Source organism: Poromitra crassiceps (genome assembly GCF_964638095.1).
Source record: "Poromitra crassiceps genome assembly, chromosome: 19".
In the NCBI taxonomy this organism is placed as follows: domain Eukaryota; kingdom Metazoa; phylum Chordata; class Actinopteri; order Beryciformes; family Melamphaidae; genus Poromitra; species Poromitra crassiceps.
This window is the reverse complement of record NC_139646.1, coordinates 20,841,910-20,986,088: the sequence shown is the minus strand read 5'-3', so window position 1 is coordinate 20,986,088 and position 144,179 is coordinate 20,841,910. Positions and strand designations below refer to the sequence as shown.

Genomic DNA, 144,179 nt, shown 5'->3' with positions numbered 1-144,179 from the left:
CTTTTTCGTTCCTCCGCGTGTTGGCCTCATTTTTCAGAACCGAAGGTTAGGGCTTGGCTTTGCAGAGGATCAGTATATTTCGTCTGATTGGTATGATTCTTAGTACATTTCCATTGGTGTTACTGCACCCCCTCACCCCGCCTCCCTCTGCCTCTGCACCCCCTGACCCCGCCTCCCTCTGCCTCTCCACAGGGCGTCCTGTCCAACATCTCGTCCATCACAGACCTGGGCGGCTTCGACCCCGTCTGGCTCTTCTTGGTGGTGGGCGGAGTCATGTTCATCCTTGGATTCGCCGGCTGCATTGGTGCACTGCGGGAAAACTCCTTCTTGCTGAAGTTTGTACGTTCCCCGATCGTATATGACAACATTACGTGCCAAGTGATGTGGCCAGACATGACAACCGCCAGAATAGAACATTGGCATTTTACACAGTGGCAGCTGGTGCATTTCTGATCAGGGATTGGCTATAGCAAAATATGATCATAACATAAGGATTTTTCCTCAATATCACAGTATGGTTCATGTATGCAAAATCACGTTAAATAATCAAATTAATGTTCATCTCATTGAACCGAATGGTCATGATCAATGATATCAAACAAACCTTAAATTTCCAAATAATATTACTACATGCATGTATCTCATTTTATCGGTTTTTAAGTAAAAATCGCTTGTTATCAATTTAGACAGCAGAATGTGTCACAATATTAAAATATGTTCATAATATCATCACAATATGATACCAATAACATTCAATTATCGTCCACTCCAGCCCTAAATCAAGCAAGTCCGCACAGTACTACCTTTTGAAACATACGGTCAACAGATTAGCAGGCATCTGGATCACAGAGCAGAATACAGAAATACACACAGGAACCTGGTCAGATCAGATCCTCTGATCTCTAGGGCTGTCTTCTAAAAGTCCACTATTCGATCATCAGTCGAGAGACCCGTGAGTCGACGGAGATTCCTCAAGTCGAGCAGTCGTTTTTTATCCTCTCTCCCTCCCCTCGTCAGTGTGGTGTGCTAACCGCTAGCCCTAACCCTAACCCACACCACGTCATCAGAGTTGGCACATGTCTTAATTATAGTCAGTTTCCCGCTGGATGTGTCATTACATAATTAATATCCAGTGGCGATTCTAGAGTCTGTAGGGGCCCTAGGCAAAAATTCCCTGTGGGTCCCTCCAACCTCATCACCACCATTTTATGGCTAGTGAATGTTCAAATGTTCCCAGCCACTCAATGGACTCGCTTTGTTTGTTTGTTTTTGGCTGGTGGTGAGTGAAGCAAATCTACCTACCAGCCACTTGCAGCAATCATAGCTTAACTGTTAGCTTAGCCAGGTTAACTAACAACAACAAAACGTGACACCATTGCTAGCTGTGTCTGTGTGACCAATGCTAGCTATTAAAAGTATCTCCCCATAGGCTATACTAAAATAACCGCATTCGGTTACTGTATCTGCCTAATCAGTACCACATCCTCTTTTTTCTCTTTCGTTTTGACTTCCAGATAACTAGACTGTATGTATGTACTGTATGCAGCTGGCCCTTACTCTGAAACAAAGAGATTACGTGAATTATGTAAGTTTGACGGGAATGAGTCACATACATTCTCTTGAATTGAAAGTGAAAGTGAATTCACGTCGTTCAAAATCGTCCAGGCCAGGGGACGACATGGAGCCCCTTTAGGGAGGTTTCAATATCATTGCAAATTGTCCATTGGTTGTCTAATGGAGAGGGGCTTGTGGTCACTGCTGTGGAGTAAAGTTGGTCAGCTCTCGGGGGGCCCTAACGGACTGAGGCCCCAAGCAGTTGCAGACGAGAGACAGGACGAGAGCACGTTAGTGTGTGCCCATATTAGACCCCAATGAGAACGCATTGTCGTGCCGTGGCCTACAGCTGCCGAAGGTGAAAGTAAATGAGAGAACAAAATGAAATCTTAGAGATGATCGCTTTAAATAAAATGGCCCTGAAAAGGGCAAAGCTAATTTCTTAACCTGTTGTGTAGTTGTATGTATGTTAGGATCCTTGTGGTGTGGGAACGGCTGTTAAATGCAGTGTGTGTGATGAATATTGATGTGTTTTTAGTTCTCCGTGTTCCTGGGCATCATCTTCTTCCTGGAGCTGACAGCAGGAGTCCTGGCCTTTGTTTTCAAAGACTGGATCAAGGACCAGCTCAACTTCTTCATTAACAACAACATCCGGGCCTACCGAGACGACATCGACCTGCAGAACCTCATAGACTTCACCCAGGAATATGTGAGGCTCTTGGTTTCTTTTGACGCAGTATTGATTTCACTCCGTTGTTTTTTGAGGTCTTACAGCACTCTGAATCTCTTGGCCATTCATTTCTGTGGGACATTGTTGAGAGATAAGTGTGGTTTTGTGTCTGTTTGACCCTCCCTTCCAGTGGGAGTGCTGTGGGGCCTTCGGGGCGGACGACTGGAACTTGAACATCTACTTCAACTGCACCGACTCCAATCCGAGTCGGGAGAAATGTGGCGTGCCCTTTTCCTGCTGCACCAAAGACCCGGCAGTACGTGTTCCAAAAAACATGTCTCACCTAAGTCTAGTTCACAACCGTAGACCGTATAAACATGTTTCACTTAAGTCTAGTTCACAACCGTAGACCGTATAAACAACATGTTTCACTTAAGTCTAGTTCACAACCATAGACCGTATAAACATGTTTCACTTAAGTCTAGTTCACAACCATATACGGTATAAACAACATGTTTCACTTACTGTAAGTCTAGTTCACAACCATAGACCATATAAACAACATGTTTCACTTAAGTCTAGTTCACAACCATAGACTGTATAAACATGTTTCACTTAAAGGGATACACCACTTTTTTGGAAGTTTATCTCATTTGCCACATCCCCCCCACATAACCAAGATACACCATGCCTTACCGGCACTGTCCGCTCAGTTTACAGTGAGCTACAGTCGTGAAGTTAGTAATTATCGCCATAGAATGGAGGCTAATGGTACAGCTGCCACAGTAAGTCTAGTTCACAACCATATATGGTATAAACAACATGTTTCACTTACTGTAAGTCTAGTTCACAACCATAGACCATATAAACAACATGTTTCACTTAAGTCTAGTTCACAACCATAGACCGTATAAACATGTTTCACTTAAGTCTAGTTCACAACCATAGACCATATAAACATGTTTCACTTAAGTCTAGTTCACAAGCATAGACTGTATAAAAAACATGTGCCACTTAAGTCTAGTTCACAACCATAGACCGTATAAACTAGGGATGTAGCCACCACGATGTCACCCATTTGTTTGTGGACTCCCGTTTTGGAGCCTTGCGTTTGGTATTTTGACCATCGCCATCTTGGTTATTTGGAGCCAGAAGCAGCTAGCGTGAGACCAGGGGTTTCCTACAGAGCCGCAGCGCCGCCCTGCTATTGGTCTGTGATTGTCGAGCCGCGTGATCACTGGACAGGTGACCTGTCAATCACGCCCCAAAGCATAGTCTGTTTTATCGTCTTATTTTACTCTAAATGGGACCATAACTTACTAAATGAACATCATGCTGTATTGAAGAAGACTTGAAACTAGCGACTGAGACCATAAACCAGCGATCCTCAAAGTCCGGACTCCGGTCCGCATCCGGACCCAGACGCCGTCCTATCCGGACCGAGCCCTATAACCTACAAATCATTGAGAAGTGTTACATTTCACTGAGCTTTTCTATTTTAACTGGCACATGCTTTTCTAGCCTTTACAGTACTGGTTTATCTGCCAGACCACACAGCCTACCACACAGCCAGACCACACAGCCTGCCAGACTACACAGACCAATGCATGCGCTGTAAAGCATCACACGTGATGCTACTCAGCCAATCAAATATCCGATTAGATTCTGCCTGTTCCAGTGCTGCAGGCGAGAGCGTGTCTGATGTTGAGCGTGTCAGTAACACACGGAGGCGCGAGACTCGGAGAAATGTGAGAGATAGAAGTCATTTCACATGGCGTGCTCAAAAGAAACGAGTAGACCGCAAAAACAAAGATTTAGTTTGAATCCGGAGCAGGCAGACTCTTAGATGTTCATTCATTGTTCTCACGGGCAGTTCAAAACCAGGCAGTATGTCTCATGTGAAGTGCAATGCGATCCTGACCTGTCTATGAAAGCGCCACACGAGCAAACACACTCAAATCCAAACTGAGGGCACACTCACACATTCACTGCCCAACGGCATGTGACGTTTGCATTGCGAACGATCGATAAACAGACAGACAGACAGATACATACAGACAGATAGATAGATAGATAGATAGGGAGCTCACTTCTCTCAATAGAAAAGGTGGAGTAAAGGGAAGAAAAGGGGATTTTTTTTCACAAATTAAAGCACTTTTAAGATGCACATTTGGCTAGTTATTTATAATTAATCCAGTTAAATAGGAAAACTGTAAATAAACATTGTTGTTTATTTTGATTTAACAGATCAGTCGTAATGACTACATACAGACATTGTACCATTAAGCTACTGTCATCATTGAAGTAGCCTAAGTTCAATGGCACTGAATCATAACGCAAGCTATGTTACAATGTTCCGGACCTTTGCTTGAGGACATTTTCTCTAACTGGACCTCTATGAATTTTAATTGAGTGCCCCTGCCATAAACTCATTAGGAAAGTGTTAACTGAGCTCATAAATCAAGTGAGAAGTAGGACCGTTTTCCAATCTACTTCCATACAATCGGACTTCTTTTTGCAGCCCTGCTGGCCATTAGAAACGATGCATTTCTAAAGCATTTCTGCTTTGGCTTCACTGTTCAGCGCCAGAAGTTGCCCCTTGTTCACCACCGGTTCATATCGGTGTATGGTGAAATACAAAACGCTGAACAAGTTTCCGGATGTCGTTTGGAGTTATTGTGTCACACAGGGTCGCAATACAGATCCAATAGGGCGGTCGCAGGGTTTCGACATGCAGACATGCCGCCTAGTGGTCGAAGCGAGGGCGAGTTCTTAAGGTTCTGCCCTGTGAGCGATAGCCGGCTTATCTGTGTCCTGCAGAGAGTCCCGTACGCTCTCGTATCTCAGCTGTCATGGCCGAGTGCCAACAGGACATCCAGACCTCTGTTAGTCTGTCCTCACACAGTGTGCCAGCACCACGCAGCACAGTGGGGGAGAGGCTGCTGCAAGGCCATGTCATCATGTCATCATGACCCAGGCTTTTTTGGGCAGAAACATAGTCCTAACTGCTGCTCACTTTGCGAAGCAGTGGCACCGTTCAGCAGAACACACTCGCTCCACTTTGGCGTTATTAATTCATGCTTGCAGACGGTAGGGAATACCGGAAAAAGCTGCAGAATTTCACAACGGTAATAAAAACATGGACATAAAAGGGACACTTTTGTACGTGTGAAACAAGACAAGCAAAGTGAAAAATAAAAATAATATGTTTACATACAAGATTATTAGGAATAAATGGAGCTCAAACTATATTTTAAAACATGACAGAGTAGCCTCTAGAGAGCTATACAAAGTGATCAAAAAAGTAAACTTAGAGAAGACAAGTAATGGTTACTTCCTGCACAGTTTATCAAAGAAGAGGCAAGCATACACAAACAAAATCGCCTGCTCCATAGAAAAAACATTACAAACTCCAGATGCTTGATGAAATTGCTTTGCCTCAGGCTTCAATACAGGATTTGTGGCAATTGGCCTTTTTCACAGCAGCCATTTTGTGTCTAAAAGGCAGGAAGTAGCACAGGTGCACCAAAACATTAATTAGGCTTTCCAACTTCCAGTCCATTTAGGTGTTCCAGTGCTGGGGCCCTAATTAGTGAGTTGGTTGCACCTGTGTTTTACCCTGCCTTTTAGACCCAAAATGGCAGCTGTGAAAAATTGCCCATTGGGCGATAAATCTGCGTCGAGTAAGAGTCTACCTTGATTGATTTTCTTTATTTAAAGGATGGGTTTTCCGTGGGGAATATGAATATATATTAAATCTCACGCCCCTAAGGTTTTCGAATCCGTTGAAATTTTTGAAATTGGATATTCACTGCCAGAGATATCAAGCATCTCTCACATATTTTTTGGGCCAGCCGACGCGTTTCGCGTCATCTGGCCTAAGTCCGCCTTGCGGAAGTCGTGCACCTATGAACTACAACTGTTGTTGGCCATGGTCCCGCCTCTAGAGGTCCTCCACGCCCCTTCAGAGGCCTTGACCAAAACAAAAACGCAGCCATCTTGTCAACCGCCTAGCCTGCTGTAGCTAATATTAGCTTCCCATAGTTCCTTGCAAAGAGACCATTATCTCGGGAACGGAAGCACTAATCGACACGGGACTGGCGGCATTGGAAAGCTCGTCAAATTTTACATCTAGTAGTAGGTGGGTTGAAGTAACGAAATCAACGCTGAGCAATGTACCCGTTTTTACACATTTTTACAGAAAATAGTTACAACATCAGATGCGCGTAACTCCTACGAAAATGCCTTAAAATGCATGAAAAAATTTTTATGAAGACATCTCCCGACATATATACTACCGTTTACATTTGGTGCAATTTGGAGGCAATTTTATTTTCGATTTATTTCTTGTTCTTTGTATATTTCATTGTCGAAGCCTTCTTCTTCTTCTTTGAGTTTTATGGCGGTTGGCAAACATATATGTGCATTACCGCCACCTACTGGAGTTTGATATCAGCCAAATGCCTGAGGGGTGGGCATAAAAACGAAGGCCACGCGAGCCCAGTGCATTGTGGGAAATGTAGTATTTCGAGTCCCCGCACCCGCACCTCCCCCCCACCACCCCCCCCCACACACAGAGTGGATTTCGGTTGATATCTCTGTGAGTAAACCTCCAATTTCAAAAATTTCAACGGATTCGAAAACCTTAGGGGCGTGAGATTTAATATATATTCATATTCCCCACGGAAAACCCATCCTTTAAGTGTCATGCTTTGAATGAAGCCCAGCCCACATGGGCTTACAGGACACTTTTACTGTTCATCATTTAAACAAACAATGATCAAAACATAAAACCAACAGAAAACACCCAAAATACATACAGTAAAGTTGTACAGCATGAAAACCACCACCTGAACCTACTTAAAGAGCTGTGCTTGCCTTCTATTCCAGGCCCTAGAGATAAAGTTAGCAGTCTTAAATACCTCAGTCTTAAACAACCACTCCAACTTCTGGCCATCATCTGCCCAGAAGAGCTCAGGTCTTTGCTTTTGCATTTCGTCAAATAAGGAAATCCTCAAATCATCATATAAAGTACAATAAAACATGAAATGAAACTCATTTTCAACATCCTTTAGATCACAGACATTGCATATCCTGTTCTCTTCTGGTATAGCTGTGAACCGCCCTACTTCAATGGCAAGAGGCAGAATACCAATTCTCAGCTGAGCACATAAAGACCTCTGGTTTCTGGTTAGAAAGGAAGTGACATAGGGCTCAGGACCAAAACGCTGCTTCATCTGAACATATGATCTAAGCTTAGGTTTAGACCATATGTCGTTTGCCCATCCCTCTCTGTAATTAAGAGATAACTTTTGTTTCAATATATTAACATTACAGCAAAGCATGTTGTGAAAAATATATGCCAGGTCTGCCTCTCTAAGAGTAGAACAAATTTCCTTTATCCAGGGGTGACTGTGAGCCTTGTCCCAGTTGAAGACCTTCTTTGTTAACCTACTCTCTGGCATATTAATGAAGCGGTTCCATAGCCGTATCATTTCTCCCTTTAGTCTAATCTCCACCGGTTCCCAACCCATATCACCCTGTATGGCAAGAATAGGGGCAAATGCATGTACCCCAAGGAAGCATCTTATGGCTCTATTCTGGATGGAATTTACTTTTTTGGCATCCTTGCAACCCCATACTCCAGCTGCATAACTAAAAATGGGACAAACACATGCTTCATAAAGCTGTGAGTATGTGGAATAGCCAATGTCTTTACAGAATTTCACTTTACCTATTATTGAGCCAACATTGATTATTATTATTATTATTATTATTATTATTATTATTATTATTAGGGGTCCAAGCACGAAGTGCGTGGATCCCTATTGTATCTGTAATGTTTATTATTATTATTCTGCCCTAAAACAGCATGCACGTCAAAAACCGTAAGGGCTACAGTAGCCAGACCTTGCACATAGGTTGGAAATGTGCCCCACTGCTCAGAGACAAAAAATTAGCCATATTGGCCAGATGGTGGCGCTATAACAGACCCTTTTGCGTATTGACCCATAACTCACACCCATTTAAGCCTGCTAGATTTTCCAAAAAAAAAAACGAACTCGTCCTAGGCCATTTGCCCGAATGAGCCCAAACTTTTTCTGTGTCATCTCTGGACTTCCCTGATCTAAAGTTGTATAAAGAATTTGGATACGTGAAACCGTCTTGAAATGATAAATGTTTAAACTTTGACACTTTGAAACTTTGAAACTTTGAAACTTTGAAACTTTGAAACTTTGAAACTTTCACCGGAAGCTTGGACCCCGCATCGCCGCTTGCGGCTATATTTATTATTATTATTATTATTGAGCCATGCTGTTGAGCATGTGTAAGCGTGCACGCTCTTCTTTCCACAGGAGGATGTCATCAACACGCAGTGCGGATACGACATTCGAGCAAAAACGGTGAGTCGCACACGGTTTGCTGAACAGGCAGCCTGACTTTGTAACGAGATGTCGAGGCTCTGACCTAAGAGTAAACCACTGCCAAACTACTGTTAGGCCCCTGTAGGAGTATATCATATCAAAACAAAGATATGAACTGTGCAAAGCAGGAACATTGCTGCTGATTAGTCGGCCTTAGCCGGCGGGGTTATTTGGCTGTATGAGGTCACACGAGGACCCCGCCCAAGGCAACAATATCGCTCCTTCAGTATATTTCCAACTCCCCCAAATCTTCAGAATTGTGCAGCTGGTCCTTCCTCCAGCTCTATGGGCTGTGTGGTATTACTCATGCTGAAGCAATGCTGGGGAAGAGAACCCACTCCCCCTCCACTCCCCCGGTCATTTGGTTTGGCCGTACTCCACAGTAGCGTAATGTAAGGAAAGGCTGTGTTTATTTCCTCCACTGAAAAACGGAGGAAAAAGCTGACGTGCAGAATGTGTGACTGTTTTATCAAGACTCCGAGCAGGCAGACAATGAGCTGGGGGGCTGTTTTATCAAGACTCCGAGCAGGCAGACAATGAGCTGGGGGGCTGTCGGATTTGGGCTCCCGTGAGATTTTACTGTGCGACCGCAGGAGCGCGGGGGGGGGGGAGGATCATGTGCTTCCATTAGAGAATAATTTAAGACGGTGATTAAGTGTTGCTTACAAACCCTACGTAATTGACGTACAAATGATTTAAATGCAGTAACTGTGGTTTCAGACCAATTATGGGGTCATGTCAAGGATCCCTTAATTGTGTCCACATTTGGGCCCCGTATTTGATGAGATTTAGTCTCAGACTAAAATCGGAGAATATTTTTTATGATCAGATATGATTTTGTCCAGAACTCCATGATTATCTGTATTGCAGGTAGACATACTGTAACACAGACACTATGGTCAACACAATTATACTTATACATTATCTAATTGTGTAAACCTCTTGTAAATTAAATAATGGTGGAAGTTTAACTCGTCAATTTGCTGGGGACTGCCTGCAAGCCTCTCAAGGACCCCTGGTGGTCCCCAGACTCCACGTTAAGAACCACTGTCATAGAGGATAACACAATTCAAGTATAAAGTATGTATTATCAAAGTATATAGAAGTATAACGTGTCTGATTTGTCACGTACGTTGTTAGGACTCTGAGCAGAGGACTTTCATCTATATCAAAGGGTGCGTCCCTCAGTTTGAGAAGTGGCTTCAAGACAACCTCACAGTGGTGGCAGGCATCTTCATTGGGATTGCATTACTACAGGTTGGGAACCTTATGACATGTTTACTCTTATTATTATTAATAATAATAATGATTATTAATATGTCTGTCAGCTATTGTTTTAATGACAGCTCCACTTACCGTCTCTGTCTGTTTTCAGATTTTTGGGATATGTTTAGCACAGAATCTAGTGAGCGACATCGAAGCAGTGAGAGAGAGTTGGTAAGTGGGAAGAAGAAGACTTCATTCATTTAAGCACAGTTTCAAACGCAGCTGTAGGTGCCTGCTTGATTTTTCAAAAGTAGGAATAATCAATATGTAACTGTTCATTTTAACGCCATCTGTTCTAAAAACCTGCCTCATGTCTTTTGCAGTTTGTTTACCTAAGACCGCCCATGGCATCTCAGAAAGCAAGAAGGATGTACTAGGTAAGAGTATTTTCTATACTTTTACTCTTATACTTGAGTAATTTCAATGATAGATAGCCTATTCTACTTCACTACATTTAAATGTATATTCCAAGTAAATTCAGATTTTTGTTTTGCACACTGCACTATGAAAACGGCACGGTAGCATTGCGACTGCTTGCTAACAGGTCCAGAATCACTTCCCCAAACGGGTGGCTCGTTAGTGCAGTGGCCAATCAAATTAAATTGCACTCAAGACTATACAATTGAACTAGACGGGTGTTAGACGATCCACAAAATTGTAATGATCGCCTCCCCGTCGTCACATTAGTTCAGAAATCTCACTTTTATTTGACACTGCTGATAGCCACAGCAAAATTTATGCATCCGATTGTGATATTGCTGCTGCTTGCAGCTCTAGCTCGTCTGGCAAAGGAGATAATTACCAAACTGAGCATCCCTGGTCGCATCTGGACGACCTCCTCAGTATGAAAGACAAAACAGACAAAGCTTACTTAACACTGGTAACGTGCTGGATGTGTGAGGCTAAATTAATAAAATATAAATAAATAAAAACATTTTTTAAAGTAACACAAATGTACTTTTATTGAGTACTTTTTACTTGAGTAATTTCCTGGACTACTAGTTGTATTTGTACTTGAGTTCATTTTCACTAAAGTAACAGTAGTTGTACTTGAGTAGCATTTGTCAGTACTCAGTGTATGGCTTTTGTTTGTGCCATGGAGTACGTCTGTACTAACACGCCTCTTCGCCTCTTTCTACAGGCCTCCAGTTTGGAAGCCAGCTTTGAAGGGGAATAAATCATCTGATGTGCCCAGAATGAAGATCCTCACGTCTGTGTACATAGTCATTTTGTAAGAGTCATTTGTGCTCCCCTTTTGCTTTGTTTCCCCCCCCCTCCCCCTTTTTTTTCTCTTCTGAATGAAGCACAACCCCCGAGAAGTCTCTTCGCTCCCATAGACGAACGGAATGTTGTACAAATCTTTTACAGTGTAAGGGTGCAAAAGACTCCTTGGTCACCATAGGGAGGGTCTCTCGGAGGCGGTGCTTCGCTCAGAAAAGGCCCTTGGGTTTTCTCTGTCTTACAGTTGCAGTTTTTAACGCTGCATGTAAGGATTGTGTACAAAGCTTAAGGAACACTCTGCCGATTTTAAACCAGCTTTTTATCTTTACAAAATCTGTAGTATATCTGAACAAACTGTAAACATTTTTGCAGGCATTCATTTAGTTTGATGGTTATTGAGAGTTGATTTGAGTTAAGTTGTGGACCAGTGATGTCATTTGTTCATGAATGACATCACGGGTTCCACAACTGATCAATCAATCAACTCTCAACTGTCAAACTAAATGAATGCCCACAAAAATGTTTACAGTTTTTGGATATACTACTAATGTTGCAATTAGGGATGCACCGATCCACTTTTTTCACTTCCGATCCGATTCCGATACCTGAGTTTGGATATCTGCGATATCGATATTATGCCGATACCAATATTTTTCTTGAATATACAGTATAGGCAAAGATTTGGCCAATTAAAGATTTTTTTTTTTAATATACCTTGCAAAAAGCAGACAAAATTAAGAAAATATACAAGGCAAAGAAGGATACTATTACATTTTTTTTTTACGATCCCGATTTGTGAATTAGTGCCAATATCGGCACCCGATACCGATTATTGGATCGGATCGGATCGGCCCCATCCCTAGTTGCAATGATACAAATCTGGCTTAAAATCGGCGGAGTGTTCCTCTTAAGTGATTCTGGAAATGCACTGCATGCCTCTTGTCTGTTGGTAGGACATTGGCTCTCTTAACTGTATTTCATTAATGTTAAGTATTTTAAAGTATTTGTAAGATAGTCACTAGTATAGAGTGAAGCGGCTGGTTAGCACTTTGTGGAATGTTTCACGGAATTGACTTACAAACGACAGAGAACTTGGTATTAGGTTTCGTTTCGTTTACTGAGATCACGCTCGCAACCGCATCGCTTGACAGTTTTAGAGGGTGACACTCACCCTTTACTTAGATGTAAGCAGTGTTTTGTGAAGCCGAGGCCGATACACTTAACATGAAGTATCTTAAAGAGACGTGATGGTAAGAAGTGCTTTTTAACAATGCAGTTTGTAAAGAGATTCAACGTTGAAAATCTAGTCGATCTAAACGTGTCAGAGGGGGGATCAATAGCTGAATGGGACACCAACGGAGAGCGGCCTTAAGCATGTTACTCTCTATGCCAGAGGGATGTAGCTCATTGCAGTCACACAGCTTTTGTAGTGAGGGTGTTCAGCCACGAGATATTTAAGTAGATGCTGTACTAGCAAGCAACAATGTTCAAGATGGCATGGCCAACTATGTTCACTAGAGGGGGCACTTTCCTGAAAATGTACAAACTGAATATGTCTGGTGCTTGTTGGAGCTCCAAAATGTTCTGTTAAACTTTGACCTTGTCCAAAAGCAGCTAGACCAGTAATGTGTGTATTTTCGCACATTTCATCTTACCGTCACTCGGTGTTTCTTTGTTTTCCTTCGATGTGTTACCAACACCAGTGTGTGTTTCTTTGATGAACTCTGCCTTCATGATGGTATTGGTATTATTGGTTGTGTTTTCTCTTTCCGTTTTGCCCTACACGTTTTCACAGTTCACATACAATTAGCACACAAGCTATTTTTACCCCCTCTCAGGTCCACAATGGCATGCTGTTGGTGGCGCTTATCTGAACATCCACTTTTCATTATATACTTCAAAGTACAGCAGAGAGCCCTGTCACCAGCGTTCTCTTAAATGCAAACACGTAGAATTGATATGCGTTTGCTTTGTTATATTATATGCGTTAGGTTGCCTGACCTGCTCCAAACATGTACCAAACATGGCCCTGAAGAATATACTTTCATCTATTGTTTTCTTCACTATAAGGCATTTTACATTCAAAAGGTTGCCTGGAATTAAACCCTTTTCTTTTAATGGGGGTAATGCTAAGGCAGCTACCATGTGCTACATCAGTATGGTGAGAAGCTGTAGCATGCGCGGGGGGCCTTTTGCTTAGCAGTATAATCTTCCGCAGCCTTGGAAAAAATGAAGATCCTTCCACAGAAGATATTGAACAGAGCTTTTCTACAAGGTGTCGTCTGATTGCTAGTGAGGTCTTCACAACAAAGGCTTGTGGAAAATGACTTGGTTTGTAGGAAATACAGCAGTAATGTCACATCTGTGTCTCATACCCCCCCCCCCCCCCCCCCCAAAAAAACAACATTTCATATATAGTTGGTTTTACTGATTAGATTTTTCCTTACCACTCAGTGCCATACTTGTGATATTTCCATACTCTTGATTATAACTTTACTTTTGTTTCATGTGTATTCCCAATTCTTGTACATAACTGGATAGTGAAAAGTTGTAAATATATATCTGAATAAATGTGGTTCTTTATACAACTAAGGATTCTAGATTGTATGTGTGTGTTTAGAAGTACCTTTTAAGTGATACACAGACTGCTGTTTTGCAGGTAAAATATGGCTATATATATCTTGTGGACATTCGTTCTCTATGGGTAAAAAGAGACAAACTGCTCTTTCATAATGTCTCCACCACGAGTAAATGGTCTTTGTATTTTGTCAATAGATATGTATTAATGGCATGGTTATGGGGAAATTAACCAATTGCAGCTTGTTACAATGTAAAAAAAATAGCAGTGTAGAGGAATTTTAATGTAGTCCAGAGAATCATCTCTGATTATGCTATCAAATTATGTCTCCCTACCTCCATCTAGTGTTGATAGAGCCAACGACAATGCCAGTAAGGTTACATCCCTCCACACACACCAGAGGACATTTTATTATCAATCCATGGTCCTGAAAGTAGGCCTGCAGCAGGTCTAGGTGACTAACAACTCACTGGTCAGTCAGTGGCAATAAAATAATCCTTACCAGAGGAAGAACCCCCAAAAAACACCATAACAGTTGGTCCAATACAGCAGATTTTAAACACATTTGTTGATTGACTGAAATCTATAGCCTAGGACTATCTTCATGTTTGTAATGTTTTGCCTTTTTTGAAGAAGTAACTCAATAACTCAATAAACCCTTTGTTTTTATATTTGACGATGGTGTGTGTGATAACATTTGACATCAATTTAGTGCCAATTCCTGCAATGAGGGGATTTAAATTTTAATGGATTCCCCCCTCTAAAGTCTAGTCCATCTTTATGTTATAATTGAAGACAATAGTATTAGTAAATCTGAAAGCCACCAATTATTTTTTCTGCTTGATTACATATACAATGATGTCAACGAGTCTCTATAATGTAATTTACGGAGGCATAAAAGTTATAGAAAACTATCCAAATGACCAGCAATGTTCCTGTTGTTTCCAAATAACCTTTTGAACCAGTGAAACATGTGATTTAGCCCAGTTTCTGTGTTATCAGAGATGACACGACATGAGACTCCCTCAAATTTCACCTAACTATTTTGGTGTTTTGTTATTCCCATTTTCTATTCTATTTTATTCTACTCTCTCTCTATCCCCCTTCTCATTCAGCGAAGATAATAATGTTTGCAAAATATTTACAATTTAAATATTCACCTTTGATATGCAAATATGTCTGTTGTTATCAGGCACTGATGACTGACTATCTGTACATGCCCTGACCATTGTCCAGATGCCTCAGTCATGTCTGGACGATCCCTTGACTGCACAATCGAGATGCATCAGTCATTCCCCCTGATATGATCAGTGCTTCCCTCTGATCACTCCTCCCTCTCAAATAGAGTCCACTCAAGTACACATATACATAATAATATGAGAATTATTGTATTAATATAATCAACATTTAATAAGTTGTCATTTGAATAAATGATGAATAATAATTAATTTGTGTGTACAATACATACATACAATTATGTGCATCCACTCATCTGTAGAGGAATCAGAGCAGCAACTAAACACTCTATTCTACTAATCCTTATACCTTGATACTAGCTATGACAGCAGTGGTGTGTGTCATGATGATAGTTGAGTCCTCATTCATTTTTCTTTGTGGGTCACTATCTACTGTATGCGATGATGTGATGATATATGATGGATACTTAAAATTCAGCTGCAAATCCCACTGTAAGTGTTTGGCATTTTGGCCCCAACGCACCAATACATTAGAGCATGAAATATCTTATAGGGAGAAGAACATAGAATGTAATCTTGATTGGCTCATGATGGAACATTTGGAAAAAAAATTAGGGATAACTCATTCATTATTCACCCATTCATACTTTTTCCTATAGAAAAAAGCAGTAATCCAGTATAATGTCAGCACTGTGCCCTATGGTTCTTCTGGCATAGAGTAGATCTAGGTACTTATCTGCAGAAGGTGATCATATTGCTGAGACAGATGCTACAGACTGAGTCTGGAGAAGCGCAGCGGCAGCAGTGTCTCCTGACTGCTGATAGGAGACATTGACATCCACACAGCCGATATCTGCTGACAGATCAGCTTCCCTGGAGACGTCTAGCTTCAGAAGAGTGAAGGAAACATTAGGGAAGATGAGAGACAAGATGATCTGTTATCCAGGTTCAGTATGAACTGGCACCATCTCAGAGGAGGGCGGGCAGTTACATCAGCAGGCCAACAATGACACCTACTGGCTTCTCACATTCATATCCACACGTATTCAGTATATGAATGGCCTCGTCCAGCAGCAGTTACTCCTTGGAGCAAATGATTCTGACATTTCTCAGAGTAGATTGTGTATACTTTCAGGAATGAAATGGCTTTTTGTGTGTGACAATATGACTCGTTATTTAATGCATACATGTGATTGTGTCTGAGGGTTAAATCGACAAAGTTAAAGCTGTGTCATTAAGTTACTGTCATGATGTGTAAAGCTTTCACTCCATTTCTTATTTTGTAATGTTATATTCTTCTAAAGGTAGGTTATCATTCATTCATTACATCTACTTTCTTTTGCAGTTTTCCAAGCAAAATGTTGCAGTCGGGTAAAGGGGTACATGGATTCAGAAATCAGGGAAAGCCAAAAAAGTTTGAGACGACAGGGATCCAACCCCAACAATTATTTAATCAAAATAAAGACAGAATATGTGTGAAGTCGTTCTATTGATGAAAGTGATGGAGACCAGTCCCATCAAGTGAAAAGGCCCCTGAAAGTCTGCAGCCCCCGGCCCCAACACACCTCTATTCACTAGATGATTAAAAGAACATTTGGCAGTCTGATCTTTTCTCAATATCTGCTGTTTGGGAGGAAATCAGCCATGAAGGTATAATGGATAAATGTGATGTGTCAGCCTAACATCTCCCCTCTGTACTCACTCTTTTGGCTGGTGTGAAATTATTCCATTCATACAGACTGTCAGCATACTGCTGCTGATTATGTAAAAAAAAAGAACTTTCGGCCTAAAAAGCTATCCTACTGATGGAGTAGCCTACCCCAGACGTATACTTTTTGTCACATCCCACATATGCTTTATTCTATCATTCTAAAATGTCAGGACTTTGTCAATCAATTTGTTGCAAATGATTTCATATCATTGTTTTCATTTGTTTGTTTTAATTAGTGCTTTTCTGTAACTTTCCTCAAATAATATTAACCCCCCACCCACCTACCTGGATGGCATAAATTAATTACACACCTAATAATGTTTTGTAGAAGAAATAAGTTGATATTTTGTTATGGTGGTGACTCTGATGGTTTTCTCACAGTAGTTTAGTCTTGGGGGTAGTCCTTATGATGAGTTTTTTTTTAATGCTGTAATATTACGCCCTGCCTCAGGGGGAGCTGTTTCACCGACACAAACAGCCTGCTTCCTCCACCAAGTCAGAGCGACAATGTAGCGACTGTTAAACATCCCAAGAAGAAATTAGGTGAAAGGTGTGTGAGATGAAGACGTCTCTCTGACTGCTGCTGCTGCTGCTGCATGGTAAATATCATTACTAGATGCTCTTATTTTGCGCTGAAGAAAATAAAAAACAGAGTCGTTTATTTTGCAGCATTAAAATAACAAACCCCGTTATAACTAGCTACGGACCATAGTTTGTTTGGGCGTATATTGGAAATCTATAACGCAGTGGGCAATTCTCACTTGTCGTCGCTTGATCAATCTAATCAATCAGATAGCCTAATCCCATTTTAATTGATTGGTCTATCACATGAGGCCGCGGCTGCCCCCTCCTGTATAATAAAAGAGGCGCCTCGCTGCACCTAGCCCGCTATATATGGATAGCAGCAGTGCTTGTCAAATCTCTGCTCCACAGGTTAATGATTGGCGCGTTAAATCGTACTTAGAACTTGAGCGTGGAGTTTGGAGTCTGCCCTCCCCTCTGATAAAACATACTAGGAGCAGCTCGGACTGTCCGAGCCTTTCCTTTTGGCCCTGTAGTAGTGCCACCTCTGACTAGATTTGATTCATTCTTTTACAGAGAGAGAGAGAGAGAGAGCACACAGACCATGTTAACTGTTGTTGTGTTCTTGCTTTGCACAGCATCGTCTTTCTCAGCTCCTGCTAAAGGTGAGTTCATGTGTTTATAACTTTTTTTTTGGGGTGTGTGTGCAAATGTTTCAAGGTGTTTGGGGGGCCTACAGGGTCTTCCAGGAAGAATGTAATTAATCTCTGATGAGTTTTTCCACCCTCCACATCTTCATGTAACTAGAGTAGCCTACTGAAAGGTAAGCACTGTAGGCTTCATCCAATGAAGAGAGGGCAGTCTACCGACATGCCCTACGATGGATGTAAAGACAGTTAGTGGTCACACTTGGTTGCTTTTTAGTTCAACATGTTAATATTTTCAAGCAACAGCATGAAATACTACTTTAATTGGTGTGTTGCCTTAATTGGCTACAGAATATGGGCAGATAGCCTGTATATTTACTGGTCCACCCTACAAAGTAGAATTTCATGTTACTATGAACTCAGACAGTCAGTGCTTAACATAAGCTGACACGGTTTATGTTTATATTGACACAAAAACGTAAACATAAGCCAACATGAAGACCTTTTTGTCACTCGGAGGCCTCCATACTAGACAGTGAATTGGAAAGTGACTTTGTGGTCTTACAGAAGGTTTGTTTGAGCTTGTGCAACCAAGCGATCATTTCACTGTATCACCAAGAGTTTCCAAATTAATCCATACGGGCAGGAAACCACCCCGGCTCCTGTTACAACAGCCACCATGTAAATGTCCTATTCATTAGTCTGTGTGGAGTAGCTTCACACAGTGTTGTTTGGAAACATCACTGATCGGATAAGAGCCCTTGTTTCTTCCATCTAAATTGTGTTTTGGATCGGTGGTTTTCTTCAACATATTCCTCAAACGTCTCAGTCATTCATTGGTGACAAAACAGACCCGGGTGACTTTAGTGTTGCAGAGTTTGTATTTGTTGAATTCAGCACGACACGTCTTAGTGGACCGGTGATGAAATCAAATAGTGACACGTCACTCAGTCTTTCCTCGTGGGCTGATGTCACATCTAAGGAATGCGTCACATTAATAGAGTAATGGATAGCTTTTTATCTAGTCGTGGAGGAACACACCTCGTTAAATGACTGCTGATTGAGGCCTAGTAACCTTGGCCAGAGTTGAAGCATACTCGTATAACGGAAGCTAAAAATGAAAGGAAAGAAAAAGTGTGTGTAGTGGCCCTCCTTTTGAAAGAGTTTTGTGTTGGATTGTGTTTGGGACAGAGCATGCTAAAGGTTATGTGGTCAAACATACTTGGTATTACATAAAATAACACAACAGCTAATTACTTTAGAACTCAGTCTTTCTGGGTTTGTCTATATCTTACAACAATGCTTTGTTTACAGTTAATGTGATTAATTATTATGCGTTTAAGTGCAGCTTGTCTCATGATGATAATTAAATGCAACACAATGTTTGATATCTATGTAGAGGTGTTTGTGCTTATTATTCTTGAAAAAGAAAAAATATTTTTCCATCTTTCCCATTGCTTCGGTCACAAGTGTCATCGTTTCAAGTCGGCTCCTTTGAGTTTTAAGTCGATATGCACATCATGCTGAGAATCTTACTGTATGTCCCCCACGCTTTCTTCTCATTCACTTGCCATCTGGTCCTCCTCTGAGAGTGTTTCCTGTGTTTCTTCAGGTGGTGGTGCTGGACCCCGGCTCAATAATGACCAGCTGTATCAATTCAGCTACAGCACTGAGGTCCTGGTGGACAGAGCCGGGGGGTCAGCAGAGGGCAGTGCCGGCTATAGGATTTCAACCGATGTGGATGTGCACCTAGTTTGGAGAGATCCGAGCAGCAAGGATGACCAGCTGATTGGACTGGCGGTATGTGGCACAGTCACACGTCCAGAGGGGACACACATTACGGCATCATGTCAAAATGAATGATTGGATGAATGACTGAATGAATGAATATGATGGAAAGTATTTCTAAAAGCGTTGAGCAAACAATTTCAAATGAATCAGAGGATTATCATTGTAATCCACTTCACCTAGTAAAATACACTCCCAGCCAAGTTTGGACACACCATATTTTTTTCTTTATTTCTTACTATTTTTCGCATTTTCGAATAAAAGTAAAGACACCAAAACTATGAAGTAACATAATGCAATGACCAAAAAGTGTTAAATCAAATGTTTTGTATCGTTTGCTCTGATGGGGAAGGCAAAAGCTTTGGAAAGAAATGTCGAAATGTCTTGTAGACAATGAAAAGCATAGTGCATTCAATCAGGTGTGTCCAAAATTCCGACTGGTACAATGGTATATACGGTACTGTATTATCTTTGTCAGCGAAAACACATTTTTAAACAAAATATTGCCAATAACAAAACAAAAGCAAGGTATAAAAAACCAAAATGTCATGGAACTGCTACATTCCCAGTTATGACACACAGGGGCATCTGGGTAGTGTAGAGGTAAACGCACTCGCCTACTAGCGCGGAGACCCGGGTTCAATTCCCGACAGCGGTACTTCCGGATTGGTCAGACGTTCCTACAGACACAATTGGCTGTGTTTGTCTGTGGGTGGGAAGCTGGTGGGGTATGAGACCTGGTCGCCTCACTAGTGCCTCCTCTGGTCGGTCGGGGTGCCTGTTTGGAGGGGAGGGGAACTGGGGGAATCCTCACATGCAAATTATGTCCTGCCAGTGAAACTCCTCACTCTCACGTGAAGTAAAGTGGCTCGCGACTGACTGCACATATTGGAGGAAGCATGTGCTCGTCTACCGGCTCTCCCCAGATCGGCTGAGGGGGTGGAGCCACGCCTGGGACAGCAGGGGGAATTGGGAAAGTACAATTTGGGAGATAAACTGAGAGAGAAAAAAATTGATAAAAAAGACACGCACACACACACACACACACACACACACACACACACACTATACTTTTCTTCAGAGGAGTAGATGGTAATGCATTGACCATGTACACTGACCCCTGATGAAGCCCTGTCTGATAAAGCAGGCTGTTTATCTGTTAAATGAGTGGGGGCCTCCTCTCCTTCCAACACACACACACACACACACACACACACACACACACACACACCTTTTACACGCCGCCTCTTTCTCACCAACAGATCTCCAATGTGAGGATCGAGCCTGCGGCCAAATGGCCAAAGAAGAATCTCCTGCAGGGCTCCACAGCAGAAAGCCTCCTGGGGAAGGCCAAGCTAGCTGCTCTGACCAAGCCTTTCCTGGTGCATCTCAAACACGGAAAGGTAAGAGCTTCTGTGTCTGGACTCTTTGTTAGGGGAACATACATGACAACTAGGGCAGGGTATCATATTGACCGAATAGCCCAGTACCAAGTAGTATTGAAACTTCTCCAATCAAATAATACCTGCATTCGATCCTTTTTGTACACAGACCTAGAGAAAAAACTATTGCGGTTTTGCTCGCAGCCAATCACCACAAGCGTTCTTTGATTTAATGTGACGTGTGATTAGCCAACTACAGCAGCTACAACCCAGAGCCGTATAATAGAAGAGTTCCGACATCTCCATTCACTCCAATGGACCAGTTTTTTTCCAGGAAGTAGAAAGTGGAACTCTTGAGTAAAAAAAAGCAGCACTGTCGAGTTGCAGCAAAATAGACAGTTTGTGTTGCACTTTGAAAGGGTTTTTCATCCCTTGAATCAAATTGTACATTATCAGCTTTATTTTAGCATGCAAAAGTAGCGCGAGACCCATTCCTGGCTGTTCATTGGCTAATGAGTCTCGCATTTTGGTCCTCCGCTGACGCCACTCTCTTACTAGAGGACACTACTACAACCCATACAGTCTGTTGTGGTGAAGTCGAGCGCGGTGTATTTGACAGAGTCGGCAGTTCAGCACTCTGTTGGTATCAGTATCACTTTAATGGTACTGGTACTATTCGCCTATTCATAGTATTCTGATGATGTCACAAGCATTTTTCCTACCAATATGGCGCTACAATACACACATCTCATTGGCTGTAAGTGTCACTTGATTGTAATCACCTGTACATTGATCACAGTCACCTGTTATTTTCCTACCAAGATGTCTGAGTGATGATGTAACAGAATACTATCAATTTCACATCCCACCCAATTCACTCATTTTGTGTCCAAATGGCAGGAAGTAACACAGTTGCAAGTAAGACATTAATTAGGGCCCCAGCACTGGATCACCAAATGGATTTGGAAGTTGGAGACCCTCATTGGTGTTCTGCTTGCACCTGTGTTACTTCCTGCCTTTTAGACACAAAATAGGCAAATTGCTACTGGGATTGTAATCTTTTTAAATGATACCTAGCCCTAATGACAACCCATAAAAAGAGGAAATGATTGAGTAGTTACATTGCTTATTTATACACTCACTGAAGCAACACAAGTCATGCTTTCAACTAATTAATAGTTTTAAGTTTTTACTTCAGCCATGTTAGAGTGCACCACTGCTGCTAGCATAGCATTGGCTTTAGAGTATTAGGAGTATTTTTGTTGCTATGTGCGGCGAGACGAGTGTGATGATGCTGGCAGGGGAAATACCAGAGACAGATGTGTGTGCGTGCAAAGGTCACCAGGTTCAGGGGGTCAGTGAATGAATGAGCCTCTCTTCAGGAAGCGCTGCTGGTCGGGATAAAGCACACACTGTGTCCTCACTGTTTGGGAGCTGTTGGGAGTTTAATATCGAATTAAATAAATTAAATAAACAAGCAAATAATTAAAGCATAAATGCCTCAAGAAGATTGCTAGGTGTCTTACCTACAGACGACACTGCTGTATGTTTTACAGTTCCTGCTGAAGAAAAATGCTGGCAAGACTAAATAGTAGGGCTGCTCGATTATGGCGAAAATCATAATCATGATTATGTTTGACTGATATTGAGATCACGATTATTTGACGCGATTACTCATTGACATTTACAACATCATTTATCTAACTTTGTTTTGTAATACAGTTGAACTGAAACTGAATAACAAATAAATAAATGAAAATAAAAGCAACAATTTAGATCAATAAATAGGATAACTAGAATAAATTATATAAAAAAAATGTTTTATCTCAATTATCTTGTTTTCATAATTGTGGGAAGCCAAAATTTTAATTGAGATTAAAATCCGATTAATTGCACAGCCCTACTAAATAGTCCTCACTTGGTATTAGGGCTGGACGATATGGGTGAAGTCAATATCACGATAATCATAAGGATTATTCTTGATATCAATATATATCACAATATGGTTCATGTATGCAAAATCACGTTAAAGCCCCTGGAAACCAAAATGTGTGTAGAGTTTGTCACACCACAGAAAAATCCAAATTTGAGTGATTAAAAAAGTTGCCAAGTATATTAAATTAGGTTTCAAAATCATGAAAAACTAAGCAGCTGTGAAACTCTGTGGGCGTGTCTGCTGAATTGCCCGCAGTGCCCCCTCCCCCGTATTGCACAACTTGATACATTCTGAATGAACAGCTGACTGATCTACTGTAATTGGTCCACTATATAGTGCAGTAAATTGACCATCATTTGTTGTTGTCTTGGCTTTCCACAAGATGAAGCATCACATTAGGACACAGGAGAGATAGGCTATACCTCAGCTGTAATCAGCTGAGAGCCTGCTGATTGAATCAGCATTTAATCATTCACCAATCACATCCATTCTCACAACAAGATGGTCCATTTAAATATGGCTCCCTTCTGCACTGGTCTTTACTACTCCAGTGCTGCCACACACATCACTGCTGCTGCTGCCAGAGCTTGGCCTCCACCACCCCAGCCTCCACCTGTCTACTTCAGAGTCTTGCATAGCTCAAAGGTTAAACATGTATGTCTTGCTTGTGCTCACTCTTGTATTCCCATGGGAGATTTTGCATTGCGCTCCCCGATTAGCTTAGCATGCTGCTGGGGCTGATTCAGGGAGCATCTTCTGTAAAGAGCGGAGCCATCAGCACCAAGCGCCAAACATAACTGTATTTCCATTTGTTGCAATAAATGGTTCCTGAATGGATATGCTGTGATGTTTATCAGTGAGGTCTGCAGTAGTGTCAAAACATTTATTATTTCAAATTGGAAAAAAATATGTGTAACCCTGCTGGTAAAATCTTGCCAAATTTAGATAAAATAGCACTTCTTCCATGATAGCTAGGTTGCGTTTGTCTTTTTTTTCTTGTTTGTTTTTGTTTGTTGTGTGGTGGAGACTGGGTTGATATGTCCTGAAGGGCACGTATTATATTCAATATACTGTGAGCTAATATCTTTGTTGGTTTTGTGGGTGGAGGGGGGGGGGGGTGGTCCTGCGGGGAGTGAATCTGGTTGTTTATGTGGTTGTATAGGTTTTATGTAGATGTTTATGGTTTGTTTTTTCTTTTTTTCTTTCTTGTAAAAAAAAATAGATCGAGTCTAAAAATTGATTTAAAAAAACACTTCTTAGGCGTCCTCTTGGTATAGTGAGGAGTATGGCCGAGCAAATGAGCAGTGAAGAATGAGTCTGGCACCGCAGTGTTTCCCACAAGCTCTCAGGTTATTTCTGCTGATGGCAGGCGGGCAGGGAAAATACGCACAGTAAGACCCACTGGCTAGTCTATTTCTGCTGGGCCTATCTGACAAAATGAATAGGACGCAGATCATGCTGTGGGATGATGTCATGGGCGGCTTTGTGCGCTCCTGACCTGACCTGGACATTGAGTCAATCATTCTTTAGCCAAACTGAAACCCCACAGTAGGACGGGATTTAGCCTAGCCCCCTAGCCCCCCGCCCCCACCCCCCCGCCTCTACAAGGAAGCACAGTGGAGACAGAATGTACCGCGGCTCAGTGAAACACGCACACAAGCACGCACGCATGTACACACACACACACACACACACACACACACACACACAGCCGGGGAGAGGGGGGTGGGGGAGAAGAGTCCCGAATTGCACAAATCTGCACCGCATACTTCAACACCTGGGTGTGATTTTGTTTATGTATGTATGTATGTATAGAGTAGATGTACCTATGTGAAAGTGTGCAAAGGAATAGAGAGCCGAAGTGGAACGTCACTTCCTGCTTCAGCAGCACTGTACCAGAGTTTCATCTGCCATTTATTTTCCTATAGACATTTCGTAAAATGCTTATAAAAATTGTTTTACTTGTTCAAACCAAACGGTTCAGATATATTTAGAAACAGGAGAGATCGCATCACATTTCACTCGGACCAAAACGTAAAAAAATGTGGGTTTAAAGAAAAATATTCGATTGTTTTTTTTAAAGTTTTGGTCAGAGTAAAATGTTCTATGGTCTCTCCCGATTCTAAATATAGCTGAACTGTTTGGTTTGATCAAGTAAAAATATTTTTATAAGCATTTTACGAAATGTCTATGGGAAAATAAATTGCGGAAGAAAATCTCTGGTACAGTGCTGAAGCAGGAAGGGATGTTCACTTTGCCTCTATACTGACACACTGAGGGAAGCCTTGTGTTTTGGCAACATGTAGGTCGTGTGCCTCAGTTGACAGTTGTCTTATCTGCAGGTCGAGGTCCTTGTTATCCATTGTTTGAAAACATCATATCAAGAATTTGAAAGTGTGTGAAACTTCTTGCATTAATATTATGACACATCTCCTCTAGGCAAAGGCCTTTTACTCCTATCGGGCCGAGCCTGCAACCATCAAGAACTTCAAAAGAGGCGTGGCCAGCTTACTGCAAGTACAGCTCAATACTGGGAAGGTTGTTGAGGTAAATGACGTGATACTTTTCTCAATCCAGTTCTTCATGTTTTTCATATCTGAATGCATGTAACCCAACATAACCCTAAAGCGGAGATAACAGGAGGGAGTGAAAGCTATTACCAAGTATGCACTACATTCTCTCCTTGGGCTCACTTCTAGTCATTGAAATCCTAGTGAAATCACACAATTTACTCATCTAGCTGGAGTCAGCCATGCCCCAAGTCGAGGCTGATGTTGTAGCATGTTTCCAGCTTAGCCCTAACGCCCTAAAGTACGTTCATCTCCACATTCAGCCTAACTCTAAGCCCTAACCCCCCACCTACCCTAACCCTTCCCCAGGGTACACCTCCAATTAACTCAAATGATGTCAATTAGCCTATAGGAAGCTTCTAAAGCCATGACATAATTTTCTGGAATTTCCCAAGCATTTTAAAGGCATTGTCAACTTTGTGTTTGTAAACTTCTGACCCACTGGAATTGTGATGTAGTGAATTATAAGTGAAACAATCTGTCTGTAAACAATTGTTGGAAAAGTTACATGTGTCACAAAGCAGATGTCCTAACTTGCCAAACTATATATATTTTAACATGGAATCTGTGGAGTGGTTAAAAGTTTAGTTTAAATGACTTCAACCTAAGTGTATGTAAACCTCTGACTTCAACTGTAACTGACCTGAACTACTTTGCCTGGTGTCTGGGGACAGAACGACGTGTCTGGGCGGTGCACAGTGGAGTACAAGGCGGCAAAGGGCCAAGTGACCAGAACCAAGCTGCTGGACACCTGTAAGAATGCAGAGAGCAGCTTCACTACGCACAGTCAGGTCAGTCGCCGTCCAGAACCCGACTCGCCGCGCTGAAATATGACTGGTGTCGAGCCATTAACATGTCGTGCCTCAATTTGGTTCCGCTTCAGGTCTTGGGTGTGAGCGGCAGGTCCAGCTCCGTTACAGTGTTCACACTCCACGACGGCTTCATCAAGTCCGCCGTGGCCGAAGAGACCCACACGCTCGCTGTCAACGCCCGGAGATCGAACGCGGCTAAAGTCGTGTCCAGGTAAATCCTAGACTCACAAGTCCGTCTCTAAAAGGCTTCGCTCGGCTAGAAACGGAGGAAAATCTCTCCCACCTTTGCTTATTCAACCTGGGTGGAAACAATTTCAAACTCATTTTTAGTTCACACGGGCCACATGCGACCCAATTTGGTCTCAAGTGGGCCAGACAAAGAAAATCAATAATAACCCACAAGTGACAAAACCTCAATGTTTTCCTGTTTCTTTTAGTGTAAAGAATTTTACATTTTAAGAACACGTTCTCACGTAGGGTTATCTCAGCTACCTCCAAACGAATGATCAAATCTACTGTCTGTAACTGTGCATTACAATTGACGGCAAACTGTGCAATTCTCTATAGTCAAGGCCAAGGGTCATGAAAATAGTTTACCATTTAATGATGCATACAGAAAACATGAATAGGCTACTTAATATTTAATTTGCTCCTGAGACCTGGTACCTCTTAGCCTTCACAAGTGCATCACATTGGATTGAAGGACTTTGGCGAGCCAGTTCTGCCCCCCGGGCCGTATGTTTGACACACCTGCCTGAATTAGAGAGTCTAAAAAAACCTGCATTGCAGAACCAATCCAAAGTCTTTGGGTGTGGTCCTACATGTTGGGGCGGTGAGATGCAGAAGTCGTGTGCTTGTAAACACTTTGGTACCAGCGCGCCACGTGCATTGTAGGATGGCTCAGCCGCAGTCACCAAAGAAAACTCCTAAGTTTGTTGATGATTGTTTGCGGTATCAAATGATGGAAGGTTGCCCGGCACATCCATTTCCAATTTTTGAAAAAGCTCTCTCTGTGTTACAAAGTGATTTCGCTGTATCTCCAGTTTGTTTCACGACAGAGCATAACGGGGGAGAGCACCATTTCCGGGAAGTCGTGTCTTTGACAAAATGTAAGGGGCGTAGCTTTGTCAGTGCGAGTACTCGTCACCGTTCGAGCAACTATCATGCATTTAGAATTCCCCAGACGATTGGTAGGCGAGGAGATCTCCAATTGTCTGGCATCATTCGCCAGGCTAGGTAATACCGTACATATTGAGAGACAAAATCTTTGGCGCAGTGTCAATTTGAGCACATTTGCAATTGAGATGTTCTCCCTTCCCAGGCAAACGTTCACACTGCTGGGGACGGAGGCGGGGCCACTGGAGGCTGCTGGGGAAGATGTGGCTGGTGTGGTCAAGTCCCTCGATGCCAAACTGGCAGCTGTTGGTGTCATCGCTGAGAAAGTCAAATCCCAGTGCAAGGGCTGTCCAACAGTGAGTGGCTTTTCACTTTCACACAGATGAAAGATGTTTCATATGGAAATACCGTTTTATTGATCTAAAGTGGAAAGTCTCTGTAGCCAATTCATTTTTGAACAATCACTTCTGGTTATACTTTAGATTAGGGAACATGTTAACTACTGTATTACTACCTATGGGGTTTCCCCTCAATAGTTTAATAATTCATATGTGATACTAGCACCTTATAAGCCCCAAACAAAGAGCAAAGCATACTGACAGCTCAATTCAGGTGCTTCCTTACTGACTGTAGTCAGTAAGTACTAATTAGGAAGTTATTGAGGGAAAACCCATAGTTAATGGGCTATACTTGTAGAATACAATAGAGCAGAATAAGGTCCTAATAAGTGGTTAATGACTAATATTAGTACACTAATATGCATGTTAATAAGCAACTTAATAGTTAATATGTATACTGTAAATTAACAGCCCAGTCTCATGAAATGCGTATGTATGACACGCGGGGTGTTATCTCGTGTCATACATATGCAGAAATGCGATTTGGCATGCAGTTTGGCGGCAAGTAACGTTAACAAACTCGCAACCACTAACCCTAACCCTTAACCTAACCCTGACCCTAACCATAACCCTAAACCTAACCCCCATAACTTCCACGTAAAGTTATTATGCATGTTAGATTTCTAATGTAAGTGGACGAGGCAAAGTTGCGTATGAACTGCATGAGAAACTGCGTTTCTGCATATGTATTCCACGAGATAACACCCGCGTGTCATACATACGTTCTCCCATGAGATTGGGTTGAAATTAAAGTCTCTATCTCACTTCTTCTACCTAAAACATTTTTTCTAAAGCTGTCAATGACTCTAGAGATTTCTCTTGTAAATAGATATTTTTGACCGTCCTCTGCTGTCTTCTGACCCCCTCTGTTCCCTCTCCTAGCTGTTTGAGCTGTGGCAGTCTCATCAGAAGCAGCTGGAGCCCGCCGGCCTCGCCAAGGTCACGGCCCCCCGCAGCTTCCTGGCGCTCATCCAGAGCATACGGAAGGCTTCCAAGGATGAGATTCTCAAAGTGTTGAAGAGTGCCAGCAAGACGGCCCTGTAAGCACACCCTTACTTCCCTACATCTTAATTACTAGCTACCTCCCTACCTAGCTAGCTACTAGCTGCCTCCTCTCACTCTCCTGTTCAAATTGTGTATTGTTGCCCCAAGACACTGAATTAGTCAGACTTCTCGCATCTGGGTAGTGCAGCGGTAGATTTCCTGCCTACCAACACGAGGGTCGCAGGTTCGAGCCCCCGTGTTACTTCCGGCTTAGTCTTTCGTGCGTCAGAATTGACTGTGTCTATGGTTGGGAAGCCGGATTAAGGTTAGGTGTCCTGGTCACTGCACTAGTGCCCCCTCTGGTCATTCGGGGGGCACCTGTTTGGGAGTCTACGGCTCTCCCCACATCTGCAGAGGGGGTGGAGCAACGATCGGGACGGGGGGAAGTGCCAGAAGAAGAAAAAAGTCTGACTTTTAAAATTAAGCATGTAAGGATCCAATAATGCTGTAGTTACCTGCCACTTGTATTAGCATTGCTTGCTACTGCTCTGTCTAATTTTGTATTTTCACCAGCCCTCAGGCGGTGGATGCCGTCACCTCCTCCCAGACCGTGGCATCCCTGGACGCCATGCTGGAATTCCTCAATTTCACCGACGCCAAAGGTTTGGTTCTGCAGGAGAGGTTCCTCTATGCCTGTGGCTTCGCCTCACATCCCAATGAGAGGATGCTCCAGGCTCTGATGGTGAGAACTTTACTGTGGTCAGAACGGGCACCTCACGCTCGTGACTCCGTGAAATAATAACACCTATTCACGACTCCCTGTCACAGGCTGCATGCAGAGTGGTGACCCCGTAAAATACATGACCGTATTGACATGAATGACAATAAATGAATGATAATAAATCTGTATAGGAGAAATATTTTCTAGTTTTTTCCCCTCCTATCCCATAAATCATTTCGCCAAAAATAATTCTGTGGCTTCGTGGGGGGCTTCCGCACCCCCAGGTTGACAACCATTGATCTGTAGAACATATAACTGCAGTGAATGAAATGAAAATGTTTTCTTCTCAGGACATTTCCAAGGGAAAGATTGGCAGCACCGACATCAAAGAGTCAGTGGTGATCATTATGGGAGCGCTGGTCAACAAGCTCTGTCAGAAAGGAGGCTGCAATTTACCGGTGAGTCTCCAAGAAGATCTCATAAATGATTAATCAAATCATGAATGGTTTTACAAGTCAAAATAAAAATGCACCTCTTACTATCAGGGATGCACAATGATATCGACATGTCATCGGTATCGGCTGATAAAGTCTTTAGAATGAAATATCCGCAATATCGAACATTTCTGCTGATATGACAGGGTGATGAAATGACGAATGATGAAGCTCAAATGCTCGATGTTTACATACATTTTTAAAAAGACATGTTTTACATAACCTAAGTTGAAGTCGTTTTATAATTTTGCCCACTGAATGTGTACATTTTGAAAACCATTGTATTTCTGCATCTGCCAGTGGGCCATCACGATAAGAGTAGGCATAATAATGTGTTAATTCCATTATAGGAGAGACTTTGATGTTCTCTGAAATTAGAAGGGGAAAAATGCGCACTTATATTGGCGGTCGGCCAAAAGAGTTGGAAAATATCGGCATATCGGATATTGGCAAAAAAAAAATCCAAAATTATGCATCCCTATACGTGCGACTGTATCATGTACATTTCCTCTGTGGAGGGCTCTGAAACCGAAGCAAGCGGGATTGAATGCAACATTTCAGTGATGATTCTGTGCATTGCGTTCACCTCTCAGACGGTGGTCCAGGTGAAGAAGATGATTTTAGAAGGTCCTGACAGCACCCAGGTGGAGGCAGAGGTCCAGATGTTCCTTCTTGCTCTGAAGAACTCTCTGCTCCCAGAGGCCATCCCAATCTTCACCAAATACGCCGAGTCGGGAGCATACAGCACCATCGCCCTCACCGCCTTGCAGAGATACGACGCCGCTCTCATTACTGACGAGGTAAAGCATTGCACATACCATTTTGTATCAACTGATTGAATTGAACTGTCTGTGCAGGTCTGGAAAAACATAACATTTTTTTTTTTATCATTTCCAGGTCTTGAATAGTTTGGGAAGTTTGGGGGTGGGAGGATAGTAGCAGCCTGGGTAAACCCAGCCTCCACGTGACCTCTATCGATGTGCTATCAGTCACAAGATAGCACATAGATAGAGGTCACGTGGAGGCTGGGTTTACCCAGGCTAGCGGGAGGATCTGGAAAAGTATGGAAAATATTGTGGTTCAGAAACGATACACACACTAGCTTTGCTGTTGTAGTCCACAGTTTCTGTTTATGTGAAGAATAATGTTCAGTTATAGTTATAGTTAACCTTTTATTGTCCCTGTGGTGAAATGCATACTCTGCATTTGACCCATCCTCTACTAGGAACCTTCCTAGAACTAGGAGCAGTGGGCAGCCGCAGTGCAGTGCCCGGGGATCAACTCCAGTTTGATTACCACTGCCTTGGTCAGGGGCCCTGACAGGAGTATTATTAACCCATCATACAGTACATGTCTTTGATGGATAGTGGGATGCTCTTATTACCCAGCTGCTGTCAGCAATATAATTTATATCAAATACCAACCAAGGGTCTGCCTGGAAAAATATGGAATTTTAAAATGGAAACCATGTAGGGACCCTGCCAGTCATCTCACATACTCTCATATTTGTCGCTGTGAAAAATAATATTGAATGACATAGTTAGCAGGGGCAAGATGTCTGCGTAAATCATATTGAACACCAGACAAAATCTTCAAAACAAATCACGGTCTGGAAAAAGTATGGCATTTTTTTTGGAAAATGTGTAGGAAACCTGAACTATTTTTTAACATGTAACAGAAATTAAAACAGTATTTTTATAATTTTTTGTTTTTGCTTCTCGATTGTAGGTCAAGCGGACGGTGAACAGGGTTTACCACCAGAACCGACGGATCTACGAGAAGAACGTGAGGGCCGCCGCTGCTGATGTCATCCTGAGCAGCAGCCCCTCCTACGAAGAGGTGAAGAACGTGCTGCTGTCCATCGGACACCTGCCCCACGAGATGAACAAGTACATGCTGTCTAAGATCCAGGACATCCTGCGCTTCCAGATGCCTGCCAGGTAGGTTGTGTCTGATGGACGATACCCAGCAGACATGGAAATACAGAAGTGTAGTGACAAAATAAGTCATTTGTAATAAACACAAATGATATAAATTAAACATATACCAATACACAGGATTTGATCTTGCGATCTCTTGTCTTCCTTGTAATTATATTTTTTCATTTTTCAGCAAAGTCGTAAGACAAGCTATGAAGGACATGATATCCAATAACTATGACCGTTTTGCAAAGGTCGGGGCATCCTCTGCGTACTCAGGCTTCATGGCAGGTGAGTGACATTTTTGTGTTTCTTTTTGTATCCAAACTAACCCCCATACCTGAAAAAGTACTAAACAAGAAGAACGTTCCCTAGATTTAGTCCCAGTCAGCCCATGATGGACTTACTGAAATTGAGAGATAACAATGTTGTTAGACATTTTCAACGAGAACACATTTTTCTGCTCCGACTGTGTTTTGACCAAATTTCCCTGAAGTAACTACCATTAAGGATCTTTAAGGAACTACCATTAAGTGTCATTAAGGAACTACCAATTAACTACTCATGAACTAGCGAAAGAAAAAAAAAAAAATTTTAAGGAAGTAATCATTACTTACTGGTTCGTTAACATGGTAACTAATGGTCAGTTCTTAAGTAACTACCATTAAGGAACTACCTATTAACTATTCATGAACTAATCGTGAACTAATGGTTCATTCCTGACTCGTTCCTCAGTAACTACCAAATTTTTGTGTTACCGAAAAGTGTAAAGTAAAGTGTTACTGAAAAATGTATATTGATTGTTTATTAACTGGCCCCTGGCCTTCTATCATTTCACGAAAGTGGCCCCCGGGCAAAGCAAGTTGAGTATCCCTGCCCTAAGCCTTGTCATTGAGGGTATATTAAGGGCACATTTGCAGTTTGTAGGTTTGATTTGGCTCTTCACAATAGATACAGTATGGTTTGATTCCTTAGTTTGTGAGCTGGAGTCTTGTCAGGTGGTGTTGTTTTTTTGCCATAAGATATGCATGCAGATTGAATGTTCTTAATGGCATGCTTGACCTCACCAAATAAATGCCACACCAATCAAACTTGCAGAAACTGCTGATGTCACGTCCACATACAATCTGGACATCCTGTATTCTGGCTCTGGGATCCTGAGGAGAAGCAACATGAACATTTACGGTGCTAGTAAAGGAGCCCTGCTACACGGTCTACAGGTGAAGTAAACCACACGGATGATTAGAAATTAATTGCCAAGTAATTATCACTTAATTGCTACTCTATTTATGCAAAACATGCTTATGATGTCGCAGCAGTGCCGTCGTAGAGTTCACTTTCCATGCCATAGAGGTAGTATCGTGGTTCTCAAAGTGGGGTCCGGGGACCGCCAAGGGTCCTTGGGTTCCAGGGGGTCCCCAGCAAAAAGGGGAATAATTTATTTTCACTGTAATTCCATCCATAAGTAGCACAATGACAGAATGTATGACTATTTTGGTCATGGGTTTCATACAATTTCTGTAATAACACACTCACACAGCAAAAAATCAATGTAATAATAATAAAAGCAAAAAGTCTTATCAGGAGGACGCTGGGACAAAAGCTTAAGGGGGTCCGTGGTCTAATTTGTGTCAGCTTAGGGGTCCTTGACATAAAAAAGTTTGAGAACGTATAGTAAATCCATTAGATATAACTTTAGCTTTCGTGAAATGGCATTTTCCTGTGATGGAAGTGCAATATCAGAACAGATATCTACTCGGATCTTCTCCATGAAATCCTTCTTGTTTTCCAGGTGGCGGTTGAAGCCCAGGGCATGGAGTCCCTGATCGCTGCCACAGCCGACGAGGGAGAGGGAGACTTGGAGAGCTTCGCTGGGATGTCGGCTCTGCTGTTCGACGTTCAGCTGAGACCCGTCACGTTCTTCAAGGGTTACAGTGACCTCATGTCCAAAATGTTCTCCATGTCCGGAGAACCCATGAATGTAGTGAAGGGTCTCATCTTGCTGACGGATCACTCTGAGGTAAGCGCCAAATTGATACAAAGATTACGGTATTTTTGACCACTTTCTCTCAAAGTGTTGTGGTTTTTTTTAACATAACTTCTTAATTACCAGTGTCAAAAGTTAGACTCTGACATAACTGAATCTTCCTTTTGTGTGTTGTCTTCTTTTCTTGCTCGTCGTCGATCCTCCAGGTGATCCAGCTCCAGTCTGGTCTGAAGGCGAGTGCAGAGTTCCAGGGAGGCTTAGCCATTGACATCGCTGGAGGCATGGAAGTCAGTCTGTGGTACAGGGAGTCCAAGACCAGCGTCAACAACAGGTAACAGTCAGGCTCTCATTTATCAAACTCTGCATAGGGTCCCTACCCTACTAAGGATGAACTAAAAGAATGACTAACCTATCCAGTGCCTGAACACACAACTGCATGCAATTCCCTGTTCAATTGATAATCAGGCTCATTTATATGCATCATCTGGTAATTGGCATTGACCATTTATGGTTGGATTGGGGCGGAGCCACATGCAGAATGTCCCAGTTGGACTGTGGTTGATAACGGGGTAATTGCCTGCAGCAGGTGTGGGCACTTGTCTCCCAAAATGTGCTTAAAGTCGAACTGAACCCGTTCGTCACGTGCGTCGCAGTCCGTTTCAGACTGAAAACATAACTTGTCTGAGATCACAGGTTGAGAGGCGGGTCATAGTAATATGTCAATGATTTTATTTGAGAATTCTGGGGACTGGATTGGGCTTTGGCCATCTGCCGCAAGCAGCCATCTGCTTTCGTGTTGCCGAGCGGAGAGTGCAGCCCGTCGGCCTGGAATCTCCGAGGTGCGACCCCTGACAACCAGCAGGCTCTCAAGCGTGCGCCTTTATCGCTGCTGTAAATACAATATTCCTGGAATGCATGTTTTAATGAGCCAGTTACATTTATTTGCATTCTTAGACATTACCGTTTTTGTTTTTTGTTCATGTTTCATACAATTGGCCAAGTTAGTAGTTAGTTTATGGGATAGGAATTCTGCCAGATGACAGGCACTAGGCGCCATTTTCTCTTTCTTTTGGAAGAGAAAATTAGCGCAGCCTTGCCCGCCCTGCAGTTCGACCACTGTGCTCACTGTGCTCTGCTCTTACGACATCACTGATGATGTCACAACTTCGCATCACTGATGACATCACAATTGCTCTTATGACATCACTGATGATGTCACAATGCCTATGAAATCATCAGTGGGACAAGATTTTTAATAGAGAACAGACAGAGAACAGACAGACAGAGATTGCCCACTTGCTCCCTTTTAGATGAGGCCCCAGATGGTTGCAGAATGACACTATGATAAATATATTACAGTAATATGACTGCTACAGCTATGTTGACATGTTGCTAAACCGCCACCGGGATTGCTATTTCAGAAAAGCTTTTACAGAATGTGTTATGTGCAATGTAAGTGGCTAACAGCCTCCTCCTACGTGCAACCAGGAGAAATGATCTCACTGGGTGTACTTTTTCACGTTGACGCTACTATTCTGTTGAAGGTGTTAGTGATGTAATGCAAATCCAGGGCAAAGGCCTTGTGGTCGACGTGATCCTCGGCCCCGAATACAACCTTTGTGATCTAAAGGGAAGTGGTTTCAGTGAGCGCGGCGGTGTCACCGCACTGTAAATAGATTCCTGTTGGTGGTGGATTTATGTGAACTTTAGATGGTGTCTATAAGTGTTGCCTGATGCAGTTCTTCCACCGGTAACGCTGGACGTATACCAGAACTGTGTCTGCGACTGTTCATTCCTCTCTCATTAGCCTACAGGATATGTGTGGGATATGACGTCATCCCTCTTACCCCTCTATTTTAGAACAGTACTGTCAATACACAACAGGAGCTGCTGGACACGGAGCGGATCATCGTGCTCGTGTTGGATTTCTCGCAGCATCTGGTGATGAAATGAGGATTTAAAGGGCGATGCTGCGGATTTTCAGTATTTAAATACAGTGTGATTTTCCTATGCCTGATAATAGAGCGCAACAGTGAGCGCCCCCTTTTTCACGGCTCCGGTCCCAGCGAGGGAATCTCTCATTCGTTTCTCCATTGACATTTGAGAAAATCCTTACGTAGAGTTTTATATATTATAACGATTTTTAAGCCTGGAACCAAGCCAACCAGCTACGAGATGAATCGTGCACATAACACATTTTATTCGGAGCAAAAGGAAAGAAAATAAAACTGGCAAAAAATGTTTTGTCTTTTTTCCATCCCCACGTTCCTTTTTTTCTTTCTTTCTCTCACTTTGAGAACAACCAAATGGTATTTTATGGGGATCTAGGTTCAGGTGCGATTGACACAGGATTTTATATATTTCTTCGAACAATATTGTGCAATCAGAATCAAATAAAAAAAGGTTTCAAGCAAAATCAAGATGTGTGTTAGTGTGTTTTGAGGTCTCCAGACTCAAGACTATTAAAGGTGACATCTTGGATGGCACTTCAGGATGAGTTGATCTCTGTGTGCGTGCGGGGGGAATGGCAGAGGCAGGTGAATGGATCAGCATAGTTGTACCTCGTCCACTCTGATAATAGACTGGCAGGCTATCTATAGCAGCAGAACAAACCACAGTGGCATCTTTGCCAAGGCATGCCTGCATGGGCAAAGCTACAGAGGTTGGATTTTCGGGTGGTCGGCATACGCTTTGATTTTGAAACATAGGGGGAGTTGTTTCATATCAGTCGGACTCTGGCAAACGTTGCAAGTGTTTAAGCTAACCATTTGCTTTTGATCCAAGTGTATGGTAAGCCTCAAATACAGACAGACAGATCATATACAGATACCCTTAAATTAGCTCAATTGTGTTCAGCTGCTACTCACTAGGGATGAAACGATTACCGGTTTAATGATAAACCATGATACAATTCCTGGTGCTGAGTGATACCGTTTCAAATTTTAATTATCATTATAACCGTGTACTGTAGATTACTGCACATTGAAAAACAAGGTAAATACCGTCCATCATCAAGTTAGCAACAGTTTCTGCGTCTGGGTGCTGAGTTTTCAATATAAAACTTGGTGAAATGATTTCCGTTTGAACAATATCGCGATAACGGTGATCATTTTGGTCACTATAATAATCGTGATACGAAATTTTCATACCGTTTCATCTCTACTTAGAACTTTGTCTACTGAAGACATTTTCACCACATTTTGAATTCGTTTTGGTTCCCAGGGGCGCTTTGGTGGTCACCGGCAACGTGACGGTCGACATGGACTTTGTCAGAACGGGGATGGAGGTCAGCTTCGAAACAGAGGCGTCGCTGGACTTCATCACCACCGTCCAGTTCTCAGAATATCCTTTCCTGGTCTGCATCCAGATGGACAAAACGACCTTCCCCTTCAGGTACTGTGGCAGAACAGCGTTCCTTCCTCTATACCGTTTGAGTAACTGAAATAAAACCACACATGTAAACAGACTCGAGAAAGTGTCAGTAAGTAAGGATTTCAGTGTTTTGGGGATCCGTTAAAGGGGATTGTTCCGATTATTTGATGTGGGGTTGTATGAGGCACTTATCCATAGTCAATACCTACAGTAGATGGCAGTCGGCACGCTCCCACTTTGGAGAAGCAGACAGCAGCCCTGGCACAGAAGCAAAGCAATGTACTGCTGTGAGTGGGGTCCGACCAACAATACATTTTTTCCACCTAAAAGAAGGTCCACCTAAACAAATTGATATCAGTTTAATTGTACGTTATTAGAAACATTTTCAGTGCTTTACCTTGAAATGAAACAGCCCTTCCCTTTGTCACTGACTGCATCTTCTTAACCATAGAACCTCTGTATCCCTACGCATGTCGTGCACTGTATTATGCCGCAACAGCACTTTTCTGACCCAAACAGCAGCGATCTGCGGCGTAACACAGTGCGCAGCATGTGTAGGAATATGGAAGTTGAGAAGATGTAGTGCCAAAGGGAAGGGCTGTTTGACAGCAAGATAAAGCGCTGGAAATGTTGTGAATATAGTGTACACTTAAACTCATATTGATTTGTTTAGGTGGGCCTATATTTAAGTGGCTAAAGTATTTTTGTGCTGCTGGCCCCCTCCACAGCATTACATTATGCAGTACACTCTCTGCTTCTCCAAACTGAGAGCGTGTCAATCGATAAGTACAACCTCACGTAAAAAAAAAAAAAAAAAAAGTAAACTATCCCTTTAATGAATCAGCTCATACTAGTGTCCTCTAGAGAGAGAGTGTCATCAGCGGAGGACCAAAATGCGAGACTCATTAGCCAATGAACAGCCAGGAATGGGTTTGCATGCTAAAATAAACCTGATATTGTACAATTTGATTCAAGGGGGGAAAAACCCTTTCAAAGTACAACACAAACTGTCTATTTTGCTGCAACTCGACAGTGCTGCTTAATCCAGGACCTTACTTCCTGGAACTCTTGAGAGTAAAAAACTGGTCCATTGGAGTGAATGGAGATGTCGGGACTCTTCTATCTCTACATGGCTCTGGCTCATACCAAACCTAATATGTATCGACGATCTTGATGTGCTTTCAGTGAATACCTGACCAAGTATGAGAGCCTGCCGTCAGGGAAGAGTGTGACGTCGCGTAAGGGCAGGAGGCAGCTGGTCCCCGGCTCCGAGTTCCCTCTTCACCAAGAGAACTCAAACATGTGCAAGAAGGTGTTTGACTCCAGCTGGTAGACGAGACACAATGAACTGTCCAAGCAGGCAGGACTCTCTACTGAGCTCTGCTCGCTCCAAGAAGAGTCCGTACGGTCAGGGACACCCTATCACACCTCAGCCCCAAGCAGTCAAAGAGCAGAATACAGTGCCGAAGTCACGCCCTCTTCCGGGTTCTGCATGGGACCTAAGGAAGTGAATTCCCCATTGACATTGCATAAAACCCTTTTATATAAAGAGTTTTACTTGGACAAACCAAGCGATTCAGCTACAAGATGTCAAATGTTTTCTGGTCACTTGCGATTCATCTCATAGCTGAATTGCTTGGCTTGACCAAGTAAAACTCTTTATAGGGATTTCACGAAACATCTCCTGAGGTCCCATGCTGACCCGGGAGGGGGCGGGACTTAGGCACTCTATCAGGGAAAGTGGTGTGTGTTTTTTTTTTTTACACATGCAATGTTTACATTCCTCTGAGTATTTAAGTCATTTTTAAGTTGACATTTTTATTTGAAATCAGAAATTCTTGCTGTGTCTTTTTATGGATTTCTTTGAAAACGTATTTATAATGGGTACATAATGTACGTATGCTTTATTTGATACATAATACTCAGCGTGAATAGTACCACTGCGATTTTGCCTGACACAGATGTAAATATCACACTCAAGACATTAGATTAGCTTTCCTCCATGTCAAGATTCTTGTGTTTTTAATGAAATATGACTAAGGTGGAACAATTGAGTAAATTTATTCCATTTTTCATAATCATGTTGGTGGATTTTTAATTTTGCACATAGTGTATTCTTTAATGCCAATCCATCAACACCTGAATATATTTTTTTGTTATATGGCCACAATTGCTCTGTATTTCTGAAAACATTTGGATAGTTTTAATACATATTTGAGCTACTCGGTGAACTTGTGTTTCCTTATTTTGAGATCAGTTTGTTGGATTTGTAATTGGCTGGCAATAAACATGCACTGGAGACACTTTGCCTTTTGACTTGCTTATGTTTACAGATTTAGCTTCGGAACATATAATCTATAAAGCAGTCGAAATTGGATGATTATTGTGACCTTTGAAAGACGATTATTGATGCCAGGGTAAAAAAACGACGATTGTTCCAGCACATGACCCTTATCAACACATCAGAAAACAATCCATGTATTCAGGACCACCCACAGAAATGGCTGGACCCCTAAAAGGTTCCAGTGAATAGGCCCTCCCCAAACCTGCTTTACTCATATCAACGCATGCACATTGATTAGCTATAGTAGTTTAAATCAGTTGACTTTCTCAGGTGATGAGGCCGGTGTTACACCATATTTGGCCCCATAAGATCAGATTCTGTGACTTGTCGTCACCGGTCACTTTCAGTAGAGGAGTATTATTGCATTACGAAACAAGCAATATTTTACTGAAGCAACAATAAATAAAACGTTTATTTTTGATGTTTTAATAGTGGTGTAATGGTGAATTATATATATTTTTTAAATGTGCCATTTTTTATTTTTTTATTTTTTTGCAACAACAGCAACGCCCCCCGCCCCCCTGCGCTGGGCACCAGACCCAGAAAGCTTTTCCCTTCCCCCCCTTATGGGCAGGCCTGGCAACCATGGATGTGATTGCAACTCTTAATAATAATAATAATAATAATAATAAATTGAAGATGGCTCCTTAATGACAACCTGTATGCATCACAACAGATCGTACAAAATAAGATTTTCAACTCTGAAATTCATCTACATATATTTTTATCTGCACTAGTATGATTGCCTATGCAGTATATTCATGCTAGCTGTGGCCTCTTCAGAGTAACTAAATGGCTGTTTGTTTTATGGCATGTCCGAATAGGAGACGCCGCAGTGGCCTGCAGGAAACACACACTTGTTGATCCAGGTGAGGCAATAAATCTTGACTTTTCTTGTGTCACAGTTGTGACATCAGAGCCCCTACTGGCATCCAAACACAACAACTGGGCCTTAATGTAGATTCTTTAGAAACCACGAGAGCAGCTGGGGGCAAACCAGTGTCTGCCAGTCTCGCTGCGTCCATGGCAACGCAGTCAACAAACCAGCAAACTGTCAGGTTAAACTTAAGCCTCGGGCCGGGTGATGTTTCAGTGTCACCAGAAAGCTAACCTTGCACGACGGTGGATGCCAACGTGTTAATGTGTACTTCTATTGGCATAAATCTGTTTGATTCCCGTCGACCCGTCTCATTTCTTTTTCATATGTTTATATTCAGCCTTCTTTCATAAACCACAGATAATAATAACCAAGATAGGGACATGAGAAGAAACAAATCTCAAATATAGAGACAATACAGAGTCCAGCATGCACTGCTCAAACAGGCCATGCAGTATTCTGAGAGGAATTGTTCAGAAATGACCATCAACAGATAATTATCAAGTCTTTTCAGTGCTAGATAAGCCTAGCATTTTGAGGAAGAGCTGCAGTGGCCAATAGGACAATTTTGATAATAATAATTATTATTATTATTGTTGTTGTTGTTAGTTTTTGTTTTTGTTAAAAAGCATCTACATCCAAAAAAACGTAAAAAATTCGGTGTGATTTGATTACAACATACTATTACCTTCCACATTAGACAAGGACTGTGTCAAAGCATTTCAGTTAGAAGCAACTGGGCATTATCTTGATATAATTAGACACACACATATCCAGATTAGCTTGCATTTTGAATTTATTCCAAACACATGTGCTGTAGGCTTGTCAGTCTACAGTATACTTAGCCAACTTGTCATATTTCATTACTTTCCAAGCTCACATGTGCAAATGCTGCACTGCTTCTCCTTTCCAGCTTTCTCTCCACTGTCATCCAGACCTCTGTCTCTTTCTGAGGCAGCCATTCATCACATCACATATCGTGCAAAATACATGGCCGCCCTGCAGACCTTACAAGACAGATGCGTTATGGCATCTTGCGCCATCTGGTGCCCTCTGTCTTTGGACATTCACATACACATATCTCTAAACCATCTCACCTTCAATGAACTATCATTCTTAATATTTTCAAAAGCAAGCACTGATTGAGGAGTCAATATTTCTTCGGTTAGGCGCAGTACCCCACATTAAGCCTTTAAGTCAGTAGGTTGGTTGGAGGACATTTTTGAAGAATGTTGACAAAAAACAAATGTTAATATTATCCATGTTACAGTGCATTTGTTTTGGGCAAACTTGACCTAAAGATGAGGACACATTTGTTTCATTTTACATTTTGCAAGTCCACATAGTGCTACTGTACTACTGCTATCACCAATGTGTGTCAGCCATTCAGTGCTGTCAGTGTTTTTTGACAAAATGGTGATAATCCAAGTGCATTAAGTACATTATTATTCACAGATAACAGTCATTCAATAAACTGAATATATGCATGTTGGGATAAAGGCATTCATGTATAACATGTTCATGACAACAGTATGGGATTTACTTGAGCATACAAATGGAAATATATGTGTGATTTACAGTATTCTTCACAGGGTATCAAAAGGAACATTCAAATGACTAATTTAATATCATAAATAACATCAGCCAAAATCGGTGAATGCATAATTATCATTCTTTTTAATCTGCTCTGCCACATTTGAACAAAACAAATTGCTGTACATGCAATTATATGCCCGTTTCACCAGAAGCAGAATGGAAAGGATATAAAAACACTCAGAGAACTGAAAGAGTTTTGTGTGACAGTTCAGCCCTGAATGAACATGAATGCTTCACATGTTTATCTTATTATGGCAGGATGTAGACATATCACTTTGGAGTTGTTGATAGGTTCTAGAAAACGTTATTGGTGATTGCCATTATTTTTTAAACTTTAAACATTTGTGACTGAACTTTAAATAATTTTCGTTAAGGGAGAACAAAAATGACACCTATCATTTTTGTGCAACTGATGTTATAAGTTCTAACTAAATAAATGCCTTATTTGCACTGATGTGAGTGGCTTTGTATTATGAATTAAAATAGCATTATTATGGGTAATTAATTAATTATTTATTGTTATGCTCCAACCCAAACACAATAGCTTAGTTCAGTGGTTCTCAAAGTGGGGTCCAGGGAGCCCCAGGGATCCTTGAGGCGGTCCCCAAAAAGGGAGATAAGTTACTTTCACTACAATTCCATCCATAAGTAACGGAATGACAGAATGTATGACAATTTTGGTCATGGGTTTCATACACTTTCTGCAATAACACATCTAAGAGCAAAAATCACACCAGATGGGGGACCCTGGGACAAACTCCTATCAATTGGGGGTCTGTGGTCTAGTTTGTGTCATGTAGGGGTCCCAGGTCCTGAAAAAGTTTGAGAACCACTGCCTTAGTTAACATGAACACCATTAGTAAATTATTATACACATTGCTTGTCAAATTTTACCCACTGGTCTCTCATGATTGACATGAGTTAACTTTAATTTAATGTCCCCTTATTGAAGTGTTACCGTATTATGAATTCAATTGTTTTATGAATTATATGTACACATTTCGATTACAATTCATTTCTCATGTAACATCAAATTACTCGAGAATCACGAGCAAAGCATGTCCAATCATACTGCACGGTCAACAACAAATCTTCCAAATCACTGTATGAATTCATATCACTTGAAACGAAATCAACTCATAGGGCAACTCATACAAAGTCTGTTGTCACATAATCATATGTATTTTTACAGAATCCAGGTACATAGACTGACCAGCAGCTCCAATGACCTTTCATGTGTTTATTTCTGAAACATTCTAAAAACAGCGGCCTGGCTACAGTATGCATTATTCCCACAGGGGACGCTGAGAAAGCTATGTAAAGCAGCTTCACTAAGCACAGTGATCCCTGTTGTCGCACTGCATATTCAAAAGGAAACAAGAGACAGGACGGAGAGGGAAGAAATAACATCAGAACGTCACTGTACATGAAACCAGTCATTAACAAGGTCACTGATATGTGGTCAGTTTTCGGTGGCCATGCACTAGCTTACTGGAAACCTACAATTAAGCCAAAGTCGGGCTCGAGCGAGGGAAATAGCAGCTTTAGATACACACACACTGCTGAATGTAATTTCTAGAAACACTGACAGATTCAGACAGACATGCACAGTCTCCTCTCTGTTTAAAATAAAAACAAAGCCAAATAGAGGAGGTTATCCCCTAAAAGTCTCAGCTGGTACCGGCTCCGTTCAGCCCAACACTACTTAGGAAAAACGGACCTAAGTACATTGCCGGACTGGAGTCCCAGCCCCGCTTATTCCGAGCAACACACTTGTGTTTCCCTTTTCTTCTCATTGACACAATAACAAACAAGGAGAGTGCTTTCAACATCAAATATAAATATACATCACATTATACAGCACATCAGCTGTGCAGGTATTAGCAGCATTTTGAGACACGTAACACAAGAAAGCACCTACTTCAAGTAGTAGAGTATGAGCCGCCGACTCTAGCAACGTATGGAAATGTCACTGTGGATATAGAAAAAGAGACTATAGGCACTAGAAGGCGGAGCCAATATGGTCAAAAGCTATTTCAGATATTTATGTGTTGAGAGATACTTTGGCCAATGTGTTTTTTAAATAAATGGTGTGAATTCCTCTCCTCCTGATTTGAATTCAGCATGTCACCACATTTTTCAAGAGAGTTTCCAAGATTCAGTGCAGACAAGTGGTCCCTGTCCTCGCAAGAAATGTGGCTCTATACTGTAGCTTCTATTCACTGTAAGTAACAATTAATTATTTTGTGTTTTGTGTGTTAAATGCACTGTAATAACACTGAATTCATACCGATTAAAAATGATCAGTAATCAGTCATGGAATTGTAATTGAAAACCTGTCTTCTTGTTTCCTTTTGAATTGAAATATTGCAGTGCCAGAACAGCATCTGGGCAGAGATCAGTGTTCTAGAGCAGCATCTGAGCAGAGATCAGTGTTCTGGAACAGCATCTGAGCAGAGATCAGTGTTCTAGAACAGCATCTGCGCAGAGATCAGTGTTCTAGAGCAGCATCTGGTCAGAGATGGGCGTTCTAGAACAGCATCTGGGCAGAGATCGGTGTTCTAGAGCAGCATCTGGGCAGAGATCGGCGTTCTAGAACAGCATCTGAGCAGAGATCAGTGTTCCGGAACAGCATCTGAGCAGAGATCAGTGTTCTAGAACAGTATCTGGGCAGAGATCAGTGTTCTAGAGCAGCATCTGGGCAGAGATCGGCATTCTAGAACAGCATCTGAGCAGAGATCGGCGTTCTAGAACAGCATCTCGGCAGATATCGGTGTTCTAGAGCAGCATCTGAGCAGAGATAAGTGTTCTAGAACAGCATCTGGGCAGAGATCGGCGTTCTAGAACACCGGTGTTCTAGAGCAGCATCTGAGCAGAGATCCGTGTTCTAGAACAGCATCTGAGCAGAGATCCGTGTTCTAGAACAGCGTCTGAGCAGAGATCAGTGTTGTCAGCTGAATGGAAAGTATTACAGAGCAGTGTCATATAGCAACATGGCAGAGCATCGCCCAGAGGACATCACTTCATATGTTTATGCTGCAAACTGCTGCAGTACATAGTCATGTATGCTGCAAGGCAAACGGCAGAACAGGGCTGGGGGGTTGAAGTTGGTGGTGGAAGTTGTTGGATGGTCGACAGCAGATGTGATGAGGTGGGGGGGTCTGCCTGGTGGGTTGGAAACTGCCATTACAATGACTGAAGGCAGATTCCTCAGTGGAGAGGCATCTAAATCTGACAAATAAGAAATGGAATGGCTGTTAAACTAATATAAATGCACAGAATGTGGGTAAAGTAGGAGAAAATGATCTCTCACTGCATAGGCTTAATAGTGTAACATGTCAAGTTAATTATCAAGATTGTGTTTTACGACTAGAGATGGGTATCGTTTTGTATTTTTCCGACACCGGTGCTAAAACAATACTTAAAATGGTACCGTGCCTGAATTAAGCAGATTTAATGTGGCTTTTTTTAGAGGAGGAAGAAGAGGATTTCAAGTGGTACGCTCCAAAAGAGAATGTTCATCAAGGTGCGTGTGGCGGCGGTTTCGGAGCACCAGAGGGCGGATATTTCACTTAGCAGCAAAATGAGGCACCTAAATCTGTGTTGCAAATTGGTCCGGTAAATGTACCGGTCCGATACCATAGTGGTGTACCGGGTTTCGGTACCCGACCCTAGCTGCAACTATAGCAGCAACAATGATTATTTTCATTGGCTGAGTTTCCCAACAAAGAAGCTTCTTAAGAGTTAAGAAGCTTCTTAAGGAGTTAAGAAGGCTCCAAAGAAGTATTTCCCAAATGCCTTCTTAACAGCCTTCTTAACACATCGCTAAAGAAGACTCTTAAGAAGCATCTTAACTGGAGCTGTCCACCATCTCGATGTGAGAGGTCCTCTGCGGCCCACTAGATGGCACTCTGAGCCCACCAGTGGGCCACGACCCAGTGGTTGAGAAACACTGTTGTAGAATAACCTAATCGTGGTCATGTTAAACAAGAACTTCTTCTATTAAACATTTATTTCAGACATGGACTGCAGTTCAAATTGCTTTATATACACAGCATACAACAAAATTGCGAGAAACACTACAGAATTTAAGCGACCTTGGGTTCTGTGAAAGGTGCTATATAACATTCTTATTATAAAAGGAATCCATTCTGATTAGAGGAATATAGCCTACAGTAAAACATTTAAAACACAAGTAACCATACATACAGGGGAGATTTTCAAGTGTTCCCCAATTTTAAACACTAAAGGGTGCATGAAAGAAAGGAAAAAGGGAAAAACACAAGAGGAACCGTGGACACAAGTATCTCCTTTTGCCTGACGCGGCTGGATCTGCCAGTGTTTCGTCATTAAGAAGGTGTTAAGAATGCCCCAGACCCTTCTTACAAAACCTTCTTAACGAAAGATCATCTTAGCGCTAAGAAGCTTTTGGGAAACGCGGCCTTCTTAACGGAAGATAATTTTAGGCTAAGAAGCAATCGGGAAACGCGTTGGCTTCGTTGGCTTCTTACGGGAGCCTTAAGAAGGGTCAAAGAAGCTTCTTAGCGCTAAGAAGCTTTTGGGAAACGCATGCCTTCGTAACGAAAGATCATCTTAGGCTAAGAAGCAATTGGGAAACGCTTTTGCTTCTTAAGGGGGCCTTAAGAAGGGTTAAAGAAGCTTCTTAGCGCTAAGAAGCTTTTGGGAAACCCAGCCAATGCGGTTAGGGATGCATGATGATATGACAAAAGCCTATGACAATATGATAGGCCGATAAAATGGCGCTTTAATTATGCCCAAATGCTCAATTCTTACATAAACAACAAATATGACATGTTTTACATAACCTAAGTTGAAGTAGTTTTCTTAATTTGCCCAGTGAATGTGTACATTTTGAAAAGCATGGTATTTATGTCTATGTTCTGCCAGTGGGCCACCACAATAAGAGTAGACATAATAATGTGTTAATTCCATTACAGGAGAGACTTGATGTTCCCTGAAATTAGCTGGGGGGAAATGTGCGCATATATCGGTATCGCAACCGGCCAAAAGACTCGGAAAATATCGGCATATCACATATCGGCAAAAAAATCCAATATCGTGCATCAATAAATTAATTGTTTTCATGTAGCCTCTAAAATGTTAACAAATAATGACAAATGCTCATCACAAGTTCCCAGAGCCCCAAGTTATTCTTCAGATTTCATACTTAGTCTGACCAGCAGGCCAAAAAAAATAAAGTTTTATATTATAAAACTAATGGTATGAAACAGAGACAAGCAGCAAATCTGCAAATCTGTAACCAGCAAATTGTATTCTTACTGATAAATGACAAAATGTATCTTCTCTCCAGTGATTGATTAAATAATCGTTTCAGCACTAGTGACTAGAGAGCTTTGCTGAATATCTTAAAGACATCAGTATAAGCCATTGTAATGCACTGAACTTTCACTAGCAGCACTGATCATTTCTCAAGCATTTTTTTCATATATCATGGACCCATCATTTAGTACACATTAGGCCCACGATCTAAGAATATTTTTATTGTTAGATTATGATTTGATCTAAAACTGTGTGTAGAGTAGAGTGTAGTGAGAAAGTAGAGTGTAGAGAGAAAACAGTGAAACTATCGTCACAAACAGTCATTCTTCTACATTCATCTAATTATGTTAACTCCTTGTAAATGAAATATTACTCAAGTTTGACAACTCGAAAGATTGCTGTGGGGACCCCCTGGAAGCCCCTCAAGGACCCCTGGGGGTCCCCTGACGCCACTTTGACAACCACTGCTCCAAAGCCAGCTGACCCCATTCAGCCAAATCACTGCTCCATTTGTTTACGTATGAGCGCTGGAGGTCAGCGGCACTTCTCCACCTCCTCTCTCCCCTTTTAGGAAAAGCAGCGGAGGGGGGGGAGGGGGCTATAAAAAGGTGACCCCGTCCCAGCCTCGCTCGCTCGCTCGCCTCGCCTCGCAGGCAGACTGGCTTCCAAGCCGCAGCAGCATCTGATCTCTGCGAGCAGCTGTCCTCCCCCTGCATCAGCACAACAAATACTTTACATTGCCTGACCTTTTCCTCCTGCATCACTATCCCATCCATGCCCCCTGCCCCGCCCCCCGCCCCCAAACACCTCGCCCCCCTGCCGAGACACACACGCACACGTACACACACACACGCATGCACGCGCACGCACACGCGCACGCGCACGCATGCACGCGCGCACACACACACACACACACACACACACACACACACACACACACACGTACACACTCTCCCTGTGTTCCCCTTCACACCACACACTACTCAAGCTAGCCCAGGCTATGGGCCCCTGCCTGCCCAGCTGACATGTATCTCTCATGCCCATGCAGTTGTATCATTCCTCTGACACATTAGCTGAGAATGGGTTGTGAGTAGGTTGTAAGTGTGTATCGTGTGTGTGTGTGTGTGTGTGTGTGTGTGTGTGTGTGTGTGTGTGTGTGTGTGTGTGTGTGTGTGTGTGTGAGAGAAAGAGAGAGAGACAGAGAAAGAGAGAGAGGGAGGGAGGGAGGGAGACAGAGAGAGAGAGAGGGCATATCGTTTTGTGGAAGGTTTTCTTGCAGCATGTAACAATAGATTACAAACTAGATGCTAGATATAATAGTAAACTAAAGAGAGAATCATTGTGGCCCTTCCTTCTTTCTTTCTTTCTTTCTTTCTTTCTTTCTTTCTTTCTTTCTTCTTCTCCTTTATTTGGTGTACTGTATTTCCAGTTGTTTATTTATTACATTCAATATAGTTTACAGATGCTATACCAATGTGATATTGGAAGGAAAGGAAAAGCACTTTGGCTGCTTAGTCACTTTATTTAGATTAAAATAATCTAAAACTTTAAGCACTAAGACACTTTTTATGGCTAAAGATGGAACGATTCATCCAAATAAAACTCTTCACCTGAACAAATGGAGCAAGAGAGATGTTTTAGATTCTCAAATGGACTGAAGACTTTTTCTTTCTTACACAGGAACATAATGGGCTCTATCGTTGCAACGGCCTAGTGCCAGGCGCAGCGCAGATTAGTGGCCGTGGACCAGCGCACTCGATATTTTGGTGTCGGCGCTACACGCGGCCTTAAGCATTATAACCACGCCTTTTAAGCTTAAAATTATGCACAACCTGCTCATTGGAGAAGTGCAGTAAACTAATCACAAGCTTCTCTTTTAAGCTCCAATTCCACGGAGCGATCCAGTCCAGTCAGAAAAGCCGACCAAAGCGCTCTGAGCTCCCCCACTCCCTCTTTTCATCCCTGTCTGTCTCCATATATATTATTCCATATTATTATGCTTCTCAATCCAATCTCATTGCAGTTTAAATACTGCAAGCATGTAAATACGCTACACTATAGCAAGATCAAAGTGAAAAGAATGTTCTAAATGCATCGACTAGAAAAATATAGCCTATCCCTGGATGTCAGTTTGGGCAGAATGATATTGTTTTCTCTCTTTTCTTCTCCCCTGCTGCACATCACAGCACAGGCGCACAGGCTAAATGATGCAACATAAATATAGCCTACATTATGTAAAGTCATGGCATAAATGTGTTTTTATTGTAAAAGTACATGTGAAGTAAGCCAAGTCTTATTGGAGCGGACATCACGCTATCACTCATCTATATCACGTTAACTTTGCGAGGGATATATATACCACCTGGATTACATATATGTTTCACATAGGGTTGTGTTTTAATTTTTTTGCATCTTGCATCTTGTGTTAACATACTGTACATATTATTTATATCTACCACTTAGCCTATTTAGGCTGATTTGGTTGCTATTTATTGTCGAAATGTATTAGGCTCAATGCATGCTGGGAGAATGCATGCTCCTCTTTTTTTTCATCAGTCATTGTGCCTGTCTGCGCGAGAGAGAGGGAGTGAGAGAGAGAGAGAGATGGGGGGAGAGAGTGAGATGGCAGAGGAGAGCTCCGCGCAATTACGCACAGTAGCCTAATATAACCGGCGCACTGAATAAGGCCTGGTTTTGAAAAGCGCTAAGCGCTAAATTAACGCCAGGGGGGAAGATATCGTTAGGCCGATATTTAAGGCCGAAACGCCCATTCTGGCCTATTCTGGCACTGCGCCACGCCTCTTCGGCGTAAAGCGCATTTCGGGGCCTAAAACCATGTTGCTATCTTCCCGAGGCAGGCACAAGGTGCGTTTTTTTGCGTTTAATGCCAGTTTTTGCGCCTAAGGCCAGTGGGAAGATAGGGGGCAATGTGTTTAGTTGTCACATAATGCCTTACTGTACTTTTAAACTTTATTTCCTATGTTTAGATTTAATAAGATAGATATAAATATAATCAGAAAGCTGTGAGGTGTTTATTTTCTATTCGTTCTATTTCTGTAATAATGTAAGCAAAAGGATTGTTCCAACTCAGTCAGCATGGGAGAAATTAAATGCAATGGCACCAACCAGGAACGAAGACATTAATACCCTGAAACATGATCTGGGTAATTAGTACTAATTACAGCTTTTATGACAGGCATTAAAAACAACTCAATGCAAAGTGTCGCTGACTGGAATGGTTTCCTGTGTGACACTTTCCAACCCTGAGAATAAACCATGTAAACAAACTCGCCTCACACTATCAAAATAGTCAGACGGTGTGTAATGCAGAGAAAAAGGAACTCAACTGACTTGCTCCGGGCCCACAGTTGAAAACCCTATCTCCCGACAAGCCCAGCCAGAGTTCACCAGAGTCAAGTTACTTGTCGTGAAGCTACTGGTGTGTCTATTAGCACCACGCCGGCAGCCTGTATTAGCAGCGTTTATACTTCTGCACATCACCAAATCATGGAAACCAGTAGTACATTAGGCCCCTCCCTCCATACAACTCCACATGCCTCCGTTAATGATAGCCCTACTCTAGTCCCAGACGCTACGGCTTCGACATCAACAACCTCCAGATACTGTATCAACCTCACGAGGGAGAACTCTGTGTGGCTTCACCATGAAAGTATAGCTGATGATTCATTTAGCTTTCAATGTAAGAATGAAAAACTGGAAAATTATCTTGCATTACAATGGCCTATATGTGTAACAAAATGCACTTTAAATGGATTTCAGAATGTTTTAATGGACATGATTGGTGTCGGCAGGACATTCATATCTTCACACCCAATATTCATCTAACAAGGCAAATTGTATTTTGTCCTACAGCTGTTTTTCCCACTTCATTGAGGATGTATAAACATATTAAACTAATACTAATGAAACGAATAACTAGACAACGGGGGTCGACAGGGAAGGGAACAGTGCACCGTATGTGCCTGGTCATAGAGGCAGCATCATGTCCCCTATAGGTACATGTAGGTAGGTACTTTATTCAGACAGAAATCTCCATACTGTATTAGGGCTGGACGATATGGATAAAAAATTAATCATATCTCAGTATTTTTTAGGCTGAATGGCGATACACATACAGTACAGTATCTCCATTTATTATCTCCATTTATTTTTTACGGAGTGGGCTAAATGTTCAGTTGGAAGTCGAAGCCACTTGTGAGCTGTCACAAGCACTTTTATTAAAACAAGACTATCCTCAAGCAAATACCTCGATATCGACATTGCGACAATATTGTAGGTATGAGTATTTGTGCTTTCACAACATATTTACACAATGAGATTCTTCATAGATAATCATCTGTAATGTGGATAAGGACTAAGTGGGTAAAAGCAAATAAATAGAACAGCTAGAAGAGTCTGGTAAGTACAGAAAACTATGTCAGTTTACTGTAATGCAGGAAAAAGACAACACTTATGCAATAATATCACGATATCCAAAATCTAAGACGATATCTCGTCTCAAATCACGATATCGTCAACGATATAACATCGATATATGAACTCACGTGTATCTGCCCTCTTGGTTACCGGTGCTCCACGACAAAGCTCATTGTTGTTCCATCAAAGGAGGGCGGGGCGATGATTCTTGGACCTTGTTGCGTCGTGATGCTGATAAGCGGCTTCCTCTCGGAGGCCGCCGCCCTCGCCCTCATGCCAACGTGTCCCAAAGTCACCGGCAGCTGCAGCGGCCTCGGCGGCGGCGCGGCCTCTCCCGTCGCGCTGTAATACGGGCTCTCGGCACCGGCCGCGTCCGCCTCCTGTCCGGAGTGTCGGCCGCCATGTTTGACGTGTTCTCCACTCGCGTCCCCGGCACGACACGCTGGCAGAGTGGGCGAGGGGATGAAGCCCGGGTAGATCATATAGGTGGGTGCTACGTACGCTGCCGGGCTCAGCGCCAAGGGCGAAACACACATGGGCACGGGGGTCACGGAGGTCACGGGGGCCACGGGGGAATGGGGCATGGGCACGTCCACGTACTGACCCGTCTCGGGGTCAAACAGCCGCTTGGTGGCGGGCTGTATGGGTGTGTCCACCAGGTAGTAGTGTCCTGTCGTGGGGTCCAACAGCATCTTCCGCTGGACTTGCGGGATGCCGTCTCCGCCAGAAGGGGTGGGGGACAGAGTAGGGACAATGGGCGAGAGGCATAGCACCTGCGTTTGCGGCACTGGTGAGTGATGGTAGATGGTGGAAGCTGGGTGCTCGAGCGACGGAGACTCCAGGACGAACGGAGACCTTTTGGAAGGCTGGTCGGAGTGCTCAGGTCTCTTGGTGCCACCTGTGTGGGCTTGACTAACATTAGGCTGCGCCTGCTCTCGATTCAGCAGTTTGAACTCATTTCTATAGCCCAGCCCCGGTATGGTCAAATAGTTCTCAGAGTCAGACTGGGCCGGTGTGGGGAAGGTGGGACTGCTTTGGACCTTTCCCTGGTGCACCTGTCCATGTTTTGGGGGTGCTATTTTCAATGCCAGTGGCGCTATGGGGGACTTGGAGCCGGAGCTCCTCATCATAGTAGACCGTGTTTGCAGCACAGAACTTTGTGGAATATGAGAACTTATACTGACGCGTGTCTTATTGCTATTCCCAAAATGCAGGACACTTTTGTTACTAAAGGTTTGACTTGGCTGTGATTGAGTTCGAAACGTGTCCTCATTATACGGAACATGTATGATGTTCACAGGGCCCTTGTCTTCTCGAGGCTTGCACGTCTCTGTCTTTGGGGCGTTCGCCAGAGAGTGAGAAGGCCTGTCAGTGTTTGCTTCAGAGTCAATTAGCCTACTGTCAATTAGCCTACTGCTCCCTGCTGCTGTCCCCGCCTCCTCTGCCCCCTGCTCCTCCCGGGCAATGAGTGACAGCACGTGGCTGTCTGTGATGGGCTGAGGAGCTTGGCTTTTACGCTTCCATTCATTCCTGTCAAACACATAAAGCTGCTCCATTGTTTTGACCGCAGCTTTGAGTTTCTCTAACGCAGCCTGTTTGGGGATTTTAGGCTCGCCTCTCCTTTCGGCCGCATCAGCTGTCAACTTTTCCTGCCTCTGTTTTGCCAATTTGGCTTCGATGCTTTGTTCCGATTGGTCAGGATTGAGCGGCTTGGTTAAAACGGGTCCCGCTCGGCTAGCTGGGCAACGTGATGATGGCGTAGTTTCACATTTGGAGATTTCGGGTGAGATTTTGGGCGACGCTCTGCCCGCCTCTACCTGTTTCTGTGACGATGCCTCGGCTGGAGCAGTGTGTTGCTTAGAGTTGCTATTTGTTTTGACAGAATGGCACTTAATCACAATGGGAGAGGGCAGAACATGCTTGACTGGCTCCTTTCTGCCTTTCTCCTCGAGTGCATCAGCTGCTGCAGAATGGGCAGTGGGGCATAATTTACTATCACTATTGTCCAAAGAAACAAAGCGATATGAACTTTTCACCAGTTTACGCACATCTCTGACATGATAGATTGGCGATTGAAACTTGCATTTGTTGTCTCTTATGTCTCTAACTGTGAAGGAAGGAATTTTATGTGATGCCGACAGAATTTGGTATTTGGGCTCACCTGCTGTCTTCAGTGTATTAACAGTGTTATAACTTATTTTAGGGGTTAACAGGTTGGCAATATTCAGCGTATAGCCTTTATTCTCTTTCACACTTCTCAGGCGAATCTTTATCTCAGGTGCTTTACCCCCATTCTCAATTTGCTCTTTTCCTACCATGTTTCCATTCTCCTTTTCACACTGCGGCCCAGTAGGTGTGCCTGTGACAGGTGTGCCTGTGACAGGTGTGCCTGTGACAGGTGTGCGACTAGACAGCTCTTCTGCAAAACCCTCCTCTTTGGAAAGGAGCTGGGAGCTTGGCACAAAAAGCTGAGACAGTTTGGTCAACATGTTGCTGGCATCTAATTCTTCCGTTGCTGTGGTTTCTTTTGTGGGCGGTGTGTCACTTACAGCTGTGGGCATTTCAAGCTCCTGTTGAGGCTCTGGCTCGCCTTCTTTCCAGGATTTAAATGCACTGTTTTGGCTCCGGCTAAGGTGTCCTTTTGGAGGCTCATCGGACTCCTTCTCATTGCGTCCCTTCTCTGCTGTATTTGAGTCATCTAATGCATTGTTGTCGTTGCTTTTCTCCTCTTCTGCTGGCTCACAGGAGCAGGGCCTGCTGCCCTCCACACCTGGATCATCAGCAGAGTTCACAGTGAATCCCGAGTTTGTTTCTGAGGTTTGCCTGTGCAAGCCTCTCCCCAGACTCTTCTCTCTCAGGGCCTCTTCTTTGCACTGAAAGCACGGGGAGTGTGTGGGATATGTGTCCCTAATTTCGCCCCTCTCCATTTTGCGCTCCTGCTCAAATTGCATCTTTTTGGAAATGACATTTTTCAGTAGACTTGATGCAAAAATGGCCCTCTTGTGCGTTTCTCCCATACCATCCCCGGCGTCAGCGTGTTCATGCACTTCAGCCTTGGAGCGCGCATTCTTGGAGCATTTTGGACGCCTTGCCCCTTCAGGTGCGCCCGCTTCAACATTGCAGCGGAAATTCAACGTTTCGGTCAGAGTGATCACTTCTGAGGATGCTTCAGAAGATACTTGCGGAGAATTCACCATTCTCTTATTCAGTGCATATATTTTGGTTTCTTTCAGGTTGTTGATAGACTTACCATGTCTGGTCTTGCTCTCTGCAGCCTTGCTCATTTCCAACGTTGCTTTTGCACTTTTACGCGCAAGGACACTCCGTTCTCCCCCCTGCTGCGATATGTTTCCATAATTTAAATCCACGTAGGCTGACCACTTGTTTAACCCTAGCCCATATTCCGACACCGAGGACTCACTTGAAGTGCTTAGATTAATGGCATCAAAGTAGGGGCATGCCAAGCTCCGGAAAGACTTGGCGGTTAAATTACGCACCTCCTTATCAGCGTCATCTAGCTCACTAATTGAGCTGGACGCGCCGCTGGAATACTCGTTAACGTCTTTCCCTCTCAGTTTGGTGGCGAGGTGCTGACGTCCCGGGGCGGGGATGAAATACTGGGCTCTGTCGCTGCACAGGGCCGCCTCCGCTCTGGCGTCTGCAGCGCTCGCAAAAAAGAAGCGGCTCCTGTCTCCCACGTGTTGTCTATGGATGTCACTGTCGTGAACCGCCCGGGAGGAGGTTTTGATCGACAGGTGAATTTGTCTGTTTTCATCTGAGCTGGCGCATTTGTCCCAGTCACAAAGATCACTCTCCTCCTGCTCGGTGGTGCTGACAAGTGCTCCACCAAGATTAGACTGCGCCTTGCTCTTCACGTTCGCCTGCTGGCTCCTGTCCTCCACTATCAACGTCCCCTCCTGCGTCTCGTCGCTCTCGAAAGAGGCGTAATCCACGAACGAGTAGACGAGGTTGTCGTCTTCAAAGTCCCAGGTGCCTCGACCCAGGTCGTAGTCCACGTCGTGGTCGAGCTCCGTCAGCTGGATCTCATGCGTGGTGATATAGTGCGACTCCTCCTCGTCCTCCACCACCGTGTCCGACTCACAGTGTTCCGACAGCACTGCGCTGCTGGCACCGTCATCCGACTCGGTTTTGCTGTTCAAATACATGTCCAACTCATCACTACTGCACACGTGTTCACTGCAATCACTAGTCGGGTCGAGCTCGGTTTGGAGCTGCTTCCCATTTTCAAAGTAGTCCACATTGGCGTTGGGAACGTTTCCAAGCGTCTCCAAGGGAAGCTCACCCGAAACTGGCCCCCACTGGCCGGTCCACTTGCCCTTTGAATGCTCTTCAACCAAACCCTCTGAAATGAGTTGGTTCTGCTCATTGTCATCGCATTTACTGCTGTCCCCGTCTCCACTCAAAGTGTCGCATTTGATCACAGCGAGCTGATTGCCCTCGCCAGTAAAAGTCACTTTCACAGATTTTGCGCCTACGTCTGATTTCATATCAAGCACGTTCTCCAGCTCCACATAGTTGGATTCGTCGCTTTGTGTCGTCTCGGCGCGACCCTTGTCCTTGTCCTTGTCCTCTGGGAGCAGCTTTCTGTACAGTCCAGTGTCATCTCGGTAAGTGAGAGTTTTCTCCACTGCTTCCATTTCATAGTCTGTTCTTACCGTCAGGTGGTCTGTGTTAACGATGTTGCCCTGACACAGGACGGAAAACTCTGCAGGCTCCAGCGACTGGGAGCGCAGAGAGCAGGGGGAGGAGGGAGAGAGGAGGGAGGGGGCTGAGAGGGAGAGAGGGAGAGAGGGAGAGAGGGAGAGGGGGGGGGGGGGGGGCGAGAGAGAGCGGGAGTCCCAAGGAATACCCCTAATGATTTCTCTTGTGTTGTCCCCATTGGCCACTGGGGCAATTCAGTTTGCAGCATTAAATTAAGTTACAACAATCAAACTAATCTCCACAAGAGTTGAAAAGCACAAGTTCAGCACCTTTGGGGAAGAACAGCTCCTCCATGCATTCTTTGGGGCCATTCTCTAAAAAAAATGTTTTACCCATGAAACAACATTGCATTGCATTTATTAAAATACAGCCCCCCGGACCCCCCATTTGATGAGATTCTCTCTCTCAGACTCAAATCTGAGAATATTTTTTTTATTGTTATAACTTATACATGATTTGATCCAGAACTCTGTGACTATCTGTTGCAGTTAGAGACATGACAAAGAGACGATGTGATCAGAACAGTCATTCGTCTCCATTCTCTAATTGTGTTAACTTGTTGTAAATGAAGTTTAACTCATCAATTTGCAGGGGACCCCCTGGAACCCCCTCAACGACCCCTGGTGGTCCCCGCACCCCACGTTGAGAACCGCTGGTTTAGTAGGGCCACTCATAGACATATCTATGGGGCCACTCGCTGTTTCTGAGCTGTGACAAAAGTGCGATAATAACATCAGGGGCACACGAAAGAGGTGCCCCCTTGAGTGTCATGTAGCCCCTGTGCCTGCAGGCCTGTGACACTCTCAATACGTGTTGACAGCTGAACGTTATTGATTAAATGTGTGGCACTTACAATATTTGTGGACGTAAGAATGCCATCAATGCTCCGCCCTGTGGTTGAAACAGCTGCCTGCCCTCGATGGAGAAAAATAGCCTATACTTTCTGCAGCTGGTGCCCGTCAGCCAGAAGAATTTACTATAATTTATAATCCATTCTTTCTTAGAGGTAGCTATGGAATTAGTTTGAATCTCGTCTGTCGAGAGCTTGTTCCACCTCCCACCCCCAGGTCTGAGAGGGTCGGAGAGATGTAAGCTGGGTGCTCAGTAATGAGCTCTGCTTTCAGAGGCAAATGAATGAATTAGCCTTATCTTGCATTATAATAATCCTCGTTATTAGAGATCTCTCCAAGTGTTGAAGACACATGTTGTCTCTGGACAGGGCCCCAAATCCATGGCATGCATAAGGGAGGGGTTGGGCAAACAGTTGCTCTCATGTGGAGGACACACCAACTCACACTGATATCAGACCAGGAAATAGGCAGCCAGTGTGCAGCCTCAACACAAACGTTTTACCCTCAGTGTCTTATATGTTACCCTTTCAAAGATCCATTCAAACATTCATCTGAAGCCACTTCATTATCTTTGTTAAAAAAGTCCTTGCTTAAACCGATAGCATCTGCCACAAGGTAGGCCTACTGTATATGCGTGCCTCTACTACCCCACAAAGACAAAAAGTTAACATCTGAAGGTCAATGACTAGAGTTTAGATTTGATTTAATAAACAGTTCACATATATAGTTCATATATAGTGTAGATATATATAGTTCATATATATATATATATATATATATATATATATATATATATATATATATATATACACACACACACATAGACAGTATATAATGAAGTGTTAATTTGTGATTAATGTTCTCTGGCTTTGTAGGGAATATACATATTATAATAGCTATTGTTCACTTCTATACCAACTATGATATATTAATGAAATAATTTTAGTCAGTTTGTGATTAATGTTCTCTAGCTTTGTAGGGCATATTCAATCAAGTGGTTAAAAAAAGGGTTATAACTGTGGGAATAATTATTATACATCTATCTCGATTATACTGTATGAATGGACATATTATCAGTCACAACAGTGTTGAGAAAATCACGTGTTTCTGCTTGGGTGTAATACAACTGAATGCCACTATACTGTATATGGAAAAGTATTCATACCCAACATCCAGGAGATGTAAACAACTCATTTTTGGGCCATCTCTCTTTGTGCCAAAATGTGAACACATACAGGTTTAAATGACCTCCCCAAAGATGATACATTTAGGGAGCTATTTAAAATGGGGACACCGCTCACGCAAGCATGTTGAGATCAGTTACTTACAGTGGCTACATTAAAACAGCAGGTGGTAAATCATGAGCACCATTAATCAAAGCCATGCAGTCCATGTGAGGAGCTTTTCAACTCTCTCACATAACTGACTGTTGATGCAGAACTGGGTCAGGAATGAGAATTGATACACAATACCTGCCTATACCATTTTCAGTGGAATCAAATGAACTAGATTGATATATAATGGATACATTATCCACTCAATTAACATAGATAGGGTATATTCCTTTACTTATTATTGCTAAAATAATCAAACTATCTATAGTTCAAAACCACTTTGGTTGTCCGAAATTTTGGTTTGCCACCATTAAATGTCAACAATAGTCGAACAAAATAACTATTTTTAATATTAGATCATCATCATCATCGTTGTCATCATCGTAATCATATTATTGTTATTATTAGTAGTAGTAGTAGTATTGTAGTAGTAGTAGTAGTAATTTTGTTGACTTAATAATTACTGTGCTATAATTACATTAATTTAATTATTAAATATTGGGCACGTTTTTTGTTTTTATAATAACTACTAGTATATTACATTGTTGTTGTTAGCATTGTTGTTAGTTCATGGAATATGAAGCAATTTTGACAAATTCCTTAATAATATGATAATGAAAACCTCTAAACTTGAAATGTGAGAATATGTCCTGGAGTTTAAAGTAGACTGGTGATATTGATTGTGAAAATTGATCGGTTTACTATGCAAGTATAAGTGTAATATTGTGACCCCGGAAAAGGTTTTTGAGTACAGTTCTGGGATATAGACCCTTTTCACAAAAACTCTTTTGAGGTGGTAAAGGTGGTAAAGGTGTAACCAATTAATGGTATTTCGATTCCATTTAGGTCTTCCAGTGGCAGGGAACTCATTAATGCTATTGGTTACGCCTCCTTTATTTCCTGCTTTACCACCTGAAAATGGCTGTGAAAATGCCCTATTGAGCATCAAACATGATTTTGAAATCCTATATTTGGCTGTTATGTACTTTCAACATTTTAAATAGTTCACCCCCAAAAGGTTGGTGGATAACTCAGTTTTGGTTGAAGAAAAGTTAGATAGAACTTCACGATTCCAAAGCTCCCAGTATGTTTATGTTTCTTGGAGATGGCCTCATCCCATCCAGCAGCACCGTGCGGTGGGACTCTGACAGCAGCTGACTGCAGCCTGGAGTGGGAACTGGAGAAGTCTAAGAACCCTCCAACACCTGCTGTGCAGCAGTCACCAGCAGGCAGCCAAACGCTCGCTGCTCTTCTCCAGGTTAAACCTACCCTCCCACCCCCACAGCCCCAGAGGCTTTCATGGTCCAAAGTGTAAGAGGTCATCTTTGGATTTGAAAGTGTCAAATGTGAGCTAGTTGAGTGGTTGTCAGGGGATTAGAGTTACTCGAAACCACCAAGATTGACAAGTCACTTAAGGAGGATAAATGATCACTGTAAGGTCATATTTAGGTGTGCCAATTTACAAATATGTCTTTTTCATTTTAAAGAATGTATTCATCTCACTGTGCCCCAAAATGCAATGGTATATCTTTATGGTGAATATCACAATTCAAAGCGTAAAAGGTCACCTCAGGATTTATAAGTATCATGTGAGCTTGGATTACAGAATCATTATTAAAAAAGAAAACACACACACACACACACACACACACACACACACACACACACACACACACACACACACACACACACACACACACACACACACACACACACACACACACACACACAAAGTTTACATGCTGATTTGGGCTTTATCAATAAAACAAATTATGTTGTGTTATATGCTAGATTAAATATATACGGTAAGTGTACAAAGAATACCGACCGTATTCCTCTTCTGGCCAAAATAGCCACCTATCAGCCGAATCACCATTCACTTACTGTGTAGGATCCCCCCGACCATAATTAGACACGCTTGACCCGTTATGATCTTTGTAAAAAGTTTGAACTGTCTTTGTTGGAAGCCACTAGTTTTTCAACAATCTGACAAACATTATTTTAGATGTCAGCCCACATATAAAATGTGTAATTATAGTAGTAGTACTACAGCTGTGTTTGGGAAGCAGCCATTTGTGCCTCGTTGTCATCCCTAACAATGGCGTATTTAATGTTTTAGGTTTTAGTAATAATAATTAATAATAATTAATTCAATTTATATAGCGCTTTTCAAGGCACCCAATGCGCTTCACATATTGGGGCAAATGTGTGTGTGTGTGTGGATGAGGGGGACTCTACTCATTTACCACCAATGTGCAGCACCCACCTGGGTGATGCACGGCCAGTTAGTGGCAGAAGAATGCTCACCATACATCAGCTATCACGGTGGAGGAGAGTTGAGGACTGAATGTGCCAAATAAGTAATGATGATGATTAGTTGGCCACATAGATTGTTGGCCATGATTGAAGGAAGGCTTGTGAGGGAATTTTAGCCAGGGCGCCGGGGTTACACCCCCCAGGGCACCGGGGTTACACCCCCCAGGGCACCGGGGTTACACCCCCCAGGGCCCCGGGGTCACACCCCCCAGGGCACCAGGGTCACACCCCTACTCTTGCGAAGAGTGCCGATGGGATCTTTAATGACCACAGAGAGTCAGGACCTCGGTTTAACCTCGGTCTGATCCGAAGGATGGTGCTCTGCTCAGTCACAGGACAGAGTCCCTGCCTCTGCCCTGGGACATTGGGGATTGGAAGATTATTCATGAGACCAGACGGAAGAGCACCCCCTACTGGTCCATCAACACCACTTCCAGCACGCAGATGGTCTCCCATCCAAGGACTAATCACAGCCAGACCTGCTTAGCTTCGCCATCAAGCCAGCAATGTAACGCGGGAGCCACAGTGCTGGAGTGTTATGTTCTGTTTAGTTTGGCTTACAAATGTAGCCCTGCAGGGACAGCACAGCATATGCATTACAGATGGAGGCTAAATCAGTTTAGCTGGGATATTTTGTCCTGTGTGGTAAAGATGAACTTAGAGCTGTATATGTGTTTTTAGCAGTGAACTTCATTTCACTGTTTTAGACTATGTCCACACATGACACGATGGTCTGATTTTTTGAAGGCTTGAACCAAGGCACCCAGGGACCTACTGAATCGTGAGTGAACATAAAACATTTCACTTGGAGCAAAAACAAAAAATAAAAACGGGGGATTCTTTTTTAATTCGATGAATGGGGAATTCTCTTCCGGGGCTGGAGACGTCACGTGACTGTTTAGCTCTATTGTTTTAGTCGTTTTGTGTGGGTGTGTGTGGGTGTGCGTGCATGCGTGCGTGCGTGTGATCAGAAACAGTAAGAAATCTCAAACGAGCAAAATGTATATAATGTCAAACATTCATTCTGTGAGAGGTTCATAGTGACATCGAGGCCTGATGATGACAGGCGTAAATGCCTGTGTGAGACAAGTGTCCCAGCTTGTCCAGACTTGTTTGGATTTAACAGCAAATGTGTGAAATGTAGGCGGCTACAGTAGAAACATGACATTTCACCTCGCGTCTATGCAGGTTGATAATCACAGATTGATAGAGGAGGAACAGTGAGGTTTGCTGTGGCATCATCTGGTTTCAGCTTGCACGTGTCCCGAGTGTTTCAGGGATACTCTAGCCCTAAAAACAGCAATGCAAGATGCAGAGCTGTCATGAATTATGCCAGCAATGGCAGACACGTACGGTTGCTCCCTTTTGGCAAGGGGTATTCAATTTCACTCATGCTCGTAGACTACCGGCTCTCAGGCAAAGGTCAACACCTTGTTAGGGCCGGCTAAGACAACCAGCCACCCCATTGTCTGCTACATGGATGCCAATATTATGTTGTATTCATAACTAAGTGTGTTTAGATGAAAAATGCGTTTCATAGTAATAGGACCATAATCAAATACTGTTTCAAAATAAAGTGTCATTCATTCTTACCCTTTTCTTTTAACAATCAGCTGCTCTTAAATACTACATGATCTCAACACACAGATATGCACTTTTGTCTATTAATGTATATACTGACCTGTCTCTCTCCCTGCACCATGTAGGTTATACTTCCAACAACATTTGAACATACATAATACAAGACATTCAGATCACTTTCACCCCCATACTGTCACACTACCAATAACCGATTTTCAATACACTCCAGAGGTGCCATACTGGAACACATACTGTATATAATTGCCAAAGACGCATCAATTCTCAACTCAAATTTAAATCCAAGCTTAGAACCTCTCTGATGATGAGTCACACATAGCCCACATATGACATAATACACCTCACATTGCCATTTTAACTGTCTGTCTACTCACTCATTTAATTGTTGAGTGCTCTTTTGTTTTTCCTTGTTTGTTCTTTGTTCTTTTTTTACTGTTGATTTTGTTTTCTTTGTCTCTTTGTCTCTTTGTTTCCTTTCTCTTGTTTCTGTGGTATTGTATGCTATTATTATTGTATGCTTTCTACGGATTATTGTTATTTGGTTTTTATTTGGAGGTAGAGACCCATGCAGGCCCATCCAGGGTTCCCTCTCTACCTGCACATTATTTTCTCAAATACATTTTTTTTTATCTGTTTCTGTCCGTGTGCAAATAAATAAATCTAATCTCAACTTTTAATGAAATCTTTTTATCTAATTTTATTTTCAAATTTGTAAAGCATTGCATGTCAGTATAATGTGGAATGTTACTCTGCTGTTATTTTGATTATACACTAATACAACAATACTTGATTGGGAGGGATTGGGAAGAGTTGTGTGTGTGTGTGTGTGTGTGTGTGTGTGTGTGTGTGTGTGTGTGTGTGTGTGTGTGTGTGTGTGTGTGTGTGTGTGTGTGTGTGTCTGCGTGTGAGAGAGATAAAGAGGAGGGATAGAGAGAGGGCGAGAGACATTGCAAATTTATAGATGAGCTAATGTCTGATATCTAATATTCCCTGCGTTAATACTTTAAGCTGCGAGAGAGCGAGAGCACAAATATGGTTCTTTAAACACATTAAAAATAGACACTAGGGGCACTCCTTTCCTTTTGATAGTGAAACTGTGACTTTGTACGAGCAGTAACATGATATCATGTGTATGTGTGCCAAAGGACAGATTGTTTGGAGTTGGTTTGTTCCATTCCCACTAATGTTATCATCATCTCCCCTCTAGTGGTCTGTGTGTCTAATAGCAACCTCTAAACCATCCTTGTTTTAACTGTGAAAACTAACCCAGTCTGTGTCTGCGTCTGTGTCTACATGTATTGTTAGTGTGTGGTGGGTGTTTACCCATTTTAAATTCAGCTGTTCGACACAGTAGGCCTTCCTTTTGAATAGAACCAATATTTACTATAGGCCTTAAACCAAATCTATCTATCTATCTATCTATCTATCTATCTATCTATCTATCTATCTATCTATCTATCTATCTGTGAGGGATCTGCAGGAAGCCCCTCACTTAAACAGGTGTACAGTTCTGATATTTCCATACAGCCAGTGTTAAGTTTCCATCCTTTTGTCTTCTCTAGTGTGTTGTAGTAGGGTGTTAATCTGCTAAACATGGAGCCTATTTATTAATGCATTAGTTGAGTTATGTTTCAAGAGATGTTTGTGTTTTGGTTTGTCTCTCTGTTCATCCTCTGTGCCTCTGAGAGTTACCGCCTGCTGCTAATTTTGTCATGGAGGCGCCCCATGAGTGTTGCTGATAAGGCCAGGGTGGATTGATTCAATCAGCCTTATTGGGGGAGACACAAGTGGACTGAAGAGAGAGGAGGGGGTCAGGAAGAGCGTTAAGTTGTGTGTTTGTTTGTTTATGGGTTAAATGAATAGTCTGGTCTGGATTGTAAATGTTGATATGGTGTCTGGAGAAGTTTGTGTATAAGGATAATGTTAAGTAGTAGCCTATACTTAACAGATGTAAATAGGCCTATTGCAACTTGCCTTGTGAATATCACCCCATTGATTGTGTAATGGTTAGACTCAGGCATGTATATATTGGGGGGGGGGGGTGTAATTCAGTTGTTTCGTGTCTGGTTGAGGGAATAGGGGAATCCCTGTCCCTCTTGCTGCTGTGTTTTTGTAACTATGGCCTTCTGAAACTTCCAGTAAATGATGAACCTTCATCTCTGAGTGGACTCTATTTTCTCCTCTTGTGGTCTCAGCAGCCGCTGCCTTTCTGGCAGTAGGGGTACTCCATCAACAAAAAACCTTACTCTATCCATCCATCCATCCATCCATCCATCCATCCATTCATCTATCTATCTATCTATCTATCTATCTATCTATCTATCTATCTATCTATCTATCTATCTATCTATCTATCTATCTATCTATCTATCTATCTATCTATCTATCTATCTATATCCATCCATCCATCCATCCATCCGGGGCAGTGGTGGCTGAGAAGCAAGCTTGTGACCGGAAGGTTGTCAGTTCAATCCCCCGGACTGGCAAGTCATTACCACCACTGAAGTGCCCTTGAGCAAGGCCCTTAACCTCATCCACTCCAGTGATGCTGCTCAGTGGCCAGCCGATCAGACTGTGGTTGTAGGCTACTGGTCAGCTTCACGCGTGAATGTGATCAGTTTGTTACTGAAAAAGAGAGCATTGCTCTCTTAGATAAATAAACAAACAAACAAACAAACAAATAAATACATACATAAATAAAAAATAAATAAAAATATAGCAAATCTGCGTTTAATGCAAATTAGCAGTCTGAGGCTATAAATGTTATCATTTATGTGACATCCGACTATTTTCATAGGAAAAAAAACATTTAAATCAAATGAAAATAACCTAATAGATTGAAGTATACTTCGAGGCTATTGAAAAGGATGTTTCTTGCATGTTCTTCAGTAAAAATAGCATAATGGGAAACCACCATGGTAGCTATTATCCCAGTCTGATAAAGAGTGTTGTTGTGCACTTTCCTCCTGAGTGGCCTGCTGATGAAGTCAAAGGGTCTAAAAACTAGATGGGACACGTGATAACCCCTAATGGGCCGTGCAATGGTTTGACTAACATGGCGTCAACAAAACAGCCTGAAATTATATGAATATTATGGATCCAGTTTCAATAGTGCGTCATCTCTTGGGTATTGCTCCCCAAAAAATGGACAATAGAGGAGAAATATGTGATCATGTCAAGATTGGCCTGATCTGCATTAGGCTGCATGTCGCAATAAACCCGGACAGACAGTCATCAATTATGGTCCGCGCTCTCCATGGTGCTGAACTGGACTCCTACCTCTCCACGTCTGTTTCGTTGTGGCGATTGATTTCCTCGCTTTTCCAGCAGCAGTTGTACAGACCGGTGAAATGGCTACAACCCCCTCTCCGCTTTTGGATAGGTCACCAATTAATGAATATCAATTAAACTGCACTCCAAATACATTTCCTACACAAAGAAAAAAACAACTACACAATAAAGCGCTGTGATTGTGAATAAGCTGAGTTGTGATGGAAAGTGAAGAAGGCTATATCGTGTTCCGGGTGCACGCAGCGCAGGGCAGGCAGCTGCAGCAGTGTCAGCTTGAGTCAGGGCTTAGTTTGCACTGCTGCATTTCGTGTCGCCCGGCCAGAGAGACACAGACAGGCAGCGCACTGACCAGCTCTGTCTCTCACTGACTGACTACATCACTAATGTCCTGGGAGTCAACATGGCATCGGCTACTAACAAGCATTGGCTGTTGATCGGCTTTGCGCTGCTGTGTGTTTATGGAGCGTCTGAATCGAAAAGGATTTTCAAATGCCCTTCAGGATGCTCCTGCTCTAAGGAGACTATTATCTGCGTCGGCACGTCGCAGGTCCCACGGACTGTACCGAGTGACATCAATTCACTGTAAGTAGGAGATCATGAGAAACGCATAGCCTACTATTGGACTGTCTTTTGAATGAAGTAGGCCCTACATAAAAGCATGCGTTCAAGGAGGAAATTAACTGCTATCCCGCGCCTCCCCGGAAGATCCACCTCATCATCATAGCCTACTGAGTGGTACAGTAGGCTAACCTAGTCCAAGTTTGACTCTGATCCTGTGTGTTTGTGTTTGTCCCAACAGGAGCATAGTAAATGGGTCCATTGCAGAAATTACAGAAGGCATGTTTGCACTTATGCCATCGCTTCAGTTGCTGTGAGTTGAAATGAATGGAGTGGTGATTAGTAACATAAATGATTACTTTTAGAGAGAGTGCTCACAATGAAAGGAGAAAACACAGTCACATTCATGTACAAATGTACCTATCAACAATCAATTTTGGATCATGTCATGTTGATTTGATGTAAAATAAATAAATAAATAAATAAATAAATAAATAAATAAATAAATAAATAAATAAATAAATAAATAAATAAATAAATAAATAAAATGAATGAATGGAAAAAATTTGAGAGATTTCATTGTCACTTTATTCAATTGTCATGTATTTGTCTCTTCACACTACAGGCTTCTAAATGCAAATTCCTTGACCACAATCAAAGATGATGCATTCTCTGGCCTTCCTCATCTAGAATATTTGTGAGTATTATTCAACGATCTGTCTGCTTCGAATGTAGGCCTATCAAATATTTGTATCATTTTGTATACATACTCTGCAGGTCGGCATTTAATACAGTATTTTGTTATACACTGAACAGATTTATCGAAGGGAACAAGATCCAAACTATCACCAAGAATGCCTTCCGGAGTCTACGAGATTTGACTCATCTGTAAGTCTGCAGGAGTGACACATCTAACAGTAGAGTGGGTCTATATATTAAAGAGAGAAACCACTCATTTGTCTCAAACAAAAGACTGGGAAATGGTGACACATTTGCTATGGCTTTGTTTTAGATCACTTGCCAACAACAAGATGAGGTTTCTGCCAAGGGATCTCTTCTTCGACTTGGATTCCTTGCTGGAACTGTGAGTAAGCAATTGTGAAAGCTGCAAGCTGTGTGTGTGTGTGTGTGTGTGTGTGTGTGTGTGTGTGTGTGTGTGTGTGTGTGTGTGTGTGTGTGTGTGTGTGTGTGTGTGTGTGTGTGTGTGTGTGTGTGTGTGTGTGTGTGTGTGTGTGTGCGTGTGCGTGCGCGTGTGCGTGTGGGTCTATTGAAGGGGGGCTTTTCCATGCTGACGCAGGCTGTGCGTTGTGTCTGACAGCATTCTGTGCTGTAAGATGCTGTGCTTGACTCTTGATATGTAAACTCTCTCTCTGTCCTCATTGACATTTAGTGCATTAATGCTGTCTGGTGAAATCCTTGTAACTCCAACTTTGGCGTTTTTTTGTTTTTTTGTTTGTTTTGGGGGAGGGGGGGTAACTTATAGGTTCCTCTAATTGGCTGAGAAGATTCTACAAGGTTTATGAGACATTGTTTAAAGGTATATAGGTAAATTCAGAAATGAATGGTCATCAAGCTTAGCCTGATATCAGACTGAATTGTCAACTCGTTACACTCCAAGCAGCCAACTGAGTGGGCGGATTTTAAGGTCTGGACCCGACCCACCCAGGCAAGTACAGATCCTGTACAGGCCCACGGCACCTACTGTATACAGACAGATTTGGTGTTGACAATGTCAAGATGTAAAAAGTAGATCTCACATTACTGTTCTTGTTACAAGGTTATAGGCCCTGCCCACTTTCACCAATGTTGCCAAAACTTCTTCTTTTCACTCATCATACAGTTTTTTGGCATTTGTAGCGCCCCCCTACTGTTCAATCAAAAAACTGCTATGCAGACATGGTCATTGATGATATCTGAACGTCTTCACAAATTTCATGGTGATTGGATAATCGGTCATGAAGTTATGATAATTTAGCTGACAGGCCACACACACCCTCTCACAAATGTAGAAATTCAGATCTTCAAAACGACAGTAGATATCAACAACTTTTAATTATATAGTTCTGTTGATGCTACATTAAAAAAAATCTGTGAAAATCTGATTTACTAATCTGGCGTGGAAGTTATGGCCTTTCAAATTCTGAAATTGTAACCTTTAACTATAGCGCCCCATCAGGCCGATTGGTGAAATATTTCTGGGGCTAGTAATGGTTACCAATATCTGTCATTGGGCCAAATTTGTGCCAACGCGCTGAACGCGGACACCTCAGTAAGTGTCCCGGCTGAGTGACTGACACTGAGTGAGTGACTGACTCACCCAAATATGGATATGTGGTGTTATAACCACACAGCGCACTAGCCTGGGTAAACCCAGCCTCCACGTGACCTCTATGTACTATCAGTCACAAAGAGGCAGTCACGCCGTCACTCATTGGCTGCGATTCTGCGATTGAAATCACCTCCCGTGGGAAATCCCTCTGAATAGACCATCTTCCAGACGAAACTTAGGTTACAGGTATAGTCTGTGAGTGACATCACGTTGAAGGCTGGGTTCACCCAGGCTACAGCTCCACTACCAGGCGCCGTGGTAACAAGGCTGTTCTTCTGAGTTCAATAGGTGACATGTTGGAGATCAAGGTTTTCATCCAGCAGCACAGACATGCAGTTTATTATTGAGGATCTCGTAATATATCAGGCAGTATTTATGTACAAGCTGGAATTGTAATTTGCTGATTACATTCAGTACATAAACACAATAACACTTTAAATTGCTTACTGTACTTTATGTGCCAAACAAGGAATTCTTTAATACCTGGAATCCTTTTGTATTGTGAGGAGTCTCCTTTCTCCTCATCAGATATATTAGTCTCAGTTAGCGCACCCCACGCTGACTTTGTTCTGTGCAACTGCTGATGGTCTCTTCTGCCACATGTTAGGGATCTGCGAGGCAATGCCTTTCAGTGCAACTGTGAGAACAAGTGGCTGATGACATGGCTGAAAAACACAAATGCCACTGTATCAGATGTCTTCTGTGCAGGCCCCATCCAGATGAAGGGCAAGCGTCTCAATGACCTCCCTATTCCTCCGGGCGAGTGCATCTCCACAGGTAAAAGACACAATCAATCATCATCGTGGCACATATCTATATCTATATCTATATCTATATCTATATCTATATCTATATCTATATCTATATCTATATCTATATCTATATCTATGTATATCTATGTATATCTATATCTATGTATATCTATATATCTATATCTATATCTATCTATCTATCTATATATATATCAATCAACTCTTTATTGACAGACACATAAGGTCCAATAAGAAGACACACAAACAAAAACACTACATTTAAAAGCATCACACCAAAAAAAAAAAAAAAAAAAAAAAAAAGCAATCAGAACACTAAAGTAAAGCACTATACCAGTGTTTCCAAATGCACGATTGGTATTTCACATTACTGAAACTGGGTTGAGTCAGCAGCATAATAATCAAATTATGAGATACATTCAAATGACAAATAAACTTAAACGTCATATATATATATATATATATATATATATATATATATATATATATATATATATATATATATATATATATATATATATATATATATATATATATATATATATATATATATTCAACACATTATTCATCATAAAGTATGTACAGTATGAAGAGTTAATTTGATGAATTTTTTTTAATTATGATTTATAACAAGAAAATATACAAAAAATAAAATGACAATATAAATACATCAATGTAGTAGTATAAAAGGATGAAAAATACATATGGAGATACCTGTTTTTGCAAATGAACTCTTTGTATGTACAGTCAGTGTATGTATTCACTTATGGAAGCTATTTGTAACCACTGCTTAAAAGATTATGATTCCATTACCTTAATATAATGGTGCAGCTGATAGATTTTCCATCTTCCTCATCTCTCACACTCACCCCGCCTCATCCAACTACTAATGGATAGAGAAGATCAAAAGCTCTGTGGCGTCAATAAGTGTCAGCCGCATGCCTTGATGTGATTACGTCTTTGACTATGGAAGGAAGGCCATCTTAATGCAAGCGAAAATCTGTGTGCAAAGGAGCTCAATTTATTTTGAGGTGGCAGGACGGCCTTGTGGTTAGTGAAAGGGTTGTGGATCGATTCCCAGACACTACTGTAAGTCCTTGTGCAAGGCACTTACCTCCTACCTGCAGCAAACACCACATGAGCCGCCAGAGCCACAAACAGAGCATAAAAGAGATTTCCCCCCTTGGGAGATCCATGAAGTATCAAATCAATTCAGTTTGTGGGAGTGGCTTTCTATAGCACACTGCCGTTCGACTATGGCCATGTGAAGCACAAGTTTAAGGTGTCTACGCTAGAAAAGAAAAGGAAAAGTTTACTGTTATTGCTTGTTGTTCTCTTGTTTTACTGCATCTATATGCCCTGTTTTTGCACTGTTATACTGTTATTTGCACTATGTTGTAACGGAGCCTACAGCACAAGAATTTCACACGTGATACTTGTACTATGGAGTGACAATAATAATCTTGAATCTTGAATCTTGTTTTCAAACCAAAATATGTCAACCAGAAAATGGACACAGCATGAAATGTATGATCCAAGCAACGCACTCTCCTGCATCATTTTGGTAGCTAACTAACAGTGCTGTTTTTGTCTTCTTCACAGACTTTGTCAGTCATCAGTCCATTCCCATTCAGTCAATGTCAGCGGACATCTTCTCCTATAAAGAGGACATCTATGTGGCGATGGCTGCCCCCAATTCCAACAGCTGTGTGGTCATGGAATGGGATCACGTTGAAATGAATTTCAGAAAATTTGACAATATAACAGGTTTGCCAATTCCAACCCAAGTTTTGAAGTGAACTTGTAACTTGCCCTGCATTGCTTAATGTTTGATGTATGAATTGCATTTAGTCTCAATAATTTACAGTTTTGCTGATATAGTAAATGATCTAAAGCAATGCTTGATTGTCTTGTTTTACCGCGTATCTCCTAACAGGGAAGTCTGTTGTTGGATGCAAGTCGGTCCTGATTGACAACCACGTCTTGATAATTGTCACCCAGCTATTTGGCGGCTCCCACATTTACAAGTTTGATGATCAACAGAACAAGTTCTCAAAGTTTCAAACTATTGAGGTCTTCAACATCTCAAAGCCCAATGACATTGAAGTCTTCCAAATGGACGGTGAGTGGTACTTTGTGATCGTGGACAGCTCCAAGGCAGGCCTGTCTACACTGTACAAGTGGAGCGACCAGCCAGACCGCAACGAAACCGGTTTCTACTCCTACCAGTTCCTCCACGAATGGTTCCGCGACACAGACGCCGAGTTCATTGAGATGGATGGCAAGTCCCACCTCATTTTGACCAGTCGCTCCCAGCCGCCCGTCATCTACCTGTGGAACAAGAGCACCCTCAAGTTCATGCTTCACGGTGAGATCCCCAACGTCGACGATGTGGTGGCGGTCAAAGCTTTCCGGGTGGAGGAGGAGCTCTACCTGGCCATGACTTGCTACATTGGTGACTCCAAAGTCCTTCGGTGGAGCAACAAGCAGTTCACTGAGGTGCAGGCTCTGCCATCCCGTGGAGCAATGATCCTCCAACCTTTCACCTTCACGGATAGGGACTACCTGGCCCTCGGCAGCGATTACTCTTTCACACAAATCTACCTCTGGGACACGGACACCAAGACCTTTGCCAAGTTCAAGGACGTTTATGTGCAGTCCCCACGGTCCTTTACTGTGGTGACTACCGACAGGAGGAATTTCATCTTCTCCTCCAGCTTCAAGGGCAAATCAATGGTTTTTGAGCATATTATTGTAGATTTAAGCTTATAATGCCTTACAGCTCAATGTACTAACTATTGGTGATCACAATATCTGGTGGTCATTCAGATCAACAGATATATGTGTTTGAGAGGAGACTCAAATACTGTATATCTTCCTTGTATGCAATAAGATATAACTTACTTAGCCTGAGACAAAGATCTTTGTCTTGCAAGCATCTGCAACTCCTATGCATTTCTATCAGCTATGATGATATGATTAACCCAAGAGTTAGTTATTTAAAACTGAAGGTCAATTGCAATATAAACCAATGGCAATATTTGAAATGTAATCCGCATGACAATTGTTTTTATGGCATATTAGAGATGTTTTTGGCTTTTATTACGGCATCTTCAAGCAAAAATGTCCAACACCTTATTCTAAACCCTTCCAAACCTCTTTGTCTGAGTCATTCTCTTAAGACAACTGGAATGTTTTGTTTCTGACCAGCCAGCTGATTAGCAAAGCAATTCGGAAGTCATCTCATCTCAATAATCGTCATGACGATGACGACGACGATGATTTGTGATGCACAGGACACAGAGAATGTTGCTGTACTCATAAATGATATTTCCTGAATGGCAAAAACATTTAAGCTGTGTGATTAACAGAGTGCTTGATTAATAGCAAAACAAAATGTCCTAAATCATTTACTAATCATGATTCCTATGCAAGATGTCATATTGCTCTGAATTGCCATTACAATCATAAGATATTGTATGCTGCAACATAACTTGAAATGCCTTGTGGGAATACATTTAAGTTTTCTTAAACCATGAATGTGTGCTCTTTTGTTTAGTTATCTTTTAATATTTCACAACGAATGTACAGATTTAAAATGATTACAGACTGTTAGGCTTGGACTATGTATGAATTTGAATTCAGTTTAATTTATTTTCATATCCTCCTTTCTAAGCTTCCAAAAAACAATGGCTGGGTCATTGTAATGATGTATAGCAGAGAGTGTCATTACCTCATTGCCAATTAATGACTCTTTCCACTCTAATACAGTATGGTGATTAACAGGTAATCTTTTACACATCGCAATATACAAAGTGGAATAAACTTATGTTGAAGAAAGGTTTCTCATCTTAGACTAAGTTTGTTGAAAATGCATTAAAGAACATATAACCACATGTGATGGTAGATTACTGGTTTGTTTTTGATTATGTCCTCCATCTTTTGCAGAAGCAGACCAGACCAAATGTGGCCATATTGCAAAGTTAAAGTGCACCAAACAGCAGGTTTTATATAGTGCTGTCAGCACTGGGCTTCCGAGGCAGCACTTTCTTCGCTACAGAGGAGCAGCCGCTTGCAGAGGCAGCGCACATTTTGAGAAAAGCAGGATAGTGGAAATAAGAATGTGCTATGTGTTACAGTTATCAGTCTTATCAGACAGCCTGCTATCATCAAATATGACGATATAAGATGGATATGGATATTCCCTCTATACCCTACCTACAACTGCCCTCCCTGTGAGGAGTCCAGTCACTTCTATGACAGGCAGGTTAGTCAGCAACACACTGGGCATGGGCTTGTCCAGTACTCCCAAACATGCTTTTGCCTCAAACCTTTCTTGTCTTTCTGGTTTCTATTTAAAAATGAATAAAAATATAATTAAAAAAAACTTTCAATGAATCTTTCAGTACTGGATCAAAATGTGAATCAGATACATAGAATAAACCCTGCTGTAGAATATTCTGCTTTCTTTAAAAAAAAATCTGGATCTGACTTTGCCAGCTATATTTAAATGTGTCCTTTCTGCTGAAAACAAGGTCTCCTGGTGGGCATGACCTATATGCTTGAATGTACAAGTCAACTGTATAGAAACAGATCTGTGGGGCTTTTCTGTGCTAAGAGATGCCATGAAGTTCACAGTATTTTTCTTCCACTGGTGAAATAAATATACCCTACTGTATACTGTATCACTAGTATTTACCTGTTCCATCTGCACTTTCTTCATCTTTTAACTTAGGATATCTTCACAGCAGCCATTTTGTGTATCAAGGCAGGGTAAACACAGGTGCAAACAAAACCTTAATGAGGGCCCCAAAGGTCAAAGTCAAAGGTAACTTTATTGTCCCATTGCAGGGAAATTGGTTTTCAGCCAGGTAATATAAAACACACACATCATACAAACATACAAACATAAAAAAGAAAATAAAGGACAGAGACCTAAAAACCTAAAAACAGGGCAATAGAGGCAGAGAGGCTTTAAAAAGTACAACAGGTAGCAGCATAAGTGCAAAGTGGGCAGTCTGTGCAAAAAGGCAGAACCAGACAAATAAAGTGCTATCTGCTGCCCCGGCACTGGAACCCCTAATGGAACGGAAGTTGGAAAGCATCATTAATGTTTTGGTTACACCTGTGTTTACTCTGCCTTTGAGACACAACATGGCTGCTGTGAAAGGATTCTATTTAATCTATGTGCTAGTCACTGGCCTCTCTGACGCTCCACTGACATCTCACAGGGACAAAAAAGGCTTTTTGGCTTTCATGGCTTTTGTGATCAACTGTGCTGTGGATATGAAAGGACAATCAGAAAGAATCAAGTTGGTGTTCGACGCTGCAAGGATTTTTAAACATTGGAGACATTTTGGGAGAGGAGCTGAAAGTAACATTGAGTGAGAGCCAGGTTTGCATCGATGTAGACATTGGATCTGGGTCACAGAATGGACAGTTGGATGAATGGGAACACTTTGGGTGGGACTACTGTAATTTACACTATAATTCAGGGGTTTTCAAAGTGGGAGGCGGCCAGGCGGGCCTCCCCAGGGGGCCTCCAAACAGTTTCAGGGGAGGCTCAGTGAATGGAAGTGAAACAAGATTACTAGTTATTATTACATAAGTTATCAAAAGGAGATCATATAGAATAGCCTAAATGTGTGTGATTTGGTTAACGAGATAGTTCAGAGATACAGTAGCTTTGGGGAATTGTACTGTTCTCCCCACTTTCCCAGACATGCCTTCAGACCTTTTTTGATGTATTTGGTGTAGTCTTTGAAGCTGTTAGTCCGGTACAGTAGGTGGCAGTAAGCACCTTAAAAGTTGGTATTGCAATCCGCAAAAAAAGAAGAAGAAGAAGACGTCACACGTCACAGGCGGAAGTGAGGTCGATTCTAGCTCTTAATCTGTTTTGTGTCAAATGTCTGTCAATTTGTTTAGCAGCTGGCAAAAGTCAATACGACGATGCTAGCTGTGTGAAAGTCACCTTGCGTCAATAACAAACGGCCTTTTCAGGACAATATCAAAAAGATGAACCCCTCCAGGAGAAGCGAGAGTGACTGGCAGGGGCTGGTCAACGAGGTGAGAGGGAGAAACGCAGACAGGAGACGAGGAGAGCGTACAAAATAGCGGCAAGGCATCCCTACTGTAGCCTATATATTGTTTGACTTTATTTTACATCGAGCCGTTATGATAACTGTAAAGTCATTTTACTCAAGACTTTTCAAATTGTGTCCCTCGACTACTATTCGGACCCGAATATTGTGGTTTAGAGATAAGCGGAGTCAATGGGATTCCCAGTCGTTCTGGGTCAATGCAGGGCTGGGTAAAAACGCTTCAGCGTTCCGGGGTACTGTCACAGCCTGCAAGCGAGACTAGCCTGCATAACAGATAAGAAGGATTGGGAAACAAACAGTTGGTTCCCATGGTTGGTTCCTTCTACCCTCGACAAGTTCCTGCGCAGGTCTGATGAGGGGGAACATGTGGTTCAGGTCTGATACACGCATAATTCTAGCCTTTATGTTGTTGTAGATCCACTTTGAGTCATCAGTTTTTGTTGATGTGAAGAATAATGTTCAGATAGAGGGATGCTCTTATTACCCACCAGTCTCAGCATGCATTATATCAAATACCCACCAAAAATCACATCCATTCAAGAACATAGGAAAAATATGGAATTTTAAACTGGAAACCCTGCCAATCATACATGATCTGATCTGATATTTGTGGCTGTAAAGAAAAATCTTCATCTACCATGTGATATGACCTAGTTAGCAAGGGCAAGATGTCTATCATCTACATTATATCATATTGAACACCAGACAAAATCTTCATAACAAACCAAGGTCCGGAGAAAGTGGGAAGTTTTTAAATTGAAAATGTGTAGGAACACTGTCGTCAATATATAGGAATATTCGATCATCCATGTTGGTTACATCAATACATTTAGGCTACATATCAAAGCTCATGTAGCCTAAATGTATTGATGTAACAAACATGGTGTCATGCTCCTCTTCTGTAATGAACAAACTATACTGTAGCATATTATACATGCATGTATGCAATGACATTGGCCTAATTAACTGTGCGATTTAATTTATATTAAAAATAGAATGTGGTTGCCTTGCTTTGATAAAGGATTTATCTTTTTTCCTTTTCCTTTTTTTTTTTTTAACGAAACCTCTGTTTGCATGCAGTTTCTGGTATGTAAGCGCAAGTTGGAGAGCAAGAAAGAGGCTCTTCTGATTCTGTCCAAAGAGCTGGACACCTGCCAGCAGGAGAGGGACCAGTACCAGCTGATGGCCAACCAGCTGCGTGAGCGGCACCAGGGCCTCAAGAAGAAGTACAGGGAACTCATTGTAAGCCATCTGTAAATGCTGGATCAGCAAAGTCCTGACTATACGCCATAAGCGTTAAAGTCTTGGTGTCAATATGGAGATTATGTTTCATAATGATAATTTTCCTTTTTATGTGCAATTGTTCTTCATAACTCATAGGATGGAGACCCCACTCTGCCTCCTGAGAAGCGGAATCAAGTGAGTGATTTTCTGCGGCTGACATTCTTTGTGGATTAAAGTCCAAACACAATACATTCTCTGGCAAATAGTTGTTAAAGCTGCACAACATCGCATTTTGAGAGAGGCAACTGTTTTAACTTCAATACCCAGAAATCATATAATGTGAAGTCGGCACACAGCACACTCATGTTTACCAACCTGGCCGGTCTGTGATGCTTCATACCATTTTTTTTACATACAAGTCTTGCCTAGTGCAGCTTTACATTGCCCTATCTACAACATGTCACTCCTTGATAATCTATGAGAAAAATGAATTGATAGCCTATGTGCTCTTCTCTTATTCAGGTGAATTTAGCCCAGGTGTTGAGAGACTCCAGAGAAAAAAGTAGCCAACTGTCTGAGGAGGTGAAGGAATTGAAACAGCGATTTGTAGAAGCCCAGGGTGACAACAAGGTACAAAGTCATTGTGGGCCAGTTGCAGCTATATTAAATCAAGCTATTTATTACATGTTGTGTCTTTTCACCAGTCAATTTTGAATAGATTTAAAGCACAGGCCCAGACACACCAAGCCGACGGTCAGCCGTCGGCAATGTCTGGGCCGTCGGTGAGCGTCTGTCGCCCTAGTTTTTGCCGTTGTTGGCAGTTTGGCGTGGGTCACTCTGATAGGCTGGTCAGCTGGTTAAGCGAAGCAGACTGCATGAGAAGAGGGCACGCACAAAATGTTCTTCTCATTTTTCAACTTCATCTCATCTGATCATTTCAAATACACAAATGTTTTCACGACGACATGTCCTTTAGGAAAGCCCCTTGAGCCTGTCGCTGCATGATATTATGATGAAATTATGATGATATTGTGATGATATTACCCATTTACTGTGATTTCTCATTATTTTACGCCTCTGCCTCTTCCTTTCTTATTCCACAAGCAAAAGATCAAGGGCTGGCAAATAATGCCTGTGCCATTTTTATCAGACATATTCTCAATTAGAACGAGCTATATTATGAAACTGAAGTAGTGAGCAAGAGTGGTGTGAAAATAGTAGGCAAACGCTGCTTTGTTTCATATATCTGGTTTGTGTATCTGCAGTGCTAGGTCTCACCTGTAGTCTGCGGTGTGTTCAAGTGCAACCTTTTGGCCCCGACACAGGAGACATGAACCGACAGAGGCAATGCAACAGGCGGCCTTCGTTGCCACTAGTTATTTGACATTGGCCCAGTGTCTCTGGGGCTTAAGTGATTCAAATGAATGGCCGTCAACTACATTTGACCTCACTGAATAAAACAAAGCGGGATTACATGTTGTGTCTAGTCTACCCTACGGAAAGTAATGGGCAAGTGACTACTGCTGGGTCTCTCATCCCACAGCTCCTACGAATGACCATTACGAGACAGAGGCTGGGTGATGAAGAGGTTGGCACTCGACACTTCCCTGCCCATGAGAGAGAAGACCTGGTCAGACAGCTGGAGAGAGCCAGAGAACAGGTGAGAAGACCTGGTCAGTCAGCTGGAGAGAGCCAGAGAACAGGTGAGAAGACCTGGTCAGTCAGCTGGAGAGAGCCAGAGAACAGGTGAGAAGACCTGGTCAGACAGCTGTAGAAAGCCAGAGAACAGGTGAGAAGACCTGGTCAGACAGCTGGAGAGAGCCAGAGAACAGGTGAGAAGACCTGGTCAGACAGCTGGAGAGAGCCAGAGAACAGGTGAGACAACCTGGTCAGACAGCTGGAGAGAGCCAGAGAACAGGTGAGAAGACCTGGTCAGACAGCTGGAGAGAGCCAGAGAACAGGTCTGGTCAGATAGCTGGAGAGAGCCAGAGAACAGGTCTGGTCAGATAGCTGGAGAGAGCCAGATAACAGGTGAGAAGACCTGGTCAGACAGCTGGAGAGAGCCAGAGAACAGGTGAGAAGACCTGGTCAGACAGCTGGAGAGAGCCAGAGAACAGGTGAGAAGACAGACTGGTCAGACAGTAGGTAGTTTCCTTGAACTTTAACGCATGGTAAAATATAGAGAAATACAAGAAAGTTCAGTATTATACAGGTAATAAGAAAAACCATTTGAATGACTGGCATTAATGTCGATGGATGGAATCTGCATTCACTGACTCAGTGTGTCGTCTGTTGCTGCAGAACGAGGTGCTGGAGCACAGTGTGAAGTCGCTAACGGACGAGCTGCAGGACGTCCAGGCCGAGCGGAACGTGTTTCAGGAGAAAGCTCATCGTCTCAACCTGGAAGTCAACCACATCCTGGGCAATGATGAGATACGCATCTTAGACATAGATGCACTCTGCATGGAGAACAGGTTTGTTACTATATAGATTAGTGGTGCCGAGGAGGCTCACAAGAATATTAGGAAGGTGGGATATTTTCGTGGTTAGGCACAAACTGTAATTGTGGCATCTTCTTCACTCTCAATTAAATATGTGAGTGGTTTTTGATACAAGGACAAAGTGTTAGGCATCTACACTTGAGTCTTTGGTATATGTTTGAGGCATAAAAAGCTGTTTACATTGGTTAACTTGGCAGACTAAAGTGAAATAAAACCTGTAAGAGTTACAAGGAGTTTTTAAATGTGGCTTATATTTGGTTAGCTTTCCCATGTACCAGTGTAAATATACTTAAGGTTTATGAGGCTAAATGAATTGTGGATTGTGGCAATTGACCAAATATTTCTTCCGGGTATTTTATATGATCAGTTCGTCCACTTCAAGCGCTTATATTTGGTTATGACAATAAACAAAAGCTTTTCCATGTATTCAGTGTAAATAAGGATTGAGGCTAAATTAATTGTGGATCGTGGCAATTGACCAAATATTTCTTTCAGGTATTTACATGACCGCTTCGGGCAACTTCAAGAGGAGGTCAACATGCTCAAAACAAATCTTCTGAAGTACAAGGTACTTCAAGCTGTGCTTCAAATTATATATTTTTTAATGTATTTGTTTCTTTGGATGTAATGATGATAGCCACTAAGCTATCTAAAATTTTAAGACTTTGCATTTAAAATTACTTGATTACTAATATTTGTCTAATTCCAGAGCGCCCTGGAGAGCAGGAAGAACTCTAAAATATGTGGCAAACCCAACAGCAGTGCACTAACTGGGGTCCTCTCTGCCAAACAAGGTCAGAAGAACCATTATATATAGTTTTTTAAATGACACACTTCATTATGTACGATATTGCTAAATAGCCTGTAAACGTTTGCACATGTAGCGAACAACGTGTCTGTAACCCCTTCATTTGCGTTGCTTGATGTCTGCTGCTTTCTTAAACCCTGCCTGCTTAATGTGTGTGCAGTGCAAGAGCTGTTGCTCTCTGAGGAGAACGGCTGCAGTTTGCCAGTGACTCCCCAGTCCATCTCAGACCTCAAGTCCCTCGCCACGGCGCTGCTAGAAACCATCCATGAGAAGAACATGGTCATTCAGCACCAGCGCCAAACCAACAAGTACCTGATATAATACTTTCCAGCATCCATGACCCTAAATTTTCTCCGCCCGGCGAAGCCAGGAGGAGATCATGTGTTCGATCGTGTGTGTATTTGTTTGTGTGTCTTCTCCGCAGCTGTTCTTGTCCTAGTCCACTCCACTGTATGAGGAGCATGCTGTGCGCTCGAGTTCGGAATGGAGATGTAACCACTATTTTACCAATATTTTGGGTGGTTAAGCATAGAGGTGCCTGGTGGAGATCTGCACTCTACACAGAACTGCTGAATCAGCGTTCCTTCCTCTGTCTTTTGTGATTAGGATTCTAGGAAGTCGAGTAGCGGAGCTGGAGAAGAAGCTAAAGACACTCGAGGTGGCCGGATTATGGAGTCTGCCAGGTAGACATAAAGATCTAAGACCATTGTGTGGTATTGTAGCAGCTATTCCACATGACTATTTACAGTAACCATTGTGTGGTATTGTAGCATCTATTCCACATGACTATTTACAGTAACCATTGTGTTGTATTGTAGCATCTATTCCACATGACTATTTACAGTAACCATTGTGTTGTATTGTAGCATCTATTCCACATGACTATTTACAGTAACCATTGTGTTGTATTGTAGCATCTATTCCACATGACTATTTACAGTAACCATTGTGTCGTATTGTAGCATCTATTCCACATGACTATTTACAGTAACCATTGTGTCGTATTGTAGCAGCTATTCCACATGACTATTTACAGTAACCATTGTGTGGTATTGTAGCAGCTATTCCACATGACTTTTTACAGTAACCATTGTGTGGCATTGTAGCAGCTATTCTAGATGACTATTTACAGTAACCATTGTGTGGTATTGTAGCAGCTATTCCACATGACTATTTACAGTATCCATTGTGTGGTATTGTAGCAGCTATTCCACATGACTATTTACAGTAACCATTGTAGCAGCTATTCCACATGACTATTTACAGTAACCATTGTGTGGTATTGTAGCAGCTATTCCACATGACTATTTACAGTAACCATTGTGTCGTATTGTAGCAGCTATTCCACATGACTATTTACAGTAACCATTGTCGTATTGTAGCAGCTATTCCACATGACTATTTACAGTAACCATTGTCGTATTGTAGCATCTATTCCACATGACTATTTACAGTAACCATTGCCATATTGTAGCAGCTATTCCACATGACTATTTACAGTAACCATTGTCGTATTGTAGCAACTATTCCACATGACTATTTACAGTCATTTACATGTCTTATCCTTTCCTCTCCTTCCTCTTTCTTCCTTGCTTCACGGAGGCCTGACTTATAATGTGTCTCTGGGATTATATGGAAGTATGTTTCTCATGCAATTAAGTCGACTACTATTCTAACCTCTTCTCACATCTTGTGCATATATACTCGGTTCTATCCGAGATCAATATTTCTTGCAATTGCGTGCATGTGTCTAGATAACACTGCTTTCTGTATGGTGGCTTACGATTGATAACATTATTCCGTAATAGGGAAAGATGCTATCGTCCTGAATCCTCAGCAGACTGTGTTACCAGGACCTCAAGGCCAGGAAGGTGAATGAGCGATTCAAGCATCCTCTAATATTCTTTATTTTTGATCACTGTCTGCCACCTGTGGTACTTTGCGTCTTTTATTTCTATATTGCTTAATACATTGAAGTGTTCTACTCTTATAGGCCATGATGGGTCGGACAAAATATCTGTCAATGAGCCGAACTCCCCGGAAACACAGAGCCAAGTGGGCGAATCGACAGCTGCGTCAGATGGTGAGGAAGCGTTTCTCGAGGAGCCGTCCTCCCCATCCCGTGTGGAGGCATCTCAGCCTGCAGAGGGAGCGCCACTTCACCCACGAGCAGAAATGCTAAACGGTGATGAGTGTCGGAGGAATGACCAATCACAGATCACAACAGAGCCGTTGTCTTTAACGAGTCACCGGTCAAAAGAAGGGGGATGTCCGAGGGCTTCGCCTCCCGAAACGGCAGATGGGAAATCACCCGATCTGTCAGACTCCCGCTGCCTCCAGCGACCTTCAGAGAACGCCGACCCTGACGGAGGGGCGGACGAGTCGGATGAACACACACAGGAAGTGGGAACTGATGAGGCCGAGAACGTCCTGACGGGGGGAAATATCCACGTTGTGTCGCCCACCGCTGCCACAGAAAGGTCTGTTAAAGAGCAAGAGGAGGTCTGGTCAAACCAGGAGACAGAGGTTTCAGATCTGACAGATGTGTGTGTCCGGCAGGAAGTCTGAAGTTTGCCAGTAGCCAGCCACTCATGCTGCAGAGCAAAGCACATTATGACAGATGATTTCCTTTCCTTTTTTCGGATTAAGTTTTTTTCCTGACCTGACACCCCACATCCCCCCACCCCACATCCCCCCACCCCCCTTTCCTTTCCTCCCAAATAAATCGTACTTGGCTAATTCCCCCTGCTGTCCCGGTCATTGCTCCACCCCCTCTGCCGATCTGGGGAGAGTTGTAGACTGGCACGTTTCCTCGGATACATGTGCAGTTGCTGGCCGCTTCTTTTCACCTGACAGCGAGGGATTTCACCGGCAGGACGTAGCATGTGGGAGCATCACGCTATTCCCCCCCAGTCCCCCCCCCCCCCCCCCAAAGAAAACATGTGCCCCAACCGACCAGAGGGGCACTCATGCAGTGACCAGGACACATAACCTTAATCCAGCTTCCCACCCGCAGATATGGCCAATTATACCTGTATGGACGCCAGACCAAGCCGGCGGAGGGGACTTGAACCTGCGACCATCGTGTGTTGGTAGGCAGGGAATCTAATACCACACAATGTAATGCTCCTTTGAAAGATATACAATTTGCATTTGCACTTTTCTCATGGATAATGAACCACTTCCGCTAGTGTGGCACTATTGAGCAATAATGACTGACAGGTCTCTGCTGGATCTAGTTCTGCTTGTTGGATTGTCTGTGGGGAAAGGTTTCTGTATTTGTGCTTCATCCAGCTGATCGCCACTGCCCAGGCCCTATCCCATTGGTCCCAGCTGCCCAGGCCCTATCCCATTGGTCCCAGCTGCCCAGGCCCTATCCCATTGGTCCCAGCTGCCCAGGCCCATAATATAACAAGAATGATTCAACATGGAACAAATGAGAGCAGGTAAAATCAGATAAAAAGCAGCTCTGCAGGGCTAAGAACTGCCTAAAAGAGGGCCTCCAGGTGACTATAGGGTGGGGTGGGGGGAAGGGGGATGGACGCATTTTATGTATTTCTTTTCTGTTTACGTTTTTGCTCATGGCCCCCTTCACACTCAGCAGACAGCTCTACTTGCCTGACGCGACCGGTCTCCATTTCTCCAAACTGGGACCGCGCCGGCTGCATTCTACTGCATGTAGTACACTGACTGTATGCAAGTACCTCATACTACAACCCCCACATCAAAAAAATCCGAACTATCCCTTTAATAGACAATGCCATCTGTCTGGTGGTTCACTGTGCTACACTTTGTTCTTTATTTTCACCACCAGGTGACACTAGAGAGTACTGTGTTGGAAAGCTTTGAGTAGTGAACACTTTTCCAATACAATTGAATGGAAAGCTTCATTATGCCATCACTACTCACAGTGTCAAATGCTTATTGCTTATAATGGATGCCAGTGTCTGGTACTTTAATAAAATATAAAAAAATAAACATGAAAACAATATGCAAATGCATCAAAATCAATTCTTGGAGAGGATTTTCTCATTCATATACCACTGTGAAATGACTTAGGCTAAGGTCCTAAGTCCCTACGGATGACTTATGACAGACCAACAAAAAAGAAGAAGAAAGAAGTTATAACTTGTTATAACAGTAGCTCTAATGATCTGTGATTGATTTGTGCTTTCACTTATTTGTCTGTTGTTGGAGTTCTTTGGCATGGTTTCCCGTCTAATCCCTTATTGTAAGCTGCTAAATTGTGTATCAGAGGTGTAGAGATGGGAAGTGGTGAAACATGGTGATAAAAAGCAGCTAACAAGGGCTGTGGTTAGTGTGGTATGTGGCGCTGAGGGTTTTCACAGTGCATTTTGATGTGACCATGCTTCTGATTTCAATTTGATCACGTAAAACGTTGACATTCTCAGATTTCCGGCTCAACTGGCCAACAGCCAATAGAACTCACTGATTGGGAAGAATGTCATTTGCATCCTGTTTATGCTTTTAAAGGAAGTGATGGACTCCAGAGCGACAAAGTGCGGTTATGAACATGAGATCATTCAGCTCTGCTACATCAGTTGACCATCACCAGAAAGTGGCTTTTGGTCACCAAAAAACACTTTCTGTAATAATTATAGGCAATCATAATGCCCAAATTGCTTCTATATAAGATTAGAAATGAAGTATGGTAGTTTTCCTCTCTCCCCTTAACGTTACCCTTTCTACCTCTCACACACACACCCCCCCTCCCTGATGATTTTAAGTAGACAAAAACAAAATAGCTGTGTTAATGTTGTGAGCAATGTTTACACAAGTCAAGCAATGTGTCTTCAAACAAAATACAAACAGCTGCATTGCTTATTGTTGCTCGTGGAACACGTGACAATGAGAGAATCCTTTGGCCCCCAGTTCCTTAACCTGACGCTGCCAGATGGGGCGGTATTGTTTTCACAAGACGCATTCTGGCGCAAAATATCGTCAAGAGATCTCATGAGAGAATCCAGCTGGCTTGCAAGGTTACTTACTCTGCTACCAACTCACAAGACACTTTAAAACCGTTGGGATCAGTCTATGGTACAGTAGGCTTTTTAAAATCCTCAACACAATATTTAAGGGAATTAAATAAACTGCTGCATGAAAATATACTATTTTAAATAAGATGCGACAATAGGTTTAGAATTCAAGAAATGTACAAAGATAACTTTATTTTTCCACTCCATGCTTTTATTTCATCACAGTTTTTAACATGTTTAGACAGATCTCAGTTACGAAACAATTGTTTTGTTGTTTAAAGGCATTTTGCAGTTGACACTGAGCTAGATACTCCACACTCTTATATTAACTGAATGTCTCATTCTGTAGCAAGCGTCTAGATTACCAGCACAGCCGTCTTGATCTTATATTATTTATACATGTAATGTAATAGTAAATATATTAAAACACAAGACCGCAGTTACATAGTCTTAGAACATTTACCATATGTGTATAAGTGCTGAATGTGCACAAATTGTATTTTTTTCTGCAAAATAAATTACTTTTCAAGGACTGGTGTGTTGTGATTACAATTCTGGGTTCTAAAATCCAAAGTGAGACAGACTCTGTCTATCATTTGAAAGGATTTGATGTATTCTGACAGAAAGATCACTGGCTGTATGAATGTAAAGCTTATGTGATCATGTCTACATAGCTATCTGTATGTTTAATGCTGAACAATAATATTAGCATTTTGGCAAATGCTCTTAGTATTTTGGAGCAAAGCCTATCAAGCCAACACTTAAAGATGCATTTTATGTTCACTGTTGCGTATGTGACTTAAAACCGCTTTAACACAGCTGTGTCAGGCTCAGCTCTGCTGTCCATATATGGCATATGTGTACATCAGGGGTGTCCAAACTTTTATGAATGGGGGCCAGATTAGATAATCTGAAATTACCGGGGGGCTGGCCGGCTGCTTCTCGCATCATATGGGTTATAAAAATCTAAATAACATACAATACAATTGTACTGGATTTTGTTTACCATCTGAAAATATTATTACTGCCTGTGTTGTTCCTACTTGGTGCTTGTCTACAAACTGTATGATAGTGCTGTCATCATTAGGTATACAGAAAAAATGTGAATTGAACTTGCTTGACCACCAATACTGTGTGGAGGGCCACATATAGTATATTTTGAGAGACAAGCCGAGGGCCACTTAAGATCGTTCAAAGGGCCGCATCTGGCCTCCGGGTCGGACTTTGGATATGCCTGGTGTGCATATTCCAGAGTTTAGGGGAAGAAATCCCAATGACACAGCAACCGAGCCTCCGGCCTGCGTTACCATGGAGCTGGCTGCCAGCATCACCGCCTTGCCCCAGGTCATCCATCATTTCGTGGACCACCACTGCTCTTCCCAACACAGACCGTGACCCCAACAGAGTCGCCTCAGATTCGATCACTGCAATGATCCTCCCTTTTTGGACGACAAAGTTGCCAAAGTCCCCCGGGTGGTTGGGGTGAGGGACGTTTTGTGGATTGTAGTGGCCTCCGGTGGACTCGCACCCCTGGCTGAGGTCTCCATACTGGTGGATGTGCACCGCTCTGGGCTCGGCGCTGCTGTTGTGGGGGAAGCCACTGAGGCGGAGCAGCACCTGGAGCTTCCCCTGGGGGTATTCCTGCTTGAACAGCACCTGGCCGTACACCTTGGGCAGGCCATCAGCCAGTGTGGTGCTGGGTCTCATTCTGCATGCAGCGTACATGGTGTTATTGAATTGTGACACCTCGGGAGGAGCCTGGTCACTGAGAGCTGACACACATCCTAAGCTTACCAGGAGAACCAAGAGTGCTGGATAGGAGACAGCGGACTGCAGCATAGTCATTGACCTGAAAAGAAATTAAAATCATGAGGACATCATCACCCAATTGATCACATAAGGTAATATGCCCTAGTAGTGCACGTACAGTTATATGCCTGTCTGCATCCATGCATGCGTGTAGGCCTATGTATGTACAGTACAGTGCACAGACATGCAGGTGCTCAAGTGAAAAGAATTGGCACCCCTCTAAAAGATAAAGTTACATACAGTCAGCCCGGAATCGGATTAACAGTGTCGTGCCCGAGGGTGACCAGGCACACTTGAAGTGCCCCCCTTCTCCCACTTTACACATTAAAAACACTAATGCAGTGCCCGTTCCCCCATGCACCACCCCGTGGGCGCTTCCCCCCCGCACACACACTGCACTCTGTCAGGTCCCCCTAAGCGCAAGTTTGAAGTCGATCCGACAAACGGTTCTCGAGATACGCGAAGGACAGGCATTATACACATATTATTTCTGAATGCGTGACTCATTATAGCCTACCATTATAGCCACGTAAAAATCTCTTAGAAATCTCACTTAAGATCACTGAGCTCTACTGATTATTTCCCCTTGATTTTATTCATGACCGACTTGAATATTAATGCTGCTTATTCAGCTTACAAATACATGTTCTCTGCTCCTTTCATACTGCCCTCTCTCATATGTTTACTTAACACCCCCCCCCCCCCATTCAATCTCAAGGACTCGATGTTGACTTAGTTAACGACCCTGTGTTGACTTAGTTAACGACCCTGTGTCGACTGTTCTCACCTCCTCAATGACCCTATGGCCAGATCAGTTGGAGCTTGAAGGAGCACAGAACTGAAGACAAATATTCAAATATCGAACGTGTTTCACGTCCGAATCGCACGGAAACAGGGCACTGCACTCCGTCGGGTCGCCATCAGCGCACCCCCCGAGTTTCAAGTCGATCCGACCAACGGTTCTCGAGATACGCGAAGGACAGACAGACAGACAGAGAGAGAGAGAGACAGACAGACGCTATCGTCATTATAGTGTAGATGAAAGTAATATGGCAATAAAGACCACAGCTTGGCATGAACGTATTGCTGAAGTAAAAGGGGAGAAAACTTTCCAAAGACCACCTCATAATCTTAACACCGATTAAGCATGTGTCATATAGAGTGGAGTAGCTACAATATGATCTGAACAGAGACGTGTTCACTCCATCTGTACACAGAGTAGCCTAGAGATATTTGCAAACCCAAGACAAAATTATGTTAAATCAATATTTTAATGTTTGTGCTGCATACCTGTAAGGCTTTGAGCCTTTCAACTCACTTTCTCAGAGCATTGTTCACAGTCTGTCATTATCTCAACACACATACTACAGAAAATTGTAAGATACAATGTACTAACTAAAAAAAAAAGTGATTTTATACAGTGAGGTCAAGTTTCTATTTTAGTCTGCAGCTTTAAAGTCATATCCAATTTATGTAATTCCAAGACCGTTTAGGGACCCCAGTATGCAGAAATATTCAAATAGAATAGGTTAGAATAACACATTTATACTGCATGCAAAAAACGGCACGGTAAAGTGGGCGTGTGTGTGTGTGTGTGTGTGTGTGTGTGTGTGTGTGTGTTATGTATGCCTATGTATGTGTGTATGTAGCCTATGTGTCGGCTATGGGTGTTTCAGGAGCAAACAGGCTACTGTAGGCTACATCATCCACAATAAACTTCATTCAGCCCCAAAAATGTTAACATTTTTGCTCAGCATGAACTCGGTTATAGTCCACTCACCTGTATGAACGCATGGCCAGTTTAAAAAGGATTGACCCCAACAAAATCCACAACTCTATACAGCTTGGTCCTCTCGAGTTTACAGCCTGAGTGGGATGTAATCTCTTATATAGCCTATCTCTCTCTCTCTCTCTTATATAAAGGAGGCGTTGAGGGTGGGGCAGAAACCCGACACCATGATGTAAGATTGAAAACACATGCTTTGTGGGGCCTTTGTTGTAGCTTACTTTATTTATTTATCTATGTATCTATCTATCTATGTATGTATCTATCTATGTATCTATCTATCTATCTATCTATCTATCTATCTATCTATGTATCTATCTATCTATCTATCTATTTATTTGTTTGTTTATTTATCTATCTATCTATCTATCTATCTATCTATGTATCTATGTACAGTATCTATCTATCTATCTATCTATCTATCTATCTATATATGTATCTATCTATCTATCTATCTATCTATCTATCTATCTATCTATATATGTATCTATCTATCTATCTATCTATCTATCTATGTATCTATGTATCTATCTATCTATCTATCTATCTATCTATCTATCTATCTATCTATTTATCTATCTATCTATATATGTATCTATCTATGTATCTATCTATGTATCTATGTATCTATGTACAGTATCTATCTATCTATCTATCTATCTATCTATGTATCTATGTATCTATGTACAGTATCTATCTATCTATCTATCTATCTATCTATCTATCTATCTATCTATCTATCTATCTATCTATATATGTATCTATCTATGTATCTATCTATCTATCTATCTATCTATATCTATCTATCTATCTATCTATCTATCTATCTATCTATTTATTTGTTTATTTATTTGTTTGTTTGTTTATTTGTTTGTTTGTTTGTTTTACCCTGAAGACAGATCTCAGCAACTTCAGTTGACAGCTGGGAAGCTATGCTAAATGGCATGCATGGGGGATAAGTACTAGATGACTGCATTTAATTTGTGGGGGTGAACTAACATTCCTTGTCAGTTTCACTGATAAGATAGAAGAACCCCCTTACACTAGATAGGCCTACACTAGAACCCCCTTGGGTGGCGAGCTTGAAACATGAAAAAAAGAAAGGAGAGAAAAAAAAACATACTCCAGATCAGTGGGCGGCGGTAGTGCACTCCAAGCTATTGGCCAACAACCGTTTTAAAACACATTCGAAAAGTAAGCGGGAGAAGAGGTGGCAAATAATATAATCATTAAAGTGACTCTAGTGACTCTGTGGCAGCATTATCAAGCATTAAAACTGGAGCGAACAAAAATCATCAAGAGTTAGTGTATGAGCTGCTGTTAGCTAATTCAATGTTAGCTAGGCAGGGGAAAGTGATAAAGTTAATGTGGGTACTACCAGCACACACAATTTCAGGTATGAGAAAGCAGATAAGGCAGCAATAGGCGATCAGAGCAGGTGGACATTGATGTCAAACTTGGGGAAAAGCATAGTGTGGAGGGGAAATAGTCAAACAGTGGCAACAACAGTGTGATAGTGCAACAAAAGGGAGACATTTGCATGAAATACAAAATAAAGTGGGATTGGTTAAGAATATTGGAGCTAATAAGAGAGAACAAATAATCATAAGTAGATTGAGAAATGGTCACAGTGATTTGAATGGCACACATAATAGGGAATTCCAACTGGCCAATTGCGTTTGTTTTTCCACAGTTTAAACCTGTGTCAATGTTAAAAATGTGTCAATTTGAGAATAAAATTACATAAAAAAAGTATTTTATGCATTTAAAATACACAAAATACAAGGTCTGAAAGCATTTTGATACAAATTACATCTAATTTTTCTCGGTCCAGCCAAATACAAATTACATAAATGTATTTTAAATACATATTTGAAATACATGTATTTAAAATACTGCCCATCTCTGTGTGTGGGAGCAGTGGAGGGAAATAAACTGTTGGTCAGTTTTTTTTAGAGGAACTGTATCTAACAAGACTGTAATGGAGTAGGGAAACAATGGATGGATTGATCCAGAAGGAGGCGGTAATGCAAATTTCGGATGCCAACCGCCGTTAAACGAAACAGAAGAAGAAGAAGCATAGCATACCGAGTAGTTGGATGCTGTTTAGCAGAATTGATCTATTTGAAATAACGGTTACACATCTTTCCGAGGCATGTCGAAAAGACATCGTCTAGATTTGGGCGATGACTACAAGAAGAGGTCTGATGGGTAGGTTATGTCCCATACTTAACACTAGTCACAACAACTGCGTTAGCATGTACTATAGTGTTAGCTAGCTTAGCTAAACTGGCTAAGACTAGCTACCAAGACAACATTACTTTGTAGTTACGAACTTGGTAAGTTTGGGACCCCAAACTAACCAATAACGTTATGTACTTGGCCCATCCAGAAGGTTACTGTTGTTTAACGTAGTTCGCTTGGGTGGTCTGATCCGGGGAAGCTTTATTGTGTCTCTACCCACTGCAAGCTAACGCCACGACTGTGGTGTGGTTAGCCCGCCGTGCTAGCGAGCAAGCGAAGCATCGGCAACCGTAGTGTTAACGTTAATTCAGGCACGTGTGAGAGCTAGCGAATGGCTAGCCTCGACGCGAGACTCTCAGCCTGCGTCGGGTGCCGCGTCTATGTGCCGACAGGCCGCAGTGCCGACAGGTCGCAATGCCTATAGCCCACAAGCAGAACCAGCTGAGCGAGGCGGCGTGCAGCGTGTCGGTGGAGCTAACCTCTCCCAGCCCCCACGCCAAACCTAACCTCCCCCAGACCCTAACCCAAAACCTAACCTCTCCCACCCCCACGCCTAAACCTAAGGTCGGCATTGCGGGTGGTCGGCATAGCGGGTGGACCCCTCGCGTCGAGGCTAGCGAATGGCTAACAACGTTAGCTAGCTGTGACTTGGCGGTGACTTGAGATAGTAGCCTCAACGCGAGACGTCAGTCATTCTTCCTTCTGCTTCAGAAGGAAGGAAGACTTACTTCTGCTTCAGAAGGAAGAATGAAAGGAAGAATGACTGGTGAGTCTCGCGTTGAGGCTATATATTTATATCTAATGCTATAAATAGTCAAGCTAAACACTTGCAATAAAATATCTTACAACCAGTTAACCAGCGAGTAGCCTAGTAGGGCTCTTTTAACCAGCAACGTTAGCTGACGTTAGCTTTGGTTGTTATGCAACGTTAACTTTATATATATATATATTACTCAGTGCACCAAATTACACTTAGTTCAGCTTACAAATGCCCATCCTTTGTGCTTTTATTATGTGTCACAGAAGGTCACCCACTGGCTATGTGCTGGTTTTTACAGCTTAAACGCTTAACATGATGTGCTCTCTTGACTTTGACAGGAGAGACAGGGACCGGGACAGAGACCGTGAGGATCGATCGAGGGACAGAGACCGGGACAGGGATAGGGACAGAGACCGGGACAGGGACAGGGACCTGAAGCCGCCTAGTGTCCCGTCCAACAGCACGGTAGTAGGGGGAGGCATGCCACCTCTCAAGCAGATGGTTATGCAACAGCAAATCAACCCATTCACCAACTTGCCACACACTCCACGCTTCTATGAGATCCTTAAGAAGAGGTTACAGCTTCCAGTGTGGGAGTACAAGGAAAGCTTCAATGATATCATCACACGTCAACAGAGCTTTGTGCTTGTTGGAGAGACAGGATCTGGAAAGACAACACAGGTTTGAAACACAATAAACTTTAGGGCCATATGATTTCTGCAAAATGGAAAAAAATTGACAGAATCGTGGAATATGGTAATAAATATGGAGTCAACTGTAAAACAGAATATTGCAGAATTTCCCATAATTTGGCTGAAATTGATCACAGTAGGCCTAAATTTCTAAATCAACAGTAGACCTAATTGTAGTAACTTAAATGACATAATTGTAAAATAGGCCTAGATTAATTATTCTGTTTTTGATTGTGGTGTTTTGAGAGGGGCTGTCGGTCTTGCGTGGGGGACCCTTACGTCACTTCACAACTTGGTTCTCATTTTGAGAAACATGTCGAAGAGGCTGTTTGAGAGAGCCAAGTCGAAAAAATACAACTGGATTTGAGGAAAAATACGATTTCATATGGCCCTAAAACTTGCATAGTCTTTTCTTTGCTAGACTTGGACACAAAACACAAAAAGCTTATCGTCGCTGTCGGGCAGAAACCTTGTATCTACAAAACGGAAACTTTTCATTGTAGTCAGTTTTTCGCTGGATGTGTCATAACATTATTAATGTCTTACCTGAATAAACTCCAATGGTTTTACAGGATTATCAGTCCAACTTTGCGGCACTTTCTCCAGGGCAAGCAGCCTGGTGTAGCTGCAACCCTTCTGGAGCACACAGGCGCACGCAGCGACTCCTCTGGCGGCGGCCACAGAGTTGGAGGCGCTATCTCGGCTGAGCGCAGCCTCTCACTAACATTACTCTCGTCAGAAACCACTTCGATCTGCATAGTTTAAATGAGTTTGTAGCCTAGGGATAATTCGAAAACATTTTATTGATCAATTTATGTAAGACGAAGTCAGGAATAAACTAAAAGAAGTCAGAAATACATGGCGCATCTGCCCGTGTCAGTTTTCCGGGTATAATACTCCAGCATGGAGGGGTGGAGCTTCGACGTTTGAGCGACAGTTTGAGGGCGAATGGAGTTATGAGACTTACTCACAATATTGTTTTAATGCTTTTCCACTGGTTAGATTCTGCAAAACCCACAGACAGACGTGAAGTGTGACCAATAGCATTGATTTATGACAAAAAAATAAAAATTTGAAAAAATGGACATACCCTGCCTGTCGACGGACGGCGACGATTATAATGTACAGTACTGCGTGAAGGCATATCGTCGCTGTGCAGTAAAAAACGTAATGTTTTCAGGAATGTGAAAACGGTTGTTTTATGCTCAATCACAATGCATTTTTGAGTTTATCCAGTCGGATTTGAAAGGGTTTCGTAAGGAGACCAAGAGTGGCAAGTGACAAGAGTGATATGCTCGTCTCCTCTTGAGTTGTTTTGATTTGATCTGAACCCAGCATGAGCTCTTCCATCTCTCCAGATCCCACAGTGGTGTGTGGACCTGTTGAAAGGCGTGCCTGGTCCTAAGAAGGTCGTGGCCTGTACTCAGCCCAGAAGAGTGGCAGCCATGAGCGTGGCTCAAAGGGTGGCCGATGAAATGGACGTCATGCTGGGACAGGAAGTTGGCTACTCCATCCGATTTGAGGACTGTAGCTCTGCCAAGACAATATTGAAGTAAGTGGTGTGACCGAAGTGTGCTAATGTACAATAATGTCTTCTTATTTTCTTTAATTGATAAATAACTTCTCAAATGATCTCCACGTCTTTTCTTCCTGCAGGTACATGACAGACGGTATGCTGCTTAGAGAGGCCATGAATGACCCGCTGTTGGAACGATATGGGGTGATCATTTTGGACGAGGCCCACGAGCGAACTCTGGCCACAGACATCCTGATGGGAGTCCTCAAGGAGGTGGTGCGGCAGAGATCAGATCTGAAGGTATTTGCTTCATTGTGTGTAGAACACTGATGGTTATTATTTTCATCTCAGAATTAGTTTTTATTCTTCTGAAGGGCTTGATACAAGGGAACAGAAACAGAAAGGAAGAGGTGGAGGTGGAAAAATAAGGAGAAACCGCGCTAAATGGGTGATTCGGTTCCAAGACAAATTGCCAATCTAAAGGATCAAATACATTAAAAAATTGCTGGCTTGAGGTCACAACAATGTGATAAGAGCGTACATTCTGTCCCGCGAATCCACTACTATCTCATTAAACACTCTGCCAAGTTAGCTTGTTGTATTGAAGCACATTCATCGGTCGACCACTAAGAGGTTTTATGCCAATGAACTTCACAAATAGCAGCACTTTAGTATTTTTACACATCATAAAACATTTTTCCTCCGCCCGGAAAAGTTCGATGATATGACCAAGTGCATGTCATTAAAATATGTATCAGGATAGCTTAATTTGCCAATCTGAGTTCAAGTACTTGAAAGCTAGACCTGCAGATCCCTCTTAGGTGCACCTCTACTGAAATGGAACAGATATGAGGAGAGAGGGGGAAAAACCATGTATAACAAACAGCCTCTTCCTTCATGCTCAGGTAATTGTCATGAGTGCCACGCTAGATGCGGGGAAGTTCCAGGTGTATTTTGACAACTGTCCGCTGCTGACGATCCCGGGGCGCACGCACCCTGTCGAGATCTTCTACACCCCAGAACCAGAGCGAGACTACCTCGAAGCAGCGATCCGCACCGTCATCCAGATCCACATGTGTGAGGAGGAGGAAGGTGACTGCCTCCTCTTCCTCACTGGTCAAGAGGTAAGACTGATGGTTTTATTCACACGAGTCGAGTATTTCAGTCTGAAGTCTTATTATAAGGGTAAAGGTCTCATTGGCATTATTAGTCCGTCTTGCTTCCTCGAGTGAAATTCAAATCTTTCTTTCAGGAAATTGATGAGGCCTGCAAACGGATCAAGCGAGAGGTCGATGACCTCGGACCTGAAGTCGGAGACATCAAAATCATTCCACTGTATTCCACATTGCCCCCACAGCAGCAGCAAAGGATCTTTGAGCCGCCTCCTCCAAGGAAGCCCAATGGTGCAATAGGAAGAAAGGTACAGTACGATATATTTGTAAGACCAAAAGGATTACATCATGTCTTTTATGCCTCAGCCGGCGAAAGCCGTGGCCGGAGGCATTATGTTTTTGGGTTGGCCATCCATCCGTCCGTCCATCCCATGCTCATTAACACAATATCCTAGAAACATCTTGAGGGAATGTCTTGAAATTTGACTCAAATGTCCACTTGGACTCAATGATGAACTGCTTAGATTTTGGTGGTCAAAGTTCAAGGTCACTGACTTCACAAAAGACGTTTTCGACCATAACTCAAAATCATACCCTAATAATCATGATCATTTCACACAAATGTCTCATTGTATAAAAATGAAGTGATATTTTATACATCCAAAAGTTCAAACGTCAACTTGACTGTGACATAATGTTTTGCTTATCACCTTAGCTGAAAAACAATCTTGGGTCATTCTACAAAAATTGTGGAAGTGCTGTCACTTTTGCAGACAACCAAATCCTTTAAGTTGACCCAATAATCACATTACTTATTGATTTGGACCTCAAGATACTGGTATGAGTCCACCCTCTTCACTCCCTCTCCCTAGATGACGACCATGACAGGGGGCCTCCTTTTCCTCTGGTAGTCCACCACAAGCTCATAGAGAGCCGCAGTAACGAGTCCGGAAATCATCGATGCTAACAGCCCTGGTTCTTCACAGTTTTCGCCTATGGGAGTTTTGAATGGGTTTTTGTCGCGATGCTTCTAATAATCTCTCTGGGCAACGCTGGCTTAATCAAACGCGAACCAGTGTTTAGTAATATCATCTTCACACACGAGGACCACTTTTACGAGTTTTGAAGCTTTTACGTGCCGTTAAAAGGACGGCTAGCTAGCAAACGGCTAAATGAGACTACACTTTTGAGTCGATGGGGATTATGCGTCAATAACGTCACCACCTCAAAGGACAAACACGGAAATGCTCTTTCCCTTACCTCGTTCAGCCCGGGGTAATCAGTGCACTACACACATCAACAACAGTCCGGTTGAGTGCTGCCGTGACGTGGAAGCCTATGCGACAGTGTGTAGTTCTGGATTAGCTTAGCTCGAGCATTTTACTTCTAGGGCTCGCATTTACGCTACAAAACTCATGAAAGTGGTCCTCATGTGTGAAGATTATCCGACGGAACTCTGGTTCGCGTTTGATTAATCTTGCGTTGCCCAGAGACCGTATTTGAAGCATCGCGGCAAAAACCTATTCAAAAATCCCATAGAGAGAAACAGTGAAGAACCAGGAAGTTCAGGACTTCCGCATTCTGCCTACAAAAATACGTCATCCCTGCGGCTCTCTATAGGTTTTGCTGATATTGAGCTTCAGGTGCTTGTCGTTGCATCCTCCCCTCCCCCTCCTCCAAAGAAGTTTCCCTGTGGAACCATCACTAGGGCAATTTGGTTGACATTGCACAACCCTAATAAACTTGTGTGTTTTATATTTTATGTTTTTTTGGGTATGTATTTTGGGGTGTATTTTAATGTAAAAGCCGCATGTTGACAGGTGTTGAAAATTGTTGTTCCGCTATAAACACTAAACACAGTGCATCTGGTCGTTGTGCATTATGTCACATTTTTAATGCTCTGTGATGATGTCCATATCAAATAAAAAAACTAAACTGCCGATGACAATCGGTGATGATGACGTCATCGGGGACCTTGTGATCATCGGCGTGTGAACGTAGAATATACGCCCCCCCCCCCCCCCCACACACACATTATGATATTGTGATATATCCCATCATCAGAGCCGTCCAGAGCTGTATGACATCATCAGTGATTTATGACCTCATCAGTGATGTCATAGCAGCTTGAGCTGTGATTTGTCTACATAAATATTGCTGTATACGCTCCCCTATAGGTGCACTTTACCCCATACCAAATTCATGCCACACCCCTGCCTGAACATTATTTCTGCAAATTTGGGAGCCATCGGAGTAAACGGTGTGCCTTGCAACTCCAGACATACAGACACACCGGCAATATAGTAGTAAAATTACTGTCAGTGAGTCAGGCATCACTCACTCAACTTCTGAGTCACTCATTGTGATATCATCAGTGATGTCATAAATCCTTCCCTCGAGGCTATAAAAGTAAAGGTAGCAGATTTTCCTGGGTCACTCTGCCTGTAGTTGGGTGTCAGAAGCATGGCAGAAAGTGAATTGAACGTTGACAGCCTCATTTCTCGATTGCTGGAAGTGCGAGGATGCCATCCAGGGACGATGGTACAGATGACGGAGGTGGAGATGCGTGGGCTTTGCATCAAATCCCGAGAGATTTTCCTCAGCCAGCCTGTCTTGCTGGAGCTGGAGGGTCCGCTCAATATCTGTGGTGATATCCATGGACAGTACACAGATTTGCTGAAGCTATTTGAGTTTGGCAGCTTCCCTCCGGAGGCCAACTACCTGTTCCTGGGGGATTACGTGGACAGAGGGAAACAGTCGCTGGAGACCATCTGCCTGCTGCTGGCCTACAAGATCAAATACCCAGAAAACTTCTTCTTGCTCAGGGGGAACCACGAGTGTGCCTCCATTAACCGCGTCTACGGCTTCTATGATGAGTGCAAGCGCAGAGTCAACACAAAGCTCTGGAAGACCTTCACGGACTGTTTTAACTGTCTGCCCATTGCTGCCCTTATCGATGAGAAGATCTTCTGCTGCCACGGTGGTCTCTCACCTGAGCTGCAGAGCATGGAGCAAATTCGCAGCATCACGAGACCCACTGATGTCCCCGGTACTGGCCTGCTGTGTGACCTGCTGTGGTCAGACCCAGATGAAGATGTGCAGGGGTGGGGGGTGAACGACCGGGGAGTGTCCTACACCTTCGGGGCCGACGTGGTCAACGACTTCCTCAACCGCCACAACCTGGACCTCATCTGCCGAGCCCATCAGGTTGTTGCAGATGGCTACGAGTTCTTTGCCAACCGACGGCTGGTGACACTGTTCTCTGCCCCCAACTTCTGTGGGGAGTTTGACAATGCAGGTGCCCTGATGACGGTGGATGAGTCCCTCATGTGCTCCTTTCACATCCTGAAGCCAGCAGGGGGCGGTGTGACGCCAGGGCTCGGGTCTGGCAATGGGCAGGAGGAAGTCAGCCAGATATTGTTAGATGGTGTCACACATGAGGTCAACATTGAGGATGTCAAAATTGACAATGTCATCATTGATGATGATGTTATGTCACTGACGATGTCACACATGGCATTATGATGTTCCATATGATGTCACTGTTGTCGTTGATCTCACAGATGATGTAATATTTAAGGTTCTAAGAATCTGGCTACATTCAGTCTGTCTAGCCTCTTGTTCTTGCTTGCAAGTTTATCTGTTTCCTGATCCTCGTTATCCTGTAAACTGTTGGCCTGCTTCAGCCTCCAGTCTGTCGGTTTCTGTGTGTGGGTCCATTAGCCTGCCCCTAAACAGATGGTGGGTAGCCACGTCATGGAGGGTTTTGACGGTAAGGAGGAGTTTGAAGTTGATGTGTTCTTTTGATTGGGAGCCAGTGAAGAGAATGGAGGACAGGTGTGTGATGTGCTGCTGCTCCTGGGACCGGGTGCCGAGTTTTGAACCATCTGGAGTTTATGGAGGGGATGGGACCTGGTGCCGGTGAGCAGGGATTTGGAGTATTCTAGGCTGGAAGAGATGAAGGCGTGGATCAGGGATTCAGCGGCAGGAGGGGAGAGACACTGTCATTTTGGCTATGTTGCAGAGGTGGAAGAAGAGGCGGCTTTAGGATCAGAGCTCAACGGGTGCTCAGCCCCCAATGAGAATGTGGTGGACCTCAGACCCTCTAGGGAGATCTGGGGGCATGCCCCCCCTTCCCCCCACCCCCCGGAAGAAGATTTTGTACATTCTAAAGAAAAATGAATCTGGTGCACTTTGAGAGCAAAACGAAGAGGCTAGATCTATGAAGAACTACACACATCACATTAATATCCTCTTTAGTGTTCTCTCGCTTTACAATGATACGCTCCATCATGAACAATGACTCGCACCCACTCCACGGCGTGCTAGTCAAACACAGGAGTACGTTCAGTGAGAGACTGATTCCACCTAGATGCAACACGGAGAGGCACAGGAAATCATTCCTGCCTGTGGCCATTGGTCTATTTAATGCCTCTCTTAAAAGAGCAGCTCGGAGACGCTCAGTCTCCCTGAGACTGAGCCAGCCGATAGGTTAACTGTGCCTGGCTGAGCCACGTGTAACGTATAGGGCAAGCCGACTTAATATAAGTCCAGGGTGCAATAATGATAATTGACACGGAATGTATACTTACTCATTTTGTATTTTGCTTACTTAGACATTCTACTTATTTTTTGCTTCTATCGCATTTACTACTGTTATTCTATGCTATGTTGTGTTCTTCTGCTTATTTGCTTAATATTGCATTTACTACTGTTTATTTTATGCTATGTGTGTTCTGTGAGCGAGCTACTGTAACTTGTCCCAATTTCCCCCCGGGGATCATTAAAGTCTTTCTGATTCTGATTCTGAAAAAATGATTGTCTCCTATACAGTATATATTCTGCATACTGTTACAGGTCACCACTATTGGTAGAATACTGCTTGCCTAAATACAATGGCCCATCTATACCATGACTTCCAGGAGATAACTCAAGTACAAAGTAACATTTGCTTTGTAGGCACAAACAAAAGAGAAAAAAAAATAAAGAAAAGAGAGAAAGAAAGAATTTCCTAACTTTGATGAATGATGTTCAGCTAAAAATGGTATCATTACATTGAAATGGTTACGATGAGGCCATATTTCATCACACATGAATGCGATTGGGCTCTTTGGATTCACAAGAGACTAACAACCTGTTGCTTCATCCCTAGGTTGTGGTGTCAACAAACATTGCTGAGACTTCCCTAACAATTGATGGTGTGGTGTTTGTCATCGATCCTGGATTTGCCAAGCAGAAGGTGGGCAAGACTGACTCACCTTCCTAGATCATTTTCCTTTGCATTTAGTCCAGTGTTTGTGTTGGTTGTTGAATGTTGTTTGCTTTTTCCAATATAGAATCTCAGCATTTGTCTGGGTGACTATAAAATTGATCAGTGCAAATGTGCATATGACTTTGTTCTCATTATAAACACAAGTGGTCCTTTTCTGTTGGCCATAATTTAAATAAATAAAATAATACTTCTCAGATCAGACATTTCACTTGAATGTCCTTTCAAAATGTGTCCAGGTGTACAATCCTCGCATCAGGGTGGAGTCTTTGCTCGTCACGGCCATCAGTAAAGCTTCTGCCCAGCAGAGGGCGGGTCGAGCTGGCAGAACACGTCCAGGGAAGACTTTCCGCCTCTACACAGAGAAGGCCTATAAAACAGAGATGCAGGTAAGTCCCCACAGTTACAAATACATAACTCCATAGGTTTCAAGTTACAACGAAGCTCATTTGGCTTAAGGCTCAATAATATGCTCAACGTTAAATACGTGTAGAACTCTGTGTTCATTTTGTGCACAATTGTGCATGTTTTCTGAAAGCTTATGGATATGGATGAAATGGATCAGTACCACACACACACACACTCTCTCTCTTACACATTTAAGACTCTACTGCCCACTAGTGGATGTATTGCTTAACATGATACCAATGGCAAAGACGCATGGAAGTAATTGGGCAGTAGGGCTGTCCCAAATACCGTAATTCTTCTAAGCTTCGGGGAGCTAAAATTGAGACACCAAAGAAATCAAAAACTCGTTTGTGGCGATGACGTTGTGTAGTGGCTCGAATATCAGACAACAGCAGCGCTGTGACTGACACAGCAGGTAAAACACGACAGCCAAACAGAGGAACAAACAAACATGGACTCACATTGCGTTGGAAATAGGACTCAGGTCTCAAGCAATTTTTTCAGGTGGGCTCAACGTAATGTTAGCGGACTTGTGCCTGCTCTCTGAGCTTGTCAAGCAGTGTATCTGTCACTGCTGCTACCTCATCATAACGTTATAAACAAACGAGTTGAATTCACTTGAACACTTGTAACGTTAAGCAAGGTGCGTTTGTTTGTGTGCACGGTATGGTGTGGAGTAAGGTTCTCTGTGTTAAAAGCAGTGTTGGCCAAAAGGACCCCGCCCAGCCAGCAAACTAGAGACTGTCTCACGAAAGCTACACTTCACATTAGCTGGCTGTGCATATGGAGAGAGAGGGGGGGGGGACACGAAGCATCGACTGCTGATTTGGACATCATTTGAAATGGACGTTTATATTTTCGTACGAAAATGGAGCACAAATAAGCCTTAGTCTGTTCTTGGAATGAATATATAATTTGCTATCGTTGGCTAATTTGGGTGGGGTTTATTTTTTCTCAATGGGTTGCTGTGGTTTCTCTTCTCAAAAGTATTGATCAGATACATCTAACACTTGAAACTGTCCCTCTCCAGGATAACACATACCCTGAGATTCTACGCTCCAACTTGGGATCTGTTGTGCTGCAGTTGAAAAAGCTAGGCATTGATGACCTTGTGCACTTTGACTTCATGGATCCACCAGGTGAGTAGTTCTTTTCTAGTTTGATTTTGAATGCTAACAATTGATAGTGTTCTGTTGCATCACCACGCGGCCGTCTTGGTAGGAAAACGACAGGTGATTGTAATCAATTAACAGGCGATTTACAATCAAGTGACACAAACAGCCAGTGAGCTGTGTGTATTGTAGCAGCGCCATATTGGTAGGAAAATGCCCGTGACGACATGGGAATACTGTGAATAGAACCGTTTTTTTAGATCTCTCTAGCTAGGCATGATCTTCTGACCCTCTCTCTGTCCCTCTCATCCCAGCTCCGGAGACACTGATGAGGGCCCTTGAGCTGCTGAATTACCTGGCAGCTCTCAATGATGACGGCGACCTGACGGAGCTGGGCTCCATGATGGCCGAATTCCCCCTTGACCCCCAGCTGGCTAAGATGGTCATTGCCAGCTGCGAGTTTAACTGCTCTAACGAGATCCTTTCCATTACTGCCATGCTGTCAGGTAATGCCCAGGACTGGGCGGACATCTTCCTTGCCTACAGTAGGCAGGCTAGGTCTCTGGAAGAAATGACACACTCGCACAAGAGTGCTCAGAGCTGCTGTAGTGTTGGAAAAGCATTTGACTGAAGATTAGTCATTAGGCCTCGTGTCCACAGAAAGCCCTTGGATATCATGCCCAGAGCGCTTCCAACGTGCTCAGAGTCACACAGCGCACGGAGATGACACCTGACCGTTTAGTAGCTAACGTTAGCTGGCTAGCATACAACATAAATAGCAAGCGAACATCAACCGAACAAGGTGATACAATTAATAATGATCACGCAGCGTCTCCCCCGCCATGCTTGTTGTTGATCTTTAATCCCGCCTCTTCCTCGATTTTGTTTGGGTCGGTTTGAAGAAAGTGACAAAAGTTGAACTTTTTTCCTGCTTGAGGTGCCCAGAGCGCTCTGCCCCAAAAACACTAGCCGCCGAGAGCGCTGAAATTGCAGGCGCGGCGCTGAGAAGAGGAGCACTCCTAGTGTGTCTTTACCACAGAGTGGTGGTTCTCAACCTGTGGTACGGGTACCACTGGTGGCACGCGGGGCTCCCCTCTCTCTCATAGGTTCATATGGTGCTAATCTCTGGTGTGGTACTTGATGTAAAAAGGTTGAGAACCACTGTCATAGAGAATGAAATGCATAGGCGCTGGCAGCTCAGAAAAAGCTTTCTGTGGACGCGGGAGCTGTACAATGACTTGTCCCTTACATTATTGGTGACATTTCCCCGTGTGGAATATCAAGCACTTCCATCGCGTTGTGACCAGTCGCAACCATACAGGAGATGATGTTATAAGAATCAATGTTAAAGGAGAAGGCGGTTGAAAGAGACAATTATTATTAATAATACTTTTCACAATATTTTGCAGCAGTGATACACAAATCCAAATTCATGGTTGGAGTGACTGGGCTTCAGATAAACAAAGTTGTAATGTCAAAGCTCTCTTTGGATCTTGACAGTCAACTAGGTTGACTTCTTTTTATTTTAGATTTATTACCAGTATGTTATGTCAATACTGGCCCCGCCCCCGCAACCCGCACATATGACCAATCAGTACCGCAACCCGCCCTGCAGACATAAACGTTAATCTGCAGTGGACACATCTGTAGTGAACTTAACCAAACTGCCATCGTTTCACTTGGGAGGTGAATAGCAGTCTTTCTGGCCGAGACTAGTCCGCTGACTGTAATTAGCTTTTAGCAGCTGCTCGCTCACTAGCCAGCTGGTTAGCTCTGCTATCAGACACTACAGTGTTGTACAAGCAAAGACTTACCAGATATTTCCTATGTCCGGTATAATCCATATTGCCTTTATGATCACTGTTGTGGTAACGTAAATCCACTTTTACGACTTCTAACCTCTCCACATTCACTGTGTCCATGTTGTTGCCTGTTGCTATGGAAAAGGCAGTGTGTACTGTATGGTCGTAGTGGAGGTTAACATTAGCCTTTCTGTCTCAGACTCTTACCGTCTCCAATCAATCACATTGAACACGCGGCCGAGTTTTGAATGTTTGTTTTGTGCAGCGCGGTGCGCATAGTTGAAACGATGCCGGTGATGTGAACAAAGCGTAAAACGTGCATCAACATAAACTTTTCGTCTCTTGCCTGCTCTGCCTGCCTCAGTGCACGTTCACACCATACGCCAATCCCGCGCTGAAGCCACGCAATTTCATTTCGCCATCATTGTTAACAGGCGAGTCCGTTCACACCAGCCGCACGCCACGCTAAAGCTACGCTGAACCCATAGTTTCAGCTTCTGTTCTATTTTCCAAGCGTGCGGCGCCAGGCATGAAGTAGGAGGTGTAGAAGGAGCAGCTCCGAGCCAGGCGCTGAGGAAAACCCAGTGTTTCTGGTGTGAACAGATTTAGCGTGACACTCTGCTTCAGCGTGACTTTAGCGTGGGTTTGGCCGCGTGTGGTGTGAACAAAGCGTCAGACCAGCTGACTGACACCCCCGCCTCATGCTCCAGATTACTGTAAAATACTGCAAAAATACAGCCTGAGTGCAACACAAAAAACATCCATGGCTACAAAAACATACCCGCCCGTATTTAGTTCATTTTTACCCTCGCCTGACCCGTTAATTTACAGAAGTATATTTTTACCCGTTAACATAAGCTTTTTGCGGCCCGGGTACCCGACCCGGTGCAGGACTCTAGTTTAATGCCAAGATGGAGAAATTGATTTAATAGTGAACAAGCTTCATCACTTCAGTGTTTCATCACAACAGCGACGTGGATAGGGCAGGCACCACTTAAATTCTCTCATATTCATTATGCAATCACAATCGATGTTTATGAATGACTTAACCTAAATATTTGCTTAGCCCATAATTGTCTTTGGTTTTCACTGCATTTCCTAGTGTTTCCTTTGCTATTCTCTTGTTGATGTGTCAGTTCTTTCTGAATCTTGAGTAGTTAGATATTGTTGGTGTCCCTAACCCTTCCTAGTTGTGTGAAAACTCTTGTTTTACAGATGTGGTTAAATGAGCCCCGCTACGAGCTAATAGCCAATACAGTTGGGATTGTCCATGAGAACAGACTGCAGCCCCCCCTTTGATAGAGCTTGTGGTCCTGCCCTGTCCCAACACTGTCGAGTGCCCTGCTAGCATCATAGGCTTTGCTCCCATGTTGTGTCTGAATGTTTGACTCATCCCTATGGGCGGCTTTGTTGGGGCCCATACCAACCTTGTTTAGTCCCACAGTGTTTTGTCCGCCCCACGGAGGCTAAGAAGGCAGCGGACGAGTCCAAGATGAGGTTTGCTCACATCGACGGCGATCACCTGACGCTGCTCAACGTCTACCACGCCTTCAAACAAAGTGAGCATTATCATATTGCAACACCGTCATGTTTTACTCTGGTCACATGGAATGTGTTGTCAAAATAAAAATTGAGTAGGTCCTGTAACACCTGTCCAAATATCCAAATTTGACCTTGCTGTCTCGTTCCCCCCCAGACCATGAGTCAAACCAGTGGTGTTATGACAACTTTGTCAACTACCGCTCGCTGATGTCTGCTGACAATGTGCGTCAGCAGCTGTCCAGGATCATGGACCGCTTCAACCTTCCCCGCCGGAGCACAGAGTTCACCAGCAGAGATTACTACATCAACATCCGCAGAGCGCTCTGCACCGGCTTCTTCATGCAGGTGAGCAGACACTGTGTTTTGCGTAGTAGTATACATTAGAAGGAGGCATAATGTGTTGGCTTTACATAAGGTTTGCACCAGGAGGAGCATGTTTGAAATGTTAAGCTCCGTAAGTCTCTGTTGCCCAAGGTCCATCAATTTAGTTTTTTCTTCTTCTTCCTCAATGCAGGTGGCTCATCTGGAGCGCACTGGTCATTACCTCACAGTCAAAGACAACCAAGTGGTCCAGCTGCACCCCTCCACAGTCCTGGACCACAAGCCAGAGTGGGTCCTGTACAATGAATTTGTCCTCACCACCAAGAATTACATCCGGACTTGCACAGACATCAAACCAGAATGGTACGTGTACAGCTTTTAAGTGTTAAATAATGCAGATTATATCATGTGATTGAACTTTGATGTCATGCAAGCAAAGTAGTTGAAGTCATATATTGCTGACAGAATTTGTGCTTATTTTTGTTTCTTCTTTTGTTACAGGCTAGTGAAGATTGCTCCTCAGTACTATGAAATGGGTAACTTCCCACAATGTGAAGCTAAAAGACAGCTGGAGCGAATTGTTGCCAAACTAGAGACCAAGGAGTACTCCCAATACTGAAGTAACGATGGAGGGAAAAGAGTCCTGGAAAATAATTGCATTAGTTTTAGATCTTTCAGTCAGTCATTGTATCTTTAATGTTTCAAATTATGAGACTTGATTTTTATATTTTGTTTGCTGTTTTTCTTTCCCATCGTTCTTTCTGTAACTGTAATGTCAGATTTAAGTATCAGTGGCAAATGTTAGACCTGGCTGGAGATTTTCAAAAGGAATATGAGAAACATGTCATTTAGATGTGGTTGACTTTCCTTGAGGAAAGGCTATGTGCCTGCCTTGTTTCTTTAATAAAGGAGCGTTCACTTCATTTTTGTGCACATGTTAATCAGTTAGGAAAGGGCAAATCCTCTGATAACAGTTGGGTCTCTAATGGAGTTCTTGTTCTGTCTTTAGATATGATTCAAAAGTAAGGTAGATCAAACATGTTTGTAATAAACTTTTTTTTACATAACGATATTTAACAATTTGCAATGGCTTTATTGACCTGTGAAATTAGTCATGGGTATACAATAATACCAGTTCAGTGCACTTAAAGGGATAGTTCAAATTTTTTGGAATCCTAGCCTTATTTGCTACTTAACAATGATGATGTTGATTGGTAGATTATTTTCTCAGCGCAATCCACGCTGTACATGATACTGACTCCAGATGTGGTCACGCTCTTGTCTGTGCAAGCTGACCTAGGCTCATGCTGAATCCAAATGTTCACCCTCTGGACTTGTGGACTGAGCCCTCGTGGACTTCAGTTATACTTACCGTGACAAGCCGCTGATAGACGGGCCTTTATTTCTATAAAACATATAGACTATACACGTTCAAATACAGAAATGTTTGTAAATATAAGGACTGACTATGGCTACATTGGGTATTTCTTACATCGCGCGCAAAGTCCAGACATTTGGGTTCAGCCTCACTGAAATGTACTGTGTGCACTGTGGAGGAAGTTTCAGTGAGCCCCAGTCAGCCTGCGTGGCCAGGAGCGTGACCCCATTGACCTTGTATTGGTTTGTGGCTAACTATCTGGAGCTAGTATGAGGAACAGCATGGATTGTGCTGAAAAAGGACTCACGTCATCATTGCTAAATTGCAAATAGGACTAGACTTCCAAAAATCAGAACTATCCCTTTAATGTCTCTATTGTATCATTTTTGAGAACCAGGTTAAACTCTCTTCCAATGCTGTTTGTGGTACCATGTACCATGCAGATAGAATATTGAAGATGCCTTGTGGTTTGAAGAAATATTTGCGTAACAAAATGAGTTCGGAGGCATGTTAATTCCTTTATTGCAGCAGAAATGCATGTATATATGTCACTAAATCATTAATACTGCTGACTGGCTTGAACTATGAGTCACTGGAAAAGCACGCCATCCATTTTTATATCAAGTCTTTAATCTGCAGTTTTTTTTACCTTCCATCAAATGGTCGACCAACCAAGCTACCCCTACTTAATTTCCAAGAATAAACTCCAAATGAATTCACATGGAACAGAATGTGTTGGTACATATCACTGCCTTTTTTTTTTATCTTGACAAATGACTTGTCTGGACACTTCTACCTAAGACAATGGATGTTACCAGTGCTCTTCAATATCTTCTATGGTCTCAGGCAGGCACCTGTTGCGTGTCTCTAATAGTGTCCTTGCCACTAGTGCCCCAAGTACAGCTGTAGCGCACAGGACCAGCTGGGGCAGGTCCTGCCACACTTCGTCCAGTAAGAGGATCAGTGGAGCTATAGCTACTCCAATCCGAGCCATAGAGGAGTTGTAGCCCATACCATTTTGCCTAGGGAAAGAAATGTTGCATGTTATACTTTCATCCCTCCATGATGGCCATTCAACTTCAGGGTTCTGTCCTTATCACATCCTCTGGCATATAGCCTACATATTTTGGCGTTGGTACATAAACCCATATTTTACCATTGTATATCACTGGCGAGGCCCACCCACATACAATTACAAAAGAGAGGAAAAAGTAACCTACTTCATTTGAAATATCTTTAGTATATTTCATTATATTGTGTAAAAAATAATTAACTGTACATTAACATAGTGAACTCTGCACCTGCAGGAAGTATCAGACACATTTTCCTTATTTTAGGAACACAATTATGTCTATATTGTGATTTTCTCTAAATTTCACTATCATACATATATTTTAATAGTCCAAGCAGCCTGGCTTTTAATGAGAGCTCTGAGTCTGTATTTCTTGAGCCAGTGATGGGATGTCAGGTGTGATTTTTGTCATCTTTCTCATTCTCTCACACACTTTCAAACCTCTCACAGGCACAGGAACTCAGTTATCAGTGCTGCAGAGCAGAATCACAGGCTGTCACATAAAATCTGAACTGATCTCTCTTGAAATATGTGACTGTCTAAATAAAGGTTACATGAATAAAATAAACTAGGCTACACATCCAGGCCTTTCTACAAAATCCAACTTTATTGTACTAGCTTCAACCTACAGGTGTTTTTCCCTTATATTTTTCAGAATGTGTATGATTTTCTTTTAATTTCACTATAAAAAAAATCAGCATTAAAATGAAGAGGGTTTTTGTGAATCCCCCCCCCCCCCCACTGGGGAGCTCTGGCGACCCCTAGTGGGGAACCACTGGACTATGTTATGCAAAGGTGTGAGAGGGTCTGATGCAGAGGTAGGCCAGCATATTTACCTGACTACAGTGGGGTACAGCTCAGAGTTATACAACACAATAGTTGCAAAGGATGCTGACGAACACCCTTTTCCAATGACCGCTACCACCGTTCTGAGAACATACATATCTGAGACCAAGACATAATTAGGTGAGGTGATTATTTTTGAAGCATAGTCCTTATGCTGTTGATTGTAATTGCGATAAAGAAGACTATGTTTCCTACTTGTAATATAAAATGTTCTAAAACTTTTTATACAAATACAATTGCTGCGACACAACACACACACAACAAATCTTTGCACATGAATTGATGAGTAAGTCCTTACCTTTGGGTATTACAATGTTGATTGCAAGACAAATTCCAACCAACAGCAGAGCTCCTGATAAAGTGCATCGCCTGCCTATCTTATCCAGTAAGTAGTAAATTGATAGTTTGGCTGGTAGCTCGATTAAAGCGTATGTAAAGTGAGTGAGATAGATGTTGAGTCCAAAGCCTGTGAGATTGAAGCTGATGCCATAGAATGCTGTCGCCACGCAAAACCTAGGGAAAGAGAGTAGGTTGACTCATTAATTTGAAGTGGAAACTCATTCAATCAACATGATCAAAATTCAAGGAAAAATCTCAATGTCCGTAGGACCATAATCATAAAATGTTCTATTGGGTGCTACTGCTTTTATGAAGTAACATTGAAGCTTTTAACCCAATCACAATTACGTTTTGTAACTTAAAGCAAGGTGAGTTTGGGAACACAGACCACACTATGCCGGTACGCAGGGCCAGTTTCCTCATCTTGGGTGTCCGTACCAGGTCGAGGTAGGAATAGGCCCTGTCTCTCTTCTCAGTCACAATAATATGGGCTAGTACCTGAAAAGAACACAAAACAGCATTATTCCTGGCACCTTCCTATCCCTACCTACGGCCCTTAATTCCCCCACTAAACTCACTAAACCACACATGGGCAAAATGCGGCCCCAGGGCCGGACCTGGCCCCTGGACCATCTCAATCCGGCCCCCAAGGTCCTCAAAGAAAAACAAAACAACCCCCAAAAACTCAATAAAAGGCAGAATTATGTTAATAAATCTCATCTGCTACAGCCATTGGATTTGTATCACTATTTTATCGGGAGATTAACAAGAAACTACCAATCACAATGGGAGAGAGGGTTAATAATAGGGAGACTCCCGCGACAATCAGGTGGTGGCAGGTATGATCTCCAATGTGTGGCCCTTCACGTGTTTTATGTAGCCTATGTCAGTATGGCCCTCTGGCCATGGTACACATAACTATAGATAGGTTATTAGGTAGCGCATAGTAATTGCAATCTGGAGGATTCCAGGTCCAGGGCTCTCTGTTGTCATTTTTGCCTTCGTCGACTTGTCATGCAGTTCTCATGACATTATCATCTCTGGAACATGTTCACCTCTGTTGTGATTGTGTGTGTAGAGTCCTCCGTTCCGTTCATCTTGGCACATGTCTGCAAATAACTCTGAGCTTGCTCCAGCTTCCCGTTGGCAAGGAGCCACCTGGCTGACTCAGGCACCCACCTAATGTTGAGGGCAAAGGTCAAAGATGTTTTATGCCTAATGGCTTAAATGGTGATGAATTCATTTGTGTGTGTGTGTGTGTGTGTGTCTGTGTGCTCATGCGCGTGTGTATGAGCTTTGGGTCATACCTCCAGATGATGGTGGCCAAGACAACAGGTAAGCTGATGCTGATGATCAGCCACCGCCAGTCAGTCACAAAGTAAGCAATAGCTGCGAACACGGCGCTCCCGAATGTCCAAGACGTGCTGTCAATCACTCCCACCAACTTCCTGTGCTCAATGTCAACCCACTCCACGGCTGCAAAGAACACATCACTTTGAAAAGATGCATGGAGTAGACGGTTACTATACAGTACTATATTTTACTTTCTAGAATCTAGAGCGTTATTTTGATAGCCTAGGCCTCTGAAGTGGACATGGACATGATATAGGACATGTCCAGCAGCTTACCCTCTGTTGCCAGTGGAGTTCAGTGTGGTACATGAAATAGATATATACATATAGCTCATATGACTGATGGTAACAAATATAAAGTACAGTATATAATTACTGATGACTGTTGTGACAATGACGATGCCAGTGATTCCAAACCCAGTGAAGAAACGCAGCACTGCAAACATCACAAAGGATGTAGAAAAGGCGCTAGCAACAGCAAATATGGTCCCAAGTATATATGATACCAGCAGCATGATCCTTCGGCCAAACCTGTGGGCAGACGGGATGGAATTGGGAAGTAAATGTTTTTAGTAACAGAGATAATAATGATAGAATAAAATAAAAGATGTTCTTACTTAACTATTTCCCCAAACATACTGTATCATGTACTTTCACAATGCAATGATATTGATAACACTGAAACACTGGATAATCAAAGTTAGAAGCTATGGGAGCCAGACTGAGGCCATGTTCAGACTAGGAGGCCAAATCTGATTTGTGAACTTTAGTGACGTGACCTATTAATTATTCTATCCAGATTGGTGTCTGGACGCTCCAAGTCTGATTTGTGTCACTTGTCCCAAACCACATATGGAGGTCTGGACACACAGATCCGACTTGAACACTTGCCCAAATCAGATTTGTGGCAGTGTGGACACCTTCAATCAAGATAATGATGATTAATGACTTTAGCAGCAAATCGGATTTGCCAGTAATGTGAACATGGCCTAAGATACCTGTCACTCAGACTTCCAAAGGTCAGGGCTCCAAACATCACTCCAATGAAGAAGATGGTAGCAGTTGCTTTGTTTTGCCCTCTTTTACCACACACCAGGTCCCACTGATGAAGCAATTGTCAGAAAGAGGAGACGTTATATTCTGTGAAGAGAAGACAACCTCTTCCCATAAAACACTTATGAAGGCAGGTAGGAACTGCTCAGCACTTTTACCTAACCCAACTTACTACTCCATGGAAGCTTGTGTTGCATCTGTACGCCTGACATTACAGCTCATTCCAACATTGTCATTCAATGACCTCGCCCTACAATAAAGTAATAAGGGTAACAATGTCTATGAAGGTCATGTCTATAATGCATTATAAGCACATTCATAAGACATTATAATGCATGAGGCTTTATACATGTTTATAATCATGCATTGCAACTTATAACAAGATAAAATATAGTTGGTGAACATAATGTATTGTAGAAAACATCAATATTATGCTATAGCATGACTGTAAGCTTTAAGTAAAGTGACAGCACTATAGGGTTATTAGCAATTGTATGATACTATAACAGTTATGAGGATTTTTATATGAGCAGTATTTGCTGGCTCCAAGTAAAGTGTAAAACAAAAAAAGATTATTTTTTCAAACACTGTTGTCATCTTGGCATAGAGGTATAAAGTAACACGAATGCTCAACTTATAATACATTATGTCCACCACTTATACTTTATAAATCTTGTTGTCATGTGATTATAAACTAGAGCCCGACCAATACTGGATTTTTGGGGCCGATACCGATATAAGGGAGTCAAGAAATTCCGATATCGATATATCGGCCGATATTCTTATATTATACACATTATATTAAACTTTTTTTTGCAATCATCCCTCAAATATCAACCACTTGACAAAGATATGACTTGACATGACATGAGATATGTAATGTAGGCAGGATATTTTACAGTTTAGCAATAAACTTTATTCTCCAAAATGACATCAATGCAATAAAACTGTAAATTTCACTGGGGAATTTAATAATTATAAATAACAAGAAATATAAAAACACAAATAGAACAAATATATATAACTTGAGTTAAGAAAAAGGATCAAATATACACAACATGCTGTCTATAAAAAATACAAAATATCTGCAATATCGGCCAACATATTGACCGATACCGATATATCGATTTTTGGCCAATATCGGCCGACCAAACATTTATAAAGTTTTATAAAGCCTTATAACTGCATTATAATGTCTTATGAATGTGTTCATAATGTATCCTTCATACAAAGTGTTTACCAAGACAGACTGCATGGTTTATTGGGGATAGTTTGGATATTTTTCAAATGGAAAGAAACTGATTTCACCTCTGTAGCCAGTGTAGACTTGAAAGTTGTGTTGTCATACACCCATCCATTCTGGCACGGCACCGTGGGGAGGTCAGTGATGTTGGAGGAGTTGAGCAGTAGATGATACTGAGGCTCTGCAAACATCTGACAGGAGCTTGGAGTCCCATCCTTCAGTAGTGGGACACCAACAGCAAGTCTCTGTTGCAGGGTTAGATTCCTAAAGACACCTCCATCGTCCAGAGTGCTGAGGTCGCATTGGTGAGCGGGAACAACAGCTATAAAGTTGTTCAGAAAGAAGTGACATGGCACCGTGAAGCGGCTAAAGAAACTTATTACAATGATCATAATCTGGAATCTTCCAAATCCATTAATATCTGAAAGTATGTTCTCAAACTTCATTGTGCTCTCCAACTGCACACAGACAGTATAGTCGTTCTGTTGAAATGGTGAACCAACCACTCCCACTGCCCAGACCCACATGAAAAAGTTCAACTTGATTCTAAAACGAGTCAAGGCAATCATGCGTGTTTGACTACCTTGAAGATTGCTGGGTTTCAGTTGAAATGGGTCAATATTTTACCACACTTAACCATTAGAATAACTTTTGTCTGTATGAAGGAATGTGTACAATCATGGCCTATTTAAAGCAGACGTCTCAAAATGTCCAATATATTATAGTCATTTCACATGAATTCAGAATACATTCTTATTTTAATAAACACCATACATCAACTGTAAATAGATTTTATATGATCCTATGTATAGTAGCTATAAAGATTGTACAGGTTCTGCTTTTATAGGACATGTTTACATGGTTAACATTTTAAAGTTTACCACCAGGGATATTTCTTGCTGCAAGCAATCAGTAACCAGACTCTTATTGGGATTACTCATCAGATGTGCAGACTGCGGAGGAAAGGTACAGACAGTCTCTAAGCCATTAGATTGTTTTTATTACACAACACTCTCAATGTAAATGTTTGGGAACAATCCAAGACCCAGGCCCAGACACAATTCTGAGGGGGCGACATTCGGTGGCGACCAAAGGTCCCCGGCTAAAAAAAGTTTCAGTGGCAACCTAAGGTCTGAATAGATCTGCAATGATTCAGTGATCAGTCTGCCCAGATAAAGTGTGCTGAATCCACTCATGATTGATTGACTTATGTATCAATGGGTCCATTTAGCTATTTCTAAAATGTTGGCCATTTGAAGCCAGATTTAGAGGAATATCTCATTTTAAATTAACATTAAGATTAGACCATTATCATGTCATTATTCAGTTTTAACCATCAATATTTTTGCTCCTTTTCTCGTTACGGTAAATACTGTATATTTATTTAGAGATTTTGGTCATTGTGCTTTTATGGTTATTAGCTTAGTCACTCACTTGTACACTAGCTTCTACACTGCTGCCACTTTTCTTGAAATAGCTAAATCTTGCTTCACCCAAAATGTTATTCACATGAAAAGACTATATCCAGAATGCGAATTATTTTTTAAAGAACTGCATCTTGACCTGGAGACATCAAATGGAATTCAGTGTTTTGCTAACTACAGTATATAACTTGACAGTGGTGGTAGTGGTAAAAACAGCTCACTGCCATAACAGCTCTGGCTAACATTACAATGCTAACTTTAGCTGCATGGTAGTACAAGTATAGCCAACTAACTTGCTATGCAAACTATGCCTATAATAACTAACAGCATTTCATTTTCACGTGTTTGAAAAGGGGATTGATGCTCTATCCTACTACTAATGACCACCATGAATTCTACTCACCCCCCCCCCCTTTTTCCCCCCAAAAAATCTGTGGAGGCAACTGCCCCCTCAGTTTCAATGGGCATGACACTTCTGAGAAGAACCCTCTTCTATTATAAAATGAGCATGTGGGCAATGTTCTCTGTTTCAATTCTGTCCCGGAAGTGAGGTCATCAGTGATGCAATTATACATTGTGACATCACTGATGATGTCATAGGCATTGTGACATAATCAGTGATGTCATAAGAGCAATGGTGATGTCATCAATGATGCGAAGTTGTGACATCATCAGTGATGTCATACGAGCAGGTGAGCTCGCACAGCGGGTGTCGAGTGAGCTACAGGGCAGGCGAGGCTGCACAGCGGCCAAGCTGCGTATGCGAGCTGCAGGGCGGGCGAGCCTGCGTGTCGGGCGAGCTTAGGAATCAAAAGTGCCTAGTTTACCCAACATTCCCATCACTGTCCAAAAGAGCCAATTATCTGAAAATAAAATATCTCTCAATAAACTCGCTATAAAATGTAATTTGTCAGTGGTGGAGAGCTGCCCCTGAAATGCAGCAGCATATTTTTAAATTTGGATGCGATGCATTGTTGCATTTTGTTTTCTGCCTTTTAAAATCATTTCATAATTTGGGCTGGTTGGCACTATGATTAAATGTCAAAAGTACTTTGTAATCACATAATGGAGGATTTTATGACAGTTCAATAAGGTTACAAGAAAAGTGTTTTGTCTCAAGGCAGGCCACCAGAGGTCAGGATTATCTACAAAACGGCATCCATGAAGCTGGCAGGGATTCAGTTGCTCAAGGACACTTCAGCAGGGTGGATGTTTGCTGACATGGGGGCTTGAACTTGGGCACTCTTGTTGAAGAGAAGTTGTGGGAAAACCTAAGCTCCAAATCCTTATATGCATCATCATTCCTTCTTTAGTGTGAACATGACTCCTTCATGTTCTGTTCCTGTCTTTATCAGAAAGTCAAGGATATGATGTGGGGGGAAACTTTGCCTTGATTTTTTGTGATTTTGTCCTTCTGTTTTTTTGTTTTTGTCTTCTGACTATATTAGTCTCGCTGGCCAGCCTCCCCTCCCTACCGGGAGATGAGTCTGGCGCAGCAGGTCTCCATTGTGGGATTGCGATGGACGGCGCTTTTTAGCGGCAGTGCCCTTGGAAAATAGTTTCCAACATCTAGGTTTCTGCCGTTAGCTTGCTAGCTAGTTAGCGTTGTTGTTTTCAGTGAAGCGGCAGGGCACTATTTACAGCGATACACAGGGAGGAGGGACCGGATGCCGCTCCGATTGACATGGTCGGAGCCAATGACAGAGCTTGTAATAAGCCGGGAGCGGACATCCGGCAGCGACTGAAACAGTCGCTCCAATAGGGAGCAGCTGCAGAGCAGGGGAGGGTTTATCCCAGTTGCCTGTTTGTGAGAGAGAGGGAGGGGAGGCTGGCCAGCGAGACTATCTGACTATTGATGTGACCTCTACGCTATCGCATCAATCAAATAAAATTCCTCGTATGTAATCTGATTACTTACTGTGGCAATAAAAAGTGATTCTGATTTCACCACTCCATTACACACAACTTATTTCTGTACTGAAATACCGTATATATTTTTTTGGTTTCTTTATTCAGAAAGCAAAGAACCCACCACAAACTTTTATCTCTGCTCTCTCTCGTGCACAAATAAAGCTCCTCTTCTAAGAATCTGGAACTCGGCCTGTTTATTGACAAACTCTGAGTCATTTATATCTGCAACCGTATATTTTTTCTGCAACAGTAGAAAACTGTTACTCACTAACCCACCCTGGAGAAATACATTTAGCCACCATGTGCAGTATGCCACAATAATCAAAGGACAGGATAAAGAATTTAGTTTGGATTCTAACTCTTTGATGATGAATTCACTATACCAATCTTCAACCTCCTGCAATCTATACAAACCACTTATAAGTTACAATGTAACAAGTTGCTTTATGGATGTGTAAACAAGCCTGATATTCAAATAAGGTGGCAGCATGCCTATTGGTTAGTTATTGTGTTGAGTCCTTTAGGGAGCAGTTGGGTAAGATTGGTCTGCTGTGCTGCAAAACCACTCTGTTGACGAGGTCTGGGACATGTTTAACCACTGTTTTCTCAATGTTGTGAATAATTAAAGTTGCAAAAAAACATGAATCAGATCAAGGAAACCAAAAATGAACATGAAGGTATGGCACTGAAAGAAGTTGGTTGTGGAGGTCAAAGGTCAAAAGCCAAATATAGGTCTATAGGCTTGAAAGAATTTTGCAATTTGACAAATCATAGGTGGCAAATTAATTAGATACTTTCTTCACCTCTGTGACAACTTTGTTGAGTCCCTACCCCCTATGTCAGGGGAGTTTGGAGATTAGTTTATTCACAGTTTCACCTTCACGAAGGCCCTCTGCAGACCTGGTATTAACATGCATCTTGGGTGATCCGATCACAAGTGGCCAGCTCTAAGTACGTCTGTGCACACCTGGCATTATTAGAATGTTATTTTCAAATTTGTATTTTCTTTGCTGAAATGATTTAACACCACAAGGGCAAAATTGATCTTTCACTGCTCGTAGAGGAAGAAGAAAGCCAAGCTAGCAGGCAGAAAGACCAGTGTGGGAGAATTACACCCAAAAAGACAACAGTAATCATTGTAAACATTGTAATACAATGTTGAAATATGTCACGTCCACAAGCACAAGGACAGCTAATGCAGAAAGTTTAGTTGGTTGATCAACTTGTTGGGTAGGCCTAAAGACAGGTGTAAAACCCTGCATGTTGTGTTTTCTATTTTGTATGTCAAAAGCAGTTTTAATATAATGATGAATCGATTAATTGATCGTTAACATGACCAATTAATTGATTTAAGGGAATTGATCAAAATTTGCATCCATAGCGTCTGTGGGTGGGGAGCCAGATAAGGGGTATGTTTCCTGGTTGCCTCCTCTGGTCACTCGTGGCGCCCGACTGTGAGGAATAGCGTGATCCTCCAACAAGTTACATCCTGTCGGTGAAAGCCCTCGCTGTCAGGTGAATATATTAAGCGGCTGGTGACTGAACATGTATCGGAGGAAGCGCGGGCTCGTTGTAACGACCCCTCCGCTCCTCTCTGGCTCCCCTACCTGGCTTGAGAGGTCATTATGGGAAACACCTGGGGTGAAGAGAGGTTTACCCGATGTCATGCAGGAGATTCCTTCTCCTTGCAAGAGTACCTGGCTGCAGACACTGGAGAAACCTCCACCCTCCGCAACCGACAGGAAGTCACGTGACCTTTGCAGCGGAAGTTCATGTTTTTTTTTTTATCTTTATTGACACACCTCGGCAGCAGAAGTTCGTCTTTTTTAAAGTCACGTGACCTCCGCAGTGGAAGTTCGTCTTTTTTTAAAGTCACGTGACCTCCGCAGCGGAAGTTCATGTTTTTTTTATCTTTATTGACATACCTCACCTCGGCAGCGGAAGTTCATATTTTTTTAATGTTTATTGACATATTGAAGTTAAACAGACACAACGAACATAAATGCAACTTTGCCAATGAAGTAGCCTAGCCTACATGACGTCGGCAGTTCGTCTTCATGTTTTGAAGTAACACAGATTTAAAAGGCTTTATACATATAAAACTAAGAAGTTAGCAAGTAAATGTGCTATGGATAGCATTTCTAAAGTAAAGATAACTAGAAGTGATGTCAGAATGATTAGTCGCCATGGAGACAGACACAACTACACATCGCCCTGTCCAAAACGTGTAAACAGAACATTCATATTGGACCCTTCAATTTTTTTTTTTATTACTCAATAAAAAATTATAGTATCCAATGAAAATGACTAAATCACAATAACACATAGGCTATATAATAGGAAAATTTACTCACACACCTTTACATACATGTTACCCATAGCACCTTAATCAATTTAAATACTGGTATCTATATATATCTATATCTAGGCTATATATAGACACACACACACACACACACACACAATCACACAATGACACCTATTGCATCCTCTTGTCAGAATTTTTGGGGTGAATGACACCGACAAAAACGAGAGTTAAGTGTTTAAAAAAGTTCACATTTCAGAACATCAATAAAGAATACATGGCAGTTAGTCAATGGCAGGGGGGGGGGGTTAAAAGAAACACCACCACTACACACAAATATTTCTGTGTGGTTATCCAGGTGACGCTGTAGGCTATTGTTTGTTTACGTGTGGTTCGGAACTTTGGGCACAGAGGACAACCAAACTGTAAAGGTGTGTATTTGGTGATCTGTAAACCGATTCCATTTCCTTCCTTTATTATGGATGGATGCATCGGGGTCACTCCCCGTAGCTGACGATCAAGCGCTGCTGTCTGCGGCTCATCTCTCTCCTGAACCGCATCACCAGCCCCGTGGGCCCGGCCAGAGGATCCACGGGACTGTTTGGTTTCTTCCAAATCTCCTCCATCCATTGTTCCTTTTGGATCTGAAACAGTTGTTTGACTGTACTTACATTACACTGTAGAGTAGCCTACGTATTCATAAAATCATATGTAAATCACAAAATGAAAATATTGCAGACACCTTTCTTGACCAGGGATAACTGTGTGCTCTGTCCCAATTAAAGATATTTTTGGTCACCCTATCCTCTGGCAACTGGACAACTACTGCAGACCAAGACATCAAGCTTAAGTAGAAAATTACCTCTGATCAACATAAAAACTGATGGTCAACGTCAAATGGCCAGACGGTTAACTGGGTAAATCGCTTTGCTCAGTCTACAGATCACTTCTTCTTCACTTCTTCACGTCTTCAAATAAAACAATAAAACAACATACTGTAACGAATCGGGTATTCGTCCAAGGAACCGGAGACTTGAAGTTGGTACAAGGCTTTTATTCTTTGGCTACACAACAGCTCCTAGCAGCTAGCTTCGCTGCTAGCTCTACACACAGTCACTCTAGCTCCCTCGCATAGCTAGACTGACTTCCGCCACCGGCCGCTGGCCCCATACACCCCTTCCCCCTAGGAACACACCCACACATATCAGTTCCTAGCTACACACGGAAACACCACAATACACGTAATTACCAGGATCGCTACAATACATTATGACAATGATCGTATAGTTACAATTTACAATAGAATGTTTTCCCCCCACCCACCAGCGGCAATATTTTATATTTTATAAGTAGCTTAAACTGTGAACAGGAACATAAATAAACAAATATACACCAAGTAAATGAAAATAAAATCGAAATGAACAACACAAAATGACATGGGGAGCTCACATACCTGTGTGAAAACAGATTACTATGAGTACAGCAACTCGACCTGGCTCTCATTCAGACACCTTTAAGGAGAAAGGGGACAGCAGCGAACCGCATGAGAAACCATAGATGTGCTTTGAGTCAAACCTAGCTTAAGATCGTTAACTAGCACATTACTTCAGAGCTGTACACAATAAAACATACGTCCACACAGTGAAATAAACTCTGTGATAATAAACAACAGCATTAACGACTTGTACAAGAAAGCTTGTGTCCCTGTCTTATGTTCCTACTGCATTTTAGCATGTTAATCGCGGGAGCACTTGGAAAACCTTACCTCTCCTCAGCAAGGCTTATAGCCGTCTGAGGAAAAGCCCGCCAGACCGGAACAAAACAGGAAGTGACATCGCCAAAGTGTCAAGGGTCACATAACAAAATCACAGTTAACAAACTAAAAGTCCCCAAAATAAATAGTATAGAAACGGTGTACATATGAAAAACAACAAAACAGTGACAAAAATGAAAAAGGATTATTGGTGAAATATAAACTAATTAACACATCGGTTACATGAGCACATGTCTGTTCTAATGTACACTTGTCTGTTTAAAAAAAAAAAAAAAAAAAGTGCATTACCGCCACCTACTGGAGTTTTGGCGCTTGGCATTGGAGAACTGGAGGCTCTGATTGGAGGTAACGCAAAACTTCCGCTGCGGAGGTCACGTGACTTCCTGTCAGTTACGGAGGGTGGAGGTTGCCCAGCAGCTGCAGCCAGACCCTTCTCTCTCCTTGTGCACTGCTGGCAGCAGTTCCTGCTTTTGGTTCTGCTCCTTTGCTTCCATAGATTCAACATGCGCACATGCACATCAGACATCCGTTCGCATACACACCAATGATTTACTGATCGCTTCACACCCCATGTTTTGCTTCAGTTACTTATTCTGAACTTTATTAATACATTCATTCTTTGTTATTCCTTCAAAAGCTCGTGTGAGTCTCCCATTTTGTTGCGGCTTCCAAGCCAGCATAGTCAAAATCTCCCCAGATCGGCAGAGGGGGTGGAGAAACGCCCGGGACAGCATGGGGAATTGACCTTTTTCACAGCAGCCATTTTGTGTCTAAAAGGCAGGAAGTAACACAGGTGCAAGCAGAACATTAATGAGGATTTCCAACTTCAAATCAATTTAGGTATTCCAGTGCTGCCGCCCTCATTTGCACCTGTGTTACTTCCTGCCTTTGAGACCAAATGGCTGCTATGAAACAGGCGGAATACGGACTTGATAAAAAACAAACAAAAAAACATCACTATCTAAGAATATGAGCTCTATTCATGGAGGTGCATGACACCAGTCTAAACCACTACTTATTCTTATTCTAAAGATTTTTTACATAATGGACCCTAAACATGTGGTTCTTCTTCCTGCAAACCAACAGCATAATATTTTCAACTACAAGTTTTACATTTTCAGTTACACATTAATCAAAATAAATCCCAAATACTAAATGATATCCAGTAGCCTATGTACGTAACATGTCAGTTGGCACATTCGAGTAATGCATCATGGGATAACCAAGGCACCTGTAAAATACTAGTTGACCATTGGTTGAAGTATCTATTGGCGTCTATCATCCTCTTCATTATCATGGTTTTTATTGGATCTCTTTTTTCCTGAGTTGTGCTCTGCAATATAGAAAAAAGCACAGAGTCATTTGATCAGGCATGGCTTACTGAGAGGTCATAAAGTGACATCAACATAAATACCAATCTCAAATTTTACTTTTCATTTAATGCTGGTAAATAGTACAAATAACCCTTGATGAACGCATATATCAATAGGATAATACTGTACATGTGATTGTCAACACTTTTAGCGTTCGTTCACACCATACGCCAAAGCCACGCTAAAGCCACGCTGAAGCCCCGCAGTTTCATTTCGACATCCTTGTGAACAGGTGAGACCGTTCACACCAGCCGCACGCCACGCTGAGGCGATCGTTCAGGATTCTGTTACATTTTCCAAGCGTGAAGCTGCCAGGCATGAAGTTAATGCAAGTTGTGGGCGAGGCGCGGCGAGCGAGGGGCTGAGGAAAAGAGAGTGCTTCTAGTGTGACCGGTTTAGCGTGAGCTCAGCTTCAGCATGGGCGTGGCTTTGGCGATATGGTGTGAACACAGGCTAAGGCTTAATCGAAAGTCGTCTCAGGCAAAGACATGTCTTGACTCGTTGCATGTCATTCATTATTGTAAGTGAAACTCCACTCAGTCATGTAATGTCGTCCCACTTCTTTTGTAAGAAAGGGAGGTTAACTGGCACTGCAAATAGCCGACAATTCATGGCGGTTGAATGAATACGTGTCCCTCTTGGCCTCTTAACACTATATATCACCTTTACCTCGGTTTCTCAATATCCTCGATGAACTCTGGCAGACGGGTGTCTAATGTTTCAGGCAGGAGTGTAGCCACTAAACCAGACCCCACTGCCACCGTGCAATAAATCAACGCAGGGAGGAGATGCCACACATCTTCCAGTAGCATGATGAGCGGGGCGATGGCCACACCCAGCCGAGCCACAAACGAGCTGTAGCCCAAGCCATTCTGCCTGAAAGAGACGAGATTAATTGAAACTTTGTGTCATGTGATCGCAACAGAAAATCGGATTGTTACACCGAGCGGTCGAATTGCACATGTTGCTTGTTGACTCACCGTACGACCGTAGGGTATAGTTCAACTGTGTAGAGGTACACGGTAGTAAATGATGCCTCCGACAGGGCTTTCCCAAGGACTGCCACGACGGTGCGAGCTACCCACTGATCTGAGGGGAAATAATATGAGCACATTTTAGGCTAAGTGAATTCTCCAATGCAATATTGTCAATGTAATCATACATTGGCATTATACAGTATTAAGACAAGGCTCATGATTAGATTCTCATACAATGGATACATTCATTAGAAGCCAAAATGTACCTGTTGAAACGAACAAGTTGATGAAGAGGCAGAGGCCGGTTAACAGGAGTGACAACACCTGGCCAGGCCTCCTACCAATTTTCTTCAGGAAGTAATAGACGCCAATCTTAATTGGAGCCTCGATGGAGGCAAACAAAAACTGTGTAAGGTATGGGTTCAGCCCAAACCCAGTGATATTCAGACTTATCCCATAATATGTAAATGCCACTCCATACCTAAAAGATGGAAAAGACATTAAAACTTTTCTGACATTTTTTTTTTAATTATTTCCATTCAAGGTTCTGCCGCAATAAACCTAAAACTAAACTCAGATTGTTTTGTGGTTCTTTTCGTCTTCTTATTTTATTTCTCCTTCTTTTCTGTGCTTTTCATGCTAGTCACAAAATGTTAATGTGACCCCATCCCATGTTATTGGCGCTTACCATACAATCCCTAAGCAGATGGAAAGTTTCCTGATATTCGGGGTCCTCCAAAGATCCATAGTAGTGTATTTCTTTTCTCCTGCGTTAACTTCTACCGAGTCCAACAATGTCTGTGAGTAAGCGAGACACAAACAAAGCAACACTTCATACACACACACAATGCATCCGCGTTGTATCTGTATCAATGCGAGACCGCCAGTATCTAGGGTAAAAGCAACAGATCATTTAGCTGAACTGAATGTGTATATGTACCTCTGGGGTGATGTCTTCCATAAATGTGGATCTGTTGTTCATCTTGGCACATTTCGTGAGGTAGAGATGAGCAGTCTCTGCCTGACCATTAGCCAGGAGCCACCTGGCAGACTCAGGGAGCCACCTGAAGCGACAAAACATCTGGTATGAATCAGCATCACATCAACCTCTCAATCATGCGATCAGGGATTCGGCTTTTTATGACATCAAGAATATGATGTGAAACTACATACCACCAAGCAATGGTTGATAATATCAGGGGTGAGGTCACTGCCAGGATGAGCATCCTCCAGTCGTTTACAAAGTAAGCGAATGCAACTAGGATCCAGTTACCAAGTGTCCAATCCAGGCTTCCGATTACACCAGAAAAGGTCCTGTTCTCAATGCCACACCATTCAACATCTGCAGAAGTGTCAACACATGTCAAGTGTCAAGTGAAATATTTTTCACATTCCAATGAGTTGTCACCATAGGCGGAGTTTGACTTTTAGCTTTGGGGGGGCCACTTCTGCAGGAGACATAGATTTGCAAAAAACTTGCCATTTTACATTTGAAATTTTACCCGTTTGAAGCCAGATTTAGAGGAATATCTCATTTTAAGGCTGGCATCATCATGGTCTCTCTCTAATTATTGTTTAATAAGTATAAGAATGGAAATATAAGAAATATTAGAATATGAGTAGAATTACAGAACATTAATACTCATTATTGTATGTTTAGTAATGTAATGTATATTATCTCATTGAGTGCCAGCCACTTTTGGAGAACGGAGTGCCAGAGTTTCAGAGCGTTTTCAGTGATTTCTCGAGGCCCACAGAATATTGTGTGATATTACTATGTAAACACCGAACACGCACAAAGAACGATGAGACTCTCTTCTATCATCTGCAAAAAAAAGTTTATTGGTACCATTTTCCGTTCTTTAGTTATGAGCCGGAGAAGATAGGCTGTTTTGAGCAAAAAGACAGGTTTCAAATTATAAGCTGAGATATTCAGCCTTTTGTGAAATGAAGCATTTCAAGCACATTCACTGACTCTAGCTAATATTTTCTGATGTAGTGACGTGGTGTAGTTGTGTGGTGCCTGCATGCCCCACCCCCCTCTCCCCCCCTCAGCTGCAAACTCCTCCCCACACTAACACACAGCCAACACGCACCCAGTCTATTTTCGGAGCGCTCCGTTTTTGAGCGCCGGGCGGCTCCCAGCGCGACACGGAAATGCCAAACCGGACCGCAGGGAAAGGTTTGGCCCTTCGGCGTCGGGTGCTGCCTTTCTGGCGGGTAATCGTGTGGAGAAACTATATGCAGACAGACAGACAGAGGCAGAGGAGCTCAGTTGTGGGTGCGGATTGACTGATGTTCGCAGCCAACGTCAGCTGCAGACAGAGCAATCTATATGGCTCTGGCTGCAGCATGGATCGGTTTCTCTTTGATCACGGCTTTTTCCTGCTGTTTCCCGGACCTTTCTGTAATCTGGAGAGCACTGTCGCCACCTAATGAGTCCGTAAAATAGGTTATACACCTTCAATAGCTCCCAGGAGCTTGTACAGGAGATGCCTGAGGCTTTGATCCACGTCCCACCGTCAAAAAACGCAATTGACGAACATACTCGTCCTTGGCACTCTACGTTACTAAACGAAATGATGAACATACTCGTCCATGGCACTCAATGAGTTATATAGTGCTTTACTGTTCACTTTTACTTTTGACCGTGCTCAAAGACACTTTACAAATACAGGATAAAACACTTTTAATAGAGAGAAAATATTAAAATAGATGAGAGAGAGAGGGGGGGAGAGAGAGAGAAATATTATAGGTCAAAAGCAACAGTGAAAAGGGCTTTTTTGGAAAGATGACATAATGAGTATCAAATACAATGAGTTTTAGCCTGTTAGATGTGACTGGGGAGGGCATTCCAGAGGGAGGGAGCGGCTGCAGCAAGGCCCTGTCAGAGGCCCCCCTGTCACAGCGAAGTGGATATAAATTGTATGATCACATTCAGACAGACAGTGAGATGGAGATTTACAATGGTGAGCATTTTTTATTTTTTTTCACGACTGGGGGGGGGGGGGGGGGGCATTAACTCATTGAGACATCCTATTTTCCCCAACTCATTAATCAGATTTTAGTGTTAATTTACTATGACTTACTTAGAACAATGGAGATAATGCTGATAGCTGAAAGTGTTATTCCACTGAAAAATCTCATGATGATGAACATGACATAGGAGGTGGAGAATGCACTTAGGACTGAAAACACCATGCTTGACAGGTAAGCCACCAGCAGCAGCTTACGCCGGCCAAATCTGGAAAAACACATGTTCAGAACAAAATGCTTTTAACAAACTATCTGGCAATACAATGTGTGGCTTATTAATACATCGCAATTTAATCATAAATAATCATCAAATTGTTTCAACGCATTCATTTTGCCATAATAAAAAAAAAAAATCATATATTGGAGTGCACTTTTACGCACACAATCATCGGACGTTTCCTATAGCCTAGCTTACAGTGTTATCTCACTACTATAATAAGGCAAAGGTTGGCACGGCCCACAACTGCGTCGAGTGGGCGAGGCCGCGCAGCGGCTAAGCTCTATATGTGAACATGTGCTTACTTGGCAAAAGGACTCACTACTAAAGGCTTGCAGCCAATTAAATTAGGCATAGTTTGGTAGCTAAGAAATTGACATATGTCCGTTTGCAAGATGTGCGTCTATATTTCTCATTCTCTCCCCACCTCCTCCCTCCCCCTGCTCTCTTCTCCCCCACACCCCCCCCCCCCCTTCCCCTCTCCTGCTCTCTCCTCTTGCTCCTTCCCCACCTCCTATACCCTCCAACATCTCCCATTCCCTCCTCACCCCATCACTCTCTCACATTCCCCCTGCTCTTCTCCCTTCTCCTGCTCTCTCTTCTGCTCTCTCTTCATTTCTATATTTTCTATATTATCAATTGTTCAAATGTTATCTTTATTCTGTATATTCTTGTTACTGTTGTGTCAGCTAGAATCAGCTAGACATACTTTCTGTGAAGCCCTCTGAGACATGCTTGTGAATTAGGGCTATATAAATAAACTTGACTTGACTTGACTTGACCTGCGTGCCCGCGAAGCAGGTGAGACCTCGAGGGCAAAACAAACGAGTTGAGCAGGCGAGCACAGGGACGCTAGAAAGGAGTGCGCGAACCGCGTGGGTTTAATGACTCGTCCCTCTAAAATGTCAGCATCGTATGTTTCTGGAATCCACGGATATGTAGAATATGAACATTTCTGAACCAAAATATGTTGCATATGGCGTTTCTAGATAGGCTGCGTGAATACTACGTTATACACGTCATAGAGTCTAAAGACTGAGGGAGTAGGGGTGCGCTTGGCGGACCTGTAGCATCCCTATCTTGCAAGCGAGAGAGCGCATGACATGTTCGACTCCCAAGTGAGGCACGTCATGTTTTTGCTTTTGGTTTGAACCCCAACACAAACCATAACCCTATAACCTTAACTCAAACCATAACCCTATAACCTTCACCAAGTTATAACCTTAACCAAGTTGCTTTAGTTCAGGGGTGTCAAGCTCATTTGAGTCCACGGGCCACATGCCTTGATGCTTGATGTCAAGTAGGCCAGACAATGAAAATCCATAATCAATAATAACCTATAAATGACAAAACCTCAAAACTTTCCAGTTTCTTTTAATGTAAAGAATTACATACTATGTTGTAAACGGAGTCCACAGCACAAGAATTTCACACGTGATACTTGTACCATGGAGTGACAATAAAAATCTTGAATCTTGAATCTTGAATCATAGGTAATAAAAATAGCTGACCATTTAGTGATTAATACAGATAACATGAATAGGCTACTTAAAGTGTAACTTACCCCAAAACACTTTTTTTCAGGTTTTAACCATGACTTTGGGGGTGGTGTGTGAAGAATTCTGGTCAAAATTTCCACATTTGAGACCAAACTGTTACCATTGTACCATTTGTATCATTTTCAGCAGCATAAGTTCCCTCTTTGGGTTCAAACCCGTTCTCATGTAGGGTTATCTCAGCTACGATCAAGCACATTATCTACTTACTGTCTGTAACTGTGCATTATAATCAGGGGTGGAGGGTAAACGCAAGTAGATGCACTTTACCCTCTCCTTTGAAATGAGGCAGATAGTTTACTCACCTATTTTCAGATCAGCTGTATCAATCAATGAGGGCAAACAAGGTGGGTAAACTACTCACCTTGGATAGTTTACCCATGCACCTCTGTATCACTACATCCCTGATTACAATTGATGGCAACTGTGCAATTCTCTATAGTCAAGCATAGGTAATAAAAATAGCTGACCATTTAGTGATTAATACAGATAACATGAATAGGCTACTTAAAGTGTAACTTACCCAAAAACACTTTTTTTCAGGTTTTAACCATGACTTTGGGGGTGGTGTGTGAAAAATTCTGGTCAAAATTTCCACATTTGAGACCAAACTGTTACCATTGTACCATTTGTATCATTTTCAGCAGCATAAGTTCCCTCTTTGGGTTCAAACCTGCTTTTTTTTGTGCCCTCAAATGAATGGGAGATTTGATACATCGTGACGTCACGGTGGGGTTAGCGCGTGCCCCATTTATGTGAAAAAAATGTTTCCCCCCGCATGTGATTACTGTAGTTCACGCGGTGCGAGCCCTTTAAGAACAATGTATCCATGGGTAATGCCTACTGTGGCTAATATTAGCCGCTAGTTAGTTATGTTACATGGCAGTAAAACGCCACTGAAAGACCAATTTTTTTTTAAACTTTTAACCATTTCGAGTAACACTGTTTCCATACGGATCACCAGCGTTAGTTTGTTGTTTATAACGTGGCTATATTCATAACGTTTTCTATGATATCTATCTCGGATACACTGGGAATACTGGGAGGCGGGTCATAGCGTCTCTGTCGATTATTTGATTTGACAGTTCTGGGCACTGGCGTTGGCGTTCCACCCCCAAATCGATTGTGTTCTGTGTTCTGGCGCAAAGCGGGTGGGTTTCAGGACGAAACCCTCGAGCCATTATCGTTATCTTTAGAGCAATATTCCTGGAATGCAAGTTTAACTAAACAAGATTCAAGATTCAAGATTTTTATTGTCACTCCGTAGTACAAGTATCACGTGTGAAATTCTTGTGCTGTAGACTCCGTTACAACATAGTGCAAAAATAAAATTAAAAATAATTAAAACAAGAGGCAACAAGCAATAAAGCAGTAAGACAGTGGCACATATGTGCAAATGGCATGAACATACTTTAAACATAATTAAACATAATAACATTCTGCTAGGTGCAAATAGCATATGCCTAATTAACATACTATTGAACATTAGTCATACGTGATGGTAGCAGCTGCAGTGCGGTACAGTATGGCTACTACACTATTTGTATATGTTAAGGAGTCTAGTGGCCTGCGAGAAGAAACTGTCCCTCAAGCAATTTGTGCGTGCTCTTGGGACCCTGTATCTCCTCCCTGAGGGTAGCAGGGAGAACAGACTGTTGTGGGGGTGGTTTGTGTCTTTGATGATCTTCATGTATCCACAGTTACATGTATCATCAACAGTTACAACAGTTACATGTCCTCTGCATTCTACATCAAATGAAGACATTACGGGTTGTTTTATTTTGTATGTTACATACTTATTGGCCAAGATATGTTAGTTTATGGGGGAGGAGGGGGAGGAATTCTGCCAGCTAAAGAAGGCAGTATAGGCGGCCATCTTGCCTGCAGAGTTTTCAAATCAAGTAGAATACCGTTTTGCAAGAAATATGGGGGGGTCAGTCCCCCTTTAATATTTAACTTGTTCCACAAGTGCATCACATTGAAGGACTTCTGCATTTTCTTGTTGTTGCAATTTTCACACTTTGCAAAGTCCTTTGGGCCAGATTGGACCCTTTGGGGGGCCGGATCTGGCCCGCGGGCCGTATGTTTGACACCCGTGCTTTAGTTGCCCAAACATAAACAAAGTTGTTGGCCAGCGCAAGCGGGCCCTATATCTGGCTTTGTCCAGTCCAATTTGCGTGCCGATTTGAGTGCCGATGCTCGTGAACGCTTTATCGCGCTGGCCTTTATGCTAGGTTTCCGACCTAGCCTTGTTTTATTTGCGTTTAGGAAGGCAGCAAGGCTTTCAAATTAACCACACTTTTGTTTGACGTAAAATGTCACGTTTTAGAAACATATTTTGCTGAGATTTCGGGTAGTGTAGCGGTAGATTCCCTGCCTACCAACACGAGGGTCGCAGGTTCACGCCCCCGTGTTACCTACGGCTTGGCCGTGCATCCATACAGGCACGATTGGCTGTGTCTGCAGGTAGGAAGCCGGATTAAGAGTATGGGTCCTGGTCGCTGCATTAGTGCCTCCTCTGGTCGGTCGGCTGCCTGTTTGGGGCGGAAGGGAACTGGTGGGAATAGCGTGATCTAATATATATATATATATATATATATATATAAATATTATGTTGAGTTGTGTCTTACCTATCACTGAGAAATCCGAATAATGGAGCTCCAACCATGACACCCATGAAGAAAACAGTGGCTGTTGCTTTGTTCATCCCTTTCCTGCTGCACACAAGATCCCACTTCAAAGAAACCATTCAAAATATTACAAGAAAAAAATACAGTGTAAGTTGATGACCTTGTTCTTGCAATTTCACTCAATTGAACCCACATTTTTATACAGTACATTCATTTCTAGAATACACATTTCTAGACTATCCATGTCAACTTCAAAACCTAGGTCCAATTCAAGCAGTGAGCAGCGAAAATCTACCAAACGAGTTTCTGTCACTCGCTGTTGTTTCACTTTGACATCATCCAGATATTAGTCATATCAACTTCAGTCAGAACTTTTCCACACATTTTATGATCGTAAGGTAAGAGGGCTCTTCCACAACAAGTCATCAGATGGAGCTGTCAGAAGAAACTGAGGGTAAACCTGAAGTACTCCTGGATCAGTTACTCAAGGACACTTACCTCTGTTGCTATAGTAGAACTATAGGTGCTGTTGTCATACACCCATCCATTCTGACACTGCACAGTGAGTGTCTCGTCACTACTGTTGGAGACGGACAGATATTGATATTGATATTGGGGGTCTGCAAACATCTGACAGGAGCTTGGTGTCCCATCCTTCTCCACTGGGACACCAACAGCAAGTCTTAGGGTTAAATTCCTCAATTCACCTTCTCCGCCCAGCGTGCCGAGGTCGCAGTGATGAGAGGGAACCGCCGCGATGAAGTTATTCAACAAAAAGTGGCAAGGCAAAGTAATTCGAGACATGCTCTGGATCAAGAGTAGCATGATTTGGAATTTCCCAAATCCATTGATTTCTGAAAGGATGTTGTCAAACTTCATTTTCCAATGCTTCCAGAGCTGCCTGGCCACGCAGACAGTGTATTACCCAAGGAGAGAACAAGTCAAGTCAAGTCAAGTCAAGTTTATTTGTATAGCACATTTCATACACAGAGGCAATTCAAAGTGCTTCACTTAAAATGGTTGACAGGAAAATAAAAGAAAAGAAGAGAGTAAAATGGACATTTAAAAGCATCACAAAAAAAAACGAGTATAAAAAGTGCATTAAAATGGTTGACAGGAAAATAAAAGATTTAAAAGCATCACAACAAAACTTTAAAAAAAAAAGAGTATAAAAAGTGCAATAAGCAACAGGCGCAGCAGTTGCAGAAAGAGCTCAAACTTATAGAGGACTCATTGGGTTTGCATAGTAGCTGTCAGCAGTTAAAAGCGACGGTAAACATAAAAGTCTTTAGTCTATTTTTAAAAGTAAGTAAGGTTGGGGCAGATCTGAGGTCTTCAGGCAATTTGTTCCAGCTAGCAGAAGCATAGTGGGTAAATGCGGCCTTCCCGTGATTTGATTTGATCCTAGGGATAGTTAATAAGCTGGACCCTGTTGACCTAAGAGTTCTAGACGGTTCGTAGCGTGGGAGCAATTCAGCTATGTATTTTGGGCCTAGGCCGTTAAGTGATTTATAGACTAATAACAGTATTTTAAAATCTATTCTCTGACACACTGGCAACCAGTGTAAGGACTTAAGAACTGGAGTGATATGATCAGCTTTCTTAGTCTTCGTTAGAACTCTAGCAGCAGCATTCTGAATAAGTTGAAGCTGCCTAAGTTCTTTTTTGGAGAGACCAGAAAAAAGGCTATTGCAGTAGTCTAACCTACTATAAATGAAGGCGTGAATTAGTTTTTCTAGATCCTGTCTGGACATGTATCCCCTAATTCTTGCTATATTTTTAAGATGATAAAAAGCAGATTTTCTAATTGACTTAATGTGGGAGTTAAAATTGAGATCGGAATCAATAATAACTCCAAGATTTTTGACTTGATCCTTAGGCTTCAGGGATAGAGACTCAAGGCGTACAGTGATTTTAAGCCTTTGTTCTTTGGGGCCAAACACGATCACCTCAGTTTTGTCTTTGTTTAGCTGTAGGAAATTCTGGCACATCCAGTTATTTATTTGATCAATGCACTGGCACAATGATTCTATGGGGGCATAGTCAGCTGAGGAAAGAGTTATATACAGCTGAGTGTCGTCTGCATAGTTATGATAGGCTACTTTGTTTTTTTGCATAATTAGGCCTAGAGGGAGCATATAAAGGTTGAAGAGAACGGGCCCCATAATGGATCCTTGAGGCACCCCACAAGTCATCCTAGTTAGGTCAGATGTGTAATTGCCAATGGAGACGAAGTACTTCCTGTCTTGAAGATAGGACTTGAACCACTGGAGGACCGTACCCGATAGCCCAACCCAGTTTTCCAGTCTGTCCAATAAAATTGAGTGGTCAATAGTGTCAAATGCAGCGCTAAGATCCAGTAGCACTAGAATCGAATTTTTGCCTGAGTCTGTGTTCATTCTGATGTCATTTATAACTTTGGTAAGCGCGGTTTCAGTGCTGTGATGGGGGCGAAAGCCTGATTGGAATTTATCTAGGAGATCATTTGAGGTTAGGAATCTATTGAGTTGTAGGTAAACAAACTTTTCAATTATTTTGGCTATAAAGGGGAGATTAGATATTGGTCTGTAATTACTGATTACCGATGCATCAAGGCTATGCTTTTTTAGTAGGGGTTTAATAACTGCAGTTTTCAGGGCCTCAGGAAAAGTGCCGGTCACAAGGGATCTATTAACTATTTGCAATAGGTCCGACGACAGACAGTTATAAACGCTTTAAAAAAAGCTTGTTGGAAGGGTATCGAGACAGCACGAAGATGATTTAAGGCCTTGCACAGTTTCCTCTAAGATATCGTGGTCGATAACGCTGAACTGGGACAAATTTATCGAACTAGGGATCTGCGTGTAGGATGATGTCACAGCATTTCTTGGAGTGGAGCCACTAATAGCCTGCCTGATATTAATAATTTTATCCGTAAAAAAGGCAGCAAACTCATTACATTTGACAGTAGAGAGGAATTCAGGTGCTACACAGAGAGGCGGATTAGTCAGTCTATCGACTGTGGCAAATATGAGTGCGTGCATTGTTCACATTTTTGTTAATTATCTCGGAAAAGAACGATTGTCTCGACCTTTTCAGTTCGAGGTTGTAGGACTGAAGACTTTCTTTGTAAATATCATAGTGAATGTGAAGATTAGTTTTCCGCCATTTACGCTCAGCTTTCCTGCAATCTTTCTTTTTGCATCTAACGGATGCAGAATTTCGCCAGGGTGCTTTAATTTTGCCAGACAGCAATTTTAACCTAACAGGCGCCACACTATCAATAGTATTCAGAATTGTTGAATTGAAGTTATCAAGAATCTCATTGACAGAAGCTGATGTGGGAGGAGATAAAGAAAATCTCTCCATAAACAGCGCGCTGGTGCCTGCATTAATGTCTCGTCTTTTAACGGTTTGTGACCTATTAATGATCTCAGGGGAGATTTCCATTTCGAAAAAGATGCAAAGATGGTCAGACAACGCAACATCAATAGTCGACACAGAAGAGGACTTGAAGCCCCTAGTAATAACTAAATCCAAGGTATGGCCTCGGTTGTGAGTAGGCCCTGAAACATGTTGAGACAGATCAAAAGTATCAAGTAAGATATTCAGTTCTTTGGCAAAATTATCCGTCGGGTTATCAATATGAATATTGAAATCCCCAGCAATAGATATACAATCATGTTCCATGAAGATTAAGGAGAGTAGATCAGCAAATTCAACGAGAAAGCTGGCTGAGTATTTTGGTGGTCTATAGATATTCAGCAGTAACACAGTGGTTGAGCATTTCAGAATAGCAGCAACGTATTCAAACGATGGAAAGTCTCCAAATGTTACCTGCTTACATTGAAACATATCAGAAAAGACAATCGCTACTCCCCCCCCCCCCTCTTATCAGCTCTGGGAGTGTCAATGAAGCTATAATTAGGCGGTGCTGATTCGGACAGAACAGCCACTCTGTTGTTCATATCGAGCCAGGTTTCGGTGAGGAACATTAAATCCAGATTATGACTGGTAATCAGATCACTGATGAGGAGAGATTTATTTGACAGCGACCTAACATTAAGGAGTGCGGCTTTAATATTTTTAGAGCCTGGAACTTCTATCGTTTGCTTCACAAGGGGAATGGAGATTAAGTCTGATTTAGAAACAGATCGTGTTGGGGGGAAAGTATTACGTCTGTATGAAATCAAGACTGGTATCGTATAAGGCTGTGGGACCTTGTTTCTATGGGGACAGGTCGGGATGGAGGGGTCTGGCGTCGGGCTGGTCGACGCTTGGGGACTTGGACCATAGAGGGGGGGGCAGATTGGGGGGGGTCTAGGACGGGCGGGGGTGGGGCGCGTCGACTCTTGAGGGACTGCAACCACAGCCGACTCTGCCGACTCGGGGTCGGTGGGTCGGGGGTGGGTCGAACCCAGGTAGGTTGAGGGGGATGTGAGGGAGGGGACTGTGGGGGGGCCAGGTTCGGGGTCGGGACAGGTCCAGAGTGCAACAGGTCCAAAACAGGTGTGATGAACGTGCTCTTTGGTGAACAAAAGTTCAAAAAAGAAAGCTCCAAGGCTCTTCTGGCAAAAAGTAAAACACCTTTATTGAGATGGCTATTTCATTATGAAATGTTTAAAAATATAGATTGTGCATGTTAAAATAGAGCTGGGACATAACCCACGCACAAGCAATTTACGAGCGCTGCAGGTGTGACAGCCTAACTGGTCGCTCCACTATCCTGTCTCCATGCGCATGCATGTGATTGTTGTTTACTTCCTGCAGCAGCTGTTGTGCACTTCTGTCCGCAGATTCACCACAACTCCACAATGAAACGATGAAGTCTCCGGCGGATGAGAACTACCGTACTCTTCTTTGCTTTTTACCATATTTTAATCTCCACTGTGCCTGTCCACGATTATTACAGCTTTTCAGAGCAGCGATGACTGTTAAAAAGATAAATGCAAAAAAAGCGATTCCCTGCGGGTTTCGATCAGCATATACAAAAGGTTCCAACACTGTAACCCATGCACCTAAACCTCTATGCCACCAGTCCACTCCAGTTTCTGAAGTCAACTCACTTTATAATGAATGACTAGTAACATCATCCGTGACCATGGCCGTAGCTAGTTATGAGGACGGGGAGGCCCGGACCTCCCCTAATATTTCAGAGAAAAAAATAAAACAATCTGCATGGAAAAGCATGAAAAACACGGGATCTCTTTTATTTTGAAACGAAAGGCAGGTCAGGCAGGAAGTCATCTGACGCCGTGTCCGCGGTAACTTGATTCTGAGAGAGCAGCAGCATGGTGGTGAGTGATGACTCTCTGTCTGCCTGGCGAGATAATTGAAGGTGAGCGAGCTGCGAGACAGTGAGCGAGTGAACGACAGACAGTGAGTGACACTGACAGATTTTTTAGCAACAACCAAGAAAGTAAGTGTCTAGTCTGTCTCTTAAGTAATATTACCTGTGTGACACGTTGGGATGCTACTGGCTAATCATGCATGATGCCAATTGCCAAGCTCCCGAAGTCAGGTATGCAGGTGGCTATATGCATGGTTTCAGTTTCATGACCCAATAAGTAACAAAAAGAGGTGGTGTAAAGTTAAAAACAACATAATATATTTTATTTTATTTTTCAATCGTTCCTATCAGGAATAAATAAATGTCCCTCTGTATGTTTTTTTTATTATCGATGATGACTTTGTGTGTTGTGTACGGCTTGGGTTGTGTACCTGTGTTTGTAGGTGTCATTTTGATATGAATTTGGCTAAAACAGTTTATGTTTGTTAGTTACAATTATGTTGACAGGAGAGCTGAGCAGGTGGTGACATGAAAGAGAATATACTGAATAATGACATCACAACAGTATAATCCTAATGTTGATTTAAAATGATATATTACTCTAAATATGGCTAAAAAAGGGGAAAAAAAACCCTCAAGTCTTTTTTCGGCAGCGCCCTGACGGGCGCCACCGAATCCGCCACCCCTTGCTGGACCTCCCCTATTTCGGAACCCTGGCTACGGCCCTGTCCGTGACTAGTTGAACTATAGTTTGTCATATTAACTTGTTGCTCATTAAAACGTTGAACTATTCGCTGCTACTGATAGTTGAGACTGCACGGTTTACAAGAACTGGCAAGGGCATTGATCTCTGGCACGAGGCAACTGAAAATAACTTGAAATATCATATTTTTCAATCTGATCCTCTGTCTTCTTATCAATACTGCTCCTCCTTTAAATGTAGTCTATGTGAGACCACACGCCCTTTTGCCAATTGGGAACCAGATAGACGAACAACAGCCGCATGCCAGAGTGCAGTGCTTTTCCTCCGTCTTTAACTGAAGTGAGTGCTCTGGAAATCATGTATTCTGTTGACAAGAATCTAAACTTCGTTACCAGCAGTTTCTTATCTGAGAAATGTGTGATTTTATGTCCCTTTTCCATGTTATTTCTGTACTGAAATACCGTATATATTTTTTTGGTTTCTTTATTCAGAAAGCAAAGAACCCACCACAAACTTTTATCTCTGCTCTCTCTCGTGCACAAATAAAGCTCCTCTTCTAAGAATCTGGAACTCGGCCTGTTTATTGACAAACTCTGAGTCATTTATTTGATCCAAATCTGCAACCGAATATTTTTTCTGCAACAGTAGAAAACTGTTACTCACTAACCCACCCTGGAGAAATACATTTAGCCACCATGTGCAGTATGCCACAATAATCAAAGGACAGGATAAAGAATTTAGTTTGGATTCTAACTCTTTGATGATGAATTCACTATACCAATCTTCAACCTCCTGCAATCTATACAAACCACTTATAAGTTACAATGTAACAAGTTGCTTTATGGATGTGTAAACAAGCCTGATATTCAAATAAGGTGGCAGCATGCCTATTGGTTAGTTATTGTGTTGAGTCCTTTAGGGAGCAGTTGGGTAAGATTGGTCTGCTGTGCTGCAAAACCACTCTGTTGACGAGGTCTGGGACATGTTTAACCACTGTTTTCTCAATGTTTTGAATAATTAAAGTTGCAAAAAAACATGGATCAGATCAAGGAAACCAAAAATGAGCCTGAAGGTATGGCACTGAAAGAAGTTGGTTGTGGAGGTCAAAGGTCAAAAGCCAAATATAGGTCTATAGGCTTGAAAGAATTTTGCAATTTGACAAATCATAGGTGGCAAATTAATTAGATACTTTCTTCACCTCAGTGACAACTTTGTTGAGTCCCTACCCCCTATGTCAGGGGAGTTTGGAGATTAGTTTATTCACAGTTTCACCTTCACGAAGGCCCTGTGCAGACCTGGTATTATCATGCATCTTGGGTGATCCGATCACAAGTGGCCAGCTCTAAGTACGTCTGTTCACACCTGGCATTAGAATGTTATTTTCAAATTTGTATTTTCTTTGCTGAAATGATTTAACACCACAAGGGCAAAATTGATCTTTCACTGCTCGTAGAGGAAGACGAAAGCCAAGCTAGCAGGCAGAAAGACCAGTGTGGGAGAATTACACCCAAAAAGACAACTGTAATCATTGTAAACATTGTAATACAATGTTGAAATATGTCACGTGCACAAGCACAAGGACAGCTAATGCAGAAAGTTTAGTTGGTTGATCAACTTGTTGGGTAGGCCTAAAGACAGGTGTAAAACCCTGCATGTTGTGTTTTCTATTTTGTATGTCAAAAGCAGTTTTAATATAATGATGAATCGATTAATTGATCGTTAACATGACCAATTCATTGATTTAAGGGAATTGATCAAAATTTGCATCCATAGTGTCTGTCGGTGGGGAGCCAGATGAGGGGTATATTTCCTGGTTGCTGCACTAGTGCCTCCTCTGGTCACTCGTGGCGCCCGACTGTGAGGAATAGCGTGATCCTTCAACAAGTTACGTCCTGCCGGTGAAAGCCCTCGCTGTCAGGTGAATATATTAGCGGCGGGTGACCGAACATGTATCGGAGGAAGCGCGGGCTCGTTGTAACGACCCCTCCGCTCCTCTCTGGCTCCCCTACCTGGCTTGAGAGGTCATTATGGGAAACACCTGGGGTGAGGAGGGGCTTACCCTTCATATACCTGGCCTGCCGGAGATTCCTTCTCCTTGTGCACTGCTGGCAGCAGCTCCTGCTTTTGGTTCTGCTCCTTTGCTTCCACAGATTCAACATGCACACATGCACATCAGAATTTCCCATACACACCAATGATTTACTGATCACTTCACACCCCATGTTTTGCTTCAGTTACTTATTCTGAACTTTATTAATACATTCATTCTTTGTTATTCCTTCAAAAGCTTGTGTGAGTCTCCCATTTTGTTGCGGCTTCCAAGCCAGCATAGTCAAAATCTCCCCAGATCGGCAGAGGGGGTGGAGCAGAGCAACGCCCGGGACAGCATGGGGAATTGGCCAAGTACAACAATTGACCTTTTTCACAGCAGCCATTTTGTGTCTAAAAGGCAGGAAGTAACACAGGTGCAAGCAGAACATTAATGAGGATTTCCAACTTCAAATCAATTTAGGTATTCCAGTGCTGCCACCCTCATTTGCACCTGTGTTACTTCCTGCCTTTGAGACCAAATGGCTGCTATGAAACAGGAACATCACTATCTAAGAATATGAGCTCTATTCTTGGAGGTGCATGACACCAGTCTAAAGCACTACTTATTCTTATTCTAAAGATTTTTACATAATGGACCCTAAACATGTGGTTCTTCCTGCAAACCAACAGCAGTGTTATCCATTAAGCATAATATTTTCAACTACAAGTTTTACATTTTCAGTTACCCATTAATAGAAATAAATCCCAAATACTAAATGATATCCAGTAGCCTATGTACGTAACATGTCAGTTGGCACATTCGAGTAATGCATCATGGGATATCCAAGGCACCCGTAAAATACTAGTTGACCATTGGTTGAAGTATCTATTGGCGTCTATCATCCTCTTCATTATCATGGTTTTTATTGGATCTCTTTTTTCCTGAGTTGTGCTCTGCAATATAGAAAAAAGCACAGAGTCATTTGATCAGGCATGGCTTACTGAGAGGTCATAAAGTGACATCAACATAAATACCAATCTCAAATTTTACTTTTCATGTAATGCTGGGAAATAGTACAAATAACCCTTGATGAACGCATATATCAATAGGATAATACTGTACATGTGATTGTCAACACTTTTAGCGTTCGTTCACACCATACGCCAAAGCCACGCTAAAGCCACGCTGAAGCCCCGCAGTTTCATTTCGACATCCTTGTGAACAGGTGAGACATTTTCCAAGTGTGAAGCTGCCAGGCATGAAGTCAATGCAAGTTGTGGGCGAGGCGCGGCGAGCGAGGCGCTGAGGAAAAGAGAGTGCTTCTTGTGCGACCGGTTTAGCGTGAGCTCGGCTTCAGCGCGGCTTTAGCGATATGGTGTGTGAGCTAAGGCTAAGGCTTACTCGAAAGTCGTCTCAGGCAAAGACATGTCTTGACTCTTTGCCTCAGATGACTTTGGATTATTCTTTGCACTCGAGTCCAGTGAGCAGGCTAATAGTTGACTCGTTGCATGTCATTCATTATTGTAAGTGAAACTCCACTCAGTCATGTAATGTCGTCCCACTTCTTTTGTAAGAAAGGGAGGTTAACTGGCACTGCAAATAGCCGACAATTCATGGCGGTTGAATGAATACGTGTCCCTCTTGGCCTCTTAACACTATATATCACCTTTACCTCGGTTTCTCAATATCCTCGATGAACTCTGGCAGACGGGTGTCTAATGTTTCAGGCAGGAGTGTAGCCACTAAACCAGACCCCACTGCCACCGTGCAATAAATCAACGCAGGGAGGAGATGCCACACATCTTCCAGTAGCATGATGAGCGGGGCGATGGCGACACCCAGCCGAGCCACAAACGAGCTGTAGCCCAAGCCATTCTGCCTGAATAGCCAATGAGATGAGATTAATTGAAACTTTGTGTCATGTGATCGCAACAGAAAATCGGATTGTTACACCGAGCGGTCGAATTGCACATGTTGCTTGTTGACTCACCGTACGACCGTAGGGTATAGTTCAACTGTGTAGAGGAACACGGTAGTAAATGATGCCTCCGACATGGCTTTCCCAAGGACTGCCACGACGGTGCGAGCTACCCACTGATCTGAGGCGAAATAATATGAACACATTTTAGGCTAAGTGAATTCTCCAATGCAATATTGTCAATGTAATCATACATTGGCATTATACAGTATTAAGACAAGGCTCATGATTAGATTCTCATACAATGGATACATTCATTAGAAGCCAAAATGTACCGGTTGAAACGAACAAGTTGATGAAGAGGCAGAGGCCGGTTAACAGGAGTGTCCACACCTGGCCAGGCCTCCTACCAATTTTCTTCAGGAAGTAATAGACGCCAATCTTAATTGGAGCCTCGATGGAGGCAAACACAAACTGTGTAAGGTATGGGTTCAGCCCAAACCCAGTGATATTCAGACTTATCCCATAATATGTAAATGCCACTCCATACCTAAAAGATGGAAAAGACATAAAAACTTTTGTGACAATTCTTTTTATCATTTCCATTCAAGGTTCTGCCGCAATAAACCTAAAACTAAACTCAGATTGTTTTGTGGTTCTTTTCGTCTTCTTATTTTATTTCTCCTTCTTTTCGGTGCTTTTCATGCTAGTCACAAAATGTTAATGTGACCCCATCCCATGTTATTGGCGCTTACCATACAATCCCTAAACAGATGGAAAGTTTCCTGATATTCGGGGTCCTCAAAAGATCCATAATAGTGTATTTCTTTTCTCCTGCGTTAACTTCTACCGAGTCCAACAATGTCTGTGAGTAAGCGAGACACAAACAAAGCAACACTTCATACACACACACAATGCATCCGTGTTGTATCTGTATCAATGCGAGACCGTCAGTATCTAGGGTAAAAGCAACAGATCATTTAGCTGAACTGAATGTGTATATGTACCTCTGGGGTGATGTCCTCCATAAATTTGGATCTGTTGTTCATCTTGGCACATTTCGTGAGGTAGAGATGAGCAGTCTCTGCCTGACCATTAGCCAGGAGCCACCTGGCAGACTCAGGGAGCCACCTGAAGCGACAAAACATCTGGTGTGAATCAGCATCACATCAACCTCTCAATCATGCAATCAGGGATTCGGCTTTTTATGACATCAAGAATATGATGTGAAACTACATACCACCAAGCAATGGTTGATAATATCAGGGGTGAGGTCACTGCCAGGATGAGCATCCTCCAGTCGTTTACAAAGTAAGCGAATGCAACTAGGATCCAGTTACCAAGTGTCCAATCCAGGCTTATGATTACACCAGAAAAGGTCCTGTGCTCAATGCCACACCATTCAACATCTGCAGAAGTGTCAACACATGTCAAGTGTCAAGTGAAATATCTTTCACATTCCAATGAGTTGTCACCATAGGCGGAGTTTGACTTTTAGCTTTGGGGGGGCCACTTCTGCAGGAGACATAGATTTGCAAAAAAAACTTGCCATTTTACATTTGAAATTTTGCCCGTTTGAAGCCATATTTAGAGGAATATCTAATTTTAAGGCTGGCATCATCATGGTCTCTCTCTAATTATTGTTTAATAAGTATAAGAATGGAAATATAAGAAATATTAGAATATGAGTAGAATTACAGAACATTAATACTCATTATTGTATGTTTAGTAATGTAATGTATATTATATAGTGCTTTACTGTTCACTTTTACTTTTGACCGTGCTCAAAGACACTTTACAAATACAGGATAAAACAACTTTAATAGAGAGAAAATATTAAAATAGATGAGAGAGAGAGGGGCGAAGAGAGAGAGAAATATTATAGGTCAAAAGCAACAGTGAAAAGGGCTTTTTTGGAAAGATGACATAATGAGTATGAAATACAATGAGTTTTAGCCTGTCAGATGTGACTGGGGAGGGCAATCCAGAGGGAGGGGGCGGCTGCACCAAGGCCCTGTCAGAGGCCCCCCTGTCACAGCTTTAGCAAAGAGATACCTGTGATTCTTTTCAAAGTGGATATAAATTGTATGATCACATTCAGCCAGACAGTGAGATGGAGATTTGCAATGGTGAGCATTTTTTTATTTTTTTTCACGACTGGGGGGGGGGCTGCACCCCCCTGGCCCCCCATTAACTCCGCCCATGGTTGTCACTGTAAAACTAATCAGAAATATGGAGATTTGTGAAAATATGTGTCATTGAGACATCCTATTTTCCCCAACTCATTAATCAGATTTTAGTGTTAATTTACTATGACTTACTTAGAACAATGGAGATAATGCTGATAGCTGAAAGTGTTATTCCACTGAAAAATCTCATGATGATGAACATGACATAGGAGGTGGAGAATGCACTTAGGACTGAAAACACCATGCTTGACAGGTAAGCCACCAGCAGCAGCTTACGCCGGCCAAATCTGGAAAAAAACATGTTCAGAACAAAATGCTTTTAACAAACTATCTGGCAATACAATGTGTGGCTTATTAATACATCGCAATTTAATCATAAATAATCATCAAATTGTTTCAACGCATTAATTTTGCCATAATAAAAAAAAAATCATAATATTGGAATGCACTTTTACGCACACAATCATCGGACGTTTCCTATAGCCTAGCTTACAGTGTTATCTCACTACTATAATAAGGCAAAGATTGGCACGGCCCACAACTGCGTCGAGTGGGCGAGGCCGTGCAGCGGCTGAGCTGCGTGCCCGCGAAGCAGGTGAGACCTCGAGGGCAAAACAAACGAGGTGAGCAGGCGAGCACAGGGACGCTAGAAAGGAGTGAGCGAACCGCGTGGGTTTAATGACTCGTCCCTCTAAAATGTCACCATCGTATGTTTCTGGAATCCACGGATATGTAGAATATGAACATTTCTGAACGAAAATATGTTGCATATGGTGTTTCTAGATAGGCTGCGTGAATACTACGTTATACACGTCATAGAGTCTAAAGACTGAGGGAGTAGGGGTGCGCTTGGCGGACCTGTAGCATCCCTATCTTGCAAGCGAGAGAGCACATGACATGTTCGACTCCCAAGTGAGGCACGTCATGTTTTTGCTTTTGGTTTGAACCCCAACACAAACCATAACCCTATAACCTTAACTCAAACCATAACCCTATAACCTTAACTCAAACCATAACCCTATAACCTTCACCAAGTTATAACCTTAACCAAGTTGCTTTAGTTCAGGGGTGTCAAGCTCATTTGAGTCCACGGGCCACATGCCTTGATGCTTGATGTCAAGCAGGGGCGGTTTTAGCATCAGAGCTTTGGGTGGGCTCAGCCCACCCAAAGGTCATGGACCACTGAACCCCTAGGGGGGTCCGGGGGCATGCCCCCCCGGAAGAAGATTTTGTACAGTTTCAAGTAAAAATGGATCAAACTGGCGCACTTTGAGATCAAAATGAAGAGACTAGATCTATGAAGAACTACACACATCAATATTTTCTTTACCGTTCTGTGGTTTTACAGCAATGAAAAAATAATTGTTTCCCTATATATACTATATATATTCTGCATACAGGTTACTATATGGTAGAATTATGCTTGCATAAATAATACCAAAATCACTTCAGGGGAGTTTCAAGTAAAGTAACATTTTGCTTTGTAGGCAAAACAAAAGTAAAATTAAATCAAAAGGGAACTTCCTAACTTATTGGCTGGAATAATATTCCGACAAGATAATAATATACTGTAAGCACTAAAGCAGGAGTTTGCAGTCAACTAGTTGAAATTAATATGTGGCAGTATTTGTGGGGGTCAAAATCTATGTAGGGTGTACCACCACAAATAGATCAGTGTATGGGAAACACTGACTATTAAATTGTGTGACTAGAAAGACACCAATAAATCTGAGAAAATGTACTTTAATTTTGAACAACAGCACTACAACGGTGGCATTACAAATGGTATTATGAAATTATTGTGTGAAAAAACAAGAATGCCACTTTTTTCATGAACTTTAAGCAGAAAATTAAAAAATAGTTTTAAAGCAAAAATAAATAATAAATAAAGATCATTTTAACATTGGCTCAACCAGCCCATCTTACTGACCACCAGGGGTCCTGGTCCTTAATCCCTTTTTATTACTCCCATGCCACTGGTACT

At 42.5% G+C, this 144,179-nt stretch overlaps 9 protein-coding genes and 1 pseudogene across 11 annotated transcripts in view; 6 read left to right on the top strand and 4 right to left on the bottom strand.

The window, feature by feature from the left end:
* The window catches only part of LOC310793577 (tetraspanin-5), a 17,037-nt gene extending 3,330 nt beyond the window's left edge, over positions 1-13,707 (top strand). For both annotated transcript variants that reach the window (XM_083655392.1, XM_083655393.1), the window contains exons 3-10: positions 193-339; positions 2,093-2,263; positions 2,415-2,540; positions 8,581-8,628; positions 9,790-9,906; positions 10,025-10,086; positions 10,239-10,292; positions 11,057-13,707. In XM_083655392.1, the coding sequence (XP_083511518.1) occupies positions 193-339; positions 2,093-2,263; positions 2,415-2,540; positions 8,581-8,628; positions 9,790-9,906; positions 10,025-10,086; positions 10,239-10,251 (684 nt within the window). In that variant the 3' untranslated portion in view covers positions 10,252-10,292; positions 11,057-13,707. The remainder of the gene's footprint in view (positions 1-192; positions 340-2,092; positions 2,264-2,414; positions 2,541-8,580; positions 8,629-9,789; positions 9,907-10,024; positions 10,087-10,238; positions 10,293-11,056) is intronic.
* Positions 13,708-17,745: 4,038 nt separating this feature from the next.
* Positions 17,746-38,602, top strand: mttp (microsomal triglyceride transfer protein; the record flags this gene model as incomplete). The annotated part of the gene is made up of 18 exons (XM_083656137.1): positions 17,746-17,808; positions 19,403-19,590; positions 20,841-20,981; positions 25,336-25,443; positions 26,141-26,257; positions 26,350-26,489; positions 27,600-27,750; positions 28,675-28,832; positions 29,350-29,518; positions 29,848-29,955; positions 30,585-30,791; positions 31,720-31,931; positions 32,104-32,201; positions 33,009-33,130; positions 33,703-33,930; positions 34,104-34,228; positions 37,120-37,290; positions 38,455-38,602. Exons 1-18 carry the CDS (start codon positions 17,748-17,750, stop codon positions 38,600-38,602), a joined length of 2,652 nt encoding a protein of 883 aa, XP_083512263.1. The 5' UTR covers positions 17,746-17,747.
* A 13,368-nt stretch (positions 38,603-51,970) lies between these two features.
* Positions 51,971-56,482, bottom strand: LOC310793956 (uncharacterized protein C4orf54-like; the record flags this gene model as incomplete). Its single annotated transcript, XM_083655837.1, has 1 exon — positions 51,971-56,482. One exon carries the CDS (start codon positions 56,480-56,482, stop codon positions 51,971-51,973), a length of 4,512 nt encoding a protein of 1,503 aa, XP_083511963.1.
* Positions 56,483-66,337: 9,855 nt separating this feature from the next.
* On the top strand, positions 66,338-72,366 carry LOC310793955 (leucine-rich repeat LGI family member 2-like; the record flags this gene model as incomplete). Its single annotated transcript, XM_083655836.1, has 8 exons — positions 66,338-66,519; positions 66,737-66,808; positions 67,121-67,192; positions 67,312-67,383; positions 67,508-67,579; positions 69,432-69,601; positions 71,197-71,361; positions 71,531-72,366. The coding sequence occupies 8 exons, from the start codon at positions 66,338-66,340 to the stop codon at positions 72,364-72,366; spliced, it is 1,641 nt and encodes a 546-aa protein (XP_083511962.1).
* A 4,418-nt stretch (positions 72,367-76,784) lies between these two features.
* Positions 76,785-82,876, top strand: LOC310794195 (coiled-coil domain-containing protein 149-like). Its single transcript, XM_083656139.1, has 11 exons — positions 76,785-76,937; positions 77,076-77,114; positions 77,442-77,549; positions 78,463-78,579; positions 79,221-79,393; positions 79,916-79,988; positions 80,130-80,214; positions 80,389-80,536; positions 80,835-80,911; positions 82,037-82,099; positions 82,222-82,876. Exons 1-11 carry the CDS (start codon positions 76,878-76,880, stop codon positions 82,794-82,796), a joined length of 1,518 nt encoding a protein of 505 aa, XP_083512265.1. The 5' UTR covers positions 76,785-76,877; the 3' UTR covers positions 82,797-82,876.
* Positions 82,877-85,432: 2,556 nt separating this feature from the next.
* LOC310793659 (extracellular superoxide dismutase [Cu-Zn]-like) lies at positions 85,433-88,886 on the bottom strand. Its single transcript, XM_083655506.1, has 2 exons — positions 88,815-88,886; positions 85,433-87,074 (listed from the first exon to the last, which is right to left on the bottom strand). Exons 1-2 carry the CDS (start codon positions 88,826-88,828, stop codon positions 86,417-86,419), a joined length of 672 nt encoding a protein of 223 aa, XP_083511632.1. The 5' UTR covers positions 88,829-88,886; the 3' UTR covers positions 85,433-86,416.
* A 2,007-nt stretch (positions 88,887-90,893) lies between these two features.
* LOC310793698 (ATP-dependent RNA helicase DHX15) lies at positions 90,894-107,035 on the top strand. The gene is made up of 14 exons (XM_083655554.1): positions 90,894-91,031; positions 92,163-92,505; positions 93,875-94,068; positions 94,173-94,332; positions 94,938-95,156; positions 95,285-95,452; positions 100,297-100,383; positions 100,653-100,802; positions 101,852-101,960; positions 102,248-102,439; positions 105,172-105,294; positions 105,432-105,622; positions 105,792-105,961; positions 106,100-107,035. The coding sequence occupies exons 1-14, from the start codon at positions 90,976-90,978 to the stop codon at positions 106,215-106,217; spliced, it is 2,280 nt and encodes a 759-aa protein (XP_083511680.1). The 5' UTR covers positions 90,894-90,975; the 3' UTR covers positions 106,218-107,035.
* Positions 97,608-98,669, top strand: LOC310793439 (serine/threonine-protein phosphatase PP1-beta catalytic subunit pseudogene; annotated as a pseudogene). Its single transcript has one exon. The product of its transcript is annotated as a serine/threonine-protein phosphatase PP1-beta catalytic subunit pseudogene (transcript).
* A 752-nt stretch (positions 107,036-107,787) lies between the features above and the next one.
* LOC310793954 (solute carrier family 22 member 7-like) lies at positions 107,788-130,963 on the bottom strand (the record flags this gene model as incomplete). The annotated part of the gene is made up of 19 exons (XM_083655835.1): positions 107,788-107,998; positions 108,885-108,993; positions 109,193-109,407; positions 109,622-109,731; positions 110,289-110,412; positions 110,541-110,709; positions 110,962-111,116; positions 111,584-111,687; positions 112,947-113,339; positions 120,014-120,032; positions 122,338-122,544; positions 122,649-122,757; positions 122,912-123,126; positions 123,334-123,443; positions 123,586-123,709; positions 123,819-123,987; positions 125,735-125,889; positions 130,085-130,188; positions 130,583-130,963. 19 exons carry the CDS (start codon positions 130,961-130,963, stop codon positions 107,788-107,790), a joined length of 3,183 nt encoding a protein of 1,060 aa, XP_083511961.1.
* Positions 130,964-139,756: 8,793 nt separating this feature from the next.
* Positions 139,757-144,179, bottom strand: part of LOC310793515 (solute carrier family 22 member 7-like) — a gene marked incomplete at both ends in the record, with an annotated part of 10,407 nt that continues 5,984 nt past the window's right edge. The window contains 7 exons of the mRNA XM_083655314.1: positions 139,757-139,967; positions 140,079-140,187; positions 140,342-140,556; positions 140,762-140,871; positions 141,014-141,137; positions 141,247-141,415; positions 142,328-142,482. Coding sequence (XP_083511440.1) covers positions 139,757-139,967; positions 140,079-140,187; positions 140,342-140,556; positions 140,762-140,871; positions 141,014-141,137; positions 141,247-141,415; positions 142,328-142,482 — 1,093 coding nt within the window. The remainder of the gene's footprint in view (positions 139,968-140,078; positions 140,188-140,341; positions 140,557-140,761; positions 140,872-141,013; positions 141,138-141,246; positions 141,416-142,327; positions 142,483-144,179) is intronic.

Coding starts and splice junctions, on each gene's coding strand:
- LOC310793698 (XM_083655554.1), top strand. CDS start 90,976: ATGTCGAAAAGACATCGTCTAGATTTGGGCGATGACTACAAGAAGAGG. Junction 102,440..105,171: donor CATTACTGCCATGCTGTCAG/GTAATGCCCAGG, acceptor AACCTTGTTTAG/TCCCACAGTGTTTTGTCCGC. Junction 105,295..105,431: donor CTACCACGCCTTCAAACAAA/GTGAGCATTATC, acceptor GTTCCCCCCCAG/ACCATGAGTCAAACCAGTGG.
- LOC310794195 (XM_083656139.1), top strand. CDS start 76,878: ATGGCCAACCAGCTGCGTGAGCGGCACCAGGGCCTCAAGAAGAAGTAC. Junction 77,550..78,462: donor AAGCCCAGGGTGACAACAAG/GTACAAAGTCAT, acceptor CTCATCCCACAG/CTCCTACGAATGACCATTAC. Junction 80,912..82,036: donor CGGATTATGGAGTCTGCCAG/GTAGACATAAAG, acceptor ATTCCGTAATAG/GGAAAGATGCTATCGTCCTG.